Source organism: Dromiciops gliroides, chromosome 2 (assembly GCF_019393635.1).
Source record: "Dromiciops gliroides isolate mDroGli1 chromosome 2, mDroGli1.pri, whole genome shotgun sequence".
Taxonomy (NCBI): domain Eukaryota; kingdom Metazoa; phylum Chordata; class Mammalia; order Microbiotheria; family Microbiotheriidae; genus Dromiciops; species Dromiciops gliroides.
This window is the reverse complement of record NC_057862.1, coordinates 640,394,652-640,518,899: the sequence shown is the minus strand read 5'-3', so window position 1 is coordinate 640,518,899 and position 124,248 is coordinate 640,394,652. Positions and strand designations below refer to the sequence as shown.

Below are 124,248 nucleotides of genomic sequence, written 5' to 3'. Positions count from 1 at the left end.
TCAGGGATAATGTCAAGATGGTTGATGCTACTAAACAGAATATTATAGAAGCCCATTCAGCCCCTGAACCTAAGAGAATACTAGAGCCTAAGGGACCTTAACATTCAGTGAGTCCAACCTTTGGTTTCCTTTATAGTAAGAGCGTATTAAGGATATTTTAATAATCCCTTCTTATGCCTTTTTTATTTTAATGTCTATCCTCATTTTTCAGATGGAAAAATTGGAAGCCTTCTCTAGAAGGGAAATACCAATCAGGCAAAATGCTGCCTTGTAATAAACTGGTAATGTAGCCACAGGTGTAGATCAGTCTGATACCTTGCTATAACACGGCTCACAGTGGCATGAAAGTGCCCTCTTGCCGAGGGCCTGTTTTGTATTCTAACTAAACTTCACTATCAGTTGGGCTCAGCTGTCACTATAGGTCCTGGACATAGTTCTGTACAGATGTCTGCGTTCCTGAACTATGATGTCTGCCTTTCACCTACTCATATCAAAAGATATATGAGGATAAAAGGATATGAATAGGCGGTTTTTAGAGGTAAAAATACAAGCTATCAGTAGCCATATGGAAAAAATGCTCTAAATCACTATTAATTAGAGAAATATAAATGAAAACAATTCTAAGGTTCCACCTCACACCCATCAGATTGACAAAATTGGCTGGGGGGAAGGGATACTATAGAGTCTTAAGAAAACTGGTACAGACTGTGCCTCCCTATGAGCTGGCAATATTGCTACTCGGTCTATAATCCAAAGAGATCAAAGAGGAAAAGGACCCATATGTACAAAAAAGATAGCAGTTCTTTTTGTGGTGGCAAGGGATGGGAAACAGAGAGGGTATCCATCCATTGGGGAATGACTGAACAAATTCTAATATATGAATGTGATGGTTACTATTGTGTTATAAGAAATAATGGGGGGCAGCTAGATGGCGCAGTGGTTAAAGCACTGGCCCTGGATTCAGGAGTACCTGAGTTCAAATCCTCAGACACTTAACACTTACTAGCTGTGTGACCCTGGGCAAGTCACTTAACCCCCATTGCCCCACAAAAAAAAAACCAAAAAAACAAACAAACAAAAAAAAAGAAATAATGAAAGGAGTGGTTTCAGAGAAATCTGGGAAGACTTGTATGATTGATATGGAGTGAAGTGAGAAGAACCAGAAGAACAACTTACACAATAATAAAAATATTGTGAAGATGACCAGTTTTGAATTAGAAATTCAGATGAGTGTAGTGACCAACAGGAAATGCAGAGAACTCTATCCTCCGGGTAGAAAGGCAATGAATTCAAGAATGCAGATCGAGGTGTCTTTCTTTTGGGACATGGGTAGTGCTTGAATTTGTTTTGCTTTAACTGCTCATTTCTAATGGGTTTTGTTCTTGCCTTCTTAATGGAAGGGGGAGGAGGGAAAGAATTTGGAGCTGAAAGTAAAATTGAATTTTTAAAAAAGGTTTATGGAGATAGTTTCAAAAGTTGTGGGTAGGATTAAAACCCCACGATTACTGAAACCATTGTGGTTAAACACACAAAAAGTGAGGGGATTTAGGAGCTCCTAGCTTTTCGTATGATTTCCTTACTTTAGACCCATTCCACAAAGTAGCCGTGAATATCTTCATGGTAGTGTTTTGATCTGTGTTAACACTATGTAAACTATTTCTCTCTGGGGCAGAAGGCCTTAGAAGCCAATCACCTGTCTTGGAAACAGAAGGATCTGCTTCAGCACAATGAGAAAGTATTCTCTGAGAGCATTGAAGGAGGCAGAGATTGAGGCGAAACAAAGCTGTTCCTATTTGAAAACTAGGTTTTTATTAGCACACAGACTACCTGGCTCTATAGTACGTGGGACTCGGATATTTTCTGTAAATTATTCTAAGGCAGATGTCTGTCAGTGAAAATATAAAATATTAAATTCTAGTTCTTTGCTTAAGGTGTATCTTTTGGTTAATAATGTATGCAGAATCACCTCAGTATTTTCAATTATGCAATTAAATGGCATAATAGAAAAGGTTAAATGTTTTTGTGTATTACTTAAACATCATTCAATATTCCTTTTGTTAACAAGTCAGGAGAAAATTCACCAACAGTGCTAGGTTGCACACATGTTGGGGGCAAAGACCTCCCCCTCTGCCCTATCCTCTTGGCTTCCTACAATTTCCCATGTGTATTATGTCGTTGGGGGTGGGTATCACTGCTCACCTCTAACCTCAGTAGGGCCCTAGCTTAGGATCAGTTCCAGCTTGGGCTGCCCTTTGGGACAAGACTACTTCCATCTTCTGCCCCTCAAAGCCTTCTCCAAAGACAGGTAAGATGCCCTGGCTTCCCGTGTGGGTACTCATACTTCTGTTTGCTCCTTTACTGAGACGGGTTTTCCTGCATCTCAGAGGAAAAAAATGCATCTGCCAAGAGGCTGAACCTCAAGGGAACATGCTTCCTGAACTCACTGCTTTGCTTAGCATACTCCCATCCCATATATTCACCCACCCTAGTGATCCTGAACCCCATTCTTGTCTTGCTGCCCCTTCGGGCTTGTCTACCTCAAGCACTGTACCCTACTCCTCCCTAACTTCTTACTTCATATCTACCCACCCCCACTCATCTTAAACCTCTTTCTTTCTCATTACTTTCATCTTCTGGTCCTCACTAAGACATGGCTTCCTCCCCATGACACTGCTTCCCTTCCTATCCTTTCCAGTACTGTTTACTCAAATACCTCAACTCACTGGTCATGCATGTGGTGTCAGAATACTCCTTGCTACACATTGCCACTTATAGACCCTCCCTTAACCATCTTCACTAAACAATCTGTCATCCTTTGAGGTTCATGATATTTAAATTAATCACCCAGTCCAGATCTCAATGGCAGTAATTAAACCTTCCCTCTACCAAGACATTGTTGATTATACCTTGCCAAGCCCTGAACCCTGGATTAATCCCATAATTTGCCTTCTATGTTCTTGATTGGGCCAACTACAAATGTCTACTCTCATCTGCACCCTCACTGCAACTAGGTAAACATTCTGTTCCTCTCTAATATAGCCACAGTGGCTGTTCCAGACCTTTGCACCTCATGCAGCCTCCCATGGTATCACTTCCATCCTCTCAGCTGAGCACTTTGCCTTATAATTATAAGATTACAGGGGACCCTTTGCTAGCACTGGGTATAGTTGTCACTGATTGGCAACTCTGTTGCCCATACACAGTTCTAACTCACCATTCTAGGGCAGAGAGGACTGCTGGTGGAAGGGAGCAGGGGCCCTGGTCACAGATCCAAATAAAAGAGTACTAGCGTTTGCAGCTACAAGGAACCAGGAGCTCTTCTTGGGTAAAGAACAGAGCACAGACCAGGAGAGCAATGACCACACCTCTCTCTGAATCACACCACCTTGGAAGCACCAAAAGCTTGGAGACCCCCAGAACTAGCTCTGAAAGCAGCAGCACATGCGCGCGCGCGTGCGCGCGCACACACACACACACACACACGCCTCAATCTTGGCACTGTCTCCCTCTCCCCACAGGTGAACAGGGTCCCATTTTGACATAAAGTTCAAAGTCAAGAAATAGGCTGGAAAAAATTAACAAAAAAGAATTTGACTATAAAAAGTTATTGCAATGGTAGGGAAGACCAAGACAAACTCAGAAGAAGGTGACAATGTGAAAACAGCTATCAAAAAAGCCTTAAAGAAAAATACCCAACAAAACCCAACAAAAATTCTTGGAAGAGTTAAAGAGTGAAAAGAAGTAGAGGAAAAATTGGGGAAAGAAATGAGAGTGATGCAAGAAAATTATGAAAAGAGAAGTAACAGCTTAGTGAAAGAGGCACAATAAAATACTGAAGAAAACAACACCTTTAAAACAATTGACAAATGGTAAACAAGGCACAGAAGTCCACTGAAGAGAACTTCTTAAAAAGCAGAATTGGCCAAGTGGAAAAAGAGCTACCACCCCTTCACCTGCCACAGTTGGGTCCTCGGCCTTTGCTGCACAGCTTTGTTGCTGCTGCCACCACCCTTAGGAGCAACTTCTCCCTCGCCCTCCCCAGCCCAGCCCAGTAGCTGACCTAAAGATGAGTAGCTCAGAGGAAGTATCGTGGGTCTCATGGTTCTGTGGACTCTGTGACAATGAATTCTTCTCTGAGGTGGATGCAGACTATATCCAAGACAAGTTCAGGGCTCCATGAATAGGTGCTCCACTATGGGCAGGCACTAGACATGATCCTCAACTTGGAACTTGTTGGAAAAATACCAGCAGGGAGACTGGCTGTTGTCACTGTGTATATTGTGAAAACCAGCCCGTGTTGCCCATTGGAATGTTAAGACATACCAGGTGAGGCTATGGTGAAGCCATACTGCCCCAAGTGCACGGATGTTTACACCCCCAAGTCGTCCAGGCTCCACCACACAGATGGTGCTTACTTTGGCACTGGCTTTCCCCAGATGTTCTTCATGGTGCATCCTGAGGACAATCCCACACAGCCCACAAACCAATTTGTGCCCAGGCTGTATGGTTTTAAGATCTACCCTATGGCCTATCAAGTGCAGCTTCAGGAGCCCTGTCAAGACCATCCGCTGACTTGTCTCCTCCCCTGCCCCCCAACACCTCAGGCTGTGACACCTCCTCTTCCCTCCTTCCAATACACGCACCTTTCCAGAAGCCCTAATGGTTTTTAGTTTAAATTAAGTCATTATTGTGGTGATGTGGTTTATTTCATACTCATGAAATAAAGTGGTGGAAAAGGCAAAAAAATCCAAATCTCAGTGAAAAAAGATAAATCCTTAAAAATTAGGATTGGACAAATGGAAGCTCCATGGGACATCAAGAAACAACAAAACAAAATCAAAAGAATGAAAATACAAAAGAAAATGTGAAATGTCTCCTTGGAAAAATAATTGACCTGAAAAATAGATTGAGGCGATAATAATTGAAGAATTATTGAACTATCTAAAAGCCACGATCAAAGAAAGAGCCTAGATATATTGAAAGAAATTATTGAGGAAAACTGCCCTGATACCTTATTTATAGAGGATAAAATAGAAATGGAAAGAATTCATGGATCACCTCTTGAAAGAGATTTCAAAAGGAAAACTCCCAGGAATATTAGAACCAAATTCCAGAGCTCCCAGGTCAAAGAGAAAATGCTTCAAGGAGCCAGAAATAAAAAATTCAAATATCCAAATATTGTAAAGCCACAGCTAGGATCACACAAGATTGAGTGGCTTCCCTGTTAAAGGAATGGCGGAGGGCTTGGAATATGATATTCTGGAAGGCAAAGGAGCTAGGATTACAACTAAAAATAGCCTATTCAGCAAAACTGAGTGTAATCCTCTGGGGGTGTGGGAATGGATATTTAATGAAAAAGACTACTTTCAAACATTCCAAGTGAAAAGACCAGAGCTGAATAAAAAAATTGACATTCAAACAAAAGACTCAAGAAAAGCATAAAAAGGTAAACATAAAAGTAATCAAACTCAAACCTATTTACATTTCTATATGGGAAGATGATACATGTAATACCCAAGAACTTTATCATCATTAGGGTAGTTAAAAGGAGTTTACATAGATAAGGGTATGGATCTGAATCAATTTATGCTGGAATGACCTCCAAAAAAAATTAAGGGATGAAAAAGAGGAATGTACTGGGGGAAGGGGGATGGGAAAGGTAGAATGGGGGGAATTTTTTTATATAAAAGAGGCATGCAAGGAAGAGCTTTTACAATGGAGGGGGAAATGGAGGCGGGGGTGTATGGTGGGCAATGCCTAAACCTCACTGTTATCAGAATTGGTTCAAAGAGGGAAGAACAAACACATACATATACATACATACACACTCAATTGTGTATAGAAATATAACATCCAATAGGGAAATAGGAGGGGAAAGGAATAAGAGAAAGGGGGAGGGTGATAAAAGGGAGGGCAGATTAAGAGAGGCAGTGTTTATAAGAGGGAGGGAGGGAAAGATGGGGGAGAGGACAAAATGGGATTGAAGGAAATACAGTCATCATAAATGTGAGTGTGAATGGGATGAGTTCACCCTTAAACAGAATCAGCAGAAACCAGAACCCAACAATATGTTCTTCACAAGAGACACACTTGAAATGAAAAGACACACAGTTAAAGGACTGAAGTAAAATCTACAGCTGAAGTTAAAAAAAAAAAAGGGCAAGGGTGGCAATCATAATCTCAGACAAAGCAAAAAGAGATCTAATTAAAAGAGACAATCGAGAACATTACATGCTAAAAAGTATATAGACAAGGGGCATCTAGGTGGCACCATAGTGCATGGAGTGCTGAGCCTGGAGTCAGGAAGACTCATCTTCATGAGTTCAAATCTGGTCTCAGACACTTACTAGCTACTGCTCAACCCTGGGCAACCCCCTTAACCCTGTTTCAGCTTCTCATCTGTAAAATGAGCTAAAGAAAACAATGGCAAACCACTCTGGTATCTCTGGCAAGAAAACCTCCAAATGGGGTCACAGAGTCAGACTTAACTGGAAAATAACAACTATAGATAACAAATATATTTTACAGCAAGTTTTTCTAACAAAGACCTCATTTCTCAAAAATAAGCCATTCCCCACTTGATAGTCAAAGGATATAAACAGGCAGTTTTCAGAAGAAATCAAAGCTATTTTTCGTCATGAAAAATGCTCTAAATCACTTGGTTAGAGAAAGGCAAATTAAAACAATTGTGAGGTACTACCTTACACCTATCAGAAGTGACATGTTGGAGGGGTGAGGGAAAAATAGAGATACTAATGAGTTGCTGGTGGAGTAATGAACTGGTCCAACCATTCTGGAAAACAAATTGGAACTATGCCCAAAGGACCATAAAACTGTATAACCTTTGACCCAGCAATAGCACTACTAGGTCTGTACCCCAAAGAGGTAAAAGAAAAGGGAAAAAAGACCTATGTTTACAAAAATATTCATACCTGCTCTTTTTGTGGTGGCAAAGAATTGGAAACTTGAGATGGCTGAACAAGTTGTGGCATATGATTTTGATGGAACTCTATTGTGTGGTGGGAAGTAATGAGGTGGGTAGATTCAGAAAAAACATGGCAAGACCAATATAGACTGATGCAAAGTGAAATGAGAAGAATCAGATCATTGTGCACAATAATAGCAATGCCGTAATGATCAAGTATGAAAGACTTGGCTACTCTGATCAATACAATGATCCAAGACAACTCAAAAGGGCTCATGATGAAAAAATGCTATCTGCCTCCAGAGAGAGAACTGATGAACTTTGAGTACAAATTAAAATATAATTTTCTCATTTTATCTTTCTTGCTTTTTAAAAAAATGGTTAACATGAAAATGTTTTGTAGGATTTTACATGTATAATTGACATATTGGTTGCCTTCTCAGTGGTTGTGGTAGGGGGCGAGAGGGAGGGAGACAATTTGGAACTCAAAATTTTAAAAGAATGTTTAAATAATAAATTGGAATTTTAAGAGTAAGAATTTACCAGAGTATCATGAGGGGCTGAGTGAATGGTAGGAAGGAATCATGATTCTTTGTGGAGCGTGGTAAGATGATCATCCCTTTCCTTCCAAACACAACTCAGAAGGCTCTTTTTTGTTTTGTTTTGTTTTGTTTTTGTGGGGCAATGAGAGTTAAGCTGTGTGCCCAGGGTCACACAGCTCGTAAGTGTCAAGTGTCTGAGGCTGGATTTGAACTCAGATACTCCTAAATCCAGGGCTGTGCTTTATCCACTCCACTACCTAGCTGCCCCAGGCTCTTTTTAAAAAAAAAAAAAGATATGTACTTTGGATAAAATGGGAATTGAATTTACAAGTCCCAGCTCTTGGAAGTTCAAACCATCTTAGGTACTTAGAATGTGTTTTTAGAGGGCAAGCACATGTTATTTACAAAGCTAAGAGAATTAATTTAGTTTTTCAAGTAATCAATAGGCTTTTCCCATTGAGAATTCATATTTATTGAACCCAGGATGACTCTTGGATTATTAACATGATATCAGTTTTCAGAATGGAATAGGTGGTTTTGATTAGAGGTAACTATGATCTATGATCCTTTCTAGCACTTTAAATTTTAAACTTTCCTTTCACACACATTTTGTTGTTATTTTGTCAGTTACTCATGTTTGACTCTTTGTGACCCCACTTGGAATTTTCTTGGCAGAGATACTAGAGTGGTTTGTCATTTCCTTCTCCAGCTCATTTTAGAGATGAGGAAACTGAGGCAAACAGGATTAAGTGAGGCTGGATTTGAATGCAGATCATCTTGACTTCAGGGCTAGTCACCCTATCTACTCTGCCACCCAGCTGCTGCTTCACATACTTACTTTAGTCCATTTCATCCAAACAACCATCCTATGAGGCAGGCAGGGCAAGTGTTCTATACCAGGTTTGACAAATGAAAAATTAAGTTTGGCAAATTCAGTGACTTTCCCAAAATTACACAGCTAGTAAGTGGAAACAATGAAGGCTAGTCTGCGGACTTGGAGTTATATTCTTTCTACTACTTTTTCCTTTCTAATGAATCTACAAATATCAGATATAAAGGAATACATTTTAGCCTCCTGAAATTAATCTAAAAATTTAGATTATTCATTAGAAAGATGCTCTGAATTTGGAACTATGTCCAAAGGGCTATAAAACCATGTATACTCTGACCTAGCAGTACCATTACTATGTCTGTATCCAAAAACATAGAAAACGAAAAGGAAAAGGACCAAAGAATTGGAAATTGAGGGGATGTCCATCAATTGGGGAATGGCTGAACAAATTGTGATATGTGATTATGAGGGAATACTAAGAAATGATGAGCAGGATGCTCTCAGAAAAACCTGGAAAAGACTGACATGAACTGATGCAAAATGAAATGTACCATGTACAAAGTAACAGCAATGTTGTAAGATGATCAGCTGTGAATGACTTAGGTATTCTCAGCAATGCAGTGATCCAGGACAACTCTGAAGGACGTAAGATGAAAAATGCTATCCATCCCCTTCAAAAGAACTGATGGGTGTCTGAATACAGATTAAAACATATTTTTTAAAAGTTTATTTTTCTTGAGGATTTTTGTCTGTTTCACAACCTGACTAATATGGAAATGTTTTGCATAACTACACATTAATAACTTATGTTGAATTGCTTGCCTTCTCAAGGCGGGAGCGGAGGAAGGGAGAGAATTTGGAGCACAAAAGTTTTAAAAATTGATGTTAAAAGTGTTTTTATATGTAATTGGAGGAAAATAAAATGCTTAAATAAAAAAAGAAAGATGCTCTGATTCTCAGTTTAATATATTTTATTAATAAAAACCGCTGTAATTTAATAAATAAATAGTGTGAGATTTCTCTGCCAGGCACAACACAGGTGTCCCAAATGATAGCCCTTAGATGTATAGAGTAACACATAGTGAAAATAAAGCCTTTGCCTGCTGTACTTTGGAACCACCCAGGGTAAAATTGATGTAGGTTATGGCAGGTTTTTCAAAGGAGAAGAATCAAGTCTGGCAGCTGAAGGGGTCATCAACATAAGTGATGTTATCTAAAAATTTGTCTTTGGGTTCATCTCTGAAAAAAACAGGTCACAGTTTCAGCAAAAATAGACACTATTTATAAAAATGTTACACTGGTTGGGATCCATTACACTACTTCATGGTGAGTCTTGACTATCTCACTTCTGCAGCAGTATTTTTCGCATAGTTTGATGAGCTCTGATAGAATGAAGACAGATGAAGCCAAGCCTGTTAAAAACAACAAGTCTGCCAAGAAGTAAAAAGAAGAAAAATCATGAATTACACAGTTCAGAGACAAATGTAAATTTTTTTTTAAACTATTCAAGGTAATTATCTTTACCAGTCCTTTTAAAAGGCCTGGCAACTTGTATTAAAATTCAATGGCAATTCACCTCTTTCCTGTCCTCATACTTCTTCATGAAAAGCAACCCAGAGAATATGCCCACCAGCCTTGTTCTCAACTCTTGCCTCTTCCCTCGATAATTCCTAGGATTAGGTCCTCCTTCCATCCTTGGGCTCTGTAGTTAGGGTTTCTCTTTCCATCCTTTCCCCCCCTTCTATATTCTCACTTGATCTTATCAGCTCCCATGGATTCAGTAATGCAGACAATTCCCATATCTATATATTCAGCCCTAAATTCTTTTGGGCATAGCCACCGACTCCCACTGCCTTTGGCCCAGCTCAAACTCAAGATGTCCACAATGGAACCCATTATCTTCTCTCCCATACCATGCCCAAAGTTTGAACTTCATTATTATCAAAGATGCCACTATGCTTCCAGGTACCCAGGCTCAAAACCTCAATTTCTTCCTCTCCTCTCTCCCTCTCTCTTTTTTTTTAGTGAGGCAATTGGGGTTAAGTGACTTGTCCAGTGTCACACAGCTAGTAAGTGTCAAGTGTCTGAGGCCAGATTTGAACTCAGGTCCTCCTGACTCCAGGGCCGGTGCTCTATCCACTGTGTCACCTAGCTGCATCTTCTCTCTTTTTTCTCAAACAGTGACTGTATCCACTCCTACAGCTTCAGTTTCCACCTCTTTGTAGATGATTGCCGAATCAGTGACACAATGAAACATGCACTGATATTGGACTCAATCAAGACACTGATTTGAATCCTCATTCCACTCCTTATCCTATCTATACGACTATGCCATTTCCTCATCTATAAAATAAGGAGACAGGATTAGATAATTGCTAAGGTCCAGTCTAATGCCATCTATGATCCTTCTTGACCCTTCTGCAGCATTTGACATTGTTGACCTCTTATCTTCTGGAGATTCTCTAGGTTATTGCGATACTCCTCTTTCTTGGTTTTCCTATTCATCTGACCACTTCTCAGTCTCCTGTGTATAGCCTAAGGCTCTGTTTTAGGTCCTTTTCACAATCTGTACTGTTAAGTGGTGATTTCATTAGATCCCATGATTTTAATCATCTATGCAGATAACTCCTAGATGGCTATAACCAATGCCAATCCTAAAATTCCATTGTGTTGCGCATTTCAAACTCAACATGTTCAAACACAACTCATCATCCTCAGCCCACCCATCTCCCAAACTACTTCCTCTTCCTTCTCCTCTTCCTCCTCATTGCCACCCTTGTTGCCTTCTCCCTCTCCCCCTCCTCTTCCTTTTCACCATCACCACCTTCTAGTCATCCAGGCTTACATCCTCAGTATTGTCCTTGAGTCCTCATTCTCCCTCAGCCATATATCCAGTTAGTTGCCAGATCTTGTCATTTCTACCTCTGAATCTCCCGTCCACTCTCTTCTCCCTATTCATATTGCCACCACAAGGTTCCTATCCCCTGTTGCCTAGATTACTGTCAGAGCCTCCTAGTTGGTTTCCCTGCTCCCAGATTCTCCCCTCTCTAATTCATCCTCCACACAGCTCAAGTGGAGGTAACACTTCCTTATTCAAACTTCAATGGCTCATAATAAAACACTCTTCTATTTAGCATTTAAAATCCTTCTCATCCTAGCCCCAACATACCTTTCTAGCCTTATCATACATATAAATATATATATGTGTGTGTGTATATAAATATATGTATATGCAAATGTGAATATACATGTATACACACACACACACACACACACACACACACACACACACACGCTATTCCTTTCATGCCCACCTTTAAGTTTTTCTGCTACTGGAAGAGTCCCAAGATTTTCTTGTGATTTATCCTTACTATGGTCCAATAAAACCAGGTTTTCTTGCTATTTCTCATACATATTTTGCCTCCTATCTTTATGCCTTTGCACAGGCTTCCTCCATTTTGGAAAGTATTCCTTCCTCATAGCTACCTCTGAAAATGAGATTTTACCCTCAAAACTCAAGACAAACACCATCTCCTGTCCCCCTCTTCCCCTCCACCCCATTGCTGATGCCATCCCTCCAACACTATCTGGTATTTATTGTGTGTTCTCGTTCTCTCTCTCTCTCTCTCTCTCTCTCTCTCTCTCTCTCTCTCTCTCTCTCTCTCTCTCTCTCTCCATACATGTTGTCTCTCCCAATAGACTGATTCATTTTCCTTTTTGCAATCCTAGCAAAATTCCTTGCTCTTAATAAATTCTTATTGATTGGCTGATGCTGTATATATGGCCCCAGTTGTTCCCTGACCTCTTTTCCTTCTGCCTGCTGGACATTTCTACCTGACTATAGCCTATGTACAGTATCTTCTTGGAGAACTCTGTGAATAGACTCACCACTACTACCCATTCTAGGGCTTTTTCCAGGGGCATCTGAATGGTGCAGTAGATAGAGCGCTGTGCTTGGAATCAGGAAGACTTGAGTTCAAATCTGCCTTCAGACACTTATTACCTGTGTGACCCTAGTCTTAACCACTTAGCTGTTGTTTGCCTCAATTTTCTTATCTGTAAAATGGGAGTAAATAATAGTACCTACTTCCCAGGGTTGTAGTAATCAAATGAGATAATAACTCTAAAGTGCTTAGCACAGTACCTGGCACATAGTAGGTACTCTCTCTCGCATTCTTTCTCTCTATACATACATATATATATATACACACACACACATAAACATATATACACATACATATATATGTATGTGTATATATATATCAGTTAATATAATTATTGTTATTATTACTGTTCACCTTAACAGGCAGGAATAGGTTTCAACCAATACCTTTCTTTCACTATTTCAATCTAATATCATATTGGCTTTGGCTAATTCCCAACAGCATCCTGTTTATTTCCCATCATTTCCCTCATACCTCACCAGCTTACCTAGTGCTCCCAGATTTTCGGTCTGGAAGATTTTCTGTAGTGGGGGAATGTAGATGACAGCCAGCTGCCCCAGGATGGATCCTAGCACTGAATATAGAAACATGCGGTTTCTGAAAAACCCGATCTCAAATATCAGCTTTGTCTGTGTGGTGCGAGGAGAAAAAAAAAACACTGTTTTTAGTCTGTCAGCCAAAAGCAGATCAACCATTACTGCAAATGTGTCTATTTGAAACCATATAACAGCTCCTAGGAGCTGTAGAGTATAAGGAACCAGAGAAATCATTGATTTGTTCCTCTCATTATATGAATGGGAAACTGAGGGCAAGTCATTTGAATGTTTTTCCCAACAATTTCACACACAGATGCGTATTCACAGTTAGACTTGGAGTTCAGTCCTTCTGATTGACTATCCAAGTGTTCTTTCTACCATCCCACTGTCTCCTGCTAAATCATGCTGGGTTTTCTTTTGGGCACAACACATTTATTGCTTCATTTTCTACAAAAACAGTTAGAAAATGCTTCTGAGTCTAGAGCTGAAGCATTTAATTGGGCAACATCTGTCTCACCTGAGAACGGCAGGTCAAGGCATTGAAAAGATCAAAAAACACAAAACAAGTGAATGTCATCGTCGTTGTCCTCGGGGTGATTTCCTTGCCATCAGGAATCTGGTGAAATGTATGTAAAAGGGAATGTTGCAAAAGAGGGAAAATTATTAGCCTTGAAGCAATTCATTAAAGGGAGAGTCCATCAGAATATTCCTGGGTAAGGATGAAGATGAAGAGAATTCCCCCTCTTTCTTGCTCCTGAATTATCTCATTGCACTCAGAATTGAATTAGTAATTCAAATACATAACGATGCCCTACCACTACCAGACAAAAGATGAAAAATTGCTGGAACCAGATGAGACTGGTTTGTGAGCTGTGAAGGAATTCCTGGGTGACAGCGTGGCCCTGTTGGCCAAAACATACAACTTGTTGCAAATGGCAGATGGTGATTATGATCCTCTGCTCATTAAAAAGACTAAAAATAACTCTGAAAACTAAAGGTCAATAAGGAATAGAACTGCTGAACCTTGTGATTTCTATAAAAGGCAATTGTTCCTGGCCAACCTATTTGAGTTCTTTGAGGGAGCAAAGCATGGAACGGATAAAATGTGTATAAAATATGCCATATTATTTGTTTAGATCTTCTCTAGGGATGCCTAGGCCAAGGAACCACCCAATTATTTTTTTTTTTTAATTGAGAGACAGAGACAAAGACAGACACTCTGGATAGGAAACCAGCTTAGAGATAGAGGGAGCAGAGATATACTGGTGCTTCTTTTGATGGAGAAATGTAAGTAGTTCAGTTCTCAAAGGAACAATATTCATCTGTGTGTCTCTGTGTATATCTTTGTAATGATCTGGAAAAGGGAGTATAGGAAAGCCTCCAAGTTTATTTTAACACTGAGCAATTCTAAGTAGCCAAAACCCAAACACTGAGAAGCATCAATGTGTGCATGTGTGACTTAAGCTGTGCTTAGAAGAGAATAGAGGAGAATGTGTTCAGAACCATTCCTTGTGGCCCAGAAAGTGACCCAGGTGTCATCATAGATTGTTCCTTGTAAATGGTGGTTCAGTGTGTTACTGCATTCAAAGACCAACAAAATGTCAAGCATTATATGGATTATATCGGAAACAGAAGATATTATCTTGCCCTTGGACAAAACCTTGGTGTACTGGAAACTGGTGTGCCCTGTGTAGTTTTGATCATTGCAATTCAAGAGAAGGAAGATGAAACTGGAGGAGCTTGAGAGGAACAACTAAGAAGGTCAAGAGGATGGGGAAAATTCTGTGTAAGGACAGATGAAAAAGATTAAGACACTTCTGTCAGGAAACATGAAAAATAAGAGGGAATGTGATCAAGATTAACACAGTTATGAATGGTTTGGGTGAGGTGATAATGGACCCTAGATTGAGGATAATGTCTACCCAACCCTTCTTGCATCCTTTAACAATGTAATATAAGAAACATAAAAAATACCATTTTGTTCAATAGCTAATGCAAACTTAGGGGACTCATTACCACAAGGTACAAAAGACTAGGATAATAAAGAGATTATAAAGGCTTATATGAAGATACTGACAGATATATTCCTACTGTATTCCCAAGAGAAATTGGGATGTGAAGAACATCACTAATGTCTGAGTTTGACCCAATGAGAATAGCTATGCTCTGTCCACAATTTTCCCCATAGTGTGCAAGTCGGAGACAGACATCATACTGGACGGACTCAGCTATGGCATCTGATCCAGTGTGAAAATTCTAAGAGTCCTAGTTCAGGATGGACACTGACAAATTCGAGAATATCTAGACAAAGGTAATCAGGATGGTAAGAAGCTTCAAGATAATGTTGAAGGCACCTCCCAGAGGTTTTGTCTAGAGAAAAGAAGAATTAGTGGTGACTTGAGAGCTGTATTCATTTCATCTATAAAATAGATATGACACTATTCTTCCGACTTTATAGGATCATTGTGAGGATAAAATGAGATGGTTATCTTTGTGACAATGGACTAAGAAGAGTAAAGCACTTCCATCTGGAAACAGAGACTTAGAGGAGATATGATTGAAGTCTAGAACTTTATAAACAAAGTGCTTTACACAGGTGAGGGACATAATTCTCATTTGTGTCAACTGCAGTGGGCCAATAAGAGATAATGAGTGAATGGAGCAACTGGATTTCCTAGTTCACGTCAAGCCTCAAATGGTATTTTCACAAGAGGATAACAAATTACTCCAGAATCTCAGAGAGGGAAATGGACCTTAAAGATAATCTGGTCAACTGCCTCATTTTATGAGGAGGAAGCAGTAACTTGTCCAGAGTCACAGAGCAGCAAGTCACCATCACACTCCCCCTGCCCCACCAACCACATCTCTATGGCACTTTATCCCCAGCTGTGTGACATCTCCCTCCTCAAACTGTCACAGTGCTGTGTACTTGGTTTGTCCATCAATTCTCTTTATAACTTCTCTCCTCGTCATCTATTTACATGGCCTTCACTAAGCGGTCAGCTGCTGAGTTCAGGTACCCTGTCTTATTTATCTTGGTATCTCCCTTGTTGCCAAACCATTTTTGACTTGACTTCATCTTTAGAAATGGCCTAAAGTTACTGGAGAAGGAGGGGTCACAATATCAGTCAAGAAGTATGTGGTCCTATACAGTAACAAAAGTCATTTTCTTACACGATTCAGATTTGCTCTAAAACTTGTTTCCAGGGGACAGCTAGGTGGCGCAGTGGATAAAGCACCGGCCCTGGATTCAGGAGGACCTGAGTTCAAATCAGGCCTCATCTACTTGACACTTACTAGCTGTGTGACCCTGGGCAAGTCACTTAACCCTCATTGCCCCACCAAAAAAAAAAAAGAAGAAGAAGAAAGAAAGAAAACCTGTTTCCAAAGAGGAATCTCAAACTGTATAGTGCTTAGTGTAGTAAAAGGCACCCTGAAGTCCAAAGACAGTTCTAAGCACCAAGGCCTACACCTTCTGACCTTCTGACAAGTCATTTTGTGTCTTTGGACCTTGGTTTCCTTCTCTATAAAATGGTGATGATAATGCTCACAGTGCCTATGCCAGAGGACCATTGTGAGGAGAGCACTCGGTGAACTCTAAAGTACAATATAATTGGGGGTTCTTCATCTTCCTGATAATGACAATAATAGCTATCATAATAGCTGACATTTATATAACGTTTTATGGTTTGCAAAGATCTCGATACACATGACCTCCCTCACTTGGCAAAATCACCTTCCAAAGATAATATGAGGGGGAGGGCTCATTTGGATGTGCAGGTTCTGACTGGTGTGTTACAGAATCAGCCTCATCTCTGCAGTGACGGCTTGAACAAATCTTTTTTTTCCAAATTTTGCGTTCTACCGTGAGACTTTTGTTCTCTTGCATAAAGCATAGTCTGCCTTAGACCATTAGCTGAAACATCGAGGACTCGCTTTGTGGCAGTTCTGAGCACAAAGCCAAGGACAAATAGGAACCCTAGATACTTTGGGATAGGGACAGGGGTGACTGATAACAATGATGAAAGCCAAGCAGCTCTTCTTGGGCAGTTAAAAGTTTAGCAGTCAGAATTTGTTTTGAATCTGGCTTCCAAGGGGAGAAAGAACCGCAGGATATTTAAGAAATTAGTTAATTATAGTAACCTGTAGTTAAAGCCTCAGACACAACCTCCCCAGGAGTAGGCTCAGTTTACTTATTTGTGAGCCAAATTCTGCAAATATTTGTATTCCCATTCGTTGCGAGGAAGACAGTATAGCACAGCGCCTCCCTCAAACACAATAGGTGCTTGATAAATGCTTACTGACTGGTTCCCTTCAAGCCTCAGTTCAAATCCTACCTTATGCAAGAATCCTTTCCCAGGTCCCCTTCTCTCCCTCCATGCTGCCACTGCTAGTTTCTTCTGACATGATTTCCAATATACCGAGTATATCTCATAGGGACATAGTTGTTTGTATATGGTCTCCCTGGTTCAAATGTGAGCTCCCTAAAGGCAGGAACTATGTTTTTGCCTTTCTTTGTATCCCCAAATTTTAGCACCATGTCTTGCCCATAGTAAGTGCTTAGTAAATGATTGCTCACTGTCTCAAAGAGGAATATCAGTGAAGAGGAACAGGAGTGAAAGAAAATGGTATAGGCTCTTCCTTACCTCTTTCCAGAAGATAAAGAGTGTTCCACTGATGATAATTACAGCAGATATTAGAATTTTCAAGATGAGGGCTTTACTGAGAATTGTATCTTTCAGACTCCTAGGGGGATGCTTCAGGGCATCTTTGTCAACTGGTTCCACTCCCAAACTATTCAAAACAAAATGTAATACTTTGACAGACCACCCAGTAAAAGGAAATGCAGAACATAGATTCATTTATCAAACACTTCTTATGTGTCTACTCTTCATATCACTGGGCTAGGTGCTGGGAGTGATACAAGGCTCAAGAAGACCATCAGTCTTCCCGTTAAGGAATTTACCACAAACTGGAAGGGTTCAAGGCATTGTAGTATCTTGTCCCACGCATTGGTCAGTAGACCTGAGTTCTCAGTTTGGTGCAGGCAGGAAACTTAGAGACCACTTAGGACAAAGCTTCATTTAAAATTCTGGGGAAACTGAGGTCCATTGAGAGTATATTGGGACCTTGGACCCTAGGCCTAGCTGATCAATGTTACCATATGAGTTTATTCATAAGAATATGCATGGGATCTTCTCACCTTTGAGCTGGTGGTCCATCCATGATAATGTTGATCCAAAGAATCTGCATTGCATTGAGGGGGTTGGGTAAGTTAAATACTGTGGACAAAGTAATCAGGCTTAAAGCGGAAATACTCCTAGGAAACAAAACCAGCAGAGAGTGGCAAAGTATAGAGAGCTACTTCCATGGGGGGTTGGGGGAGAGGGTAGGAGGGGAGACAATTGTTACCTGATGTTCATGCAAATCTGTACTCACGTGCTGAGCTGAAACCGTACGAAATTTTTTATGTTATAAAAAATTCCTTTTCCTTCCTCTACCGCATTCCTGGAAGAATAAGTGAGAGCAAATGAGCAAGATGCTTTGTATCTCTAATACATTTAACATGGGATACTTTTTATTTTAGCTATATGTATTGATACCTTTATTCCTCTACCAGACTATAAACTCCATGAGTTCAGGGATTAAGTTTGATGTTAGTTTTGTTATCTTGAAATGCACCTAGCATCCTTCTTCCCTGGAAGATCTGAATTCAAATCCTGCCTCAGACACTTACTAGCTGGTGACCCTGGGCAAATCACTTCACCTCTGTCTGCCTCAGTTTTCTCATCTGTGAAATGGGAATAATAATAGCATCTACTTCACAGAGTTGTTGTGAGGATCAAATGAAATAACATATTAAGTGTTTTGTAAACCTCAAAGCATCATATACATGATGAAGAAGACGACGATGGTGATGATGACGAGAGTTATTATGATGATAGTTGAGTGGAGGATGGATTGAAGTGGGTGGATTGGAGTGATGATGGCAGAGTCTGATTCCTGGCTTAGCTCCTGATTTTTACCTAGAAGCCCAGAATGGCAAGGGACCTCAGAAACCAGTTAGTCTGACCCTCACCCCAAACCCGGAAAGCCCTAAGTAACCTTAAAGTAGGGGTTGTAGTCTCCCCTTTTGTCATGTGTTTACAGTTCCCATCCCTAGGTAAACTATAAGTGTGCTGATGTTTGCAAGCAGGAAGTGTCTACTTCTTGAAAGTCTTCCCCAGTCGAGCTAGGAGTGGTGCCTGATGTCTAAGAACCCCATTCAAAGATGGAAGTATGGGCTTCCTTTTGCCTTTTGTGAAGACTTATTAAAGACCCAGTGGAGACAGAAGGGAAAAGGGGGGGGGGTTATGCTAACTACCCTGGCCTTTGGAAAGATTTTTGTAAAAAATCCTAAAATTCAGTCCCATAATTAATGAGAATAAAAGATTCCCAGTTTTTAGTATTAAAACACATAAATGAAATAAGAGCTATTCATTGAACCACATGGGTATAACCTCACTTGGTTCAACAGCATCATAAAATTCAGGGGTTTCTAACTGGAGAGAACTTTAAAGATGACCTGATTCAACTCTGCTTTTTTATAGTGGAAAAAACAGGTTCAGGGAAGGGAAAGGACTTGCCCAATATTACTAAGCTAGTTAGCAGAGTTGGGATTAAAACCACTTCAATCCATCCTCCACTCAACTATCAAAGTGAGGTTCTGAAAATATAGGTCTGACCACATCACTCTGTCCCTACAAATTTAGTAAACTCCAGTGGCTCCCTATTACTTCAAATATCAAATAGAATGTTTCTCTTTGGGGCTTTTAAAGACCTTTATCACTTGCCCTCTTCTTCCTTTTTGTCTTCTTAAACACTTTATTCCCTCTGTATATTTTGCAGTCCAATGACCCTGGCCTCCTTCCATCTCCTGGCTCAACAGTCATAGTCTTAGTTGCACAATTTCCATTGACCCTGGGCTGCCACACAGGCAGTTTTAGAAAGTTATGTGTGGGGGCTGCTAGGTGGTGCAGTGGATAGAACACTGGCCCTGGAGTCAGGAGGACCTGAGTTCAAATTCGACCTCAGACACTTAATACTTACTAGCTGTGTGACCCTGGGTAAGTCACTTAACCCTCACTGTCCCACAAAAAAAACAAAAAAAGAAAGTTATGTGTGAATATGACCCTGCAGACATTTATCAGGCCCCTTTTGGGGGTAAGATGGGGCAACTAAGTGGTGCAGTAGATAGAACACTGGGCCTGGAGTCAGAAGATTCATCTTCATGAATTCAAATCTGGCCTCAGATGTTTACTATCTGTGTGACCCAGTGCAAATCACTTCACCCTGTTTGCCTCAGTTTTCCCATCTGTAAAATGAGCTAGAGAAAGAAATTGAAAACCACTCCAGTATCTTTGCCAAGAAAATGGGGTCATGAAGAGTGTGTCATGACTGAAATTACTGAACAATAACTACAGGGGTAAGACTCATCTAGGTGCTATAGGGGATACAGACCATATCTTGTTTTCTATTTAGAAGATTCTATTTAAAGGATTCCCATGTTAAATTACATTGTAAAACAAATCACCACCATCTAGTTCAACTTTTGTAAGTTAAAATGTTTACATATCAGATTTTCTTATAAGTACAGCACATCCATATAACAGAATATGCAAATGAACCTTGTTTACAGTGCATTCACTCTATTTGCAGACCCAGAGCACCACTAAGTGTGTATATAAAGTGTCAATAGTATAAGAGGCAGCTTTTGCAAACTTAGCCCATCTCTATCGCCTGAAACCTCTTTTCAGTGTGATCCTTGGTGTCTAGCTAGGCCACCTGGCTACATCAGAGCTGAGACCTGGTTAGCAGAATGAGGCCATCACAGAGTCAGATGTTTTTAGTGCCTCCCTGGGGAAGAGGTCCTATCCTGGAATCTTTTACCACGTAGAGGAAATGCCATACCCTAAAACATCCTACCATTTCAGTGTACATTCAATATCTATCTTTAGGGTTAGATATTTTTAATCACCTCGCCAGTAAGCAACCCTGCCTTTTTTCTGAAAGTTAAAAAAATTGCGATCTAACATCATGCTTGCACATAGTGAATCTCATACAAATAATCATACTACAAATGCTTTACAGTTTACAAAGTGGCTTTATGGTCTTTTTATTCCTTGGTCACATTTTAGAGGTAGAAAAGTTACAAGAGAAGAAACAGTAGACTTGGAGTCAGAAGAAGACCTAGATCTTAGTAACTTCTCATCTGCAAAATGGGGATAACTGCCTACCTCACAAGGTGACTATGGAGATGGTGTTTTATGGACTGAAATATGTTATGAAATGTGAGTTTTTAATTATTACTGTATCTCAAAAGTTTCACATGAGGTAGGCATGACAACTGATATCACCCCCACTTTATAGATGAGGAAACTGAGGCTCAGATGCAATAATTTGCCTAAAGTCAAATGGCTAGTTAGCAGCAGGGCCTGAATTCCTAGACAATCATCTTTTTACATCAGAGGAAGGCAACCACATTCACTAAAGGTGTTTTTGCTGTTAACTGAGAATATTTGAAATGCAACTCACATTATAGTGGAGAAGTCATCATCTACTAGTATCATACTGGCAGCTTCTTTACTGACATCTGTCCCTGTCTGCCCCATGGCAATTCCAATATCAGCAGATTTTAGTGCTACTGCATCATTGACACCATCCCCTGTCATTCCCACGATAGCACCAGATTCCTGCAGAGCCTTGGGGAAGACAGAGGGCAATCAACATTAATTCCCATGCCCTGAACTCCTATACTTTTCAATCCTTTGCAATCTAAACCTGCTAGTGTAAAATAAAAATACCATGTGGGGCAGCTAGATGGCGCAGTGGATAGAGCACCGGCCCTGGAGTCATGAGTATCTGAGTTCAAATCTGGCCTCAGACACTTAACACTTACTAGCTGTGTGACCCTGGGCAAGTCACTTAACCCCAATTGCCTCACTTAAAAAAAAAAAAAAACCATGTACTTGACAGTTAAGAAATTGTCCATTTGTGACTATATTTTCACTATCGACTTTTTTTTTTTCCCACCATCCAATAAATTGTAATATCTGCCTTGTGGAATAAACTGCCCACAGACTTACTAAATGTACTTGGAAGTTCTATGCTTTCATCATGGAGTTCTCATCCCCTTCACAGCTTAGTAGGTCATTTTCACAAACTGCCATGGCTGAAAAACATAATCTCCCTGAAATCAACATGGCAATCTCCTGAATCGACTGTGCTCTGTTTTGTATTGATGATCAGTGTATGATCAGTGGCATATCTTCCAGTAGACGTTAAACTACCTGAATGCAGGCACTGTGTTAGTTATAATCTCACCTAGTACCTAATGCCCATAGTAGGTGCTTCCCAACCCTGTAGTTGATTGCAGCCCATGGTTCAAGGCATACCTTAATTATTTTGAGTTTGTGCTTTGGACTTGTCCTGAAAAATATTGACACCTGAATAACAAAGAGGGGGGAAAAAAGAGAGATGCATAACTCTGAAAATAAGTCTCAATCACAGGCAGTTTCTCCCTCTACTCCTTCCTTTTCCCACTACCCCCATATACACACCCACAGAAAAAGGGTTATTACCTTTCTGACTTTTTCTGAGAGCTCAGGCTTCTCCATGTTCTCCACTTCTTCTCCCGACATGGCTTTTAATTTCCCGTTGCACAAGCCAATGTTTCTGCCTTTAAACAAAAGCCTGTCTAAATGATACGATCTGAAAGTACTCTCCAAACTCTGGCCCCATCAAGAGTTTGGGAGTCTTTCCTTCAGCTTTTCCCTAGCTCCTCCCTCCCTCAGTCTCTACATCCACTACAAATTTTCAGAAATAATAGGTAGCTGATGGGAGACAGAATAAAAACAATTATAACCAGGAATGACAACCTGTAGAGTCACACATAATGGACTCTGATATTAAAACTCTCTTCTGGAAAGCACCATGCTGTTATTTCATCTTCACTATTTCCAGAAACAGTGACCCTCCAAAAAGTCACAGAATCATGGAATACTAGGCCTGAAATAGGCCTTATAGAATAGCTTGCCTTAGCAGAGGCCATACTGGTTCAAAGGACAAAGCACTTTAATCAAAGTCAGGATATATTCAGTACTTGCCACAGGGTTTCTGAAGCCAGACAAGTTTGTTATCTTTCGCCTTGTTGTGTTTTTTTCCCCCCAAATTCGATTATCCTTTGGCCCTGGTTTTTTTTTTTTTCTGTTCTGAAGAAAAAGAGGGATGTTTTCATTCCCCATACAGTAATATCCTGAAGATTCATGGTCTGTTGGGCTTGATTTTGGAGACTTGTTTACAGTGGAGGATATAAATACAGAACAGGATTGAGGCTCTGCACCAACTCTCCCAGAATCCTTAGATCTCAGGGGAAAGAAAAGCCCATGTGACTTAGTAGGTCATGAAATACAAATAACAGATCCCCATTTGTAATGGTGCTTTGGGTAGACAAGGAAGTGAATGCACTTGGGGTCAATGTAAGAGCTGTATTTTGTAGCATTGCATAGGCTTGAGGATACAATTTCACTTGTAGCATGACTATTGTCTACAGAGTAGCAAGGTGCTTAAATAATAGCGGTTTACAGTATGGTTCAAATCAATCAATAACTTGGCTTTTACCCTAAGGCACAGTGAAATGATGTTGGAGAAGAGATCGGTGCCTTGGACAAGGTACTTGACCCTAAAGGTTCCTTCTGATTATGTGAGTCTATGAAGATCTCCTGGGGTGGCCTGTTCCCATGATGAAGATATAAAATTCTTTGAAAATTCCCAGAGGCTGGCTATTTCCTCAATTTCCCATAAGAGTGAATTTGCTTGATATGGTCACCTCCCAGAGCATCTTCTATTACAGCAGATCACTGTGGGGCTGTTGTAACAGGCAGGGTTACACTGCTGAATTCTTTCAGGAGTGTCTCAAACAACATTTTTTCAGGGCTAATAAGAAGGGATTCGTTTTCTTGCCAAGATGGAGTTCTATGTTGTTTAGAACAAGAAGCCCAACCCCACTGGTTTGTTACCTATAGCCAGAGCAGTTTCCAGGGCATCCCCCGTGATCATTTTTATGGACACGCCTGACTCAGAGAGAACTCGCACAGCTTCCTTCACTCCCACTCTTGGAGGATCGATTATTCCAACGAGGCCTAAGAATGTGAGCTTACCCAGCTCTGGGCCTGAAGCAAGAGCCAGTACTAAGACAAGAAAGAAGGGAGGGTGAGGGTGGGGGTGGAAAAAAGGACAATTGACAGTGAGTTTCCATAATGTTCAGGAATCACTGATACCTTAGGTTGTTTTAGACTGTACACCCCATGAGGGCAAAGGCTGGGTTCTCTCTATTTTTGTATGCACCCACTTCCCCACCCCCACCTCCAGGCCTAGCACAATGCTCTGCATACTATATATACTTAATAAATTTTTATTGAATGAATGAATATGCTATGGATATAACAGATGATGTGAAGAGAGTTGGTGCTCAGGCTTATTCTCTGGACTCCATTTTTCATGCTCAAAAAAAAAAAAAGCATTAACTTTGAAATCAAAGGACTTGAGTTTGAATGCCGGCTCTGTTGCTTTTTTACCTGAGTGGCCTTTAACTTCTCTGGTCCTCAGTTTCCTTAGGTGTAAAATGAGGAGACTGGACTAGATCATCTTTAAGGTCCCTTCTGGCTCTAGGTTTATGATTCTAGTGAACCTTCCCTCTTCTAGCACTTACAGTGGGGGCTCTGCCCAAGAAGCTAAATCATTCAAATGAAAGCAGCATCCCTACCATGGATGTTGGGAGTGCTTTAGTTCTCATACCATTTCCTTGTCTTTGCTCACAGCTCCTCCATGTCTAGAATGTCTCTTCCCTCATCCTCTTTACCCATCCTACCCTGAGAAAGTTGTACGGTGGTAAGGGCATGGACTTGGAGTAAGGAGAGTCCTGAGTTCCAATCCCAACTCCATAGCTTATTATTTGTGTGACCACAGGCAAGTCACTTCATCCTCTGGCTCTGCTCCTTCAAACTGTAAAATGAACCTATGAACCTATCATTAAGGCTATTATAAGGATTAGCTGGAAATGTTTGTCTGCTATTACCCAGCCTTCAAGACCATGCCAAAGTCCATTGGGAAGTTTTTCTTGATCACCCATGGAAATCTCTTTTGTTCTCCCAACTCCACAGCAGTTATTATCTATGCTATTGACTAACATTACTGGCCTTACCAATAATTAATATTAATTAATAGATTAATATAAATATTGGTTGCCTGTGTATGTATGTAGGTATATATGATGCCCCCAACTAAACTATTTTCTCTCTGAAGGTAGGGGCTATATCTCACCCAACCCCTAGCACATGGCCTTGTGAATAGGAGTTCAAACACAATGGGTTGATTAATCAAATCCTTGCATTTCTACTAATCCCAAAGCTGGTTATAGAACTTTCAGTGATTTTTTTTTTGGGGGGGGGAGGGCGGTGGCAGGGCAGTGAGGGTTAAGTGACTTGCCCAGGGTCACACAGCTAGTAAGAGTCAAGTGTCTGAGGCCAGATTTGAACTCAGGTCCTCCTGAATCCAGGGGTGGCGCTTTATCCATTGAACCACCTAGCTGGCCCCCAGTGAATTTTTTAAAAGCCCAATGAAGTGTCACCTCCCCTCCCTAAGTCTCTCCTTCCTCTCCCCCATTTAGAAGAGTTTTTCCTCTCAGACCTACTTTTGTAAGTTTCTAATGCAATGACAGCCACCTGTGGGAGAGAGGTGTCTTCTCTCCCAACTGGACTGTAAGCTCTTTTAGGGCAAGGAACATGCCATGCTGTATATAAATTTGTATCTTCCCTCCTCCTAGCCCAGAGTTCTGCATACTCTAAGTGCTTACTAAGTGATTATTAAACAAAGGCAGCTCCAAATTAATAACAAATTATGTGTATATGTACATGTGTGATATTTATTGAGCACTTTGGCGTTTATGAAATGCTTTCCTTACAACAACGCTGTGAGTTAGCTAGCACAAATACTATTATCCTGCTGAAGAAATTGATGCCCAATGGCTTAGCAAGAGTTACAGCAGAAAGTCAGATCACGGTATTCAGGGCCAGTGTTAGTTATATGATTACACGGCATCCCACTCTATATACTCTTGGATTTTGAAGAACGTGTGGCCTGAAGCTCTTGTGGCCAATTCATTGAGGTCTTTATGCTCAGCTTTCATGACTTTGCCAATTGGTTGGATTAATCCCATTGTCTTTCAGCTCTGGGATGATGAGGATGTGCAGCTGTGAAGGGGGTTGGTAATCAGTCATGGGCATTAAATCTTATTGATTCATTTAAGAAACTGTTAAGTGACTGAGGCTCAGTGTGAAGGGATGTATAATGGTCATGAAAATCTAGCTCCTTATGACATGTTCAGGGTTTTGTTCAGCTCGATAAATAAGTGAGTGTCTACTGTGTGCTCAGAAATGAATCACATGCTCAGCAACATGCTCTGTGCTGTGGGAGGACAGAAGATATGGCCCCTGGCCTCAAGTAGCTTAGTCACATGCAGGGGACAAAACGTATGCACATGGTGTAACTATAATGTTTTTAAGTTCTCAGCATATCATGGTTGGGAAATCATTGAACAAATTAGGCTCCATCTTGAGGTACCATGTCAAATTCCTCAAGTCTGATCTTAAGATTTTTTTTTTTTGGTGGGCAATGATGGTTAAGTGACTTGCTCAGGATCACACAGCTAGTGAGTGTCAAGTGTTTCAGCCCATTTGAACTCAGCTCCTGTATCCAGGGCTGGTTGCTTTATCCACTATGCCACCTAGCTGCCCCCCTCTTAAGAATCTTCTTAAGCAATCAATATGTCATTAAGAGTATAGCATTCTACATGTCAACCACCAGGTATTTATTAAGTGTCTACTGTATGCTAGGTGTAGTGATAGGGACTAGGGATACAGATACAAAGTACAGCTCTTTGTGGTTGCTTGAGAATGATTTCAGTTTTTAAAAACAAGAAGAGAATAAGCAATAACTGAGCAGAATACGTGAGCTGAGATATACTCAGCTTGTTGGCAAAACCGCTTTCCATTGGTTCAGGAAACTGGAACAAGTCAAGGAAGGAGAATTCTTGACGGAGGGAAAAACTTCTGCTTCTCTTGACGAAGGTGCTACAGGGTGGGTGGGTCAACCAGGAAAGGGGGATTTTGTGATGAGAAGCTATCAGAGAATTTAGAGTGGGAAATGTCATTTTACAGAGTAGGGAAATGACATCCAAGGTCATAGTTAATTAATAGTAATAATCATAATAATAATAGCTAGCATTTAGATGGCAGAGTTTGCAAGGTTTGCAAAGTGCTTTCCACATGTTATCTCATTTGACTCACAATAATCATGAAAGTGAGTGATATTATTATTCCCATTTTACAACTTAAGAAACTGAGGCTTGCAGAAGTTGGTTTAGTAAATGAAGCATTGGGTTTGGTAGCAAGAAGATATCATTTCACATACTTATCTGTGGGAGCTTGGGCCAGCCTCAGTTTTCTCATCTATAAAATGAGGACGATAAGGGTCCCTATCTCACAGGATTGCTTGTCGTGAGAGAGCAGATGCAAAGCCTTTTTCTTTTTTTAGTGAGGCTATTGGGGTTAAGTGACTTGCCCAGGGTCACACAGCTAGTAAGTGTTAAGTGTCTGAGGCCGGATTTGAACTCAGGTACTCCTGACTCCAGGGCTGGTGCTCTATCCACTGCGCCACCTAGCTGCCCCGCAAAGCCTTTTTCACACCTTAAAATACTACATAAATAGTAATGGTGACAAGGGACTGGCCCAGAGTCACACACAGAGAAGTGGGAATTGTCTATGGCAGGTTTCAAACTCAGATCTATTTGTCTTAGTTCAGCACTACACATTATGCCACCTAGTTCTCTTGGAAGCAAGCAGGCCATATAAGATTTGAATGCAGATCCTTTGAGGCCAAACCCAATATTTGTGCTATACCATATATTGGGGGGTGGAGGGGCGGGGAGAAGAGAGGAAGGGGGAAAGTCTTAATGAGGCAGAAAGAGTAGTTTATTTAAGAGTCACAGGACCTGAGCCCAAATCCTAGGATCTGCCACTTAATAGTTGAGCAACCTGAAGCAAATCATTTAATTTCTGACCCTCAGGTTTCCTCATCTGTAAAATGGGGGAAATAATACTTGTACTCCCAGGGTTGTGGGGAGGTAGTGTGTGTAAAGTGCTTCCTATATATGGGAGTGCTAAATAAATGTAAGCTAAGATCATAATTAGTAAAAATAACATGGATTTTAAATCTGAAAAAGCAGAACATACTACCTTAGGGGCAGTGAACAATAATACTTGGAGGCCCTCTCTATTCCATAGAGTATACAGAGCTAAAGCATTCTAAGGGGATGGATTGGGGAGGGTTCTTTTTCTTTGTTTTAGACTGTTTAATCAAACTTTTTCTTTATTCTTAAACCCCAGACAGGATACTGGTCTGCCCCACAGAATGAATATAGCTTATCAGCTGAATGTTTACAGCCTGTGAGAGAGAGAGAGGTGGCCCAACAGAGATGGAGCAAATGGGAAAGGCAGAAGCTGTGCGTGACTGACCCCGCAGACCAAGGGAGCCCATTCTCTTCTCTTCCTGAAGGCAGAAGGATTTCTGCTGGGGAGTCAGCTGCAGGGGGATCCCCCCATTGTTGTACATGGTGCAGTAGCGGATCACTTCTTCGAAGGCCCCCTTCATGAAGTAAACTTCTTCCTGTTCCTTGGGGGAAAAGAAAAAAACCCACCATCCCGCAAAGTGATTCTTGGAGCAGCTCATGGTGCCTAGCTACAAATTAAAATCCAACAAAACAAGCAACAGTAGTCTATTTGAAGGACTCCCTCAACCTGACCAGTGGGGGTCATAGCATCAGAGAATTTGTGAGTGGGAAGGGGAACCACAAATCATCTCATTCACCCCCAACATTTTACAGACGAGAAAACTGAGGCCCAGAAAGGGTCATGACTCCCCTGGGGTTCCCCAGCATTAGACCAGGATGCCAGGCCCCTGCCTTTTTTCTCTGTTACTCTGTGGTGGCCCAATCCTTTCTCTACCCCCTCCTCCTCACTGAAGGAGGAGAAAGAAATGACTTCGCTCAGAGACTCTGGTAGGAGGGAAGACAGGCTCCCATGGTAGCAAACACGAAACGGAATGGCTTCTATTGTACCTCTGCAGTGGGTGTGGAGGGATGAGATGACAGTGCTGAATTCTGAGACCAAATTTTCAAGGGCATTAGTGCCCCATCATACTTAATGATTGATCTGGATAATGATGTGACAGTGGTTAGTCTTCAGTAATTGTTGGCAGTTTTCTTACCGGATAAATAAAAACAGAGTATTTGAGCTGGAAGAGATTTCAGAGACCATCTAATGCCAATCTTCTCATCTTACAGATGAGAAAACGGAGTCCCAGGAAGACAGAATGACTTCCACTAGGTTACATAGCAGCGGGATCACGGGTAGTACTCAGACCAGACCTCCAGACTCCCAGTTTGGCTTTCTTCCCACCACCTGAGATTGCTCCATGTGCACGATAGCATTTGTTAGGTATCTCAGCCTTCCCAACAAAGTTAGAAATGGATGAATTTAATCTTGGAGTACCCGTAGGAGATTTTTCAAAATGTTCACCAATGCACACCCTGCTGTCATCATACCATCGTGATTCACTAATGCCACTGATGATTGAGTAATAGCAAAGTGTTGCTAGGTTGGTGGATCTCCATACAGACAAATGGCCGGCCCGTGAGTGGTTGCTAAGGTCTCTGCCACGGACGGGTAAAGAAGACTGAAAAACACTGGGTGCAAAATTCTGATGTGTTGCCAATGAGTCTGTCCTATTTCTCCACTAAATTCCTACTCTGATGCCTTGTCATGGTATGGAAGAGAGCGAGGGCACGCGCGTGAGAGAGAGAGAGAGAGAAAATGAATACAAATGATGGAAGGCCCTGCCCTAAGCTGCAGAAGCCTCAAGTCCAGACCCAGCGGTGTCTCCATTATCTTAGCCCCAGCTGAGCTGAGTGAAAGGGGGTCACCAGAGCCTCAGAGACAGTAAGCTAAGACATGGAGAGACTGTGTAGTCTGCAGTAATGTAGAGAGTACTGCCCTATGGAAATAATGAATCCATAAGATTCTAAAGTATTATTAACATAATTAGAGAGGGTTATATAAGCATAAGGAAATAATAGCCGCTCTTTTTGTAACCTTTTGTAATCTACAAAACAATCTGTCCACAACTGTATTGTGAGCTATATATAGCAAGTATTAGTCCCATTTTACCGATAAAGAAACCAAAGATCAAAAACGTGACTTTCCCAAGATCATTTAGTAGAGATGATGAGGTAGGCATAGTGAAAGGGAAAGAATCATCCCCAAATGAAATAAAACACTATTTTAAAAAAGAATATTTTTAAAAATAAAGTAATTTAAAGTATATATATATATATACACGCATATATTATACACACACACACACACACACACACACACACACACTTTTTTGGGAGTGGGTGGGGCAATGAGGGTTAAGAGACTTGCCCAGGGTCACACAACTAGTAAGTGTCATGTGTCTGAGACTGGATTTGAACTCAGGTCCTCCTGAATCCAGGGCCAGCACTTTATCCACTGCACCACCTAGCTGCCCCTCATATATATGTGTGTGTGTGTGTGTGTGTGTGTAATGAAGCCCTTTAACAGATGATCTGTCAGTATGACCTCCCTGACCAGTGAAAGGCAGTAGACTCTCTTTATATAGACTGGCTTTATATTCTCCTGACATGTCATTTTTGCTTGTTTAAAAACAAAAAGTCATTCGTATAAGTGAAACCACAGATAGTGTGTCCACCTGACAACTAGGAGTCACAAAATCACAGATGACATGTGGACATCCTCAGAAAGGAGAATGCTTTTGTCTAAAATGTTCATAAACTCCAGAGACAGGCAGGCTTGAAGTGAAGTGGAAGCAAATACGTGTGTTTGTGTACACACACTCACACACACATATTTGCCTCCATTTATATGATACACACACACATATATATATATATATATATTAGTGAGGCAATTGGGGTTAAGTGACTTGCCCAGGGTCACACAGCTAATAAGTGTTAAGTGTCTGAGGCCGGATTTGAACTCAGGACCTCCTGAATCCAGGGCCGGTGCTCTATCCACTGCGCCATCTACTGCCCCACACATATATATATTTTTAAAGGAAGATCCTCTGACTTCTAACACCCAACATTTTTTAATCCTTTTCTGTTTTGATAGGCTTGGGCTATACGAGGTTAAGACTCATAACTGAATTATGTTAAAAAGAACCTTAGAAATCATCCCATTCAACTCTATCACTTTACAAAAGAGGAAACTGAGTCCCAGAGAGAAAAATGACTCATTTGGTGCCATGCAATGAGTTAGTGCCAGGAGTGGAACTAGAGCCTTTCCTTGGAGCTTCAGATAACTTAGAATGGCCATCTGTTTTTAGTTGTTGGGACTATCTAGGTGTGTTACTCCTGAAGACCACATGGTTTCATATGGCATCTCATCAAGTCCCAAATTACTGTCAATGAGACTTTTTTTTTCCTTAAAGGCACGATCTAGAATCTGGAAGTTAGTATGGCATGGTACAGAGAACATGGACTTTGCACTCAGGGGAGCTTTGTTTAAAGCTTGCCCCACCCAGCTTCTGATGCTTGATAAGTGCATGATCTTGGACAAGTCCCACTGGGTATCAGTTTCCACTATAAAATAAGGTTTGGGGATTAGATGATTAGACTCTGGCATTCCCTCTAGAAGGACAATTTGTCTTCTAAAGTTCTTTCTGCCTCTCACATTGTTTGTTCTGAGAGCTCTTTCATCTCTGACATTGTATGAGGTCTCTTCTAGCTCTAAATTCTGTGATGCCACAGTGGCTTTTCCCCCCATTATCTTGGATGCACACCTAGGTATACACTGTTAGTTATTAGATTGCCAGGCTGGCAGTTTAGTCCTTTAAGATGGCACCAGCGGGGTGCAGCTAGGTGTCGCTGGATTCAGGAGGACCTGAATTCAAATCCGACCTCAGATACTTGACACACATTAGCTGTGTGACCCCGGGCAAGTCACTTAACCCTCACTGCCCTGCAAAAAAAAAAAAGAAAGAAAAGAAAAAGAAAAGATGGTACCAGGTAATTTAACATGATTTTTAAAAAACCATATTATTGCTACTACAATGAGAATGTACAGTGGGATTTATAATCCTGGGGGAACTTCAGGCCTTGGGTTCAATGTGTCAATTCAATCTAATAAACAGACACTAATTAATTTCCTAGATAGAAGGATGAAAAATGGCAGGCTACCCTCCAGGTGCTTACAGTCTGCTAGGGAAGATAAGATGTAACATGTAATACAAGATAGAATGTGATAGGGGCAAGAGATCCTGCTCTGGTGCCTTCTGCAGAATTAAATTCCCTCACTGGTTATGTGACCTTAATTCCTACTACTTACCTGAAACTGATCTCTCTTAACTGCTAAGCCAATGGCCTCTTCTCATTTCTTATCATACTTAAATTCTCTGAAACTCTTGAAACTGTCCTCTTCCTCTTCTCTTGAAGAGCTGCTTCTCCTTGAGTTTTTTTTTTGACCATCTTTCCTGGTTTTTCTCTTACCTATCTGACTACCTTGAAGTCTCCTGTGCTGGATTATCCACACCCTGATGCCTTCTTGTGAGTGTCATATTCTACAGAAGTTCATGATCTCCCTGTGGCTAATGCCTTCTCTCCACCACTCCTTGGAATTTACTTTGTGATGTTATGTATAAATTTTATAGGCACTTTTCTGATACACCTTGTTTCCCTACAGTAGACTGGGAGACTCTTGAGAACAGGTGCTCTTTTGTTTTTTGTCTTTGTATTCCCAGGCAGACAAATTTTAAATGAATGAATGAATGAATGAATGAATGGAGATCACTTTGGAAGAGTCAAGGCAAGTGTACATACAGGAGATAATATCTGAGCTAACTTGTGAAGGAAGAGAAGGATTTTAATAGGTAGAGAAAAAGAGGAACTACATTCCAGACTTAGGAGATGACTTGCATAAAAACACAGAGAAATTGGGAAACAGCTAGTAGCCCAGTTTGGCTGGAGCAAAGTATGTGTGAAGAGGAATTGGGTGAAGTGAAAATGGAAAATTGGGCTGGAGCCAGAATTTGGCAGTCCTTGAATACTAAGCTAAAAGGTTTGTATTTTATTCTAGAGGTGATGGGGAACCAATGAAGCTCATGCTAATTTGTAGGGCAGGACTTTTCATTATTCAACCATTAATCAGGGATAATATTTGCTCAAAGCAATGAATCAGAAGCTGTGAGTTGCCATGAACTCCTTGAGTAGAAGGGACAGAGGAGTATGGAGGAGGGCATTTGGATGAACATCAGTGGGAGGAGAAACAGAAGTGATTTTGTCATTGGAGCTACCTAAACAGAAAGAGGAAATAGATGGGTTTGGGAAACAATCACAAGCCTGGAACAGAAGCATGATATAAGTTGTGTTGGAGGGGTTTCAATTATCCAGACAACTGCATAAATGAGAGAGGGGCTAGAGTTCTCTCTTTACCAAACACAGAGCAGTTAATAACTTTTTGTCTTGCCTTAGTGATAATTTTCTCTTTCAAGATGTGAAGGAACCATCAAGGGGAAAATTCTTTACGGAATCTCATTTGTACTAATAGGGAAAATTAATTGACTTTCACAAAGTAACAGCTAATAAGCAGCTGAGGCAGGGATTTGAACCCAGGTCTTCCTGACTTGAGGTCCAGTGCTAGCTAGGTGGCACAGTACAGCACTAGTCTTGAAGTTAGGAGAACCTGAGTTCAAATCTCACTAGCTGTGTGACTCTGGGCAAGTCACTTAACCCCAATTGCCTTAAACATCCAGGGCCATCTCCAGTCATCCTGTTATATATCTTGTCACTGGACCCAGATAGCTCTGGAGGAGAGAATGAGGCTGGTGACTTTGCATAATGCACCCCCGCCAAATCCAATTCATTGCAAGTCATGACATCACTCCAATGTCATGGTCCTCTTTGAGAATGAAGGACAAACAACAACAACAATAGGGAAGAACTGGTTTCTGGGGTGGAGACAAGTAACCCTTCCCTCCTAAAGTCTGTGATAAAGGAGAGGAAATCTGAGCATAGTTTGACATGTGCCCTAGATTTTAGGAAAGTAGATTTAAAAGTTCAGAGGAGAGAGATATAGAAAGCCATGGTCTAAAAATCTGTAGGAGCAGGGCAGCTAGGTGGCACAGTGGATAAAGCACCAGCCCTGGATTCAGGAGGACCTGAGATCAAATCCAGCCTCAGACATTTGACACATACTAGCTGTGTGACCCTGGGCAAGTCACTTAATCCTCATGGCCCTGAAAAAAAATCTATAGGAGCGCTCAGGCCAGGAGGAATCGGAGATGTTCAAGAACAAAATCATGGATACACAAAGGGAAATAATTCCAATGGAAAAGAAAAATGGAAATTTTGTGAAGAGATGAAGTTCCCCAGGGAATAGAGCATTAGATTTTTAAAGAGATGTACAGAGAAGCAAGGGTAGGTAAGAAAAGAGGAATATTTGAGTGTGACACAGTCCTGTAAAAGGACGCTAAAGCCAAGATGCTAAAGCCAAGGCCAAAAAAGGAAATTAAGGACAGACAGTTTTTAAAGTCTTTTTTTTTTTTTTGTGGGATAATGGGGGTTAAGTGACTTGCCCAGGGTCACACAGCTAGTAAGTGTCAAGTGTCTGAGGCTGGATTTGAACTCAGGAACTCCTGAATCCAGGGCCGGTGCTTTATCCACTGCGCCACCTAGCCGCCCCCAACAGACAGTTTTTAAAAGTGGAGAAAAGGATGGAAGAAGGGATAGGATCTCTTCTCGGAGTGGATGGGACAATAATAACTGACAGCAGGGAGAAGAAAGAGCTGCTTGGTTCTTCTTTTGGAGCTCTCCCCAGTGGAATGGGCTGCCTTGGAAGGCTAGGGGTTCTCCTTCACTGGAGGTCCTGGTGCAGTCTGCATGACCATTGGTCAGCTCTATTGGAGTTCAGGTAGGGGTCAGACTTGATGGCTTCTAAGGTCCTTTCCAGCTCTCAGATTCTGTCATTCTGAGTACAGGGGTGCAATACCCATTATAGAGTCCAAATCAAGAATCACAGAAACCAATAAAAACAAAACAAAACAAAAATAATAAAACCAAAAAATTTTAAAATTTTAAAATTAAAAAAAAAAAAAAGAATCACAGAAACCTCCCTCCCCTCTTATACAGAAAGTTCTGTGATAGCAGGGGCCCAGGTCTTCCCTGTCTCCACCAATTCAGATACTAAGAGGGAATGACTTTGAACATTATCAAATCCTCATAGCCAACTTTCTCCTCTGTAGTAGCTAACAGGGATATGTTCTAGAAACTTTAGCTTCATTCCCAATTCTTTTGATAATTCTAAGAAAACAGAAACTTTACCTCATTTTTAAGGCTGCATTTTACTGCCATCCATTTCTGTTCTGAGCTAAATGGGATCTCTTTTTTCCTGATGTAGGAATCTTTTATGTCACTCAAATCCATCTAAAATAATGAAAAAATGTGGATGTTAGAAAAAAAATTAAAGACTGAATCATCACGAATGAATCTGGTGGCAAAACTCTATAAAGTTGAATTAGTCATTACTCAAATCATCTGACAAGGATGAGAAGTCAAAACATTTGGCTCCTGAAGACAAAGAGAAGCCATTTTCTTTCATTTCAATAAACTTAACTGTTTAAGTGATTCTAGCTTTTAGAAAAGATATTGTTGTTTTTTAAAAAGACTTGACCTTGGGGGGCAGCTAGATGGCGCAGTGGTAAAGCACCGGCCCTGGATTCAGGAGTACCTGAGTTCAAATCCGGCCTCAGACACTTGACACTTACTAGCTGTGTGACCCTGGGCAAGTCACTTAACCCTCATTGCCCTGCAAAAAAAAAAAAAAAAAAAAAAGACTTGACCCAAAGCAGCAGTTATATTGTTCAATGTTTTTCTTTCCTAGATTTTACAGTCTTATCCTAATAGCAGAGAGCTTCGTGGGCTTGGCAATAACCTCAAGCATTTTAATGCTGACCACAATAAATCCTAAGAGTTAAGTATGGCTTTGTTGTGGCCTTTGGAAAGAGAGGTGGAAGAGGAGGAGGGGGGTTCTTAGAATTCTCAGGATTCAGCAATTTCCCCAAATTGTGTATGACAGGTATTAGATTAGATTCTATTCTAAATTCCCAAATGAAGCCTCTAAAAAAAAACTTATTAAAACTGGTCTTTAAGAAACTTTAAGAAAAACATCAAAGTGAATGCTCTCTACCAGAAGGCTGTATACATATTTCTACTACAAGTGCATTGAATTTGGGAGGAAGAGGGTCTGCTTTAAAATCCTGGCTCTTCTACTTACTAGCTATGTGACCTTGGACCAGTCATTTCTCTTTTGATCCTCAATTTCCTCATATATAAAATAAGGGAGTTGGAGTAGAAGTTCTGTAAGGCCCCTTAAGTGTCTGGATCCTAATATCCTAGGGTGGTGTTTATGACTTCTTATAAACATCTCTCTTTTCTACAGAAGCACACTTTCTTTTTGTGGGACCAAAGCTTGATGAGCTAACTTGGAAGTCAGGAGTTTGAATCCTGACTCTGTGTGAGGGCAGATACAACTGTTTTCTTCATAGTTGCATGCTTGCCCCACCCCGCCCCCCCCAAGTTTCTAGTACAGTGCTGAACACATAATACTTCAATGTTTGCTGAACAAGGGAGTGCCTGAATTTCTCCAATTTGGGCAACATGGTCTGAAGTATTTGAAAGGAGCTGAATAAGTTACAAGTAGTTGTTTGCCAAAACAACCTTTTCTAATTTCATTGGGGGGCGGGCGGGGAAGTTCTGGGAGGCCTCCCACCACCATTTTCTTGCTCCCTAAAGAATTTATTAGAAAGGTGATTGATTCTAAACTTAACTGCAATAAGACAATAGAGAGATAAATCAGGTGGGGCAGGCAAAAGAGAAATATTCTCCACAGTTTCTACCTTTTAATTCTCTTTCTTCTTCACTCCCTCTCTCCCTTCTTTCCCTTACATGGTCTTCTCTTTCCTTCTTTAGCCTCTTTCCCCTCTTGTCCTTAAACCTATTCTCCCATTCTCATTCTATTTCCTTTCCTCATCTTCCATTGTTCTCAGGCATAATTTTCTGGGTGTGGAGAATATTTTCTATCATGAGTTCTTTGGAATTGTCTTGCTGATCCAGCCTTTCTTTTTCTTTCCCCAGGGCAATGAGGGTTACGCGACTTGCCCAGAGTCACACAGCTAGTAAGTGTCAAGTGTCTGAGGCCAGATTTGAACTCAGTTCCTCCTGAATCCAGGGCCGGTGCTTTATCCACTGCGCCACCCCGATTCCGCCTTTCTTACAGAAGGCACTACTTACCTTTATCAAAAGATGAGAACACCAGTCACCCCTCTAAATATAGGCTAATGACATGTTTATATACTTTATATAAAACACTCATAGCACATATCACTAAAAAAATCTATAAGCAAAACCTCCCAATATATTACTTGAAGAGCAACAACAACAATAATAACAAAATAAACCAAAAATTTCCAGGGGTGTACAGTATAACTTGCTATTCATTTAATAATTATTGAACAAAATTACCAAAAGTGCTACAATGTTTCTGGTGCCTTCATTGATGATTCTGTTGTTGTTTTTTTGTTTTTTTGCAGGGCAATGAAGGTTAAGTGACTTGCCCAGGGTCACACAGGCCTTCATTGATCATTACAAAGCCTTTGACTTACTTCTGCATTCATAGCTTATCCAAGTACTGCAGATATATAAAATGGGCAAAAGTATAGTGAGAATGTGTAAGTATTTGGTGACTTCAGAGAAAATGGCTCTATTTTACCACCATTACAATAATATTTGAGAGAACAATTTATATGAAAATGACATTTTTCAGGGAAACAATTTTAAACCCCATATATGTGGATATAGGAGTAATTCCAAGGATGCCCTCAGCCCACAAAGTATGAGCCCATGTCCTAAGACCTTTCCTATCTGAACTTCATCAAAGTAGATGAGAAGAAAGAGATAATAATACAACAACAGAAGGAGGTACGTGCCATCCCTGTCTTCCCATCTGCTACTAAAGTTGTCCCAAAGATTCTTTCAGTGAATGTTCAGATGATGATCTTACCTATCAATTCTCACTTAATTAAAGCAGCCATTTTAGTGCAATAGTCAGTAGAATATCTTTTTACAATGGGAGGATAATGATTTGTCCCAAAATCATTTCTATCTGAACCCCACTAAAAAAGATAAGATGACAATGATGGTGAATAGTAACTGATAGTTAGATACTGATTTTTAAATGTCATGTAAAACATGTTACATGCATTATCTCATTCAGTCCCAATTGTCCTATGAATACTATCATAATCCCTGTTTTATATAGATAAGTAAACTGAGGCTCAGAGGTTAAATGACTTGCATAGGGACACAAGCTAGTAAGTATCTGAGGTGGCTTCTAAGCTTAGGCCTATCCAACTCTAAATCTAGTTCTCCATCCACTATGAGACACTACCTCATTTGAACTTGGTCTGCCTTCTCCCCATGCTTAAAGAGGTTGCCCAGGCCAGATTTAGGTGTACTTTAGGGTAAGATTATAGAATTTGGTGCTAGAAGACATCACCTAGTCCAACTTCATTATCCAAAGACTTATGAAAAATGGTCGCCTACAAAAAAGGGATCCTCAAGTCAATCCACTTCCATGCTATATTCGCTCCCATTTTCTCTCATAAAATGAGCATTTTATTCTATGTGTAAGTAGCCTAAAAGGTCTAGTTTTACCAAACAGCCCACCCCTTAGAAAAGTGCCAAACTCAAAGAAACCAAAGCCTTCCTACCTTCATTGCCAAGGCGAGCAAGGCTCCCTCCGTTGGTTGGCCCATCACAGCGTTCTTTCTGATCACTGCATTGTTGGCTACACAGCCAGCCTGAAAGTCAAGAATCACCACAAATCATTTTTAGGCAAGATCTAGAGTGGAGTACTGAGAGCCACAATTGAGCTTGGGCACAGAATGGGAAACACTGATGTGTGGCCTTCTGCTATCACTTCTGAGATGGATTTTTGTTTCCTAATATCAATTAGATGTTAATGTTGGGAAGTGGGTAAAGAGGGGTCTTGGAAGTCACTAAGCCCTGCATTTGGCATTTACTGTCTTGGACACTGGGGACATCATCTAACGTCTCAGTGGCCCAGACAAGGCTCAAAGATTATAAATCTCAGTTCCCCAATCTGCATTAATAGAGGGAATTTCCTTACTATGATGTTATAGTGTTAAAGGAATCAAGGTCTGCCCTCTCCCCCTCTCAAAAACACAATCCAGGAACAAATGCTGAACATCCTCAGAGTCACAGGCACACATTGCCTAGGACCTGCCCTTGTCCTCAGGGAGTTTATACTTCATCTAAGGGAATAAGACTAACAGCAATTCACATTTCCCGATGCTTTAGTGGAACGTGAGGACTTTCCAGATTCTTCCTTAGCACAAATACCTTCTGGCCCCAAGTTACTGTAGGCATAGTCTGCATATATTTACATGTGTACAAATTGAGGGCTGGGACTTTTCATTTCTGTCTTGATATCCTGCATATTATTTCATTTGATCTTCACAACAACCCTGGGAGGAAGGTGCTGTTATTAACCCCATTTAATTTTATTTTTAATAATAAATATTTTTATTTATAGTTTTGAGTTCCAAATTCTATCCTTCCTTCCTTCCCTCCCTCCCATTCCTCCTCCCTGAGGTGGCAAAGATTCAGATATGGGTTATACATGTACAATTATGTAAAACATTGCCATATTAGTCATGTTGTACAAGAAAACTTGAATAAAAGAAAAAAAATGAAAGCAAAAAATAGTATGCTTCAATCTGTATTCCATCAATATCAGCTCTTTCTTTGGAGGCAGAGAGTATGTTTCATCAATAGTCCTTTGGCATTCCCCAAAAAAGAAAAAGACCTATTTGTACAAAAATATTTATAGCAGCTCTTTTTGTGGTGGCTAAGAATTGGAAATCAAAAGAATACCCATCCATTGGGGAATGGCTAAACAAGCTGTGGTATACATGATGGTGATGGAATATTATTGTGCTATAAGAAATGACAAGCAGGATGATTTCAGAAAGGCCTGGAAAGACATGTATGAAATGATGTATTGTGAAATAAGCAGAACCAAGTGAACATTCTACACAGAGACAGCAATATTATTTGATGAAGAGCTGTGAATGACTTGACTATTCTCAACAATACAATGATCCAAGACAATTCCAAAGGACTATTGATGAAACATACTATCCACTTGCAAAGAAAGAACTGATACTGATGGGAACAGACTGACACATGCTATTTCTCACTTTTTCATTTTTTCTTTTAATCAAGTTTTCTTGTACAAAATGACTAATATGGTAATGTTTTACATAATCATACATGTATAACCCATATCCGATTGTTTGCCACCTCAGAGAGGGGGGAGGGGAGGAAGGGAAAGAGGGATAAAAACTGGAACCCAAAACTATAAATAAAAATATTTATTACTTTAAAAAATAGTCCTTTGAGATTGTCTTGGATCATTGTATTACTGAGAATAGTTGTCATTCACAGTTCTTCATCAAACAATATTGCTATCTCTGTGGATAATGTTCTCTTGGTTCTGCTCATTTTATCATAATCAGTTCATACAGGTCTATCCAGGCATTTCTGAAATCATTCTGCCTGTCATTTCTTTTTCTTTTTTCTTTGTCTTGCGAGGCAATTGGGGTTAAGTGACTTGCCCAGGGTCATACAGCTAGTGTCAAGTGTCTGAGGCTGGATTTGAACTCAGGTCCTCCTGAATCCAGGGCCAGTTCTCTAACCACTGAGCCACCTAGCTGCCCCTGCCTGTCATTTCCTATAGCACAATAATATTCCATCATCATCATATACCACAGCTTGTTGACCCATTTCCCAGCTGATGGGCATCCCTTTGATTTTCAGTTCTTAGCCACCACAAAAAGAGCTGCTATAAATATCTTTGTACAAATAGGTCTTTTTCTCTTTTTGGGGATGTCTTTGGGATATAAACCTAGCAGCCGTATTGCTGGATCAAAGGGTAAGCGCAGTTCTATAGCCCCATTTTCAAGTTGAGAAAACTGAGTCAAAGAGAAGTTAAGTGACTCGCTTAGGGTCACACAGCTAGTAAACGTCTGATTTTAACTCAGGACTCCCTGACTTGGAGGCCCATTGCTCTACCCACTGCACCACCCTCAGCTGCCTCATAGTGGGGAGCTGACTTGTCTGCAGTCCCACAACTACTAAGTAGTAGAGTTGGAATTTGAACCCAGCTCTCCTGACATGAGGCCAGTGCTATGCCTGCTATACGACCCTACCTCCTAGCTTAAAACAGGGAGTTCCCTTCCACTCCCCTTTCATGCTTACCTCTACTAATTTTCCCACTGAGACATTAGAAAATTCCTTTATGACTTCATTTGATGGTAAAAGACACACGGTGCCTACTCCATTATACCCAACGCCAGTTACCTAAGAGAGAGAATCATCCACAGGTCACAACAGATTCAGGTCAAGCATTCAGCTGACAGCATTTGGGGCTTTTCACCATCCCCTCAAGTCCTGGGTTTTCAAAACCCACTTGACATATGGTGATAACAGATCATAACACAAGGAGTCTTTCTTGTTGCATCCTGACTTTACTCACAGTCTCCTGAATTCCCCGCCTCCCCCCCCAAAAACTTCTTCCAATTGAAATAGATAATAAATGAGAGGCAATATGGCATAGCAGAGGACCAGATGATCAGGAAAGGTATAGGTACAAACCTGGCCTCTGATATTTCCGAACTGTGGGACCCTGTACAAGAGCCTAATCTCTCCCTGCCCAGGCACCTTTGTTAAGACTTGACATTCCAGAATAGTTGTGGGTCTATATGGGGAATTGTGTGTCTGGACAAACAAAGCAACAAACATCCCAGCACATCATTGTACAAGTCTATTACGTGCTGACCATATAATACTGTGCATTAGAGTTACCTCTAATTGTATTATATCCCCCTTCCAGACCAAGAGCTCTGGATCATCACACCTCCCAGCATGGGAATGTCCACACTGTGGCCTGACAAATGTTTCTTTTCCCAGGGTTACCTGCCTGCTGTCAATCTGTGTGGAGGCTTAGGGAGCCTCCTTCTAGGAATGCACTTCACAGTTGGCTTAGGCACTGTTACTGTTTCCTCTTGGCTTACTGTGTGGTGACAAAATTGCCTTTTAACTTGCTATTAAGCTGGAATGGAGTGTGTATACAAAAGGCCTAGAGAGGGGGAAGCTAGATGGCGCAGTGGATAAAGCACTGGCCCTGGATTCAGGAGGACCTGAGTTCAAGTCCGGCCTCAGATACTTGACACTTACAAGCTGTGTGACCTTGGGCAAGTCACTTAACCCCCATTTCCCTGCCCCCCAAAAAAGGCCTAGAGATACACAATTTGGGGGCAGCTAGGCATGGTAGATAGAGCATTGTCCTTGGAGTCAGGAGGACCTCACACACTTACTGGCTGTGTGACCCTGGGCAAATCACTTAACCCTAATTGCCTCCTCCCCAAAAGAGATACACAAAGATACACACTCTCTCTGTCTTTCCCCCTCCCTCCCCTGCTGGCAAATGCCCCCTTCCCTCCCCAGACCAACTGTCATGTGGCCATGACCACATGGTACTGACCCTGCTTGTTCTGATTGCCTTGCATTTATCCTTTCCTAATCTTAGGTGAATGAGTATTGGAGATAGAATGGATCAGGTTATGAACTTGTGAGCTTCAACAGGTCAGAAGGATCCTCAGAGTTCCTCTAAACATCCTGAACTGGGAACACTAGTAGCTGAATCCAGTGAGGAGCCAGTCCTGAGGAGTGACCAGCTTGACTGACCCCAGCAGTAAACTGCCCGAGCAACTAAGACACCATTTCCTGTAAGCAAGAGAGTGACCTGCCTACTGGCCATGCCACACCCAGAACTGAACTTGGTATAGGTGATGTTTTGTACTAGCCCCTCTAAGTTTGAGCCCACTTTTCCCAGGGACTAAAGTGGGAGAAGAGAATTTGCAGGAGATTATATTTCATCTCTTGCTATATTTTTTCAGTAAACACCCCTCCTAAAATCTAAACTTAGGTTTTTTTGTTTTGTTTTTTGTTTTTTTTTGCGGGACAAGGGGGTTAAGTGACTTGCCCAGGGTCACACAGCTAGTGTCAAGTGTCTGAGGCTGGATTTGACCTCAGGTACTCCTGAATCCAGGGCCGGTGCTTTATCCACTGCACCTGATTAAATGATATTGGAGAGATATTAACTGGAGAATGATGTGTTTATATGGTGGGGGAGAAAGGAAAGGAACAAGCATTTATTAAGCACCTACTATATGCTAGGCACTGTGCTAATCACTTTACAAACATTATCTCATTTGATCCTCACAATAACTCTGGGAAGTAAGGACAATTTTACCTCCATTTTAGTCAGATTAGGTGGTCACAGAGCTAGTAAGTGTCTGAGGCTACATTTGAACTCATGTCTTCCTGACTCTGGGCCTGGCATTTTATCCCGAGCCACCTAGGTACCTTTGCAGGTAGGACCACACACTAGATAAGGGCTCATGATTAGCAGTACTAGAAACCACACACATACCTCTTGGCCCCTCAGAGTTATATCTAGAATACTGAGGGGAGCAGTAACTAGCTTTACTTGGGGGACCCAATTTGCTAGTCGGAGGATGGGTTGGGAGATGTATTTTATGTGGTTCTTTAGAGTAAAAGCAAGTTCACAGATATTATCTCATTTTGATACTCAAAATGTCCCTGTGAGTTAGTAATGAGCATAATTACCCTTATTTTTAAGATTCAGAGGTCAAGTGACTTATCCAAGGTCACACAGAAAGTAGGTGGAAGGGACAAGAACCCACACTAGACCGTCCAGCACTTTTCCCATCATCCCACGATTCCTCTTATCAAATACTTCTCTTTTTTTGGGGGGGGGGAAGGGAAATGAGGGTTAAATGATCTGCCCAAGGTCACACAGCTAGTAAGTGTCAAGTGCCTGAGACCAGATTTGAACTCAGGTCCTCCTGAATCCAGGGCTGGTGCTTTCTCCACTGTGCCTCAAATCCTTCTTACAGCAATGAAAAGGGTTAAAGCAGGACATTTCTTTGCCCCACACCTTATAAATTGGTGTTAGGTTTACCTCGGCCCGGAGGCCATCAGATGTGACGAGCTGAGTTACTGTCATTTCATTGGCCGTCAGGGTACCTGTCTTGTCTGAACAGATGACATTGCAGCAACCTGGTGGGAGAAAGCTGTTTATCAGGATCAACAGAGTAAATTCAACAACTCTCAGGAAAATGATGTCCTCAGGGAGGGTCCATATAACACCAAAGCATCTAGTATATTCTATAAGACACACTCACAGGCAAAACCAGTCATTGGGAGGCATATTGACCAAATAAGCAGCCAGTGCTATTAGTCACTTCTGAGAAGAATCAGCCAATCCAGCAGCCAACTTTTCAGAGAACGAATTTGCATTATGCACCATTTTCCATTAAATTCAGGGTTGGCAGAGGCCTTACCTAGGGTCTCCACAATGGGCAACTTCTTTACGATGACTCGCTTCTTTGCCATCCTCAGGACGCCCAGAACCAAAGTCACCATGACGACAATGGGCAGGCCCTCTGGGATGGCGGCCACGGCCAGGCTGCATTGAAATGATAAACTGGGGTCACCTTTTAGTCACTGTGCATTGTGGATGCTGCTCATATCTAGTACCCACGGAATTGGCAATTTGGTGGTTTGCTTTTGGTGCCCTTGCCCTCCATTTTCTTTTTTTTTTGGCGGGGTAATGGGAGTTAAGTGACTTGCCCAGGGTCACACAGCTAGTAAGTGTCAAGTGTCTGAGGTCGGATTTGAACTCAGGTCCTCCTGAATCCAGGGCTGGTGCTTTATCCACTGCGCCACCTAGCTGCCCTCGCCCTCCATTTTCCATACTTTATTCTCTCTTCTGTGTTGTATTCCTCAAACCTTAAGAATCCATTGCTCGGGGCAGCTAGGTGGTACAGTGGATAAAGCACCGGCCCTGGATTCAGGAGGACCTGAGTTCAAATCCGACCTCAGACACTTGACACTTACTAGCTGTGTGACCCTGGGCAAGTCACTTAACCCCCATTGCCCCGCAAAACAACAACAACAACAACAACAACAAACCAAACCAAGAATCCATTGCTCTTCTACACTCTCTCTTACATCTGCTTCTATACTTGGGAGCAGTGTGACCTTGAACAAGTCACCTGACTTCCCAAAGCCTCAGTTTTCCTATCTGTGAGAATAATATTTATACTAGCTATCTTACAAGGTTATAAAGCACTTTGTAAACCTTGGGGTCATACAAATGTCAACTATTGCTATTTTTCTTTTGGATAGATTTCCCTGGTCTGATTTTATCTCTGTGGCAAACTTTGGGTCCTCCTGCCTCTGGCACTCACTACCTGTGTGACCTCAGGCAAGTCACAACCTCCTGGGGCCTTCCTTTCCTTATCTCCAAAATGAGAAGGGTAGATTTCACTAGATGGTCTCTGGGGTTGTTTCTAATTCTAGGCCTACGGTCTCATTACCTTGGAGTAAAAACTCATTTCACTGATGCAGAATGGCAGCTGGTCTAGGCTAGACTAAGATTAAGGTTAAGGCTAACGCTACAGTCTTAAAGTGTTAAAATGTCTTTTTCAAGGTCAAGCAGCCAGTTTGTGGCAGAGGAGTATGTGAACCCAAGTCTTCCTTCCTTCCTTTTTCTTTCTTTCTTTTCTCTCTCCCTTCCTCCCTCCCTCCCTGTCTCCCTCCCTTTTTCCTTCCATCCTTCCTTCCTGGCCCTTTATTCACAATGGTGCTCATTCTTCTCCTTCCCTAACATCCTGCTCTGGTGCTTCACGAGTGGGTGGAAGCAGCCATCAGCTCTTGAAGGCTAGACCGCTGCATAGGAAAAGGCTGGGCCTTTGGCAGGGCAGAAAGGCTTCAGGCATTGGCCAGGGGAGGGATCATGTGACTGCTATCTGAGGAGCAGCCCAGCCCTGTTCAGAAAAATTCTATAAAGAGATATGAATGTGTGTGTGTGTGTGTGTGTCTGAAGGAGACAAGGAAGGAGAGGGAAAGAGAGGAGGAGGATGAGAGACGAGGAGAGAGATGGAGAGACAGTGGAAGAGAGACAAGGTAATGGAAGGGGGAAGGGAACAGAGAGGGAAAAGAGGGAGAGGAAGGGGGAGGTGAGGGACAGAGGGAACTAGTGAGAACATTAATTAATTAAGCACTTACATTGTGATTAGCACGATGAATAAAAATACAAGTGAGCAAGTACATTCTTACATTCTCATTGAGGAAAACAGTCCATGAACACAAATGATTAAATAGAGGCATATCTACATCTAATCAACACAAAGTCATTTGGGGGGAAAACCACTAGCAACTCAGGGGAATTCTTTCTCTTGTAGGATATGGTACATGAGTTGAGGAAGGAAAAGAAAGAAACAAGCATTTATTAAGCACCTACTATATGCCAGGTGCTGTCAAGCACTTTGTAATTAATAATAATAGCTAACATTTATTTAGCACCTAGTATGCACCAGGCACTGTGTTAAGTGCTTTACAAATTAATGATAATAATAGTTAGCATTTATTAAGTACCTACTATGTTCTGGGCACTATCAAGCACTTTATAATTAATAATAATAATAGCCAACATTTATTTAGCACCTACCATGTACTTTACAAATATAATTCATAATAATAATAGCTAGCATTTATGGAACACCTATTATGTGCCAGGCATTGTGCCTCATTTAATCCTCACAACAACCCTGAGAGATAGGTGCTATCATCACCTCCATTTTACAGATGAGGAAACTGAAGCAAACAGAAATTAAGTGATTTGCTCCACAGTCACACAGCTAATAAGTATTTGAGACTGGATTTGAACTCAGGTCTTCCCAGGGTTTTACCTGCTCCTCCCCCCTAGCTGCCAATGTGCACCCCTAAGCTATGTTTTATACTGTGTGTTTCAGTCTTGAAGGTAGGCCAGCAACCTAGCTAACATGTGATTACCGTCTGCTGATTAGAGGTAAAGGTCAGTCGGAACAAATATTTAATGTCATAAATTACGCTGCCCCGTTTATCAAGGGAAACAATATTGCTTTCTTGATGAAAAATACCCCAAGGTTAATTAAAAGGATATGTTGCTAATAAAGCTTCTCTCATTCATTAATAGTCTGCATATGTGTGTGGGGGATGTATTTATATATATATATATATATATATACATATAAACACATACATATGCATATATGTAAATTAATCAACAAGATATAGAAATTAACCAGCTCATATTCACTGAAATCATCAACTTCAGTTTTTGAAAAAATTATTTAGAGAGGCAGAAGCTTGAAGAGAGCACGAAACACACGTCACTTTTGTGCAAAAACTGACTTTTCCCCACAGGAAGTAAAATCTTGTTACTAGTTTTTTTTATCAGGGGTGGGGGTGGGGCAGTAGGGGGCCGGACATAAAATTATAGTCATTGAAGACTGTGGTTAATGGTGATAGATGCTTTAAAATACATTAAAAAGAGTGAGGTCAGTTCAAAGGAAGAACTTTAGTATAATTCCTTATTGTTATGTTTGGAGATATAGAATCTCCCATTTCCAGGTCTTTGCAAAGGCTTCTTCCCATACCTGGAAAGTCTTCTAGTCCCATCTCTGCTGTTTGGGGAGGTCAGGCCTCCTTCCAGTCTCAAATGAAATATTTTTCCTAATCCTTCCCTTCCCTTCAAGTTGCTCATCCTCCCTCCCCCCTGAAATCACTTTCTATTCAGTGTTCTGTGTACATAGTAGAATATGAGCTCCTTGAGGGCAGCCAACTGGTACAATGAATAGAGAGAGCATTGGAATTGGGAAGACTTGAGTTCAAATCCAGCCTCAGACATGTGCTAACTGTGTGACCCTGGGCAAGTCACTTAACTTTCTTTTGCCTCACTTTATTCAACTGTAAAATGGGGATAATGACAGCACCTACCTCCCAGTGTGGTGTAAGGATCAAATGAGGTAATATTTGTAAAGCACTTTGTCAACCCTAAAAGCACTACATAAATGCTAGCTGTCATTATCACTGAGGGAAGAGACTGGGTTTTGTCTTTGTAACCCCAGCGCCTAGTGTGGCGTCTTGCACATGGTCAGCACTTAAGCAATGTTTGCTGAACTAAAGGGCTTTGAAAAATAGAGGAAAGATGGTGCTAGATGAGAATAAGGCATGAAACTGTAGAGTTGGGAAGAGCCTCAGACATAATCTTGTCCAATCCTTTTATTTACCTAGGAGGAAATTTGCCTAAGGCCACACAGGTAACTAGAGATTGCTCTTGTCAACACCCAGGTGCCTCTAAGAGTTATTTGTCTTGTGGGGTGGAGGAGGAGCTGTTTAAATATAATATTATGTGAAAGAAGAGGCTCATTCAACATCCTTTGTGCCCCAGGGTTACCCAATGCCACATGAATAGCAATCCTTTACCCTGAGAGACAATAGGACACTTAACTACATGGAACAGAAACAAACATCACTGTATTATTGCATTGGATCATGGGGCCTGGCCCTGCATTTCTATGGTGATAAGAATAAATTTTGGTTCTCTAACAAAGGTCGATAAGCCTGCTAAAGCTAACATTTGCAGAAGATTAACACATTTTCTTTTTCCTTTTTTTGAAAATTGTGTGGAAAGGGTGTGTAAATAGGGTATAGTAGGACATAGCAATGAAAAAGTAAATAAAAACCACTCCTGAGCTCCCTTGAAAGCCACCAGTCAGCAAGTAACTGGAACAGAGGCCCCTTGAGGGCAGGGCCTGTCTTTTTGTCTTTGTATCCCCCCCACACATAGTAGGTGCATGATAAACCTAGACACATAGTAGGTGTTTAGTAAATTCTTGATGAACTCAGCATTTTAAAGAACACGACTTTGTTTACTTTTCTCTCTTTTTTAATCAGAAAATGAATGTCTAAAAGAAAAAACCTTCCATTGTCTTCTGGAGTGGTTCCTCTTTGTCTTCTCATCCTCTACTCTAGTAGTGAGAATTCCCTTCCATTTCCCCTTCTGTTCTTTCCCCTCTTTCTCAGAGACTTTACCTACTCACACAGCAGTTGGCTATTATTTACTTAATAATGGCTGAGGATACTCAGCTTTTTGTCTACAGGCTAGGCATCCCATCTGAGCACTAGTCCTAAGTTTCAAACCTGTTCTATAGGGATGCAGTCTGGTGGGGCAGAGGATAGAGCCCCCGGATCATGTCAGGAAGACCCAAGTTCAAATCCAGCCTCAGACACTTCCTAGCTGTGTGACCCTAGGTGAGTCACTTAGCCACTGTCTACCTCAGTTTCCTCAACTGTAAAATGGGGGTAATAATAGCACCTACCTATAAGAACCAAAAAAGATACTACTTGTCAAGCACTTAGCACAGTGCTTAGCACATAGTAGGCACTATGCAAATACTAAATGCTAGCTATCATAATAAAATGAATAAGATTGGATTTCTTAATTGCTTATTTCCCATCCCCATTCCCCTGCTGCTGAAAGACTGATATAAATATTACTCTCTTCCGCTACAAAAAGTGGTCATCTTTTCTGACACGTCATTTAGCAACATCCCAGCAGCATTCTCATAAAAAAGAAAAAAAACCCAAACAAACCACTTTTAATTGCTGCATTTGGTTTTAACACAACAAACACTTTTTTTTTTTTGTGGGGCAATGGGGGTTAAGTGAGTTGCCCAGGGTCACACAGCTAGTAAGTGTCAAGTATCTGAGGCCGGATTTGAATTCAGATACTCCTGAATCCAGGGCCAGTGCTTTATCCACTGTACCACCTAGCCGCCCCCAACAAACACTTCTTAACCAACACTCAAGTGGCTTCTCTGAATTCTCCTCTTTTCCTCCCACTGCCAAGTGAGAAGCCAGCTGTTTTCTTTTCTTTTTCCTAAGACCTGGCAGATTCTGCTGCTGAAATTATTTTCGCTGTGGTCTCAGTTCCTTAGGTATCATCAGAGGACCTGGGTTCAAAGTTGGCCTCTGTCTTGTGTGGCCTCGAATAACTAAATTCCTTCCTTTCCTTTGGCCTCCCTTTGTGCATCTGGAAAAAGGGGGGGGGGGTCAGACTTAGCTGACCTCTAAGTTAAGGTACTTTCCATCTCTATGGTCCTAGTCTAACCCCCCCCCCCATCTTTCAGATGAGCAAAAGTGACATGGCCAAGGTCACCCACCTAATAAGGCAGTGGTAGTGATTCAGACCTAGGTCCCCTGATTCCAAGCTCAGTCTTCTTTCCATTGGTCCTTTAAAGGCTCCAGCAGTGAAGCAAATACTTGGCAAGTTCTGTTTAAGCACTTAGATATACTGTTTCTGCGATAGGAGGACCAACCTTGTGGGTTAGGAAAAGGCTAACCACCATATCAGTCACTTTGGTTTTTGACCATGGAAACTCATGATACATTTATTTGGGGAATCTTCTCTGTCTTTAACGGTGACCATTGCCCCTGCCCCACTATTATTATTATTATATTATTGCTTAAAGCAAGCCCCAGGCATGCCTCCCTTCAACATCACTCCCTCTTTCCCAACCATGTTGCCTCTGTGTTCTGTTCCCTGCCTGTTCTAGCAACAGGATCAATTTAACTCTGTCATTTGCTCCCTAGAACAAGTTTAACAATCCATTACCCTATGGCCCCACTCAGCATCCCAGTAACTGTCTGGACCAACAATCCCAGTCCCAGCCACCACTTCCCTATACCTGTTGTTAGAATGGAAACTTACTGAAGGCATAGACTCCTTTTGGTTTTGCATTTGTATCCATGGTGCTTGGCATATGGTAAATACTTAATTAGTTGGTCATTCATTAATTCATTTTGGTTTTAGTGAAATGGAAGGGCCAAAAGAGAGGAAGAAGAGGCCGGAGGGTGGTGTGGAAGACCTGAGTTCTTTTCCTTCTCTTACCCCTCTACTTCAGTCTCCATTCTTGTCCCAAGTCAGCCACTGAACTGAGCTGTCTTACTTGGGGCAAGTCAATTCCTGGCTCTGGGCTTCAGTTTGCTTCTCTGTATCAACAAAGGTTTAAACTTAAATGATCTTTACTTAGCTATTCTGGGCAGCAAGGTGGCTCAGTGGATAGAGCATGCCTGGAATCAGGAAGGCCTGAATTCAATCCAGCCTCGGACACTTACTAGCTGTGTGATCCTGGGCAAGTCATTTAACCTGTTTGCCTCAGTTTCCTTAACTGTAAAATGGAGAGCATAACAGCACCTATCTTCTCAACCAATATAATATTTGTAAGGTGCTTAATTTAGCACAGTGCCTGGCATATAGTAGATACTTAATAAATGCTTATTCCCTTCTCCTTTCCTTCTTTATACTTCTGTCCACCCCTAATGTAAACTGTGAGCTCCTTGAGCACAGGGACTCTTTTTGGTGGTGTGTTGTTTTGGGTCCTTTTCTCCCCAGCACCATTGTGGTTAGTGCTTAATAACTGTTTATTGAACTGAATGGAACTTTAGGAAGGAGTCAAACAAAGGGCAGCATGGGAAGAGGAAGCCCCCATGAGCGAACTCTTCCTGTAGGAGGAGCAGGACTAGAAGGTCTTCAGCCTTTCTCCACTGTTCTTTGACCCCAAACAGGCAGCCCGGGGTCAGCCTCTTTACCCACCTCACTCCGATAGTGAACATACTGAGAATCTGTTTCCCTTGAAGCCAGCCAATTAGCATGATTAAACCTGGTAGAGAAACAGAGGAGATTACAGGGAACATTCTCTAAAAGTTATAGGAATTTTTAAAAATGCACTTCCCTGAGTTTATAGAAATGCACGTGTGCAAACACGTGTACGTATACACACACACACACACACACACACACACACCATCCCACATAGAAAGGCTTAATAGCCTATCGTCCTCTCCATCTGCTATGATGAAAACACAGTCCATGTTCTCTTAACTAAGGGGTCACTGACCATAAAAAAAAAAGCCACCATCTTTGTGAGGAAGTTTCAAGAAGGGCTCATCACCAGAGGGTTGATTACCAGCTGATGAATATCTTTGGTCACTGCTCCTTATGACATTATCCAATGAGGTGAGGAGTTGAGATGTACACCAGTGGAAGGACCACCCTCACTAAAAAAATCATGTCCTCAAACAATATGATATTCAAGGGTGGGGCACAGTCCTCCCCCTCCTTTTTTTGAGGGGGGAGAGGATAGAGGAAGCATCATTAAATAGCCCCATGGGGAAGAGAATTATATAACAGTACATTGAACTGGAATAGAGTTTTCTCTATAATTAACTCAAAGTTTTCTATTATTAGTACTGTAATTACTACTTTTGAGGATTTAGATTTATTGTAATAATACCAAATACTTCTATAGTGTTTTATAGAAAGGCAGTGTGGTGCAGTGCTGGACTTGGGACCAGGAAGTCCTGGGTTCCAATCCTGTCTCTGATTCTTATAAGCTGTGTGACCACGGATAAGTACTAACTTCTCTGGGTCTAATACTATAATATTATCTAATATTTAGCCTTCATTCCTTCATGGACCCATCAGCATGGGTGCTCTCTTTCATCAAAGAAGACAGCCAATCCTTCCCCACCTTGGCAGATAGCTTTGTGAGTTTATGATACTAAAACGATCTCACCTTTTTTTGACCAACCCTCTGTGAATGAAGGCGGCCTTTAGCTCAGGAGGAAAAGCCAGAGATTTTTGTACTATGCTTTGGGAAACCAGGCTCACCTCCACATAAGAATGAGCCATCAACAGGGGATGTCCATGGTTGAATAATAATAATACTCTATTAAATATTTCAATAACAGGCTCACTGGCATCAAAGTGGAATTTTGCAACCAGGATTTTTTCCATCCCTTTATAGGCATGGCAATCATTGGCCCCACAGCTGGAAGGGTCCTCAGAGATCACATAAAGCAGCTGGAGCTGGAGATCCAATAGTAAGGCATCACCTGGGTATGACTCAGACTTCAGATATGCTGACTCACCATCATTATGGCAAGAGTACCATGGGAACTAAAGTGGTGAAAATTTTGTGAAAACGTGTGCTTACACTAAGATTAAAGTAACTGGTTTAAGCTTTACCCTATCAGGAAGGCTTAGATGCCAATAAGTGTTATTTTCTAGAGAGGTATGGTGGGAAGAAGGTTGCATGGCCTGGAGTCATCACTAGGTCACTAATCAGCAATGCGCTCTCCATCAAATGGCTTTCTTCCCCTGTTGGGGGAGTGAGGGGGGGGGGTGTCAGGGTTTTTTTCCATATGTAAAATGAGGGACCTGGATTAAATAGTCTCTAAGGCCCCTCCGGATCTAAATTGATGACCATACCTGATAGCACTGTTGTGAAGAAAATGCTTTCTAAAGCTTAAAGATCAGTTGGTCAGTCAATAAACATTAACACCTACCAGTACCAGGCACCGTGTAAGCACTGGGGATAGAAAAAGAGGCAAAAGGTAATGATTCCCTGCCCTCAAGGAATTTATAATCTAATGGCAGAAAGGAAGAAAGAAAATGTAAGTTGCTATTGCTAATGCCACTACTACTACCACCACCACCACTACTACTACTACTACCGGTATAGTAGAAAGAATAATACACTTAGAGTCAGAAAGACTGAGATCCAAAGCCATTCTCAGACACTTTCTAGCAAGGCATCCATGAGCAAATCACTTCACCTTTTGGATCTCATTTCCTTATTTATAAAATGGAGAAGATCAAGGAGGAACTGGACCCGTAACTTCAGGGCTGTCTGGGAGTTCCTGGGGAAGGACTTCCTCTACCACTCCAGGCTGCCATATTCTCTGCAACTTGCCCTCTTAGAAAGTTTTCTAGAAATCCCTCCATTAATGAAGTAATTTGCCCACAGTCATTCAGTCAGCATGTGTCAGAGAAAGGACTCAAATTCAGATCTTCCTGACTCCAAGGCAGGCTCTCTCCCCTGCCTTTACACCACATTCACTGCCTCTCCTTGATGTGGGGCATGATGATACTATCTGTAATGCCAAACTCAAATAAAAAGTGTGTGTAAAATACTATTAAATATGCCAATTATTATGATTTCACCCCAATCGGACCGACAAGACCTCAACTCTGATTCTCAAATGTGATAACAATTATCAAGCACTCAGCACAGTGGGTGGCACATAGTAAGTGCTGTGTAAATGCTGTTTTTATGATGATTCTTCCAATTTTAGTTCTTCCCTCTCCTTGACCTGTCATGAGGTGGCTGCTGTTGACCAAGCCAAGTCGGCAGCCATGAGAATACAGAAGATGTTTCCTCCTTCTGTCTTTTTGCACAATTAGAATATTATTCGATCTCCAGGGTAACAAGGAAGATTAAACTCATTGATTCGATTTTTAACTTAACAGGAAGACTGATGCATTCTAAACATTATTGTCTAAGACAAACTCAACTAGAAAAGTATCGCTGCTGGTAGTATCATTGACTTGGAAAAACATGAATTCACCTTATCTGTGTTGTATTATATTTTATTTTTATTGGGTTTTTTTGTGGGGCAATGGGGGTTAAGTGACTTGCCCAAGGTCACACAGCTAGTAAGTATCAAGTGTCTGAGACCAGATTTGAACTCAGGATTTCCTGAATCCAGGACCGGTGCTTTATCCACTGAGCCACCTAGCTGCCCCTATTTTTATTTATTTTCTTAAACTATTTCCCAAGTACATTTTAATCCGGTGTATGGGGGAAAACTCTCTGGTGTTTGACACTTCTGATCTAGAGATATCAAGAAAGATGGAAGAGATCATTTAATTGAACACAGGTTTATTAAGAACTTTCTTTGTCCAAGGTACTGCGCAAGGCATAGAGCTTACATATACAAAACCAAACAAGAACCCTGTACTCAACTGGACAAGGGGACTTGGCCAGATGGGAATGTTCCATATATCTGAAAGGGAGCCTTTCAAGCAATCTCAGCCCTCTCAAACATAACAAAAGCTATCAAACTTAATGCCTTATTCCCTGCAGAAGGGGTTTGGAGCAGCTCTGGAGGTACAGGGGACTTCACTTAGTAATGTAACTAGCTGGTAACTGAAGAGAAGACCCACAAGACGAGAAGTGATATTGAGCATGTTAGCAGGGAAAGGAGGTTGTTAGTGGAAACATTTAGAAATCACAAATCATTTCCAGAGAGGAGACAGCAAAGCCAAAGGGATTACCAGCTACAAAATAAACAGCCTCACATGCCCCCAGGGCCCCAGAAAGTGTTACTGTGTGACCAGCCTGCATAGTGATGAATGCTCATATGAATAACAGCCATCCAGGATTAAATGATGAGCAGTAGTATAGATTTAGAGAACATTCAAGTTATCAGAAAACTTAAAGAGCAAGTCAGAGAGACATTTATCAAGAATTATTGAAGATAAAGAAAGTTTAGACTTTCAAAGCTTCAGTTATACCTGAAATTTACCCATAGTAAACAACTGACAGTGCTAGACAGGGATGCCAGGTGCTACCAGAGGAAAGGAATGCTCAACAGCTCCTTACTGATAGGGCAGGGACCCCAGCCCCTAGCTCAGTGCCTGGCATACAGCAGGTGTTTAATAAGTACTTGTGGGTTGATTAATTGATTTCTTGATTGATGAGGGCCAGGAAATCAGTGTTCTAGCTCCAGATATGCAATCCATTCATTCATTTTGTGACCTTGGGCAAGTCATGTTCCCCATCAGGGTCTCAGCTGTCTCCTCTGTAAGATGAGGGGACTGGCTTAAAAGTGACTTTGCTGTAGCCACTCCTTCTTCACACACCTTCAGTCCTTGGCGTACTAGGTGTACTTTACAATATGACTGAGAAACAGACCTTAGACTTAAAGACAAAGGTCAAAGAGATGCCATGAAGAGAAAGAGTCTATTTTCCCCATAGAAATGGAGCATCTTAGAATTGGAAGGACTGTTAAGGGTCTTTTAGGCCAACTTGCCAACCATTAAAGCTATAAAATGAACAGTTATTAACTCACCAATTATTCCAAATGAGAAGAGTGTAAGCTGTTTCCCCAGTTTGTCCATGCTTTTCTGTAAGGGAGTTTTAGGAGTCTGATGGGGTAAAAAAGAGTCATCAGATTCATGTAATAATAACAATAATAGGACTTTTCTTTCTTTTGTTTTCTTTGCAGAGCAATGAGGGTTAAATGACTTGCCCAGGGTCACACAGTTAGTAAGTGTCAAGTGTCTGAAGCCAGATTTGAACTCAGGTCCTCCTGAATCTAGGGCTGGTGCTCTATCCTTTGGGTCACTTAGATGCCCCCCCACCCCAAATAGGACTTTTCAAAGAATCTTAGAACTGTATTAATTTACAATTGAATTCTCCAATTTCTTGGCAACTTACCCTATCTCCCAGCTCCATCCTTGTGTTGAGGGTACCACCATTCTTATAGTCACCCAGGTTTGCAACCTTTGAATCATCCTCAATTCCTTACTCTTCCCCCACCTTATGTATCCAATAAGTCGCGAACTCTTACTGATCTCACTTGCACCCAATCCTTTCTCTCTACTCATGCCACAACCAGGACATGGATTAAGTGCTATTTGTGAGCTAGATGTTGTGCTAAATATAAAGAATATAAATATAATCAAGGAAGATAATCCTGGCCTCAAGAAGTTTATATTCTAATGGGGGAAATACTACAAATAAAGGGAACCTCGAGGGGGGAGATCCACATGGCAGCATGATGTCGGGAAGTAGCATGGAGGTCTGGTTTGGGATAAGTTGAAAGCTCATCTATTAAAGCCCAGCTTCTCACGGGTAAAATCTAAGGTTTCAGTGGTAGGAAGAAGAGTATAATTATCTTCTATACATCCACTTTCTCCTTACACTTGCCTGTGAATATGATATCCCTTCCCAGTAAAATCTAACTTCCTTATGGCAGGCAGGGGCTGTCACTTTTGATTTGTATTCCTGGTTCCTGGCAGTCCCATGCTATACCCAGCCTACAGTAGGCCCTTAATACATGCTTGCTGATTGGCTGAAATTATCATCCAACTTTGAGCTAATAAACCTCTTCAGAACAGAGGACCCCACTATCTCCTGAGGCAGCCACGCTGCTTTCATCCTTACTCCACTGCACTTTGTCTCCTCCATATTCTGGACAATCTCCATATCGTCTCCATGTCTCTGCTTTGGTCCTATTCCTGTTCCCTGGCTCTCTGGCACCACAGAAAATAAGTCTGCTCCTTCTTCTCTGTGTCATTCCTTTGTTATTAGAAAAAAGTAGCCGAGTCCCTCAAAGTCTCTTCTTCTCTAAAGTTAAGCACTATCACTTAGAAGTACAGATTCTCAGACAGAGCTACAGAGTTCAGTCAAGAGAGCTCAGAGTACATGGCTGGGACATGTCTCTATAACATCTCTCGATCTGTGGTCACTCAGCTTTCACCTGAAGGTACCTGACCGGTTGGATGGCACATTGGATAAAGTGCTGGTCCTGGGGTTAGGACAAGCTGAGTTCAACTGCAGCCTCAGATATTTCCTAGTTGTGTAATCTTAAACAAGTCACTTACACACTCTCTGCCTCAGTTTCCTCAACTGTAAAATGGGGCTTATAATAACACCAACCTGTCAGGATTGTTGTGAGGATCAAATGAGATATCACCATCCCCAGCACATACTAGGTACTTAATAAATGCCTGTTTTCTTCCTTCCTTCTCTGAAGACCTCCAAAGATTAGGAACTCATCACCTTCTGAGGGCCCATTTCACCTTTAGACCAGTCCTTCAGAGAATTTTCAGGTGACACATCCCTATACTGTCCTGTTTATCCTTTGTTGGCATACAATGTTTCAAAAGACTTTCACGACTATTAACTCACTTAATCTTTGATGGAAAGGCAAGTTGGGACAGTGGAAAGAGAGCCAGCTTTAGAATTTTAAAGACCTAGATTCAAGTCCCACCTTGAAAACAGTCTGATTGAGGCTAAAGCACCAGATTCATGAGGACCTGAGTTCAAATCCTACCTCAGACACTTGACACTTACTAGCTATGTGACCCTGGGCAAGTCACTTAACCCTCACTGCCTCGCAAAAAACCCAACTAAATAAACAAAAAAACCCCATGAAAACAGCCTGATTGTGACCGAGTCACTCAGTCTCAGGGTCCCAGGAAACACTCGAAGAGTGGAAGTTTCAGATGTGGTTCCCATGTGTATCGGTTGAGAAAGGTCCTTGCTGAGATGCCACTACACTGATAAAAATCATATACCCCAGCCCCATTAAAAAAAGAAAATTCTGACAGTATGTGCCCTCTGAGTCAGGCGGGTCAAGGATGACTGACCCAGAAGTGGTTGTCCACTTGAAACATGCTTTGTTTGTATCTCTCTTTTTTTGTTTGTTTGTTTCTATCTCTTTTTAAGTTAGACTTCTTCCCCACTCTGACATCTGAATGGATAGATGGATGGCACTTTTCTCACCTCTTCAGCTTGCATCATTTTGAAAACTTCTCCAAACTGAGACTTTTCTCCAGTTCCAATCACTACTCCCTGCATTAGGGTAAACAAAAACAGTGACTATGGACAGTTTTTAGGAAAGCTGAATGAAAATATGGCAAGCAAACAGAAGAGGACTTACTCTCCCTTTTCCATACTGGACTAGAGTTCCCATGAACACAATATTGTTCAGAGCTGTGAGGTCCCCTCCCCCTGACAAGGGGCTGTCTGTTTTGATACAAGGTTCAGCTTCTCCAGTAAAACTAGACTCGTCAACCAGGAGCTCTGTAACCTAAGTTAAAAGGAGAAAGAAAAGGTAATTTCAACTCCCAACACACATTAGCTGCTTTGATTTTATAGAATATTTAAAACTTTGGCATTGTAAAAACAAAATACTAACAGATTCTGGGGTTGGTGGAGGATAAAACACATCTCCAAATTCATTCAATGATGAAAGAATTTGAAAGGTCATCAACAACTCCTTTATTTTACAGATAAGGAAACTGAAGCTGAGAGGGGGAAGTCACAGGGTCAAGATCATGTGGCTAATAAGCGACAAATTTGGGATTCTGATACAAGTCTCTTAACTCCCACCCTCCATTTCATCCATAAAATGGGAATAATAATACTTGTACTATCTACTTCATAGCTTACTTATGAGGAAAGATATAATATATATTCGAGTGATGGTTATTATGATTATCATTTTCCTGATGCCTTGTGGTTCTGCCAAAAGAACACTCGAGCTGGCTTCTCACCTAAGCTGTGGCTGCAAGTAATGATGAAGAACTGCTGACCTTCCTCTCCAAAGTCTTACTTTAAATTATTCTCCTTCCCTTACCCTAATCCCAGCAAAACCCTCTACATCACACCTTCTATCTTATCTCTGGTTGGTGCACAGGCTGTAAATCCTCTATGCCTAGAAAACCTCCCTCCTCTTTCCTCTGTCTCTTAGAATCTATAACTTTCTTCAAGGCTCGGTTCAAGGTTAATCTCCAACACAAAGCCTTTCCTGATGGCCACCCTTTCTCCTCCATGCTTAGTGTTCATTCTCCTTTTCTGCTATTGTCTCTGCTTCTCTTTCCCTCTCCTTCTCTCTTCCTCTTCTCTTCTCCCTCTCCTTTCCATCTCCTCTCCATCCCCTCTCCTTTTCTCTTCTTTCCTCTTCTCTATCTCTTTGTTTCTGTCTGTCTCTCTACCCACCCCCTACCCCATCCTTGGTGGCAAGCAGGGAAAGAATAGCAGAGCTGTAAACCTCCCTTTCTCTCCAAGTCATTTTGGGTTGATCTGTCTCTGTGCAGGACCCTAGAAGGCTTTATGGTGTATGTAGAGAGCTAGCCTTAGCCCCAAACTTCTCTGACACATTCTAGCTGGGTAGCCCTGTGCAAGTCACTCTACCCCCAAGCGATTCTCCAAGACTATAAGTTGCAGATGGTGATATAGAAGTGTTTCCTCTCCAGGAATTCCCAATCCCAATGAAATCAAAGGTTGTACTTCCCAGTAGAATGTAAGTTACCTGAGGGCAAGGAATCCTTCATGTTTGCCTTCACATTCCAAGTATGGAGTATAATACCTGGCACATAGAAGGTCCTTAATAATACCAAGTGAATTCAATTCAAGAAAGCAGTCTCAGTAAGAAATGAGAATGGGAAATAAAATATTTAAATAACCCAATGTTAGAAAAAGAAATTGAATAAGCCATCAATGAACTTCCTAAGAAAAATCACCAGGACCAAGCAAATTCTACCAAACATTTAAAGAACAATTAATCCCAATATTATATAAACTATTTGGGAAAATAGGTGAAGGAGTCCTGCCAAATTCCTTTTTATGACACAAATATGGTGTTAATACCCAAACCAGGAAGAGCCAAAACAGAGAAAGAAAATTATAGATCAATTTCCCTAACAAATATTGATGCAAAAATTTTAAATAAAATACTAGCAAAGAGATTACAGAAATATATCACAAGGATGATACATCATGACTAGGTGGGATTTATACCAGGAATACAGGGCTGGTTCAATATTAGGAAAACTATTAGCTTAATTAACCATATCAATAACAAAACCAACAGAAATCATATGATTATTTCAATAGACTCAGAAAAATCCTTTAAAAATACAGCACCCATTCCTATCAAAACACTAGAGAGCATAGGAATAAATGGAACTTACCTTAAAATGATAAATAATATTTATCTAAAACCATCAGCAAGCATTATCTGCAATGAGAATAACCAAAAGCCTTCCCAGTACAATCAGGAGTGAAATAAGGATGCCTATTATCACCCCTATTATTTAATATTGTACTATAGATGTTAGATATAGCAATAAGAAAAGAAAGAGAAATTAAAGGAATTAAAACAGTCAATGAAAAAATAAAATTATTGCTCTTTGCAGATGATATGATGTTATACTTAGAAATCCTAGAGAATCAACTAAAAAACTACTTGAAATTATTTACAACTTCAGCAAAGTTGCAGGATAAAAAAAAAAACCCAAATAAATCATCAGCATTTCTGTATTACCAACAAAGTCCAGCAGCAACAGATAGAAAGAGAAATTCCATTTAAAATAGCTGTAGAAAATATAAAATACCTGGGAGTCTACCTGCCAAGACAATCCCAGTAATTATATCAACACAACTACAAAATACTTCTCACACAAATAAAGACAGATCTAAACAATTGGGAAAATATGAATTGCTCATGGATAGGCCAAACCAATGTAATCAAAATGACAATCCTACCTAAATTCATCAATCTATTTAGTGCCACACCAATCAAACTATCAAAAATATTTTATAGAGCTAGAAAAAATAATAACAGAATTCATATGGAAAAACAAAAGCTCAAGGATATCAAGGAAATCAATAAAAATGCAAAAGAAGGTGGTCTAGCTGTACCAGATCTCAAACTATTATAAAGCAGTAATTATCAAAACAACCTGGTACTGGCTAAGAAATAGAGTGGATGATCAGTGGAACAGAATAGGTATGAATTACATTTTAGTAAATTACTATAGTAATCTAGTATACAATAAACCCAAAGATCTAAGCTTTTGGAACAAAAACTCATTATTTGACAAAAACTGCTGGGAAAACTGGAAAACAGTATGGCAAAAACTAGGTATAAAACTAACATTTCACCCCATATACTAAAATAAGGTCAAAATGGGTACATGATTTACACATAAAGGGTGATACCGTAAACAAATTAAGAGAGAATGGAATAGGGGGCAGCTAGGTAGCACAGTGGATAAAGCACTGGCCCTGGATTCAGGAGGACCTGAGTTCAAATCCAGCCTCAGACACTTGACACTTACTAGCTGTGTGACTCTGGGCAAGTCACTTAACCCTCATTGCCCTGCAAAAAAGAGAGAGAGAGAGAGAGAGAGAGAGAGAGAGAGAGAGAGAGAGAGAGAGGGAGGGAGGGAGGGAGAGAATGGAATAGTTTATCTGTCAGATTTATGGACAGAGGAAGAATTTAGGACCATATAAGATATAGAGAGGGGCAGCTAGGTGGTGCAGTGGATAGAGCACTGGCCCTGGAGTCAGGAGTAACTGAGTTCAAATCTGGCCTCAGACACTTAACACTTACTATCTGTGTGACCCTGGGCAAGTCATTGCCTCGCTAAAAAAAAAAAAGATATAGAGAGCATTACAAAATGTAAAATGGATAATTTTGATTTTATAAAACTATAAAGCTTTTGCACAAACCAAACCAATGCAACCAACATTATAAGGAAAGCAGAAAATTGGGAAAGAATTTTTGTAACAAGTATCTCTGATAAAGGCCTCATTTCTCAAATATAGAGAGAACTGAGTCACATTTATAAAAATACACGTCATGGGGCAGCTGGATGGTGCAGTGGGTAGAGCACCGGCCCTGGATTCAGGAGTACCTGAGTTCAAATCCGGCCTCAGACACTTGACACTTACTAGCTGTGTGACCCTGGGCAAGTCGCTTAACCCCAATTGCCTCACTAAAAAAATTAATTAATTAATTAATTAAAAAAAAATACACGTCATGTCCCAATTGATAAATGGTCAAAGAATAAGAACAGGTAGGTTTCAGATAAAGAAATCAAAGCTATCTATAGTCATATGAAAAAATGCTCTAAATCACTATTGATCAGAGAAATGCAAATTAAAATAACTCTGAGGTGCTACCTCACACCTATCAAAGTGGCCAATATGACAAAAAAGAAAATGTTAGATGTTGGAGGGGATGTAGGAAAACTGGGATGCTAATCCACTGTTGGTGGAGTTGGGAATGGATTCAACCACTCTAGAGAACAATTTGGAACAATGCCCAAAGAGTTTTAAAACTGTGCATTCTCTTTGATCCAGCAATCCCACTGCTATGTTTATATGCCAAAGACATCCAAAAAAAGAGAAAAGAACCTATCTGTGCAAAAATATTGATAGTAGCTCTTTTTGTGGTAGTTAAGAATTGGAAATCAAAGGGATACCCATCAATTGGGCAATGGCTAAATAAGCTGTGGTATATGATTGTAATGGAGCATTATTGAGCTATAAGAAATGACAAGCAGGATGATTTCAGAAAATGCTGGAAAGACTTACATGAACTTATACAAAGTGAAGTGAACAGAACCAGAACATTATACACAGCAGCAGCAATATTGTTTGATGAAGAACTGTGAATTACTTAGTTATTCTCAGCAATACAGTGATCCAAGACAATCCCAAAGGACTATTGATGAAATATACTATCTACCTCAGAAGGAAGAACACAGACTGAAGAACCAGACTAATGATGAAAAGCATACTATCCACCTCCAGAGAAAGAACTGTTATTGATTGAACACAGACTGACATCCTATTTTCACTCTCTTTCATTTTTTCTTCTTTTATTTGAATCTTCTTATATAAAATGACCAATATGGAAACATTTTACGTAATTGCACATGTATAACCTATGTCTGATTGCTTACTGTCTCAGGGAGGAGAAAGAGGGAGGGATAGAATTTGGAACTCAAAACTTTCAATAAAAACATTTATTCAAGAAAAAAAAGTGGGAATGGAAGCCAGACAGCCAGGATTTAAGAGTGGAATGTCAGGAAGAAGCAGCTGGGGTTGATACAAATCAGAAGGAGTGGTCAAAAGGAAGGAGAGATACCAAGCGGCAACTAGACAGACAAGCTTTACTGTGGCTCTGATGGCAAGCCGGAAGAACCGAACAGGATAGGGTATGATTGAGATAGGTGGCAAAGAAGAATTTTCAGTCATTTTCTCCCTCAACCAAACACAAAGAAACAAGTTTGTTTGGTCACAGCCCTGCCTTAAATAGTTAATTTCCCCTGATCCAAAGACAAAGCATTACTTGGATTTCTGACAAATTCAATTCAAGTCACCTTTTATTTCATAAATGGCAGAGTAAGAGAAAGCTGTGACCTCGTCTTAATGGTTGTGCCAGGTCAGCGTATGCGATGGAGGTCCCTTTGTCTTTAATGGTGAAGAAAGATAATGTTTTGTTAATCCCACAGCATTAGAGGAAAAACTGGCTGATTCTTTAACTTCTTGAAACTGGAAGGACTTCAAAACATATTTAAAGATACTCCTGACCACATTTTCCTGGCTTAACGAGTAGTTTTACTGCTCCCATTGTGAATAAACAAAGTTACTGGCCTTCAATCAGCCTATAAGGTGTCAGGAGTAAAATCTGTGGACAGTGTCCATGGGATCATATGTCAAAGCCAGAGCCATAAAGCTTAGAAAGCTAAAAGGAGGCTTAGAACACAGATGTCAGAGATGGAAGTGGCCTTACGACAGAATGTTAGAGCTAGAAGGGACCGTAGGTGAAATCTGGTCTAACTTCTTCATTTTAGAGATTGGAAAGTAAATCCCAGAGATGAGAAGTGACTGGCTCAAAGTCACACCGAGCTTCCAGTGGCCTCCCTGGCTTCTTTTCAGTCCCAATTACAATCCCTATCTCCTATAGGAAGCCTTTCCCAATCCCTCTTCCTTCCAGTACTTTCCCTCTGTTCATTATTTCTTATTTATCCTATAAACAGCTCACTTTGTATAGGTTTGCTTGCACATTGTCTCCCCCCATTAGATCATAAGTTCCTTGAGAGCATGGATTGCCTCTTTTTGTAACCCCACCTTAGCACAGTGCCTGGCACATAGTAGGTGCTTAATAACATTTACTGATTGGTTCATTGAAGAAAATCCATGCCATACTGAAGCCTTGAAAAATTGCAGGCCCCTAGAAGTTTCAATTTGGCCAGTCAATTGACACTGACAGCACTTTTTATATTTATTGGTCTGCCCTCTTCTTCATTTAGTGTTCCCTACTAGGTTTGACAACCTTTCAAAAATAGTACACCAAATTGCTAGTGTCTATTATTCTGGCACACGGGCTTGGGCCTGAGTGGTGAGGAAGCATGCCAATGTTTGCAAACTGTTGCTGGGGACAATGGGGAAGGGATGGGAAAGGAAGGTGGGGGTAGAGGCAGTAACCAACTGGAACATATCACTGAAAATCTGCCCTCATTGTTCAGGTACACTGAGATGATGGCTTGCAACTAGTATGTTGATGTATATGCCTTTGTGGTACATATTGCAGAGAACTCATTTTTGTGTCAAGGACTTTCTCTCAAGTCTGAATCACTGTAGGAATGAAGAGTGAGGCATCAGAGGCTTTTAGATCTAGAAAGGATCTTAGGAATCATCTAGGCAAAGGATCATAGATTCAGAGCTGAAAGGAAACTTCAAGGTCGTGTCATGCAAACCATCTCCCTTTGCAGGAAGAGAAAAGAGGGAAGTCTGGTGACCTGCCTGAAGTCGCATAGGTAGCAAGTGGAAAAGGAGATTTTGGAACCTTGATCCTTGGACTCTAACTTCAATGTTTCCCCACTGTATCGTGCTGCCCCGTATTTTACTGAGAAGGAAAAGAGAAGAGAAATGACTTAATCTAGGTCAAAGTGCTAGTAAGGAGCAGAATTAGGATTGAAATCCAAGTCTTTCTGACTCCAAAGCCCATGTTTTCTTTTTTAATATACCACAACTCAGGGTCATCATCAATGGCATCTGTTAATACTACAGTATTGTATTATTCTTATAGTGTTGTAGCACAGTGATGCCCTCAAGTACCCCGGAGCTATATAGTACTGTTTATCCCTGCACTGACTGGCCCCAGAAACAATCTTTTCCTTCTGATAGAGTGTTTCTGATTGGGTGATGGTCAGGAAATCAAATAACCATCATTGTTTCAATTGTGAATAAAGCAAGAGTACATAGGTCCTGAGGTAGCTAGGTGGTGCAGTGGATAGAGCACTAAACCTGGAATTAGACTCATCTTTGTGAGTTCAAATCCAGCCTCAGACACTTACTAGCTGGGTGACCCTGGGCAAGTCACTTAGTCCTGTTTGCCTCAGTTTCTTTATCTGTAAAATGAGCTGGAGAAGGAAATGGCAAACTGCTCCACTATCTCTGCCAAGAAAACCCCAAATGGGGTCACTGAAAGTTGGATACAACAAAATAACGACCCAACAACATATGTCTTGAATGAGGGATTTTACTGCAGATGGAGACCAAAGTACTTGAACCTAGTAAAACAGGTTCTCAAAGGACTTATATGTCTCCTTTCAGTTTCCACACTGTATTCTCAGACTGCCAGAGAAGCAATCTCTGGATTATCCAAAGTTTTACTTTTGTTACAAGAGATCTCTTACAAAGTGAGATTGATCTGTGGGTGTATGTGATGTAAAAAGAAAACGTCTACCAAATTGGGTGTCATTACCTCTATCAATCGGATGTCAGCAGGAACCCTGTCTCCAATTGAGAGGCACACGATGTCTCCGGGGACAAGATCTCGGGCAAGCACATGCTGGAGTTTCCCCTCTCTTACGCTGAACATGTGAACCAGATAGAAAACAAGAGAATCCATGTTGAAAGAAATGTACTTTTTGTCCTGAAGATAACACTGCACAAAAACAGAATGCTGAAAACAAGAGGCCTTTTAATTATAAACCCTGTAATTAATGGCCTTAGGGTTTGACCATTGGCAGAAAGATCAAGGAATCAAACAACATTTTCTCATTCATGACAAAAGCATTCCTGTTAGATAAAATTTATTCCAAGGGGGGAAAAAGATAAAACTGCCCCATTTAAATAACATTGATTTGGGGCGGCTAGGTGGCGCAGTGGATAAAGCACCGGCCCTGGATTCAGGAGTTCCTGAGTTCAAATCCGGCCTCAGACACTTGACACTTACTGGCTGTGTGACCCTAGGCAAGTCACTTAACCCCCATTGCCCTGCCAAAAAACAAAAACAAAAACAAAACCGAAAAATAAATAACATTGATATAAGGTTCACAAAGTGCCTTCTTTGTGGCAACCCTATAAGGCAGGAGGCACAGATATTATCTCCATTTTAGAGATCAAAAAAGTGAGGCCCAGAGAGGTGAATTGCATTGTCCAGGAAATTTCAGGGCCAGAATTTGAACCCAGGTACTTATTCCAAGTCTGCAGTTCTTTTCACTACACCACACACAAATGACCCACAAAAAATGCCAGGACACAACTATCATTTTTCTTTTAAACACAATCATCTTATCCTGAAATTATTTTAAGGACACTCAGCCATACATATTTATTCATCTGAAAAGCTTGAGCAGCATTTAACAAAGAAAACTGAGTAATCAACCCAAGCATATATGCTATATAAGTTATTTCAGATGCTATCTATTGATGTCAATAAGCCATAACCCTAAATGCTTTCTAAAGACACAGAAACTACAAGGAGCTAAGTCACTAGATGTTGTTATATACAGTAGTTGGACAAGTGTTGGGCCAGATTTCTCTATCTTGTCCCCAGGCTACAGATGAGGAAACTGAGAAAGTTTAAGAGTGGTTAAGTTGTTGTTTGGTTGTTTCAGTCATGTCTGACTCTTTGTGACCCCATTTGGGGTTTTCTTGGCATGAAGCTAAGGATTAAAACATTCCACAGTAAATTTGAGGAACATAAACCTCTCTGCTTAAAATATTAATAACTAACTGCACAGATTAAGACTTGGGGCTGTTCTCTCACAAAGGAAAAACTCTAATGAACTTAGCTCCATTGTAGTGAATTCTAAAGACATTAATACCAACATAATTAGCATTCAATAATGAATTTCTACATGAGCACTCCCTTAACTCTGACCATAGAATTTTGAAGCTAGAAGAGAAACAATAAGAGGTCACCTTCATTTTTATAGGTGAGGACATTGTACCCTGGATGAACTAAGTGATTTGCCCAAATAAATGACTTTTTGTTGCTATCGTTCAGTTGTTTCAGTCTTGTTTGACTCTCCATCACCCCATTTGAGGTTTTTCTTGGCAAAGATACTAGAGTGATTTGCCATTTCTTTCTCCAGTTCATTTTATAGATGAAGAAACTGAGGCAAACAGGATGAATGACTTGCCCAGAGTCACACAGGTAGCAAGAGTCTGAGGTGGGAAGATGAGTTTTTCTGATTTCCAATGCACCACCTAGCTGCCCTAAGTAAATGGCTAATGAATAGTATAGAAGGCACTGAATCATGGGTCTTCGGGCTTTTGGTCCACTATTTCTTGTATGGCCTTACAGTGGTTTCTAAATTAAAATAATTTTCTCTCTTGCTTATTTTCCAAAACCACAATAACCTGAAATTAAATGGGGGACACATCTAGAGAAACCCAGATCTAAAAGAGTTCCCTCCATAACAACTAGATTCAGGACACCCAGGCTCTGCTGACTTTCAGAAAGTCATTCCTCTGATTAAGTCTTCAGTGTCTTTATGTGAAAAATGTGGGATATTGGATTGCATGACTTCTAAAGTTCCCTTCAGCTCTAAAACCACATGATCTTTATCAGTTCTCTTTATGTATGGAAATGTGCTCTAAAAGGGATTTTCTTTGCAAATATCCTATAGCCTGACACTTAATAAATGCTTGCCGACTTGATAACTAGTTAATTTACTCTTTTTGTTTTGTTTTGTTTTGTTTTTAGTAAGGCAATTGGGGTTAAGTGACTTGCCCAGGATCACACAGCTAGTAAGTGTTAAGTGTCTGAGGCCGGATTTGAACTCAGGTACTCCTGAATCCAGGGCCAGTGCTCTATCCACTGCACCATCTAGCTGCCCCAATTTACTGTTAATTAATAACAATAACATGATTTGGCCAAAGACACACAACTTGTTAGTTGCAGTCAGTACTAGAATTCAGACCTTGATTCCAGGACCAGTGCTTTCTCCACCAAACCACAATTGTCTTCAGGGAATAACATCCCAAACACTCGATTTTTGCATTAAACTCAGGGGCTCATTAATCATTCTTGGTGTTGCATAAATCCGTAGGAACCGTCTCACTTACCAGTTACATTCTGGAGGCACAAGCTTGCTAAGTTCTTCCAGAGACTTCTCAGATCGGTATTCCTGAGAAGAAGCACATAAGAAAGGTTGTTCCAGAACAGGACCTCTCTAAAGTTGGAAGGCATCGTGGGGTTACCAAGATAGGATGTCTCATGGCATAACTTACCTGGATGAAGGCTACTGTAACCACAATCAGTACGGCCTAAAGACAAATGAAGAAGATAATTAACTTTGAAATGAGTAGGGATGGAAGGAATAAGGCTGTAAAATTGCTCTCTAGTATTCCTTGACACTTCCATAGGCCTTTGGGAACAGAAAAGCTGAACAGTGAAGACAAAAGAGAGATTGCTCCTATGATCTCTAAAAACATCCAGAGCTATGCTTGGCTAGTCCTGTACACTGCCCTGAGGCTACACACTCAAAGAGGCTCATGTGAGGGAAGCAAAGAATTACAGACTTTTAGAAAAGGAAGGGAACAGCCAGTCCAGCTTCACTACACAAAGGAAGAAAACTCAGCTTAGTGAGGGAAGATGACAAAGTCACACAGCAAGTTAGTGGCAGAAAGAAGAAAGGAAATGAGCGTTTATTAAGCATTTACTCTTTATATTTTCTCATCTGATTCTCACAACAACTCTGTGAGACAGGTGTTATTATCCCTATTTTTCAGTTGAGGAAACTCAGACAGACAGAGGTTAAATGACTTGATTAGGGTCATGGAACCAGTAAGTGTCTGAGGCTAAATCTGAACTCAGGTCTTCCTGACCCCAGGCCTGGTGTTCTATCTTCTGCGCCACCCAGCTACTATTTGTGAGAGTCCTTCCGCCCCCTCCCCCCCCCCAAAAAAAAGGTCTCAACAAACCTGGCCTAATACGATTCTTACTACTAAGGAATTGTGGTAAGATTTTTCTCCTCAGATGTTAATCCTTAGAAGGCATCACTGATGGGTTTAACTAAATCTGATTCCCACCTGAAAAGTCATTAGTCCCAATTGTTTCTAGTCCTTATTTATGACTTCTCATTGACTCACCATTGTGATGCTCACAGCATCTTCATATTCTTTTGTAATCACGCTTACTAAAGCAGAGCCCAGAAGTAATAGGATAAGCGGACTCTTAAACTAAGGAAAGAAAAAAAAAGCTTATATCAGTTATGCTGGTCCACAGAGAAATATATACATATATACATACACGGATATACAGTGTTGGCCTTTTGGGTAGGTATTGTTTGGGAGGTGGGGTATGAGTAAGATTCTGCTCTCCAAAATAACTACTGCCCAGCTGTTTTTATACTACCTTCCAATTCCTCCATTAAACTTTCCTCAAGGCACTTCTGAAGTTTTTTCTTTTAAAATGCCAATACCAACCTATGGTTTAAAAAATATGGCTGAATAAGTTGTAGTACATGATTGTGATGGAATACTGTTGTGCTATAAGAAATAATGAATTTGATGATCTTAGAAAAACAGAGAAAGACTTACATGAAATAATGAAGAGCAAAATGGGCAGAACTATGAGAACATTGTATATAGTAACAGCAATATTGTTTTAAAAACAACTATTATAAATACCCAAATTAACTACAAAGGACACATGAAGGAAGACACTGTCTTCATCCAGAGAAAGGACTGATAAATAGAAGTATGGATAGAATGATTTTCCATATACATACATATTTGTGTCTAATGGTAGCCATCTCTAGGGCAGGGGGAAGAGAAAAAAAGAAAAAATTTACACAATATCTTTATTATATATTTAAAAAGAATAGCAAGTTGTACATAATAGATTTGCAGTTTGTCGATCTTTTTTATTATACTATGTTATAGAAATGCTTATTTTATTCCATGAATTAAAAATAAAATAAACATTTAAAAAATATTCATAGTAAAACATCTCAGGGAGGGGGAAGGGAAAGGAGGAAGAAAATTTGGAACTCAAAATTTTTAAAAAACAAATGCTGAGTTGTTTTACATGTAAATAATAATAAAAATATTTTATTACAAAAATATTCTTACTTGGGGTTTTTTTGTAAGAGTGAAAAATTGGAAGAAAGAAATCTCTATGGCCAACAACTGGGGAAATGAATGAATAAAGTATGACATGTATATAATGGAATACTATAGTTCTGTAAAATATGAATACAAAGAAATATGGAAAGTGATATAAAACAAGGCAGAGCAGGATCATAAAAATGACAAGAGCAAACATATCAACTACACTTACAAAGAACAAAAGGCAACACATCTTTAGAAGTATACAGATATACTTGGAAGGGGACAAAGAACCAATATATTGGTTTCCTGTTTATTTGGTTAATACTTAGGCTACATTTTTAAAAATCAAAATGCTCAGTTGGATGTCATAGACTTATATATAATATGTTTGAAAGAGAACTCATTATTCCCCCCCCCCAATAAAACCTTCCCCCTTCCTGACTTCCCTATTATTGTAAAGGATGCCACCATCTTCCCATCACCCAGAATCACATCTTCGGTCATGCCCAGTCACACTCATCCCACATAGTCAATCTACATCAAGTTTTGTCATTTCATCTTTCCCAATATCCCCTCATACAGCCTGTGTGCATCCTGCTGCAGACCTTCAACATCACACATCTGGACTAGAGCAATAACTTCTGTTGCCTCAAGTATTTCCTCATTCCAGTTGCCAAAGTGACCTTCCATAAGCAAAGGGCTAACCATGTTGCTCTCCACCCAATCCCCGCTGCTAAAGTCCAGTGGCTCCCTGTTACTCCAAGGATCAAATATAAAACCACATTTAGCTTTTGCTTTTTTTTTTTTTTTTGGTGAGGCAATTGGGGTTAAGTGACTTGCCCAGGGTCACACAGCTAGTAAATGTCAAGTGTCTGAGGCCGTATTTGAACTAAGGTTCTCCTGAATCCAGGGCCGGTGCTTTATCCACTGAGCCACCTAGCTGCCCCTAGTTTTTGCTTTTTTTGTTGGGGTTTTTTTTTTTTTGGTTGTTGTTGTTGTTTTTGGTTTTTTGCAGGGCAACGAGGGTTAGGTGACTTGCCCAAGGTCACCCAGCTAGTACATGTCAAGTGTCTGAAGCCGGATTTGAACTCGGGTCCTCCTGAATCCAGGGCTGGTGCTTTATCCACTATGCCACCTAGCTGACCCTAAAAAGGCCAAGTTGTAAAGAGCTTTAAAAGCTAAATGTGGGGCAGCTAGGTGGTGCAGTGGAAAGTGTGCTGGCCCTGGATTTGGGAGGACCTGAGTTCAAATCCAGCCTCAGACATTTGACATTTACTAGTGTATGATATGATTATGGATTTGAGTCAGATTAAACTCTGAGGATGGGGTCTGGAAGGTACCCAGCCCTGCCCCAGTATAGTTTGTTTAGAAGTTTATTGCTTGTCAAATTCTCACTGTCTCCTTTAAGTTTTATTGCCAATTAACAGTATTTTTACTTCTGCTCAGTCTCCCCACTTGTCAGCTACATATTAATTTTGTCTGCAATCCATCATGTGTCAGAACCCCAGTCAGCGGGTCAGGGAGTTTGCCCACCAATTCAATACTCGGGACTCAAGAAGAAAGGACGGGACTCGGCACAGGATGCAGCCATTGAGTTGAGACCAGATGTTAAGTGACATTGTCTCTTTTTCTCAGAGCAGAATCCCCTTGACCCTAGGGTCCCAACAATGGATTATTCTTTTCTTCCCAACATAACCGAAGATAAATTTTAACCCTGTCATCCTTATCTTTAGAGACAGGGGCCTGGAGAGGGGAGTCAGTGGGAACTGTGAGATCTGAAACATCTGACTCTCACTCCCCTGTTTCCTCTTCCTTTGGTTTGACCTTGTTCCCCCTCCCCTTTTTCCCCTTGTCCCTGGAACACGTATGCATGTCTCCATACATTGATCATGAGCTGAACACGCACCCTGGGTGAGACAGGATTGGATGTTAGATTGTGAGCTCATCCACCCTAGGTGTACGTGGGGACAGTCCTTTTCAAGATTACTATAAAAACCTAGAGGATTGGGCATATCTTTGCAAGACTTCAATGTGTAATTGGGTTTTGCCCGTCCTCATGAGGATGTAATAAATCTGTCTCTGCTTGACTTGGTGGTCTCCTCGAGTTATTTGGGTAAACTGAGGCAGTTTGCTCCATACACTAGCTATGTGACCCTGGGCAAGTCACTTAACCCCAATGGCCTCACCCAAACCCAAACCCAAACCCAAACCAAAAAAACCCAACTTGGCCTTTTGATACCTTTCCTGGCATCTTGAACTTGACTCAAATCTCTGTACTCTATAACCTAGCAACAGCAGCCTCTTTGCTTTCATCATATATAATCCTCCATCTCCTGACTCTCTAAGGCTGTCCCCCATGTTTGGAATGGTCTTTCTTCTCATCTCTACTCCTGGTCTCCTTCAAGACTTTGCTCAAATATCACCTTCTGCAAGAAGGCTCTTCTGGTTTCCCTTTGCCCCCACTGTAAGTGACTCTCCTATGAGACTGCTTCCTATGTGCACTGAATATATCTTGTGTGTGTGTGTGTGTGTGTGTGTATGTATGTATAGTGGTTTGCATGTTTTTTCCCTGTTAGAATGTGAGTTCTTTGAGGTCAGGAATCAGATCACCACTAGCACTTAGCACAGTGCCCAGAACATTGTAGTTATTGGTGATGATAATGATGATGAAATAATTTTAGTTTTATTTGATCTGGTTATTAGTATTTGGTGTGACAGTTAATCTTATTTTTAAAAAAGAGAATGTCAATACATCTTAAGAATATTAACAGGGGCGGCTAGGTGGCGCAGTGGATAAAGCACCGGCCCTGGATTCAGGAGTACCTGAGTTCAAATCCAGCCTCAGACACTTGACACTTACTAGCTGTGTGACCCTGGGCAAGTCACTTAACCCCCATTACCTGCAAAAAACAAACAAACAAAAGAAAAAGAAAACAAGGCAAAGGATGACAGATAAATGATATAAGAATGATAGGGGTTCTGAATGATATCAGATCTATTGATGCATGAGAGAAAGCTTCATGGAGAAGATCAAATTTGAGCTGGGACTTGAAAAATGGGCAAGATTTAGAATGAAAGAAATACAGAAAAGAGCTCAGGCAAGGGTATCACTCGACCCAAGATGTAGAGGCTAGAACATCCAAAAGATATTTGGGGGACTAGAAAGTAAAATGGCTGCATTGGAAGAATGAGTCTGTGTTTGAGAGGGGTGGAAAGGTAGGATGGCATCTCTACAACTTCCTTATTATTCTCTTGTGCTTTCAGTGCCCCCAAATTCTGTAGGCTCCATGAAGGCAAAGGACCACTTCTTTGACCTTCTCTGATATACCTAGTTAGCCTCCTCCTGGCCCAATCCAATCCAAGGAACAACCACTCTATGGAATGCTCCAGGCTAAGAGCTAGGAGAGCTGAAGATAAAATGAAACAAAGGACCTTGCCTTCATAGAGCTTACAGTCTAAACTGTGCCCAGCCTACAAACACTCTAAAGAGCTAGCCCCACCCATGGTCAAAATCTATGCCCAGGAGATGCCTCTTCCCTCCTTCTAAGTTGTCACTAATATTCTCACTAACTACTAACTGAAATCTAGCATTTCCTTCAGTGATTTAAGCACATGATTCTGAGAAGGGGTTCCTCAGCTTCACTGTACTACCAAGTGGGCCCATTGAGACAAAAAAAAATGCTAAGTCCTTTTCTAAAGAGTAGACCTATTAAAAAATTTGACTAAGTCTTCATTATGTACTTGGGCTAAACCCAAATGAACAAAGGAGAGACTCATGCTATGGGATTTATGTTCATAAATACACTTACAAGAATTTGTTTTTTAAAATCCCCTCCTCCCCAATCTCCCAGGACATAGACCTTTTAGAATTTCATATATCAGACAGGAATCCTCAAATTTCTGTTTCAATCATCAGATTTCATTGGTATTCTGTGTGTGTAGATTAATGTCACGCTATGAAGGCATTCTATTCATTTCAATTCTTCATTTAAAATGATTATGCAAACCATTATTTGCACAAGAGTTCTCAAGCCCTTAAGAATACTTGCATTGTGATACTGAATGTAGAAATTGGGATCTGATCAAACAATCAATTTCTAGGAAGAGGTTTTGATTACTCATGAATTATATAAACACAGTAATCCCCTAAACCTCACAAATATGTGGACTTTGGAATTCAAGAAATGAATAAATTAGGGAACACTTTGGAGGCCATAGAAACGTCCTGGGCTCCTGCACCACCTCTGATAAGCCTGGTTCTGAGGAAGACTGAACTAAACCTATCTGTCTTTGTTGGCAGCTCCCCCTAAGGAGAATAAGCTTTCTCAGCACTAGAAAGAAAGGGGGCTCACAATAGAAAGGCAGGGCTTCCTAAGGCTGGGGTTTTAGGGTCTAAGAAGGTCTCATACTCCCAATTCTTCAATCTCTAGCGTTTCCCACCACCACCACTCCCAGCTTCTCATTTCAAAGAGGGGGAAACCGGGCAGCTAGGTGGCGCAGTGGATAGAGCACCGGCCCTGGAGTCAGGAGTACCTGAGTTCAAATCCGGCCTCAGACACTTAATACTTACTAGCTCTGTGACCCTGGGCAAGTCACTTAACCCCAATTGCCTCACTAAAAAACAACAACAACAACAACAACGAAAAAAACAAAGGGGGAAACCAAGGACCATAAAGGTTAAGTGACTTGTCAAAGATCACATGGATAGTGACAACAAGGCAGAATTCAAACCCAGGTCCTCTCTAAATTAAATGCTCTTTTACCTATCTCACCTGCCCCTCTGATTTTATGAAATTCTTCCCCAACCCCAGCTAAAGACTAAAATTCCAAATTAGTCCTTTATCTTTCTAGCTTCAGGCTCTGATCCCTGTTCTAGTGGAAATTGCCCTGGAAGGGGATAATCTGTAATCTCAGTTCCTGACACCTCAAGGTGCCCGTAGGGGTTGGCTGCAGGTTTGGGGGGAGGGAGGCAGAGAACAAGACTGATAAGTGAGGAGGCTGAGAGCCCAAACCAACTTGGTTTATTTCATAATGTTGCCTCAGGCCTGACCTGCAGAAGAAAGGAGGAATCTTGTCACAAGTGTTTTTTATCCTTTGTGACACTTTTCTCTGAACTACAGTTTCCAGAAGTCCCTAAACCACTTTCCATTCTCTAAACCAAGCTTCTCGGAAGTTTTATAGAGAGCTATTAACTAGCACTTTTTCTGCATCCTGGGCAAATACCACAAACCACATCTTCAAATACTGCTGTGGAGATGAGGGTAGGTAAAAGGAGGGGGGAAGATGGTCAAGGAGAGAGGAAAAAGCAGTTCATAGGCTAGCTTCCTAATTTAAATATTCCTTTTTAAAAAAAATTATTTTATTTCTTTTTTTTTTTTTTGGTGGGGCAATAAGGGTTAAGTGATTTATCCAGGGTCACACAGCTAGTCAGTGTCAAATGTCTGAGGTCAGATTTGAACTTAGGTCCTCCTGAATCCAGGGCTGGTGCTTTATCCACTGTGCCACCTAGCTGCCCCCCCCACCCAGTTTAAATATTATTACTAATTCTTCTTGCTGAACCCAGATGTTTCCACCTGAGGAGCTCAGGTGCAATAATGCCCTCTAAATTTTGGAGCCCTGACACAAAGCCCTAGTCATCACGCCCTAGTTATGATTCCAGATATATGCTGTTCCTAGGTACTCATTATTCCCACATGCCTTTCTTCATGAACATTATTAACTGGCTCCAGGGATAGCAGTTGGAAATCAGAGAATGATGGAATGAATTTAGAGTTTAAAAGGATCGCAAAGACAATCTCTTCCAACCCTTTCATTTTACTGAGGAAAACTAAAGACCAGAAAATGACTCAGCTCATATTAAGTGTTGCAAAATCTGCAATACTTATGAGTAAATGAGAACACATTCAGGGGAGAGCACAGAGACTTTGCCTGATCAGTCAGTAGCTAAACAACAATCATCATTCACATGTCTCTGTCACTTTAAAATTAAGAGCTGTGGATTGATGAGAATCTGATTCCAAGGGTTTTCATGAACTACGACCTCACTAGGAGCCAGGATGATATGGTAAAAATTAATGTAATTTCATGGTGCATTAATAGAAGCCCAGTCAGTGCCCAGGACTAGGGAGGTGATAATCTCACTTACTTTGCCCTGGTCAGCCAATATTTGAAATATTGTGTTCAGTTCTGGGCTGAAAAGCATCCAGAGGAGGGCTACCAGGGTGGTGAAGGGTCTCCAAGTTCATGTTAGAAGAGGACTGTTTGGAGGAACTACCCCCTCTCTTTATTTGCTGGAAGAATCATCATAATGGGACTTGATTGTTGTCTTCAAATATTTGAAAGGGGGAAAGGGGAGGGAAGGGAACAAGCATTTATTAAGAGGGAAGCTAGGTGGCACCAAAGTGCATAGAGCACTGGGCCTGGATTCAAGAGGACTCATCTTGAGTTCAAATCTTGCCTCAGACACTTACTAGCTGTGTGACCCTGGGCAAGTCACTTCACTCTGTTTGCCTCAGTTTTCTCATCTGTAAAAACAAGCTGAAGAAGAATATAAGCAAACCACTCTAGTACCTTTGCCAAGAAAACGCCAAATGGGGTCATGAAGAGTCAGACATAACTGAAAACAACTGAACAATAACAACAACCAAATTTATTAAGTAACTACCTTGTACCAGGGGCTGTGCTAAGCACTTTATGAATATGCCGTCACTTGGGAAGAGGGATTGGACTTGTTCTGCTTGGCCGCAGAAGACAGAAGCAATGGGTAGAAGTTAGAAAGAGACAAGTTTAGGCTTAATATTTGATCATCAGAGTCATCCAAAAGTGGACCATGAGGAAATAAGCTGAGCTCTCATTTCCTAGTAAGTAAAATGGGGTAAAAATACTTAGTACTACCTGCCTCACAGTGAGAAGCAACATGGCAGAGTGGACAAGGAGCTGACCTTGGAACCATAAAGACTCATGTTCAAATCCCACTTCTTACACATACAGGCTATATGAGACTCTTTGCAAGTCACTTAACCTCTCAGTGACAGGGGCAACTTTCTAAGACTATAAGTTGCAGAGAAGACGCCCACCTGCATAGGTAAAGGGATCATATTGGAGAGAACTGGAGGGCCAGAAGGGGCCTCAGTAGCCAACACATATGTCAAAGGAATCACCACTAGAACATCACCTAAAGGTGGTCATCTAGCATCTGCTTGAAGTTCCTCAAAGACAGAGAACTCACCACTTCTTGAAGCAGGCCATTACATTTATTTGTTTGTTTTGTTTGTTTTTTGCGGGGCTTAATGAGGGTTAAGTGACTTGCCCAGGGTCACAAGCTAGTAAGTGTCAAGTATCTGAGGCTGGATTTGAACTCAGGTTCTCCTGAATCCAGGGTGAGTGCTTTATCCACTGTGCCACTTAGCTGGCCCCCATTACATTTTTAGGACAGCACTAACGCCTAGGAAGTTCTTCTGAACATCCAGCTGAAATCCCTCTCTAAGTCCTGCCTTTTCTACTTGGACTATCACCTCTTCCCCTGCCCCCACCCCAAGTAACCTGGACTTTGCCCTTAGGTCCCTCAGCTGCTATTATTCTTCCTTCATGACTATTCTCTAGAACGTATAACTGGGGATGAATGCACACAAGCATCTTTCCCCTCTCCCATCCTTTTTGGTTTAATGCCCTTTGGAGTAGATCTGCAGGTGACCTGGTACATACATTCTTACTGACCTTTGTTAGGGTATAATCCATCTCTGGCCAGGAACCGATCATCCTTATATACTAGCTATGATCCAGAAATTAAATTTCCCTTCTTAGGCATCATCTTTTTAGCCAGCTGCCCACTTACTGAATGAGTTATTTCTCTTCTACCTCTTTTGCCTTCAATGGGCAACAATGAGCAAAATGCAATTTGCATCCTTAGGATCCTCAGTTTCTTGTCCAATGCAATTTACATCCTTAGGGTCCTCAGTTTCTTGTCCAAGACTTCATAATCATTGGCAAAATTGTTGACTTTCTTCTGCTAATGTAATTTGTGTCCCATGAATCACTAAAAGTGGGTGGTTGTTATCCACTGTGATAAGCCTTGGGAGGTTCCCTGTTATATACTGGATATATGCCCCAGGAAGACAACAGATCTGGCTATTTGGTCAACAAATAGCTGGAAATGACCAACTACCACCATTCTTCTCTTGTTTCTCTGCACCTTAGCAGAGGCTCTCTCCCCATGGTGGCTTCTTTGACTCTTTTATATCATTCCTTTTGGGGGGGGCGGTGAGGCAATTAGGGTTAAGTGACTTGCCCAGGGTCACAGAGCTACTACATGTCAAGCATCTGAGGCTGGATTTGAACTCAGGTCTTCCTGACTCCAGGGCCGGTGCTCTATCCACTGAGCCGCCTAGCTACCCCTTTATATCATTCCTTTTTTTTTTTAATTTTTATATATCATTCTTTGAACGAGTTTTTTCCTCCTTGGAGGAGGACCCAGCTCTTCTCTTTGGAAAGTGCCTCAACACTAGTGATAAACCCTAATAGTACAGCTGCCCTTTTACTTCCTGTTCTCTTCTGTGCTGAATTTCCATTCTCTGTCATTTCAATAAGGTTCAGGTGTTCTTTCTTCTACCTCAGATTCCTTTTCTTTCCCCCATTGGAGCCTTATATTTTCCCAAAAATAAAGATATCAATAATCAGACCTGGCATTTCTTTAGACAGTGCTTTAAAGTTTGCAAAAATGCTTTGCAAATATTGTCTTATCTTCACAGAGGTTGTGACTAGCTCAGTGTCATAGAACTAGTAAGTGGCTGGATCTAAACTCAGATCTTACTGACTTCAAGCGCAGTATTCTATCCACTGTGCCTTCAGAAACTCCTCGTTCTCCCTAACTGTTTAGAATGTGGAGTGACAGTCTTTAAGCCTCTTTCACTTTCTCCTTCAAGAGGGAGATCAGCCTACACTAGGAAAACAGTCACTCAGCTGTGACAAAACACAAACATTACATAAAAGATGCAAATGACTGTATAATTTCTCCTTGTCTCCACGATGCTTGAGATTTCCAGCCTTTTCTTAAAACTACTTCAACCCCAAACACCTGGTTGAAATGTTTATGGCCAATTGTCACTTCTTAATAACTTGACAAAAATCATCTAAATTCCTTTCCTTTTTCTCGACAATTCCGCTGCCTCGGCCACACCCAAATCCCCTCCAGTTTTGCACCAATCTCTGATCTCTTTCAACAATTTGCCTCACCCTCCAATCTGTTCTCTCTTACCTTGTCTTGCCACTTACCTTCCCCTTCTCCTTCTTGAGTCTAACTCTTCAGGTTCTACTCCCTAGTTCTTTTTTTTTTTTTCCTTCCTAGTCCTTCTTGATACGCCTTACTTATTTTTATACATTCCTTAATTGTCCTTGACCTTTCTTCTTTTACAAACCAAAATAGGATGTAGTTCAGCATAAGAGCCTAGATAGAGACTGTTCTTAAATTTTTCTTCAATTTCTGCAAATTTTTCTCTTTTACCTTCAACTTCAGCCTCTGGCCTCCTCACTCACTCAAATCCCTCCACATCACCTACGTGATTTTTGTCTCCTTTTTATTAGACTTAAGTCCCTTCCTCTTCTGCTGTTCTCCCCCACAACTTTCTCCAGTGGAATCTGGGAGTTTCTTCATCAAGGATTCCCTATACCAATGAAATCACAGATCCAGGCTCTATGCTTATCTGTCTCACAGGACTCTTTTTTTTTTTTTTTTTTAGTAAGGCAGTTGGGGTCAAGTAACTTGCCCAGGGTCACACAGCTAGTAAGTGTTAAGTGTCTGAGGCCGGATTTGAACTCAGGTACTCCTGAATCCAGGGCCAGTGCTCTATCCACTGCGCCATCTAGCTGCCCCTCACAGGACTCTTTTAAGAATAGACCCTAGTGTAGGGGAGAAGGACTCACTATTTGACAAAAACTGCTGAGAAAAGTGCACATCAACATGGAAGAAATTAGATTTACTTAAGCACGTCATATCTTATAGCTAGATTAGATCCAAATGGGTACAAGGCCTAAATATAAAAGGTTACATCATAAACAAAATAGAGAAACATGGAAAATTATATATATATATATGAAGTTCAGGAACAAATAAGGAACAGAGAGAATCACAGAACATAAAGTGGATAATTTTGATGATGTAAAATTTGTAAAGGTTTCCCACAAATCCAATAGAGCTAATATGAAAAGGGAAACAAATATATGAGAAAAATTTTTCCAGCATGTTTCTCTACCAAGATATTTCATTTATAAAATATATAAGGAAACGATTCATATTTATGAGAACTAGAGTCATTCCCCAGTCCATAAATGATCTAAGGTCATGTATAGGCAGTTCTCAAGGGAAGAAACCCAAGCCATCTATAGCCACATTTTTTTAAAAAAGGTCCAAATCACTACTAATTAGAGAAATGTAAATTAAAGTAGTTCTGAATTTCTACCTCACAAATGTCAGATTGGCAAAAATAACCAAAAAGGTCAATGATAAATGATAACTAGAGGGGTTGTGGGAAAACAGGATTGTCCTTGATTCCAAAGGACCAGTAACGAAACATACTATTCATTTCCTGAAAGAGAAGTGATAGATTTTGGGTACAGAATAAAATGTGTGGATATTTTTGTATACCTCCAATGAGGGGATTTGTTTTGCTTGATTACATATCTATGTTACAAGGAATTTGTTTTCTTTTCTCTCTTTTTTAATCTTTTTGGTACCTGAGGCTCTCGTCAGTTGCCATTGTACCACAACCAGAATCTTTTTTTCCTTAAAATACATTAGAGCTGATAAGAAGAGCTGATCATTTACTCCAACCCAGGGAGTTTGGAGTAATCAATGCATTTCAGGCTCTGCTAACTAGTGCTGTTGATTATATTCTTTTGTCTATTTTCCATTTTCTCAAACTAGTCTGTATCCAAGCCACCCATTCCTTCCATCCCCGCCCCCCCCCCTGTCCGCCCCAGTTCCTCCCCACTGGAACAGGGATAGTTATGTCTTCTCAATATTTATATTCCCTCATGGACCCTAGCACAGTGCATTAAACATAAAAAAAAAAAAACCCACTTGACAGATTTTTTTTCATGGCTTTTCTTAAATAAAACATTTACATCTGTAATTAAATTCACATTGTTAAAAATTTCCAGCCAAGGGGCAGCTAGGTAGCACAGTGGAAAGAGCATCAGCCCTGGAGTCAGGAGGACTTGAGTTCAAACCCGGCCTCAGACACTTGACACTTACTAGCTGTGTGATCCTAGGCAAGTCACTTAACCCCAATTGCCTCTCTCTCTCTCTCTCACACACACACACACACACACACAAAATCCCACAGAAGAGAAAGTTGCTTGTCATCACAGAGCAAGATTCTCTGATTCTCCAACCAACTGTGGTTGGAGTAATTGCCAAATCCCTGCTTCTTCTTTGCACTGAAATATCTTATTGTCTATCTCTCTCTCTTAATGCTGGTAAATTAACTACCTCTTCCTTTAGATTTTCAAAACTGATTTTCCTTATTTATTTCCTAGAAGCTTAGTCTATTAGCCCAATACATGGAATTAAATATTGACCTTTATCCTATATCTGATCTTACCTGGTCTAGGTATTTCTTCCACACTGGTTCATTGTTATCTGCTATGAATTCATTCCAGCCATGGATAAGCCTGCGTTGAGTCACTGAGAATTCAGATAGCCCACTTTGCAAATCAACCTGAAAGGACATTGAAAAAGCCATAATACTAAACTGATGAAGAGAGGTAGCACTGTCTAGCAGATAGAATTCTCCATTTGGAGTTAGGAAGATTTGAGTTCAAATCCCATCTGTGATATGTATAAGCTGTGTGCCCACGGACAAGTTATTTGCTCTATTGGCCAGTTTACTCAATAAAAGGGAGAGAGAAATACCTGTAGTACTTAACTCCCAGGGTTGTTGTAAAGATCAATTAAGATAATAAATGTAAAGAGCTTTGCCAACATTAAAATGACATATATATTGCAATCACTATTGTTATTTATAGACAATCACTTGAGAATCTTAAGTCACTGAGTGTTAAAACTAGAGGAGCCCATAGAACAGGGTTCTGAGAACTGGAAAGGGTGTAGAAAACATTGAGATCAACCCTCTCTTTTTTTCAGCAAGAGAAATGAAGATGCCCAGAATAGCAAAGTGACTTCTTCAGGGTCATGCATAGAATTGTGGCAGGATCATCACTAGTGCTCATTCTGTTATCTCCATGGATTATTCAGTTTACAGACATCATCTAATATGATATCTTTTTTTGTTTTTGTTTTTTTGGTGAGGCAACTGGGGTTAAGTGACTTGCCCAGGGTCACACAGCTAGTAAGTGTCAAGCATCTGAGGCCGTATTTGAACTCAGGTACTCCTGATTCCTGGGCTGGTGCTCTATCCACTTAGCTGCCCCTTAATATGATATCTTATCTTTCAGCTTCAAAGGTTCTTTCAAACTTTATGTTACATGAATTTTATTTTAAGGATTCTTTGAGGATTTTGTAATATCCCTTACAATAACTGTCCTTACAATTTCTGTGCTTTTGCCTGACTGTTTTGGGGATTAGACATTGTGGGGTGAGCAGTAAAGAGTAGGTGGGGTTTGCATGTTGGGTCAAACAAAATGTATCAATTAAGAAAAAAGGAAATTTGGCAACACCTCGTCATGTCATAAAACCAAAAATGGGAACTGAAAGGAAAGAATATCCAAACACTATATCTGGGGAAGAAAATGTGGCTGAGCCTTAAGTAATTACAACAATCTGAAATAAATAACATTTTATTATAATATAATACAAAAAGTATGCTATGAAAAGCGTCTTTAAAGCAGTCTAGCCCAGTGAACACTGGCTTCTTTTTATTTATTTATATATTCATATATAATTTAAAGATTTTGCATCATTCTCACAAGACTACTTACGTATAACGCTTTGGCCAAATCTTCTTTGGGACACTTAGAAGCCTCTTTGGGCGGCAAAGGTGTTACTGCCTTTTCTCTCTCAATGGCTTTCAACTCACATTGTTCTTCAGCCTATAAAGCAAATGCAGCCATTAATTACTAAAGTAAAGTTAAACACGGGTATGACAAGGCATAGCATGGCATGGATATCCCTGGTTTTAAGTAATTTCACTTTATAGAATTTGAACTTAAAGAAATACTAATGTAGGGCAAAAATCATTTTGCAGTCAGTCAAGTCAACTATAAATGAACAGAACCCAAAGCTTTGAACGTAGGGAATTTGCAGGCTTAGATACATGAAGTGTTATACTAAGGCCCCCAGGAAAAGGAGAAGGAGTGCTGGGATCAGGAGAAGAGAATGATGGAATTTTCAGGCATGAGAGAATTTTCTATGTGCTAGGATGGACCATGAGGTTCTGGGGGTGGGAAAGCATCTTACCAACAGAATTAGGATCATTTTAGACTTAGGATTTTCAGAACTATAACATGAAATATACCAGGAACCTCAGTACAATCTTAATTTCCTCCTTGACCAAAAACAAAATTCTTAACCATGTTAGTTAGGGGACTTTTCTTTGGAAATATATTTCCAACTACGAAATGGAAGCTAGTGGAAAAATTTACTTTATGGAAATTTACTTCATAATCAATTTTTCTTAGCACATCAATTCAATAATACATAAGTAACTACATTTTAATTTAAGTAGTCATTTTGATTGCCAGAGATCTTTCTCTATTTTTTCTTTAGTTAATATGAAAGGGGCTGATCAGGGGAGTGTCTTATCAATTTGTAGTTTCCTAATCCATTTGATGAGATTATAGGGAGTGACCCTTATGTAAGGGGCATCTCACTATGAAAAGTAGGCATGGATGAGCATTGCCAATAATATGTAGAGAATTACTCTCATTGGTTCATAGTACCTAGGGCTACTTCCAATGGGACTGGTAACTGAGGGGGGGGGGTTGTATCTTATGGAAGAGTGATCTAAGTAGAAGGAATTTTCAGTGTTGCTGTTCAGTCACGTCCAACTCTTTGTGACTCCTTATACTGACTTTTACCTCCTTCCCCACCTGCCCAAGCAGTAAATGGGGACATGGAACAGGAGCACATGACAAAAGGGAGACATTTGCATGCCTGCTTAGCTCAAGAGTAGTTCATGGATAATATTCATGAACTCCAAAATCCTATGTGGAGAAGGGAGAGGCTGCAGATTTTGAATTCCGTAGGTAGTTTGATCCTGGATACTAGCCTTCTGGTCAGAGAAGAGAGGTTTCCTAGGCAATACCAGCTTTGAAAGATGCTTTATGGGTAACTCCAAGTTCAAGAGCTCCTCAATTGGACATTTTAGACAATAGCCACCTAACCAGTAAACATTCCTGTAATGGGAAGAGGATCAGTCACCAACTTAACTCCTGTACTCAAAGGGCTGGGCATGAGGCAGAGCAGAGGCCAGAGGTCTGTCTGGACCTTGTCTCCTCCTCGCCACTGTTTCCTTTCTATCAATCAATAGGAAGGAGATTTCAGCTTTAGCAGCCCCTAAATGTAGCACCTGAGGGAAGTGAATAGGTTGAGTGCTATGTAACTGTTTGCTGTTTGCCCTTTGTTCTTGAAGAGGATCAATGACATCGGGGTGATGTCATGACTTGCAGTGAATTGGATTTAAGTGAGGGAGGGCTGTGCAAGGTCGCCAACCTCACTCTCTCCTCCAGAGAGTCTGGGTCGAGTGGCAACATACATATCAGGATGACTGGAGATGGCCCCGGATGTTTAAGACAATTTGAGTTAAATGACTTATCCAGGGTCACACAGCTAGTAAGTGTCTGAGGTGAGATTTGAAGTCAGATCCTCCTTCCAACTTCAGGGTCAGTGATCTATCCGCTGCACCACCCAGTTACTCTATTTAACAGCTCCCTCAAAGCCTTTGCATCCTATGTATTTTCCATGGTTATAAAATATAGACTGTCCTATACTCATATATATCTAATATGCATTAGAAATGTAAGTACTTTTGCATGAGTTTGGGGAAAACCTAGACATGAGCATTATTGAGAACATAGAACATTGTCTGGAATTCTCCAGGTAGGAAGAATGAACCAAAAAGAAAAAGCTACTTTATTGGGTTAAAGCTATAGGTTTAGAACTGTGAGAGACCCAGGGGTGATTTCTTTCTTGGGGCCTCATTTTTCCCAAGATAAAACAAGGCAGTGGGCTAGGTGACCTCTGAGGTTCCGTGCAGCTTCAAATCCTAGCCCAGTAAAATGAACGCAGTCAGATTTTTTTGTTGCTCAGTCATTTCAGTCAAGTCTGACTCTTTGTGTCCCCACTTAGGGTTTTCTTGGCAAAGATGCTGGAATGATTTTTCATTTTACAGATGAGGAAATGAAGCAAACAGGGTTAAATGACTTGCCCAGGGTGACCTAGCTGGTAAGTGTCTGAGACCAGATTTGAACTCAGGTCTTCCTAACTCCAGGCCCAGCACTCTGAGATTCACCGTGCCACCTGCTTGCTACCCCAAGGTTGGGCTAGTTGATTCTGAATCAATCAGTTCATCTCAAAGGTCACTGCTAATTCCAAATCCTATGATCCTGTCAACTCTAAGCCTCTTTCTTGAGCAGAAATTACATCTCTACCTATTTTTTGGTTTTGTTTTGTTTTTCTCTCTGTCTTTTTGCTTCCTGCACTCCTACGGGCACCACTAGAGATCTAATGTCAATTAAGAACACTGATTAAGTTGCTTAATCACAAGAGAGAAGTTTTGGCCTCTGATACTTCGGCATTTAACTCTGTTCTCCACATTTTTCATGGGAAATGAAACACCCCTCCCCACCCTGCTGCACTGTAGAAGATGGTATAAGGGAGAAAAGGCAAAGAGAAAAGAGAGAGTGTGAGATTGTTGGGAGCAAGTAAAAGCTAAGTGGTCGACTGACCACTTTCAGGTCATGATGCTACCTGACTTCTAATTGACTGAAAAATTAATGTAGCCAATGAAACAACATTTAAAAAATATGAACTAGGAATTTCTAAGTAATAAAACCTGGGGAAGTGCACAGGGAAGGATTCTTCAGGTCAGGGGTGGGGGTCAGGGTGGAGAGAGAACCTTCAGGATCCAGTCGTTCCCAGAGGAGGTGTTTGAGCCATCTAGGACTAGGGGGTCCTTTTTAGTCAAAATAAAGGAATTTGTACATCTGTGTTGTCTCAACCAATTAATGAGTAAATATTAGACTTAGCAACAAGTCTCATTGTTAATCTCCCATTGCCCAGGGCAGTACCCATGGAAGATTTTGTTTCAACTTTCCCTCCTTAATTGATAACCTAATTTGGGAAATTTCTGTGCCCTCAACCTACCCCCAGATAATTCTTCCCATCTCCCCAACCCCAAACAGCATCCCCTTGCTTCTCTCCTTCACTGACCTCTAAGGTCCATTCTGTCCAATGACTCATCACCTCAGGGTCAGGCTCTCCCTTTCATCCAAGGTGATAATTATCTTTCAGTTGTTTCAGTTGTGTCAGACTCTTTGTGACCCCCTTTTGGGGTTTTCTTTTCTTTCTTTTTTTTTTTTGGTGAGGCAATTAGGGTTAAGTGTCTTGCCAAAGGTCACACAGCTGGTAAGTGTCAAGTGTCTGAGGCCAGATTTGAACTCAGGTCCTCCTGATTCCAGGGCCGGTGCTCTATGTACTGTGCCACCTAGCTGCCCATTGGGGTTTTCTTGACAGATATACTGGAGTGGTTTGCTATTTCCTTCTCCAGCTCATTTTACAGATGAGGAAACTGAGGCAAACAGGGATAAGTGACTTGCCCAGGGTCACACAGCTAGTAAGTGTCTGAGGCCAGATTTGTCTTCCTGAGTCCAGACCTGGCACTTTATCCACTGCACCACCTAGCTGCCCAAGGTGATAATTAGTAAATCTGATAAATTCATTGCACCAGAGTACTAGAAGGGAGAAGGTTATAAGAGCACCTTTGGACCCTTCTGTCTAGTTCTGATGGACTACTGGAATGAAACAATGATCCATCTACTATTGTTACATCATATGAATTCTGTATTTATAAAATGGTGGCACAATGGAAAGGAACATTTGGGGGGAAAGTAGAAAAATTGAAACCTGAAGACCCAGTTTCAAACCCCAGCTCCATTGGGGCAGCTAGGTGGTGCAGTGGATGAAGCATCAGCCCTGGATTCAGGAGGACCTGAGTTCATATCTGGCCTCAGACACTTGACACTTACCAGCTGTGTGATCCTGGGCAAGTCACTTAACCCTCACTGCCCCGAAAAACAAACAAACAAAAACCCCCAGCTCTGTCATTTACCACCTGTGTGACTTTGGGCAAATCCCTCAGTGTATTTGGTGCTCAGTTTCCTCATCTGTAAAATGGGGTGGTTGGACTAGATGACCTCTGAGTCTATGGTTCTAAGATATTAGTAAAAACAACGATTATCACTAACATTTGCCTAGTAATTTCCTTATAACAACCCTGGAAGGAGAAGAAGGAGAAGGAAGAGTGGAGGAGGAAAAGAGAGGAGGAGGGGAGAGGGAAGAGGAAGGAGGAAGAGGAGGAGGGGAGGAGCGGAAGAGAAGTACTCCTACTACTACTGGATGAGAGTCTAGTGTAGATGGAGGAGATCAACATGAGAGAAGAATGGAGAGCTAGGGGGTCCAGTTTGTGGAGGTTACTGGATACCATACAAAGGAGGTGAAAGTTTCTAGGTGAATAATAGGGAGCCACTAAAGATTTTTGAGTAAAAAATATATACAGGGGCAGGTAGGTGGCGCAGTGATAGAGCACTGGACCTGGAGTCAGGAGTACCTGAGTTCAAATCTGGCCTCAGACACTTACTATCTGTGTGACCCTGGACAAGTCACTTAACCCCAATTGCCTCACTAAATATATATATATGACCAAATCTATCCCAAAGAAAAATCATTTAGAAGTAATATAAAAGATGTATTAGAAGGAGGCAAGAGTAAACATGTCAGGAAGACTTTTTAGAAGGTGATTGCAATTATCTAAGGGATGTATCTCTGTCTTAGCATCTAAGGGTGTGGTGATAATGGAATCTGGAAGGATGGAGGCAAGACATCGGGACAAGGACGTGAAACTGACAAGACAGGAAAGGGAGACATTGACAGATCAGAGTCAAAGATAATTCCAAAATGTTGTCAAACGTGGGAGATAAGGTGAATGGTGGCACCACAAACAGAAATAGTTACGCCAGAAAAAGGAACAGTTTCGAATGGAAAGATAACTGGTTTAGGACATGCTGAGTTTGAGATGCCAATGGGATATCCCAGCACTGTGTTGTAGAGGCAGCTAGAGATGCAAGTCTCTGGCTCAGAAGAGCTGGGCTACAGGTCCAGGTCTAGAGATAAAGTCAGCACTAGAGGTAAAGATCAGAAAGTCATTTTCATAGAAAAGGCAGCTGAAACTGTGAGGATTAATGAGATTACCAAGGATGGGCTAGCTGAGAGTGAGAAGAATACAAAGAGAATGTTGGCATAAAAATCTCTCTGGCACCAACTTAAAAACAAATATGGATGTGTGTATGTATTTCATCTGCCCATGAAAAAAAAAATTGGTTCTTCTCAATTTTTCTGTTCGTTTTGTTAGGCTGGTGCTTTAATGGTATGGGCTATTCCAAGCATAGAAAGTCTTTTCAGGGGTAAAGATCAACACCTGGTCTAGAATTTATAACCTTATGTAGAAAGCTGACCAGGGTGCCGAGCTGTTGAGCTATGTGTTTGTGGTCAAAGAGCTGGTATGTTTCAGACACTGGACTTGAACCCATTTCTCCTTGACTCCAACATCACCCTTCGACCACACGCCACACTGCCTCTGATGCCCACCATTAAGAGCAATGAATAGGCTGTATGCCTTTCTGAGGAAGAAAAGAGAGAAGCAGGGTTGCTGGTTCTGTAAGATGACCTTACGCACGGAGAGAGGGTAGTGGGGGCAGATGAGGGAGAGTGTGTCTGTTCTCGTGTCATACATCTCCCAGTTTTGCCCTTGTGCTTTCTGTGGTTACAGGTTTGTCACTGGGACCAGCATTGGGAGCTGCCATTGGCTGCTATCTGCTAAAATCCTAGCCATCCTTCAAGACTCAGCTCAAATGTTACTTTGTTCTTGATGCCTTCCCTGATCCCCGACCAAGACATAAATGTTCTCTCCTTCTTTGAAGCTCACACAGTATTGTTTTTGTGCCCTCCACCCACTTATTATGTTGGGGTTTTAATCTTATTTCTGGGCTTTATTCCCTTGTTGCTTTTCCTTCTCTACCCCCTTTCTACAGAATGTAAGCTTGATGAAGGTAAATGTCAGTGGGGAAGGTACTGAAAAATGAAGCTTTTCATGTCAATCAGTGCCTAACACAGTGACTTTGGTTCATATCCACTTGGATCCTCTGTTTCAATACCCAGTATTCACATAGTAGGCATTTAACAGATGTTTTCTGAATGAGGGAACAGATGAGCCTGTTAGGCTCAACAGACACCAATCTTTACAGTATTCCTGGGCTTCAGTGATTTTGTCCCAGATCCTAAGAAAGAGAGGTGGAATTTGGGAGAGCATCTAATGAGGGCAACCTTAAGAAAAGCAAACAAGGAGAACAGAATGGAAAAGTTAAAAAAAAAAAAAAAAAAGAATAACCAACACAGACATTCTTTGCCCAGTGCTTAGCACAGGGTCAGGCATATAGTAGGGATTTTGATCAATCTTGTGGACTCAATAAGAAAAATAAATTATTCTTTTCCTTTGGGCCAAATTTATACTCGTACGTACTCTTTACAAATTATCTCTCTTATCTTCTAGCTCTTTATAGTGACTCAAACACATTCCCCATTACCCATCTGATATTTTATTGGGTCATGAATATTTTAAAAGGTTGTGGTTTGTAACATCACTCCATGTGCTAAAAATCCAGAATTACCTGTTTTCTTCTTGATCAAAGATCAAGATATAGATGCCTCAAGAATAAGAATAAACTGCAGCAAAAAGGAATCCTTTCTACTCTTTCACAAAGTCCAGGAGAGGGTTAAGAGGAATGTGAGGTAAGGGAAGAGAGTGACAGTGACTGAGAGAATGGCTGTTCCCTAACAATTGTGTACCAGGAAGCTGAAGAGGCAAACATCATCAGTAAGGGAGGGTATTGGAAAATGGGTGGAAGTTACAAGGATGTAGGTTTTGGCTCAACATCAGGGAAACTTCCTAACAATTAGAGCTCTCTGACAATGAAAAGGTTTATCTTAGTAGGCAGTGAGCTCCCCATCCTTGGGGATGCTCGATGATTACTGTTGGGGGATGCTGTAGGAGGAATTAATACACCTGACAAGGGACTGGACTGGATTTCCCCTAAGGTCCTTTTCAATTCTAGAAGTTTATGATTTTATGTACAGAGAGCATAATCATGTCACTGGGCAGAAAATTATAGTCCGTGTCCCTGGAATACTGTGAACTCTTTTGACAAACCATACCTTAATACAGAGTAATGGAATGGATCCAGATTGTGGAGGTTGCTGAATATCAGACAGAGGATTTAGATGTTTTATTGGTGGGTGATAGGGAGGCATTGATGATTTTGGAGCAAAAGAATGAAATGGCCTGGTCTATACATAAGAAATATTATTCTGGAAATAATATGAAAGATTGATTAGAAGGAGGCAGGAGTAAAGAAGCAGAATGGAATGGAAACAAATTATGATATAGGAACTTGATGGAATGTCACCAAATAATGAGACATGAAGAATATGAGGAATTCAAAGAAATATGGAAGGATTTTCTTTAAGTAATGTAGATAGGAGGCAACACAATGATGACATTAATACAAATGCTAAGAAGGCAGTCCAATGCTGATGAATTGTAATGAACAACCTCAATCCTAAGCACCTAGTCCTGAAACACTTCTCTCCCCTCTGGTTAAGAGGTGGGGGCTTACGGATATGGAATATGGCATATGCTGTCAGATGCAGTCAGTGTGTTGACTGACTTTGCTTAATTACAGAGGAGAGATCAGTGGGACCAGGGTTAAGTAGAAATGACTAGAGTATAAAAAGCAAAAGGCAAAGATATGACTTTTAAAAAAGATGGATATGGGGCAGCTAGATGGCGCAGTGGATAGAACACTGGCCCTGGAGTCAGGAGTACCTGAGTTCAAATCCAGCCTCAGACACTTAACACTTACTAGCTGTGTGACCCTGGGCAAGTCACTTAACCCCAATTGCCTCACTAAAAAAAAAAAAAAATTAAAAATTAAAAAAGATGGATATACTGGAACCAGAAACCATCTGGGGATGAAACTGTAAAATGATCAAGGTGGCAGATGGTGGTAGAGGAGCTAAGATTAAAAATATTCATGCTTTTCTGCAAAGGCTGAAAGGGGATACAATCAAAGTATATAAAATCATAAAATTAATAATAGCTAACATCTACACAACATTTTAAAGTTTGTATTGCACTCACTTTGCAAATATTATTCCATTTGATCCTCGTGACTACTTTGGGATTATTCTCATTTTACAGATGAGGAAATCGAGGCAGGCAGAGGCTTGCTTGTGGTCACACAACTAGTAAGAATCTGAAGCTGAGCTCAGGTTTTCCTGACTCCAGGCCCAGCACCTTATCCATTGTGCCATCATGGCTAAGGTAAAAGACCTGTGCACCAAATCCTAGAATACCATGAGTCAAGGTACTCCTTGAAACTTTTTTTTTTTTTTTTGCGGGGCAATGGGGGTTAAGTGACTTGCCCAGGGTCACACAGCTAGTAAGTGTCAAGTGTCTGAGGTCAGATTTGAACTCAGGTCCTCCTGAATCCAGGGCCGGTGCTTTATCACTGCGCCACCTAGCCGCCCCTCTCCTTGAAACTTTTAAGGAAGGTTTTGATACAGCTCACGTTTATAGAATCCATAAAGGAAGATGATATTCTTACCTCAGACCAATGCATTTGTGTACATACCTAGACAGTAAGTTTGTTGAGCACATCTTTGGATTTCCCCCCATGATGCCTAGCAAAGGACCCCACAATGGCTGATGGTTGAACTGAAGGCCACTTTTATTCACTAAAGGCTTCAAAGATGCATGGAAATTGATATATGAAGAAGCCGGACAAGTGGAAAAGGTAAAAGCAGTTTGGATTTACTTATGAATGAGAAACCTGAACTAGGCTATTAAAGAGGAGACAAGAGAGCTCCTGGTGGATCCCTGACCCTTGAGGCATGACAAGCAGCACCCCCATCCCCATCCTGGGAGGCCAACATCTAAGGTGGAACACAGAGCTGGGCCAGCGATGGGACAACTTGGTGAGACACTGCTCATGTCCTCATGAGAGAACAGAAAAACCCGACTGCTGGAAAAGCAAGAGACAAAGAAGAGTAAAGGGGAGCCAAGATCAGGGAATGAGAATGAGAAGACTGAGAAGCCTGGAGGAAAGGGAACACACAGATATGGAATTGGGGAAAGAGATAGACAGAGAATGAAGGGAGAGGGAGAGGGAGAGACAGGGAGAGAGACAGGGAGGGGACAAGAAGGGAGGGAAGGGGAACAGGGGGAGGGAACAGAAGGGGGAGAGGAGAGGGCAGGGGAGAGACAGACACAAACACAGAGGGACAGAGACAGAGATGAAGACAAAGAAGAAGGAAGAAAGAGGGAGAGGGAGAGACTGAGACTGCCTGATGACTAGGAGGATGGTAATGATTTTGACAGTAAAAGGAAAGTTAGGAAGAAAGGAGAATTTTTGGGGGAGGAATGATAATGAGTGTGGTTTTGGACACACTGAGTTTAAGCACATCCAGTTTGAGATGTCCCATAGGCAGTTGGAGATTCAAGACTGGATGTGAGGGGGCAGCTAGGTGGTGCAACGGATAAAGCACCGGCCCTGGAGTCAGGAGGACCTGAGTTCAAATCCAGCCTCAGACACTTAACACTTACTAGCTGTGGGACCTCAGGCAAGTCACTTAACCCCAATTGCCTCACTAAAAAAAAAAAAAAAAAGACTGGATGTGAGAAGAGAGCTTAGGGCTGGATAAGTAGATCCAAGCATCATCTGGATAGAGAGGATAAATTAATCCACAGGCGCTGATAAGTGTAGATTGAGAAGAGGACCAGAGACAGCCTTAGGGGACACTCATGGTAAGTGGGAGCAACCTGGATGAAAAGCCAGCAAAGGTGAGAGAGGCAGCACCGATGGAGAGGAGCACGGAGAGCATTGCAGGCAAGACACTTGGGTTCCAGCTTTGCTACTTCACCTCTAAGTTTCCTCATCTATAATTAAAAAATAAAATTCTGCCAAATAGTCACAATAGGAAAAGGGACTCAATCTGTGATTTCACTCATCCAAAGAAGTCCTGGGTGACAGAACTTCCCCTATCGATGTTAATTGATACCTTCTCTATAACTTATACTCTTTTGTTGGGGGGGGGGGCAATGAGGGTTAAGTGACTTGTCCAGGGTCACACAGCTAGTAAGTGTTAAGTGTCTGAGGTCTGAGGCTGGATTTGAACTCGGGTACTCCTGACTCCAGGGCCGGTGCTCTATCCACTGCGCCACCTAGCTGCCCCTATAGTCTTTTTTAAAAACTAGTTTTATCTTTTCACTTAATGAGTATTTATTCTATTTCCCTTATGTCCCTCTGCATATTGAGTCCATCACCTCTCTAGCATGGAGGCCCAGCATTCTTTATCAATGGGCCTCTGGAATCATGGTGTGAGAGAAATCTAATTGCTTAGAACACTAGGAGGTCAAGTGATTTACCCAGGATGACACAGTCAAGTATGTGTCTTTTGCAGGATCTAAACACAGGACTTGAGGTTGGTGTCCTTCCATTATGACACACTTCTACTCTATCATACAGTAATATTAACTGGCATTTTTAAATGGCATGGAGTGGGGAGGGGTTAACAGGGGACACTGCTCTTCAATCAAGTCTCATACAATGAGCTTGATAAAATTACAGTGCTCTGAATCTATGTTGAGGGACATTCTGCTTTGCTGAGCTGACCCAGCAACTGCCAACCTCTTATAGTGACCCTAGTGGGGCAAGGCAGGAAGTGGGTGAGTGCTTCTTCCAAGACGATGTTTGATTGAGTCATGAGGACCCCTCTGTGGTCTGTTGAGAAGAAGCACAAGGAGAAAGAGCTGCATCTCTTTGGGGTTCTCCCATTACACAGCCTTCTCTCTCATGGGTGCCCAGTTGGAGTTTGGGGGAAGAATTCTCTTCCCATCTCCCTCAGCACCAATGGCAGCTTGAGTCCAAGCACGTCAGAAAGGGAACACTGTAAAGCACTTTTACATGTTAACTTCCTTTTTCAGGTCAAAAGAGGTTGGGTTTTGTTTTTGTTTTTGTTTTTAAAGCTGTTTCTAATTCTGCAAGAGCTCCCTCCTTCTCCCACACTGGTCTCTGATGTCTCCTCATGGCCCAAGAGGAGGCCTGCACACTCAGAGCCAGGATCGATCAGTCAATCAATCCTTCCCCTAGGCTAAGGCCAAAAATTAGAATGAAATCCTTTGGCTGCCCCTATGTCTAAAGTGAAATGCTGTTCCCCCACAAACCCAAAGTCCTATGACCTCAATTATCCAACTTTGCCTTTTGTATGTATCTCAAAAATCAAGGTGTTTGATCCATCCTACAAAGTGATTTGCTCCAGGATTTCCTCGTCTAGATTCCTTCCTAAGGAATGTCCAGAAGGCTAATGGCTTTGACTAGACCATTAACTTACCTCCCTCCTTCCTCTCCTCCCTCTCCTCCAATTTATTATTTTACCTGGTAAAAACAACCCCGAATTCTAGGCTAAATATTCCAACATTGCCTTGATTCCCATTTCCCATTTTTCTCGAACTGAGTAAGGAATTATTTTGGATATTAAAATACCTAAAGCATAGACCTGATTGAAAATGGAAAGTCCAGGCCTTTTAAAATACAAAATACTAAATGCTAAATCTCTCCTACCTTCTGGTCATTTGCACAGTGCTGCCTCCACTGAGGTCATCATTTTTTTCTCCCTACATCACACTCCTTCAATGCCTGCCCACCACCTTCCAAGTGCTTTTGGTGCAGTGTCTCCTTCCATTAGAGTGTAAGTTCCTTTCATTAATCGCTGTCTCACATGCTTGTATTTGTATTCTCAGCACCAAATACTGTTCTGTGTTGTCTCCCTTTGTTAGATTTTAAGGCAGGGGCTGCTTTTGCCCTTTTTTTGTATCCCTAGCACTTAACACAGTGCCTAACACATAGTACACATTAATAAATGTTTGGACACTTGACTTGGGCTGGAATGTAGAAAGCCCTTAATAAACGCTCTATCATATCGATCACATCTACAACCATTGCACAGAACTGGAACTAGAGTTTCCTGCATGCTTGACCACTTCTCCCCCCCACCCCTTTATTTTGCCTCCTGAAAGGTTGTTTACAGGGAACAAATAGAGTTTTTGCCAGTTTGTCAGAGTTCTGAATGATGAATGGTCCTTTTTATAACTGAGTGCCTCAAACCAGGAAACTGACCTGCAGAGAATACCTTTTCACATTATTTTCAAAACCAATTGATGGCTCAAGATTTCAACTGAAGCATAGAAATAGAGTGCCATTTGCTGAAAGATTAGTTAGCTAAAGCAAGTAACCATTAAATCATCTTCCTGGAATATATCCTTGTGTCCTGATGGTTTGAACTTTTTAATGCCACCTGAACACAAATATACTATTTACCATGTAGTATTCCTGATTCACTGACGATTTCAGTAGCATCTTGACCAACCCCAGATAGCTATGGTGTAGTGAACAGAGCTGACATTGGAGTCAGAGATGTGTGTTCAAGTCCTAACCCTCACATATATTAGCTGTGTAACCCTAGACAAACCTAGACAAATACCCCTGAGTACTCTTGACAATTCTCCAAGACTCTAAGTTACAGAACGAGTTTTGGGGTTTTTTGTTTGTTTATTTTTTGGGGTTTTGGTGAGGCAATTGGGGTTAAGTGACTTGCCCAGGGTCACACAGCTAGCAAGTGTCAAGTGTCTGAGACCGGATTTGAACTCAGGTCCTCCTGAATCCAGGGCCGGTGCTCTATCCACTGCACCACCTAGCTGCCCTACAGAACGAGCTTTGATCTGCATTGGTAGAGGGAATTTCCTTACCTGGAATTCTCTATATATGGATCAAATCACAGATCTGCTACCAAAGAAATATTTTATTAACAAACCCTAAAAAATGAGTAATTCTGTAAAAGTTTTCCTTTCTCAAGGTTAGTGCACAGCCTGGATCTTTTATCTTCCATTCGCTAAAGACCACCCTATCCTTGTGGCTTTAGCAACCACCCATCTGCCCTCTTCTCTCCCATCCCTCCACACACAGCTATCTCAACCCTCTTCCAGTGACTGAGACATGGGCATTTCTTTTGCCCAGGAGCCCTCATTGCTTTCTTGTTCCTGATGATGAATGCTTCATTTTAGGCCAGAAAAGAAGGTCAGCATGTAATCTGTAAACATCATAGAGTAGAGTAGAAAGAAAACTTTGGGTTTTACTCTTGGCTAGATCACTGGCTAATCCATTGATTTTAGGTAAGTCACTCACTTCTCTGAGAATCAATTTCCTGATCTGAAAAATCAGAGGGTGAGAGAGTGGGACAGAATGAAATGTATACTCATTTTAGAATCACATCTAAATCAAAATTTGAACCTGGGTTCCAATTCTTTTTTTGGCAGGGCAATGGGGATTAAGTGACTTGCCCAGGGTCACACAGCTAGTAAGTGTCAAGTGTCTGAGGCTAGATTCAAACTCAGGTCTTCTCGAGTCCAAGGCCAGTGCTTTATCCACTGCGCCACCTAGCTGCCCCCTGGGCTCCAATTCTTAAGAGCAAAGAACAGCAAGAAGTTGAGAAGGGGGCAAAGAAAAGCAGGGTGGCTTTGTCACAATGTGGTTAAATCGAATATCTTTTTTTAAACCAAATTATGTAACAAGTTCATATACAATCATCTTTTCTGTTCTTTGTTTATTGAAATGTTCCTTTGTTGAGTTCGTATTAAAGAACCAATTTAATCACAAGTACAAGGAACTTTATACAGCTTATGTATCAACAGAAAAAGGAACAGGCTGGCTAAACAACTTTGTGGTGATTCTACTGCTCTGGCCAAGGTTAGAGATGGTTCGTTCTGTTCAGGAATGACACAGTGGATACAGGAGATGCTGGGATTCGGTTAAAACAATGTGGGAGGGGCAGCTAGGTGGCACAGTGAGCACCGGCCCTGGAGTCAGGAGTACCTGAGTTCAAATCTGGCCTTAGACATTTGACACTAGCTGTGTGACCCTGGGCAAGTCACTTAACCCCAATTGCGTCACAAAAAACAAAAACAAAAAAACACAATGTGGGAAAGCATCAGCGGTTCTAACAAAAAAAAGGCAAGTGAGTTTGGGATTTAGACAGGAGAATTAACCTCCTTGTGCTTGACTAGAAAAAAGAAATGTGGGAAGGGAAGGATGGAATTAACTACCTGTAAGTACTTTTCATGGAGGGATCAAGAAAGATGTTTGCCAGTGAGGGGGGCCACAAGATGTGTGGCTCAAGAAACCATGCGAATGCAGGGTGTACCAGGAAACAATCTGAACCATGTTTTAAGTGTGAATATATAAACCATGCCTTATGTCCAAAAGCTATGTAACCTTTACACCCAGGAAGGGCACATTTATCTAAAATGCTAAAGATTAAATCACATTAAAGGGGAGGCAAGAATAGCTGAGCCAGCTGCCAGGGCCTACCCAGAGTAAAAGAGAAAATGAACTGCCCTGGGGCAAGGTGGGGGAGGGAGGACATCTGCTCAGATCAACACAAGGAAGGAGGTGTTGTTGTTCAGTTCTTTTCAGACGTGTCCAACTCTTCCTGACCCCATTTAGGATTTTCTTGTCAAAGATACTGGAGTAGTTCGCCAATTGCCTTTCCCAGCTCATTTTATAGATGAGGAAATTGAGGCAAACATGGTGAAGTGACTCACCAGGGTCATACAGCTAATTAGTGTTTGAGGCCAGATTTGAACTCATGAAGATGAATCTTCCTGACTCCAGGCCAGGCATTCTATCCACTGAACCACTTAGGATCTAAATTTCTGGACCACACCTTAAAATATAGGGATGATGGGCTCCTGGTCAGGAATGGAGGGGCCCCAATCAGGGCTGGGAAAAATGTGTTTGGGGGCAGCTAGGTGGTGCAGTGGATAGAGCACTGGCCCTGGAGTCAGGAGTACCTGAGTTCAAATCCAGCCTCAGACACTTAACACTAGTTGTGTGACCTTGGGCAAGTCACTTAACCCCAACTGCCTCACTAAAAAACAAAACAACAACAACAACAACAACAAATGTGTTTGTTTGTTATCTTGAAAGTTTACTAAAAAGGGATTTTGTCGGAAAAGGAAGAGGGAAGGAGAAAACCACCAATGTGTATATATATATATATATATATATATATATATATACACACACACACACACACACACACACATAATGTTGGATACAACAGAGAAGAGCCACAACATAGCAAGAAGAATGGAGACACACAGAGGTCCCCAGGAGACAAAATCCAAGAAAGGAGCCTGCAATAAGACTGATGATCTCAGATGTCTACACACAAATACACAAAGTATGGTTAACAGGCAAGGTGAACTAGAGTCTATAATACAAGGAGGCAGATTTGACACAATAGACATCAGTGACCTCTACAAAGGGTTCCTCCAATGCCTCACTGTGGTATGGTTGCCTGAAGCATGTGCACACACACACACACACACACACACACCCCACACCAGTTATAGAAAAATTGTTATTTAAGTAACAGTTTTGTTATTTAAGGGAAATCTCCCGGACCTGGGTTCAAATCTTGACTTTGCTACTTTTTTACCTGCATAAACCTCCCTCATTTAAATCCAATTCAGTGCAAGTCAAGACATCACCTCCTGATGTCATGGTCCTCTTCAAGAACAAAGGACACGGGGCAGTTAGGTGGCACAGTGGATACAGCACCGGCCCTGTAGTCAGGAGGACCTGAGTTCAAATCCGGCCTCAGACACTTGACACTTACTAGCTGTGTGTGTGACCCTGAGCAAGTCACTTAACCCACATTGCCCTGCAAAAAAAAAAAAAAAGAACAAAGGACACACAACAACGATCTGCATGAATACAAACAAGTCATTCTTAAACTTCTGTGAATTTTACTTTTCTCATTTGGAAAATGGGGACAATAATTCTCACATGACCTACTTTATGAGATTGTTGTGAGGGAAGTATTTGACAAACATAAGAAGACTATTAACTATCTGAGCTGCTAACAGCAAATGGGTGGCCTGTAGGAGGTTTCCCAGCAAAGGAACGCCATAATAAATGCAACATTTTTGGCAGAACAATCTGTCTATCTGTGTGTGTGCAGCAGGAGGGGAAAGCAGCCGGTCGGTCGAGTTAGGAGGCAATTCTGACAGGAATCCAGACATGAGAGCATAAGAACCTGGGCCAGGGTAGTGCTAAAAGAACTGACAAAGGCACAACAGTTTGACAGACATTTTGAAAGAATTAACAAGACTCGGTGACAGATTGACTGACCACTGAAGGAGAAGGATGAGTCACCTTCAAGGTATCCTGTCAGCCGAGGATTATGGGGCCACTGACAGAAATAGGGACAATTCTCTTTTCAGGGCGAACACAAACCGGATTTAATGGTGTTCTTTCCTCTGCTGCCCAAAGAATATGGCCCAATAAAGGATGCGATGACAGCAGGGAGAGCAGGATAGATCATAAATCCACATCTGAATGAGATAATATTGTTGACTTTCCTATGTCCTGGTGAGCAGTTCATGCTGTTATCCATATATGTTATCCATATAGAGAAACAGACTCTTTCCTCCATAGGCTTGTAATGTCACATATTATAGCTGTACTGGGCAAAGAATGGGATTTGAAGTCAGAGGGCCTGGCTTTGTCTCCCAGCTCTGTCACTTGCTCCCTTCATGACTCTTGGCTTCAGGTCCCCCATCTGCAAAATGAGGGAGCTGGACCAGCTGATCCTCTAAGGTCCTTTCTAATTCTAAATCTATGATTCTAGTCTTCATTCTAACCATTGATCTCACAACGACTAATTTGGAAATGGTCCATTAAGCTAGAAATATTTTTTTACACTTTCAGGATATATAATTTACTCATTTATCTATCTATCTATCTATCTATCTGTCTGTCTGTCTGTCTGTCTATTTATTTATTTATTTGTTAGTTTGTTTGTTTGTTTGTGCGGGGCAATGGGGGTTAAGTGACTTGCCCAGAGTCACACAGCTAGTGTCAAGTGTCTGATGCTGGATTTGAACTCAGGTCCTCCTGAATCCAGAGCCAGTGCTTTATCCACTGCACCACCTAGCTGCCCCACTCAGGATATACAATTTGGTTTTTTGTGGGTTTGGGGGTTTTTTGGAGAGGCAATTGGGATTAAGTGACTTGCCCAGGGTCACACAGCTGGTAAGTGTTAAGTGTCTGGGGCTGGATTTGAACTCAGTTCCTCCTGACTCCAGGGCCAGTGCTCTATCCACTGCGCCATCTAGCTGCCCCAAGGATATACAGTTTAAAGAGGAATTTTACATACTAGTCCTTCCAGTTCTGGGCAATGACATATTCTCGGCGTGGCACAGCCTCCCTGGCACATATTAGCCTTGGGACCCTGAGCAAGTCACATAACTTCTTAGTGCTCTAATTCTTTAATATTGTGCCTTTTAAAGCAGGTGCCAACCTGCACTAATAAAAAGAATTTCCTTATCTGAGAGTTCCCAATATCAATAAAATCACAGATCCACTCTCTATCCCTCTCCTCTTTGTGACAACAAAAGAGACAACATGGGGAAGGATTTATTTTCTACTGAGGGTCACTGGCTTTTCAATTTAGGAGCTATACACAAGTGAAAAAGCAACTGAATTCTGTTTTCTTTCCTCCCCAGAGTAAGGTAAACCATTCAATTTTTTTTTTAATTGACAAAAGGGAGCCTTAGAACTTCAATACATCCCCATATCAGTATGGATGTTCCCAGTAGAACAGATTCCAATTTATCCACACCTTATCTTGTATAAGTCATATCCTCATCCTACCATAAGTCCCCCTTGGGGGTCTACCTAATGTTCTGGAAATCTTCTAGGTCTTTTGAAATTATGTGATTAACAATGCAGTATCTGGACTGTCCATTTCTCATTCTTTGCTTTCCACATGACCAGTCCACTTCTTTTTCCAATCATGTATTTTCTGGATACATTTCATACCACTTCTGTGGCATATAAGTCATCCCTAGCAATAGCTCACAGCTTATTTAAGTCCAACATATCTCTTTCCCTTGCCTTTTTGGGTTACCCACAAGAGTGAATCTCTGAAGAATGTGGCATTCCATGAGTTACAGTCATATTGTATCAACAGAAGAATGTTGTTGCTAAAGAGATGAGTTTTTTGTTCCAAGGAGAAAGCAGCTTGGGAATCACTGAACATCCCACAGACATGCAGCCCTGCCTAATCTCTTCCTTATAATCAACTGTAGATTCTGCTAGTCAGCAGTCCAGCTGTACTGGCCAAGATATATGTACTCATAGATCAACTCAACAGACTGTCTGCCCAACAGGGAACAGAACATTGTATTAAATATTTGCAGAAACAATTTTAACAAATACTTTGAAAATGCCTCTATTCCATATATATATATATTCAGCTAAGGGATAAGAGACAAATGAAAAACAATAGAGAGATAAAAGAGAAAGAGGAAGTAAAAAGGAGAGTTAGGAAAGAGATAATGAGACAGAGAAAGTCAGAGAAAGTCAGAGAAAAAGACAGACATTTGGAGGACAAGAGGGGAAGGATAAAGAGAAAAAAAGATAAAGGTTCTTAGTCAGTGAGATAAGTTAAATAAATGTAAGATACTGTACTCACACCCTACCATTCAATGGGTTGTGGGATCTGATTACTCAGTGGTGACAGCTTGGCACCTGCTCTCAACCTTGGGCTCTGAAGGACTTGGCCGGTTTCATAAGGGAGCTGAGACACAATTCTAGCTTGAGCAACAGCACCCTCCTCCCTTTCCCATGTCCCTGTAGCAGAGATGAAATAGAGGTCCCAGCCTTTGCATATTCAGAAATACTCAAATGGATCTACGATCTTCTCTATGTGAATGGATGTTCCTTCCCACGAGGCAAACAGAAGCTCATTCTGTGCTCCTTTTGCCCATGTCTTATCACAAGTTTATCATAGGGAGTCTAGCCAATCTCTCTGACACTGACTAGTAGAGTACATAGACTGTGCATCAGTTATCCCTCATATTTACCATGTGACCAAATCGATCTTCCTTTTCAAGCACTTATTTCTTTGATACTGTCCTTTATTCTCACTCTTCTTTGTAGAGCTTAATGTTACGTGTTGAGCCTGCTCACACCCATCATGCACATCTCCATTGCCCTCTGAATGATACTGATTTTCAGTAGTATGGAATTAAACATCAAGACAGTGTTTCATAGTTTGAAGCCCTGTGACAATAAGAGCAGAAAACTAGTATTGTTTTTAAAAGGCCTTTTGTTTCTTTTCTTTTTTGGGGGGGCAGGGCAATGAGGGTTAAGTGACTTGCCTAGGGTCACACAACTAGTAGGTGTCAAGTGTCTGAGGCCAGATTTGAACTCAGGTCCTCCTGAATCCTGAGCCAGTGCTTTATCCACTGCACCACCTAGCTACCCCCATGGCCTTTTGTTTCATGGAGAAGTTTAGGATCATCAATGGGGCTCTGAAACTTCTCAAAGGAAATTTTGAAGTTATCTTTGAAAATTAGAACTAAATCAAAAACAATCCTCCAAACTACAAAAATATCTTTGATACTCCTGATATGTGGTATTGGTCCTGTCTTGTCTTATTTAAAAAAATAACTATGATCATAACAGCATGACACCACATTGCTTTGTTAAATTTCAAACTAGACTATTCTAAGTATTGTTCCTCCAACAATTATCTCCCATGGGGCAGACAATAATTTTAGACATAATTTATCTGGTGAAACCTCTAGTGAGAAATTATCATTGCCCTAGATTAAGTTTTCTTTTATTTCATTAAACTTTTCTTCACATTATTTCTGATTAATTGATTTCAATTTTGCATCCCCAAAACCTAAAATATAGGTACTTGATAAATACTTGCTGAATTCTTATCAGAGCCATAACTAAGAATACCTGGAGCAAAAATGGAGAGGAGAGAGAAGAGGAAAGGGAAGGAACAAACATTTATTAAGTGCCTACTATGTGTCAGGCACTTTGCTCTAAGTATTTTACAAATATTCTCTCATTGGATCCTCACAACTACCCTGGGAGGTAGGTGATATCATAATCCTCATTTTACAGTTAAGGAAATTGAGGCAAATAGGGCTAAGTAACTTGCTCAGGGTCACACAGCTTATAAGGGTTTGAGGCCAGATTTGAATTCAGGTCTTCCTGAGTCCAAGCCAATGACTTTATCTCTTTCACCACCTATGTACCTCTATATTCAATTTCCCTGCATATTTTTTGAGGGGAAGCAAAATAATGATGTTTGTGCACATATGGATGGAAGAATTTGGTTCAAGAATTTTCCCCACAAGTTGGGAACTACCGATCTAATCCACCCTCCCCATTTTTGTAGATGAGGGAAATGAGGCCCAGAGAGGGGAAGACAATTTTCCTCAGGTCACTGCATATGTGCCCCATCCTCTTATTAAACCAAAAAGTCCATGAAGACAGAGACTATGTCCTGCCTAAACATTTTCTTTCTTATCTAATCCTCCTTCAGATTTTTGAAGATCCCTATTATAATCAGGGACTCTCCTTCCTCCCTCAGTCTTATCAAGTTCTGGCTAAGCATCCCCCCCTTCCTTCAAGAGATCCTTGGATGCCATTAACTGTAGAATCTTCATGATCCTCACTGACTTTCCCTATCAATATCCTTCCTCAAATATGGTTCTTGGGAAATGAATATAGTATTCCAGGTGTAGACTGACCAGATGGTGCTCAGAGCTGTAAGGACCTTTGGAACACACAATATCAGAGCTAAAGGATCTTTGGAGAACATCTAGGGCACTCCTGTAGTAGTAGTAGTAGTAGTAGTAGTAGTAGTAGTAGTAGTAGTAGTAGTAGTAAATAAAAAACCAATAATAACAATAATAATAACTAGCATTTATATAGTCCAAAAGAGCTTCATATTTACACATATTATCTCATTTTATCCTCACAACCTTGGGAGGTGGTTACTCATTATTATTCCCATTTTACAGATGAGGAAACTAAGGTACACATGTTAAGTGATTTGCCCAGGGCCATAAAACTAGTGTCTCAAGCAGAATTTAAACTCAGGTCTTCCTGACTCCAGGTCCAATGCTCTATCCATTGCATCACCTAGCCACTTCCTAACACTTTCATTTTAAAGAGGAAAAAAACTGAGGCATGGAGAAATGACTTGCCCATGTTATTGAACCATGTCTTACCTTTCCTACTAGACTAGAAATTGAAGGAGACTAGAACTGGGTCTGATCATCAGCTCCCACAAGGGTCTGCTATAATGCCCAACATATAATTCAATTCAACTTAATGCATATTTATTAAGTGACTGCTGTGAGCAAAGCATTGTACTCGGTGCTGTAGGAGAAAGAAAATTTAGGTAACCTTCCTTAGTGGAGCTCATAGTCTAATGGGGGAGGGGGAGAATGTTAAGATATACAAATACAGTACAAAATAAGACAGGATACGTATATTAGAGAAATGCAAGCAAAATTACTGAGCCAAACCAAGGAAGACTTCCTGGAAGAAGCAGCATTTTAAAAATTGGTTAGGAATTCAACAATAACTTAAGTCTATCTTCCTGAATCTTTCCCCCTTTTTTTACTCCCTCCCCATTTCTTCTCTGGTCCTTAATTGATGAAAAATAGAAAAGAAGTCTATTTTTAAATTACTTGTTGAAAAATTATATACATTGAATATATGTCTATATTTGGGGTGGCTAGGTGGAGCAATGGATAAAATGCCAGACATGGAGTTAAGAAGACATCTTCCTGAGTTCAAATCTAGCCTCAGACTTATCATCTATGTGACCCTGGGCAAATCGCTTACCCCCTTTTGCCTCAGTTTCTTTATCTGTAAAATGACCTGGAGAAGGAAATGGCAAACCACTCCAGTATCTTTGCCAAGAAAACCCCAAATGGATTCACCAAGAGTCAGACAGAACTGAAAAACAACTGCACAATGTATATATTTGGTATTTTTAAAATCACAAAAAGTAAAACTTCTAATCAATTTGTATGAGGATGGGGAGGGAAAACAGGACATTCCAGAGACAATGAACAGCATGCGCAAAAGCAGAGAAGTTAAAAAGAACTTTTTAAAGTGTAGGAGTTGGGCAGCTAGGTGGTACAGTGGATAAAGCACTGGCCCTGGATTCAGGATGATCTGAGTTCAAATCCTGCCTCAGACATTTGACATTTACTAGCTGAGTGACCCTAGGCAAGTCACTTAACCCCCATTGCCCCACAAAAATAAATGAATGAATGAATGAATAAATAAATAAAGTGTAGGAGTTGTATGAGGGACTGATCATAGAGTGAAAAGGCAGGTAGTGTGAGATAAGACTGGGAAGAAAGGATGGCATCAGACTGTGGAGAGCTTCAAGTGCCAGGTAAACAGTTTTGAACTTGACTTAGTAGGGTCCAGTGAAGGATTCCTAGGAAAGAACTGAGTCAATTAGAGGGAGAAGAGGACAGAATGACCTGTTAGGAAACTATTACAATTGTGTAAGAAGGGAATGACAAAGGCTTGCTCTAGGAATAAAAGGACCCCTTGGATATAGTCATTAAAATTGATGATGAGTGGAAAGAAAGAAAGAAAGAAAGAAAGGAAGGAAGGAAGGAAGGAAGGAAGGAAGGAAGGAAGGAAGGAAGGAAGGAAGGAAGGAAGGAAGGAAGGAAGGAAAGAAGGAAGGAAGAAGGAAAGAAAAGAATGAACAGAATTAAGTATTAACTTGTACAAGGTAGAGTCCTATAGGAGTTCAAGAGAAAGGGAGAAGAGTAAAGTCTAAATGGACCAAAAATGGATTCAGAAAGATGATGGGGAAAGAAGAAGGTAGTTGGTAATTTGAAGGAAAATTTCCCCTGTGATTTTTGTGAGATATATGTGTATATGTGAAATGTATGTGTATATGTGTGTATATATGGAATGTATACACATATCCCAGAAATCACAGAGATTTTATGTATGTATATGAATATATGTATGTGTGTATATGTGTATGTATTATGTATGTGTATATATGTGTGTGTGTGTATGTATGTGTAACCAGATTCTACCTGAGATTTTTTTGAGCTATATAAACCTGACATCTGATTGTTAAAGAAAGCTGAGTACAATGCTTTTGACCTACAGAAAGGACGTGCTGAGTTGGTTGCAGAGACATTCTAGGAAGACATGTGGAGAGAGATGCTGTAGATGTGTAGAAGAAACTGGCTCTTCCACATGTCCCTGATTTCCAGCTCAACATCCTAGAGGCTTCAGAGAGAGGACTTCCCCATGAGTGAGATCCAGCCTTCACTCCTTAGCTGAACTGAGATCTTATCTTGCTCCCAGATGAAAAAGCTCATTTACTTTTGTGTATTTTGTCTATTCTAATCTGTATAACTTCTCTGACTTCTGTTTACTGTTGAGCTTGGATAAATGGGTTTACTCACTATTGAGCTTTTTGTGATGGTCTTTATGTAATTAGCATTTTTGTGGAAAGAACCTAAACTGACTGAAATAAACTAAGCCTCCTTAAGAGTGATCAGGGAAGGGTTTTGTTCTGAACTTATCATTCTCTAGACTACCAATATTGGAGAAGCCCCTTTTTCTGAGACTTGAAGAAAGAAAGTTCAGCCTTGGCTGATTCCCTAGGGACTACCTTCTCTTCCCTTTTCCCAGCTAACATGCTACCAGTGCAGACATTGCCCTAGACACTCCTTTTCAATGAGGCCAACCATACCTCAAACCATATCTATAGATGCCACATGTGAGACATAGATAGATAGACAGACAGATAGATGATAGACAGACAGATGATAGATAGATAGATAGATAGATGATAGATGGTAGATAGATAGATAGATAGATAGATAGATAGATGGTAGATATATAGATGATAGATAGACAGATAGATGATAGGTAGATAGGTGCATAGATAGATGGATAGGTAGGTAGATAGATAGATAGATACATAGATAGATAGATAGATAGATAGATAGATAGATAGATAGATAGATAGATAGATAGATAGATGGATAGATGGATAGGTAGATAGATAGATGACAAACAACCCATGTATACTGTATATATGTATTATTTACTCAACAAATACCTAGAAGGGAGGCTTCTGTTCTATTTATGAACAATCAGGGGACAGAGACAAGAAAGAGAAAGATTGAAACAGGAAAGAAGACCCAGAAAGACAGAAGGCAAGAAGGACAGAGAGGAAGGAGAAAGGAAAGGGAACAAGAAGTGATCCAGATGTATTCAATAACAGCTGTAAAGGTTACATGGCTAGAAAGTGCCAAGAACAAATTCTCTATGTTTTTATTAATTTCCTTTAGTTCTAAGAAATTATGAAAAATGTTGGTGGGGAAACAAGAAAGGAGAAGAGAACAGGAAAGGAGAGGCTACAAAATGAAAATGAACCAGTTTCATTCTCAGTGCTACACTGACATTATTGAAACAACTGAATAAATAGTCATTATTATTTTTTTTTTTTTTGGTGAGGCGATTGGGGTTAAGTGACTTGCCCAAGGTCACACAGCTAGTAAGTGTTAAGTGTTTGAGGCCGGATTTGAACTCGGGTACTCCTGAATCCAGGGCTGGTGCTTTATCCACTGCGCCACCTAGCTGCCCCCATAAAAGGTCATTATTAAGGCACTGTGCTAAGGAAGATAGTTACCTTTCTTTGTTTATGTTCTATTGTATTTTATTTATGTCATTAAAGATTTCCTGATTCCATTTTAATCTGATTCTGGCAACACTCCCCACAATGCTGCTTGGAGTAATTATGTTGAAAAGAAGAACTTGAATTAATGCAGTATATAGTGTGTATATACATATAGACAAAGTTATAGTTATAGTGTTATATGTGTAGTTATGTGTGTATGTGTATATAATCTTAAATCAGATTCTACTTCTGATTTCTAGCTATTGGAAACATAAATGCCTGCCTGCCTGCCTATCTATCTATCCATCCATTTACCTATCATCTATCTATCTATCTATATGTATATATATATGTCCCTTTAATCTCTGACTAATCTAGATAAGCTCTCTAATATCTATCTGTCCATCCATCCATGCATCCATCCATCCACCCTTCCATCCATCCATCTATGGGCCCATATTCCCTATCTCTCTTGAAAATCTGAGCAAATGAGATGCATTTATCAAATATTTCATTTCAGCCTCTTTGTATAGGTGGCTAAGAAAGGATTTTCAGCTAGGTTCAGAGGAATAAATAACTGCTAACACTCTCATATATAGAATTAGGCATTCTAACCACTTGTAGTTACCTTATTTGCTACTCAAAACAGTAAGTGAGTCACCAAGGAAATGAAAAGTATGTTCAGGAAGAGCAACACTAGATCCCCAACTGCCTTTCCAAATGTCCTATGTTACTGAAATTAAAGTTTCCTTGGTACCAACCTTTCCCTTTAACTGGTCTAACTTGTGGGATTCAATTGACCTCTTGCATTAAGGATATTTCAGCTGAATGTCTAATTCAATATTCCGTTTTAATAGATCATCATTTGTCATAGCTTTTATTAGGAGCAACACTATAACCACTGTAAGGAAGATGGATGAAAGGTGTTTCAATGTGTCTCCAGGGTAGTAGGAAGGGGTCTCATCTCCATTTGCTTCTTTTTTTTTTTTAGTGAGGCAATGGGGGTTAAGTGACTTGCCTAGGGTCACACAGCTAGTAAGTGTCAAGTGTCTGAGGCTGGATTTGAACCCAGGTACTCCTGAGTCCAGGGCCAGTGCTCTATCCACTGAGCCACCCAGCCACCCCCTTCCATTTGCTTCTTAACGGCTGTCAATAGGGACTACCCTTCCCCCACCTTTTGTCACTCCTCTCCCATGGATGAAGGGCTGCACTGTCTTGAAAAGCTGAAAAATCATAATTGAGGGGATGGAGGTTGTTAAGGAGCCTGGATATGGTTTCTGGTTCAATCACCAGCAGGAACAGCGTGGTACAGTATAAAGAACACTGGACCTGGAGTCAAGAAACCTCAGGTCTATCTAGTCCCAATTCTGCCACTAACCAGCTATGTGACCTTGGGCAAGTCATTGCCCTCTTAGGCTTCACTTTTCTCATCTGTACAATAAGCTCATTGTACTAGATAATCTCTAAAGACTCCTCTAGCTCAAAGAGTAGGGGCCCTCTCCCTTCACCCTCTTAGCTGAGAACCTTGCTTTATATTTTACTGAAAAAATTGAAGCCACTTGCTGAGAGCTCTTCCCTCTCTGCTTCTGCTCATCCTGCCCCACCCAGATTCCTTCTCTACTCTTTCCTCCTTCACCTAGTCTCCCATCATGAGTTGGCCCTTCTCCTTGCCAAGGCAAACTACTCTACACGCACAAGTGATCCCATTACATCTTATCTTCTCCAGCAGATTGCCCTTTCCACCATACCCACTCTCTCACTTACCTTGTTGTCTACTGGTTGCTACCCTATTGTCTATAGATATGCTCATGTCTTCCTACTACTCAAAGACCCTTCATTTGACTCATTCATCCTGCATATTTCCCTATTGTGGGGAAATTCCACAAGAAGACTGCCCAAGATCCTCCACTCCCTTTCACTCCTTTGTAAACATCTACAGTCTGGTTTGGGATGTCATCACTCCACTTAACCTGCTCTCTTCCAAATTACCAGTGATTTCTTAATGGCCAGATCTAATGACAACCTTCATCCTTCTTGACCTTCCTGATCCACAAACTGACATTTTGGATCAGTCCCTGATCCTTTCTTCTCTGTGGGTTTCCACGACTCTATTCTAGCCTGATCTTCCTCCTTTCTGACCACATCTCCTCAATCTTCTTTTCTGGATCTTCATCCAGGCCATGGCCCCTAACCTTGGGTGCCCCATAGGGCTCTGTCCTGGGCTCTCTTCCTTTCTCCCTCTGTATTAGCTCACTTGGTGATCTCGTTACCCATGATTTCTTTTTTTGTGGGGACAATGAGGGTTAAGTGACTTGCCCAGGGTCACATAGCTTGTAAGTGTCAAGTGTCTGAGGCCAGACTTGAACTCGGGTCCTCCTGAATCCAGGGCCGGTGCTCTATCCACTGCACCACCTAGCTGCCCCTAGCTCCCATGATTTCAATTCTCATCTCTGTGCTGATGATTCTCAGATCTACTTGCCCAGATGTACCCTCTCTCTTCACCTCCAGACTCACATCTTCAACTTCCTAGTCTATATCTCAAACTCAATATATCTAAAACTCAACTCATTCTCTTTTCTCACACTCTTCCCATCCTAGACTTCCTCATTCATGTGGAAGGCACTACCATCACCCAGTCATCTAGGCCCCCAAACCAAGTGTCATACTGTCCTCCTTACTCTAAGTACCTAAGTGCTCCTTCATATCCAATCTGTTACCAATGAAAGAATGAATGAATGGATGGATGGATGGATGAATGAATGAAGTAGTTGTTCATTTGTCATAAAGACTGAGTGCTATAAGAGTTCAAATGAAAGGGAGATTAGAGAAGTCTGGAAGGACCAAGAAAGGCCTCATAAGGGAAGGTGGAAGGGATCCTGTATCAACTCACACCTGAACTAGTTCAAGAGCCTTCTGGCCTCACGTCTCTTCATTTTCGTTTGTCTTCCACTCAGCTGTCAAATTAATCTTCCTAGAGAAGAGACTTAACGATGTAACCCCTCTGATGGCTCCCTATCACCTCTAGGATCAGTAGAAAATACTCTGTTCGGCATTCAAAGTTCTTCACAACCTATGGTCTTTTTACACCTTACCCATCCCCTGTTCTCTGTGATCCAGTAACACTGACCCTTTCCCTGTTCCTCGAACAAGAAATTCCATCTCTCTGCCCTGGTCATTTTCACCGGCTGTCTCCCAGGCTCAAAATCTCTCCTCCCTAGTCTCTGCCTCTGCCAAGCTTCCCTAGCGTCCTTCAAATCCCAGGTAAAACCTTCTCTTCTAGGAGAAGCATTTCCTGATTGCCCCAAATGCTAGGAGTTCATTCCCTCTATTGATGATGTCCAATCTATCCTGTTTGTAACATGGCTGCTTTCACATTGTCTCTCCCATTAGACTGTGAGCACCTTGAAAGCAGGAACTGTTTCTTGCCTTTTTTATATCCCCAATTCTTAGTACAGTGTCTGGTACACAATAGATGTTTAATAATTGCTCAATGAATGGCTGACTGACTATATGCCCTGCCCCACTATATCCCTTTGGAGCTCGCTTATTATAATGTAGGATGAGATCATTCATCCTCCAACTACTCAACAGGATGGTATGAACATTAACTTGTTTTGTTCTCCGCTTCTGCCCTTACCTCCCCCACCCTTGTTCCCATATGCCTACCCCCACTCTTCAAGGCTCAGCTCAAGTTGCCTCTCCTCCCTTGAACTCATAAAGCAATTCTTAGTTATACAACCAATTTGATGAGGAATAATATATTATTTTGTGATAACTTTTGCTTTCCCTATTCCTCTTTTTTGTTTGTTTTGTTTTGTTTTTGTGGGGCAATGAGGGTGAAGTGACTTGCCCAAAGTCACACAGCTGGTGAGTGTCAAGTGTCTGAGGCCAGATTTGAACTTGAGTCCTCCTGAATACAGGGCTGGTGCTTTATCCACTGCACCACCTATTCCTCTTACCAACTTCCCCATTTCCATGGAGGGCACCACCATCTTCCCAGTTACCTAGGCTCAAAACCTTGCAGTTTCTTTGACTCTTCTTTCCATCATCCCCCTCACAGCCAATCATTTGTTAAGTCCTGTCCATTCTCCTGCAGGAATAATAACTAATTCTTTACACCTTCCACAATGACTCTTGGATCCATGCCATCCTCTCCTTGCACGATCCTGATATCCAAGGTACCACTGCTTCTAGTATCCTTTCCCTAATCTGGCCTCCACACAGCTGCCAAAATAATCTTCCTAAGGTACATCTGACTCAAATGCCTGTGGGACAAAATGCAAACTCCTCAGCCTCAGATGTCCCTCTACAATCAAATGCCAATTTCCTTTTGTTGCTGTTGTTTTTGTTTCTTTAGTCATTCTTCAGTCATGTCTGACTCTTCGTGAGGTTTTCTTGGCAAAGTTACTGTAGTGGTTTGCCATTTCCTTCTCCAGCTCATTCAAAGCTGGATGAGGAAACTGAGGCAAACAGGCTGAAGTGACTTGCCCAGGGTCACACAGCTAGTAAGTGTCTGAGGCCAGATTTGAATTCAGAAAGAGGAGTCTTTCTGACTCTAAGCCTGGCACTCTATCCACTGTGCCACCTAGCTGCCCTCAACCTATTTCACTAGTCTCAATTCCCATTATTCCTCATCACAAACTACATTCCAACCAGACTGGACCATGACCTATTCCCCAGATTTAAGAATCACTATCCTGCCATCATGCATTCCCACAAGCTGCCCCCAGACCTAGAATGCATGCCCTCCTCATCTCTGCTTTTCTGAGTCTGCATTTTCCTTCAAGGCTAAAGTATCATCTCCTCTATGAATCCTTCCTTACCACCTCCCTCCAACCACCAGGCCCCAGCTAAAAGTGGCCTCTCCCTCTCCATGTTTTCCTAATCCCCTTCTCCCAAATCTCTCCTTAGCCCCCATCACTCCCTGTTTTGTATTTTATTGATCTGTGTACATGTTGCATCTGTGACCACCTGTTCCCATCCCAGTAGAATGGAAGATCCTTGAGGTCAGGAACTTTGCCACTTTCATATTTGCATCCTCAATGCTTATCACAGTACCGTGGACAAAGTAAGGCATATAATAACTGCTTGGTAAAAGGTTATTTTCCCCCCTGAACAGTTACACATTTTATTGTGGTTTACCTTTTCACCTGCTTATAAATGTTTCTTTTTAAATTACATTTAAAAAATAAAAAATTTTTAAATTATCTATTTTTTCCCATTACCTGCTACCCAAAATACTCTCCACAACCACTACCCCTTCTCCCAGAGAGTCATCACTTTCAACAAAAAACAGAGAGAAAAAAACCTCATCAGTCAAACTAGCCAGCCCATTAACCAAATCTAACATCATATGCAGTGTTCCTCGTCTATAGTCCCCTAACTGTACCAAAGAAAGATAAAAATCATTTCATACTTTATCTTTGGAGCCATCTGGACATAATAATTTCACATATATTCTCTTTTTTTTTTTCGATCCCTAACCCTAATTCAGGAGGACCTGAGTTCAAATCCAGCCTCAGACACTTAACACTTACTAGCTGTGGGACCCTGGGCAAGTCACTTAACCCCAATTGCTTCACACACACACACACACACACACACACACACACACACGATAATCAATTATTAGACAATGATTTAAGACTGAAAATCGGTTTTGAGTTCCTAAGAGAAAGCCATTACAGTTATTCATTATAGTCATCTAACAATTATTCAGAATTAGGGAAATTTTCAAATTTTCCAGAATCACAGGTAATCAAAAAAATCTTCATATTTGGGCTGTAATTCCCTGAATACAAATTTCCTTTTACAAGTCAAGTCAATGAGCATTTATTAAGCACTCACTGCATGCCAAGCACTGGGCTGCCATTTGTAATGACAGTTACTTGTTTGTTTCTAATAATAAACATTTTCATCCTCCATTCTTTTTTTTTTTTTTAGTGAGGCAATTGGGATTAAGTGACTTGCCCAGGGTCACACAGCTAGTAAGTGTTAAGTGTCTGAGGCCGCATTTGAACTCAGGTCCTCCTGACTCCAGGGCTGGTGCTCTATCCACTGCGCCACCTAGCTGCCCCTGTTTCTAATAACAAACATTTTGATTTATAGTTTTGGGTTCCAATTTTTATCCCTCTTCCCCTCCCCCCTCCCTGAGGCAGTGAGCAATCAGATATGGGTTATACATGTGTGAGATCATGTAAAACATAACCATATTTGACTGAGTTACTTGTTAAATGGAGACATCAAAACTAGCCAAACCTAGTATGGTCTGTCCATTTGAGAGTTGGCCACCAGAGATAAGGGTTCTATTGTCTCTTCTTTGTACCTTTTCCCCCAGGCCCCTTCCAGAGGGAAGGGGGCAAGGAGGCAGAATTCTTGAGTCTCCACCCCACCCCTCCATCCTGGAAGAGAGCAGGCCCAAAGAGCCTCAAGCCTGAATCTAGTTGAGCAAGCCTAGGAAAGGCCCAGGAAATGGGCTCAGTGCCTGGGGGAGGGGCCTTGCTGTAAGATGCTATGAGGGGGAGGGGGACTAATAATAAGAGGAGGAGTCCTTCTCATCAAGAGATAAAAGAAATGTTCCTTTGGAATTTCAGTCTAGGAGACAACAGGATGCAGTCAAGGAAATTTTATTTTATTTTTTCGGGGCAATGGGGGTTAAGTGACTTGCCCAGGGTCACACGGCTAGTAAGTATCAAGTGTCTGAGCTCGGATTTGAACTCAGGTCCTCCTGAATCCAGGGTTGGTGCTTTATCCACTGCGCCACCTAGCCATGGAAATTTTGCACCTTAGTTCTACTATTCATTAGGCCTGTGATTTCAGTAGGTCATTTCCCTCTCTCTTTTTCAGTTTTTACTTGGACTTTAAAGATCTCTAGGTTTACTTTCTGCTTTAAAGTTCCATAAAATGAAGACTTATGGCAGAATAGCAGTTGCTCACACTCAGCCACACAGGCCTCACGGACCCTTTCCTTGGGCCCACCACTCAGCGTCTGAGAATTTCCCACTTCTCCAGTTTTTGAAAACTCTGACATCTAGTGTGGTGAAGGAGAAAGAGCTGCTCATCTTTGGAGTGAAGGAATCTGGGTTCAAATCCTGGCTTTGCCACTTATAATCTGTGCAGCATTGGTCAAGTTGACTAATTTCTCAAAGCCTCAGTTTTCTCTTCTGTAAATTGAAAGATTTATATTCTAATGATCTTGTAATTCCTCTCCAGCTCCAAATCCTGTGATCCCTAGTGATTTAATCTCCCTTCATCTTTTCTTTTCTTTTTTTTTTTTTTGGTGAGGCAATTGGGGTTAAGTGACTTGCCCAGGGTCACACAGCTCATAAGTGTTAAAAGTATCTGAGGCTGGATTTGAACTCAGGTACTCCTGACTCCAGGGCTGGTGCTCTATCCACTGCGCCACCTAACTGCCCCTCCCTTCATCTTTAAATAAAACATTTGGACTCAATAATCTCTAAAGTCCTTCCCAACTCTAAATCCTATGACCCTAAGTCAGTTTGCCTCTCTGGGCCTCAGTTTCCTCCTCTTGTAAAAATGGGGATGATAATGCCTATCCAGTCTACCACAAAAACTTGTTGTGAAAAACTGTATTATAAACCTTAAGGTCCTTAGCAAGCATGAGATATTACTACTATTAAAGTAGGTCTTTGTGGCCTGATAGCACTTTCCTCCAGAGTTCTCAGTCCACAATCTGATTCGAACCATTACTAAGTATCCAGGGGCAGCTAGGTGGCACAGGAGATAGAGCACTGGCCCTGAATTCAGGAAGACCAGAGTTCAAATCCAGCCTCAGACACTTGACACTTACTAGCTGTGTGACCCTGGGCAAGTCACTTAACCCCAATTGCCTTACCAAAAAAAAAAATCACTAAGTATCCACTATGTGCAAAGCCTCTCCCCAGAGCAACAAAGTCTATATACCTGGTACAGTGTAAAGCATGCTGGAATTGGAGCCAGAGGACCCAAGTTCCAATCCTGCCTCTGTTACTTACTAGCTGTGTGTCATTGGGCAAATCCCCTAGTTTCCTCATCTCTAAAATGGCCTCTCAGGTCCCCTCTGGCTGTATGACCTCATAACAGACAAACAGGTGTGGTAGCTGTTAGGTTCATTTCACAGAAGGGAATGCTGAGGTACAGGGAGGAAGCCTGGGTAACTTTCTCAGGACACACCCTGAATCATCAGAGAAGGTGGAATTCCCAGCTCATTATTCCAGTCGGGAGCAGCCATCAGGGCACTACTACTGTTTGGTCCAATTTTGGGTCCTTTTTTGTCTAAATTTGGTCCTTTTCTTCCAAGAAGGGTCAAGAGTGGTTTTCTCTGCAAGGCCTGTGTGGGCTAATAATAGAGGGACCCTTAGAGACAAGGAATGAGGTAAGAAAGTCGATTTCATCCTCTAGTCATTATAACTGTCACCAAAGAGAAGCCTCCTTCTTGTCTGGTACTTTACCATTATGTGACTGCTTCTACTCCAATCCTTCCCCTAACAAAATAGGGCAGGAGCTGAGAAATCAGCACTTCTGAACTTTAGAGCATAGAATGTCAAAGTGGAAATTCAACAAGCATGCTGGGCTTGGCAGTGGGGAGTCAAAAACAAACTAAAAAAAATGAGTCCTCCTAAAGGAACTTAAGAGACCTTAGAACACAGACTGGTGGCATTGGAAGGATCATAAAAAATCCCTATTTTAGGGGTGAATGAACAGACTCAGGGATGAAGTTACTTGCCCCAGGTCACATAGCAAAGTTAGCTTAGAACTCAGGTTTCCTGACTCATAAGCCAACACTTTTCCCGCTATACTGTTGCTGCTCTTCAGACCATTCCGACTCTTTATGACCCCATTTGGGGTTCTCTTGGCAAAGATGCTGGAGTGGTTTGCCATTTCCTCCTCCAGCTCATTTTACAGATGAGGAAAGTGAGGCCAACAGGGTTAAGTGACTTGCCCAGGGTCACACAGCTAATAAGTGTTTGAGGCTGGATTTGAACTCAGGTCTTCTTGACTCCAGACCAGGCACTCTTTCCACTACAGCTCTGAATTTTTCCATTGACTAGTGGTAACCTGTTGGTGCTATCTTCCTTCCTTTCCACCTATCTTTTGAGGGAAAACAACCTTGAATGTACTTTTCTTTGCACACATAGAAAAGGCTATGTCATGTTCATTTCTTTATGCCTATCTCATCATTAAAGCAGGGTATCTGTCTTTCTTCCACATACTAAAAATATACCTCTTTCACCAATCGAATCGATGTATAACTTTTTTCCACAGATTTTCACATACATGAGCTCATTTGATTTTCAGAATATGAGGGAGGGGCAGCTAGATGGCACAGTGGATAGAGCACCAGCCCTGGATTCAGGAGGACCTGAGTTCAAATCCGGCCTCAGACATTTAACACTTACTAGCTGTGTGACCCTGGGCAAGTCACTTAACCCCAATTGCCTCACCAAAAAAACAGACAAACAAACAAACAAAAAAACAGAATATGAGGGAGTCAAGGCAGGGATGGTCCTTCCCATTTCGTAAATGAGAAAACAGAGGCTCATAGAGATCCAAAAGATTTGCACAAGTTTCTGAGGCTAGGGATAAGATGCAAACTCAAGTCCCCAGAACACAACTCCCATCATTCCATTCTGTGCATAAAAAAATCAGGACAGTGAGGTCCTAATCCTCATTTCTGCCACCAACTGGCTATGTGACTTCTGGTCCTTACTCATCTGTAAAATCAGGACTAGATGATCTCTCATGTCCTTTCCAGTTCTAATAGTCTATGATTTTATGAATCCCACCAGACGATACCTTACCAGAACAAGTTAGAAACAGTCTTTTTTTTGCATAATTCATTTTACAAAATGAAAGGGTAAATTAAAACAGCATGTCTTCACCCTGAGATCCATATTGATCCCCAGAGTGTCCCCTTTAATACTCAGTTGAATACAGACTCTTTGAAAGCCAGAACAGTCTCACTTTTGTGCTTGTACCCTCAGCACCTCAAACCAGTACTCAGCACATAGGATGTAATAAATCTTGTTGATAGATGAATGCTTGTTGAGGACTACCCATTTGCAGCATACTAAATATATTAGATGTGTTCAAATGTTAAGTAATTGTTAAAACAAGGCACAAACATTTTGAACACTCTATGGGGAAGGTTACGCTAAATACATAAAACATTATAAATTATATAAATGATAAATAAAATATAAAATGTTACCAGGTTTTCCAGGTTCTCTCTCTGCCTCTCAAATAAGAGACACTTAACTTGGTTTTTCAGGGAAAAGTTGTCAAGTTGCATTTCTTCCCCCAACACAAATAATTTTAGAGTTGGAAAGGATTCATTATCATTTGAGGTTTTATTTGTAAAGTACTTAGCACAGTAACCTGAGTTCAAATTCAGCTTCAGACACTTACTAGCTTTGTGACCCTGGGCAAATCGCTTAACTCTCTTTGCTTCGGTTTCCTTATCTGTAAAATGAGCTGGAGAAGGAAATGGCAAACCACTCCTATATCTCTGCCAAGAAAATCCCAAATGGGGTCATGAGAGAGTTGGACACAACTGAAAACCACTCAACAACTGACACATAGTAGGTACTTACTCAAAGCTTATTCCCTTCCTTTTCCATTCCCTACTTCAGAGATCATAGAGCGCAGCCCCCCACCTTAGTATAGGTATCCCCTCTATAACATTCCTGACAGTAGGTGAGAAACTAAGCCCTCTTGCATGGGATCAAAGTAAGTAAAAAAACATAAATAAACATACAAACCTGCATATACATACCTACATATATATACATATGTGTAGATACGTATGTGTATATAAGAAAGACCAACCACCCCACACAAATAAACAGATGAACAGCTAAATAAACAAAAATAAAAAAAACAAACAGTTCCTGATCTCCGAGAACTCACAATCTAATGGGGGAAACAACACTCAAACAACTCTGTATAAATAAGATAAATTGAAGACAGGATAAATTGGAGATAATTAGCAGAGGGAAGGCACTTGAATTCAGGGGGATCAGGTACAGCTTTCTTCAGAAGATCAAATTTTAACTGAGACTTGAAGGATGCCAGAGATCTAGAATGAACCCCTCTTACTGCTTTTGGCTGTGGATATTTTTGTGTAATAATAGTATTAACAACCAGAACTTAAACATTATCTCTTTTTGTTAATGTCCAAGGAAAATGATATTTTTCAAAGAAGACAATTCACTTAAATCAAGCAATTCTTCCTCTCACACTCCTCTCATCTACTGGGCTGTGGTGTCCATGAGAGGGGGGACTTTTATTTACCTCTGTTCTTTTGCTCAGTTTCTGTCGGCTTCCCTGACAGTAGGGACTGAATAAATGTTTCATTGATGTGAATAACATTTCATGAAGTATTACAGTTTTGTGTGTTTGTCTCAAGTCGAATAGGAGGCTGTGAAACTTCATAAAGGCTGGGCCGGTTCTGGCCTCTCACCTCAGCCCAGTGCCTGGTGCATAAAAAGCCCTTTAATAAATGCTCTAAAAATAATAGGGATTTAATCACTCCCTACTTTGAAGGGCTGCTGTGCAGAAGGGAATCGGCAAAACTATCAGAAATAAGAGAACTTTTGATTCACCCCCTTCGCATCTAATCACGAAGGCATGGGTAAAGTCTCACCCAGGAGCAGCTTTGCACCGGGTTACAATCTGATCAGGTGGAGGAGCGAGTACAAGCACAGATGAGATCAGGCATTCGTTGAAGCGTTTTAGTAATAAACGTTTACTTTGAAGTCTCCGTTGCTTATTTTATTTTGAATCCTGATTTGTTTATTTCAAAACCCTCGGGGAGAGCGGGATAACCAGGTGAAATCCGGGGCGGTTGGTTAGCAGCCTCACCTTCTGTTTGGTTTGGAGCTTCCCAAGGGTTCCCGGGTCCCAGGCCCTGAGTGAGTCCAGCAGGCAGCTCCCTTGGTGCCGGTGCCCGTGCCCGTGCCCGGGAGCGCGCGCGATCTCCTGCCTGGCCCCATCCACTGTCCGCGCTGGCTGGGCTCCGAAGCGCCCGCACGCGCCGCCGCTGCCCAGATTCACTCACCTGCAGATGCCCGGCCCGGGCCGTCGGACGGCCGCACAGCCCCTCAGAGACACCTCCGCTCTGCCCGGGCAGTGCCCGGCTCCCTTTAGGAGACGCAGAGGAAGGCAGCTGTCGGGCCACCTGAGGTTTAGGCTGCGCCGCGCCACGCCGCGGCAGGGAGCGCAGGGCCGGCCCGCCGCCTCGTCGCGCGTCCCCGGGGGGCCCCATCCCTTCTCCCCGCCCGCCGGGGAGCCCCCACTCACCACCAGCTCCTCCAGCTCCGCATCCTCCACTGGTTCGTACTGGCGCGACAAGCTGAGCAGGGAAAGTTTCTGCACGAGTTTGGAGAAGCGTCTCTCCACCATCTCGACTTCGGGGGACCGGCAGGCGGGCGCCGCGGCTCCCTTTCGGCTGCTGGGGACAGAGCGCGGCCGCCCCGCTGCCTCCCTCCCTCCCTCCCTCCTGGCCCCCCCCCTCGCTCGCTCGAGCCGGGCTCGGCGGGGCTGGAATCTCCTCTCGGGCGTGCTGGGGGCAGGGCGCGCGCGCGGTCGAGCCAGTCTAATAAGCTGATCCTCGGTTACCTGGGGCCCGGCGGGCCGCAGGTGGTGCCCCGCCCCCGGCGGTGGGGGCGGAGCGAGCGGGCCCAGTCTCCTTCCCCGGGCCCCGGCGTGCGCCTCTCCTCCGGCAGCTGGCTTCGCGGGGCCGGTCCCCTACAGCCGCGTGGTGGGACGCGCTCGGACCGCGGACCCCACCGCAGGCGAGGAGGGGGCGGGGAAGCCCGTGCGTGCTCCCGGGCGCTGGGGAGCAGATACCGCCTCCCCGCCTCCCAGCTCCCCTAGGGCACTCACTGAGGATTCCCCGAGGGCAATCCCTGGCGGCTAAGGGCAACGTGCTGGGGAGAGGGGGCCCCAAGGCCCTCGGGGCCAAGCTCTGGCCGCCGGGGAGGGAAAGGAGGAGCTCCTGCAGGGCTTCTCTGTTCACTCGATGGGGACGATGATAGCGCTCATTTCTAGAGCGCTTTAGGATCTGTCACTCTAAGGAGGGAGAACTGGAAGGGACCTTAGCGACTACCCTTCATTCATTTGTGTTGTTGTTCAGTCGGATCCGAGGTTTCTTTGGCAAAGATACTGGAGTCCTTTGCCATTTCCTTCTCCAACGCATTTTAAGTTCATTTCACAGATATCTAAAGATATCTAATTTTCTATTCGATAGTGAGCTCCTTGAGGGCAGGGAAGTTCATTTGCCTTAGTATCCCCAACACTTAGCACAGTGCATCTTAGCATATAGTAAGCACTTAATAAAAGCTTAAGGCAGCTAGGTGGTGAAGGTCGCCAAGCCTAGAGTCTGGAAGACTCATCTTCCTGAATTCAAATTTGGCCTCAGATACAAACTAGATGTGTGACCCCGGGAAAGTCACTTCACCCAGTTTGCCTCAGTCTACTCATCTGGAAAATGAGCTGGTAATGAATAGCAAAACCACTCCAGTATCTTTTTGCCAAAAACAAAAAACAACCCAAATGGGGTCACAAAGAGTTGTATATAACGACTGAACAGGAACAAAATAAATTCTGACACCCAGACAGGGGAAGTGGCCTGCCTCAAGACTAGTGGAATGTGGTATAGTGGAAAGGCTGCATAAATTTGAATTAGGAGAAGCTTAAAGAACAATATCCTTCCTGATTAACTATACATCCCTGGGAAAGACTGTTCTAGAACCTCTCTGGACCTTAGTGCCGGTGTCACAAAGTGGTTCTGTGTGTCAAACATGAGAAAAGCTTTGTCGACCTTAACATCATCCATATGTTACCTAACATTTTCCTGGGATTCTGAACCTGAGGTCCGAGAACTTCAAAAATAAAAATGTTTTGTAACTGTACTTCCATATAATTGTTTCCTTTGTAATCCCATGTATTTTGTTTGATGCATTTAAAAGAATGATTCTGAAAAGAAGTCCTTAAACCTCACCAGCCAGCCAAAGGGGTCCAGACATAGAAAAGGTTAAGAACCCCATGTAGATTAACAAAAGAAGTATGTGGAAGAGCTAATGTTAATGCCTAGGTTCTCTGGCTTCAGATCCAGCTAGGTGGCAAAGGAATAGACTGCCTGGATCTGGAGTCAGGAAGACCTGAGTTCAATTCCAGCCTCCTATACTTATTACCTCTATGGCCCTGGGCAAGTCACAACCTCAGTTTCCTCAAGTGTGAAATGGAGATAATGATAGCTCTTGACTCCCAGGGTTGTCCTGAGGATCAAATGAGATGATATTGTAAAGCACGGGATAGTAATAAGCTTGATAAATGTTTGTTTCCTTCCCTCCTGTTGCTTTTCCCACTCCACCAGAGCCTTCCTCCTAGGTAGCAAAGGTGTGTTATCTAGGGACTGTTACTTATTAGCATGTCCTTAGTTTCCTCATCTGTAAATCCTGATTTATTAACCTTAAAGTTCCATGGAAATTTGAGCCATTATTTTACAAATGGGGAAATCAAGGTGTAACGATTGGAATGATGCCACCTGCTGGAGACTTAATGTAGAAAAGCTCCGCCATGAGGTGAAGGTCTCTGAGGGCAGACCATGAGTCTTTTCTTTGGCGTCAGGAAGTGACGTTTGCTTGTGGGAGGAAGAAGGGGGGAGCCTGGCACTCTGACTTGGGCTCTTTCCTGTGGACTCTGGCAGAGAGCAGAGCTAGAAATGCGCTGCCCCTTTAATAAATAGATGAGTGTAGGCCTTTCTTTCTCTCTTTACCAAATTCTTATTCTCCTTAATAAATGCTTAAAAGTCTAACTCTTGCTAAAGTTTATAATTTATTGGCGACCACTCATTAGAGATTTTAGACAGACTAGCTAGAATTTTAGCCCTTAACAAAGGTTCCTAGAGGTGAAATGCCATGCCCCAGTCCCTTTCTTCCCTGTTATATAACTAGAAGGGGCAGAGGCAGTGGGATTTCAAGCCAAGTTGTGAAGTTTTAGGGCCAAGCTGTCTTTCCACTAGACCAAGCAGCAGCTTCTCAGCTAGGGAGGGGCCTCCACCCATCCCAGTAGAAAGAGGCAGAAGGAAAGATGATCTCCACCCTTTCCTCCCTCCTGCTTGTTCTCTGGCAACTGCACTGTGTGCACAGCTAATAGTGCTTTTCCTGGTAGAAACCTTCTGCAAACAGCTTCCTGGCATCTGGGCCCTGGGCCCAGCTGGAGGCCAGTGGGTGAGGGTAAGTCAAGTGGACGCCCATAACCTAATACACGGGGAGCAATGATTGTGGCCAGGGATAAGACCTATTAAAAACCTAAGCTAATACAGGCTGTGGAGTGTGTGTAAAAGAAATTTGGAGGGTTGTTGATTTTTGGTCTTTGTGAAATAGGGATTTAATCCAAATTGGCAGCATTGACCTAGAATTTTGGAACAGGAACTGGTAGACAATGTGATATCAACTTGAAAGAACAGCAATAAAAGCTGAGGGGCTGGGATTCTACATGATAAGAAACATATTTTTGGATTTAGAACAAGAAAGGACCTATTCATCTATTTCAAAGATCATCTATTTCAAATTCTTACTTATAGGGAAACTGAGG

The 124,248-nt window shown here is 41.4% G+C and overlaps 1 protein-coding gene across 1 annotated transcript; it reads right to left on the bottom strand.

The window, feature by feature from the left end:
* Nucleotides 1–9,292: 9,292 nt before the first annotated feature.
* ATP2C2 (ATPase secretory pathway Ca2+ transporting 2) lies at nucleotides 9,293–121,079 on the bottom strand. The gene is made up of 27 exons (XM_043985342.1): nucleotides 120,949–121,079; nucleotides 83,685–83,795; nucleotides 82,349–82,465; nucleotides 69,789–69,878; nucleotides 68,928–68,963; nucleotides 68,763–68,824; nucleotides 66,169–66,277; nucleotides 58,543–58,692; nucleotides 58,386–58,454; nucleotides 55,945–56,020; nucleotides 51,623–51,689; nucleotides 44,481–44,605; nucleotides 44,099–44,196; nucleotides 41,311–41,412; nucleotides 38,739–38,828; nucleotides 35,293–35,394; nucleotides 28,391–28,547; nucleotides 23,837–24,007; nucleotides 22,400–22,497; nucleotides 22,214–22,264; nucleotides 21,354–21,520; nucleotides 18,219–18,287; nucleotides 17,983–18,099; nucleotides 17,426–17,573; nucleotides 13,297–13,395; nucleotides 12,731–12,872; nucleotides 9,293–9,729 (listed from the first exon to the last, which is right to left on the bottom strand). The coding sequence occupies exons 1-27, from the start codon at nucleotides 121,048–121,050 to the stop codon at nucleotides 9,611–9,613; spliced, it is 2,844 nt and encodes a 947-aa protein (XP_043841277.1). The 5' UTR covers nucleotides 121,051–121,079; the 3' UTR covers nucleotides 9,293–9,610.
* Between the last annotated feature and the right edge of the window lie 3,169 nt (nucleotides 121,080–124,248).

Bases quoted from the DNA above. Each gene is read 5' to 3' on its own strand.
- ATP2C2 (XM_043985342.1), bottom strand. From the start codon at position 121,050: ATGGTGGAGAGACGCTTCTCCAAACTCGTGCAGAAACTTTCCCTGCTC. The intron at 83,796-120,948 runs GTGAGTGGGGGC...TTTGCTTTATAG, and splicing joins CGGAGCTGGAGGAGCTGGTG to GCTGAAGAACAATGTGAGTT. The intron at 51,690-55,944 runs GTGAGTTAATAA...TTTCTCTACCAG, and splicing joins CTTCTCATTTGGAATAATTG to GTTTAATCATGCTAATTGGC.